Source organism: Colletes gigas, unplaced genomic scaffold, assembly GCF_013123115.1.
Source record: "Colletes gigas isolate AHSC1104 unplaced genomic scaffold, ASM1312311v1 Colletes_gigas_Sc00036, whole genome shotgun sequence".
NCBI lineage: Eukaryota > Metazoa > Arthropoda > Insecta > Hymenoptera > Colletidae > Colletes > Colletes gigas.
In genome coordinates, this window is record NW_025106665.1 from 521,865 (window position 1) to 634,398 (window position 112,534).

General features: G+C 39.5%; 9 protein-coding genes across 20 annotated transcripts; 4 read left to right on the plus strand and 5 right to left on the minus strand.

The window, feature by feature from the left end:
- Window positions 1-3,454: 3,454 nt before the first annotated feature.
- Window positions 3,455-24,637, minus strand: LOC122402444 (tyrosine-protein kinase CSK-like). 8 transcript variants are annotated; one of them, XR_006259513.1, is made up of 11 exons: window positions 24,479-24,637; window positions 23,783-23,889; window positions 23,515-23,688; window positions 21,488-21,530; window positions 10,352-10,735; window positions 8,097-8,750; window positions 7,752-7,947; window positions 7,210-7,296; window positions 7,035-7,127; window positions 4,199-6,960; window positions 3,455-4,153 (listed from the first exon to the last, which is right to left on the minus strand). XR_006259513.1 is itself a non-coding variant. In XM_043405222.1 (10 exons), the coding sequence occupies exons 3-10, from the start codon at window positions 23,651-23,653 to the stop codon at window positions 6,865-6,867; spliced, it is 1,692 nt and encodes a 563-aa protein (XP_043261157.1). In that variant the 5' UTR covers window positions 23,654-23,688; window positions 23,783-23,866; window positions 24,479-24,637; the 3' UTR covers window positions 3,455-6,864. The 8 variants fall into 8 exon arrangements, 7 of the variants coding, with proteins under 7 accessions (XP_043261157.1, XP_043261156.1, XP_043261160.1 ...); XM_043405222.1 differs by having other exon boundaries at window positions 3,455-6,960; window positions 23,783-23,866; XM_043405221.1 differs by having other exon boundaries at window positions 3,455-6,960.
- Window positions 24,638-24,917: 280 nt separating this feature from the next.
- LOC122402439 (ufm1-specific protease 2) lies at window positions 24,918-28,162 on the plus strand. 4 transcript variants are annotated; one of them, XR_006259512.1, is made up of 11 exons: window positions 24,918-25,121; window positions 25,220-25,435; window positions 25,508-25,735; window positions 25,813-25,983; window positions 26,065-26,158; window positions 26,257-26,517; window positions 26,877-27,023; window positions 27,100-27,235; window positions 27,316-27,436; window positions 27,498-27,569; window positions 27,646-27,786. XR_006259512.1 is itself a non-coding variant. In XM_043405215.1 (10 exons), the coding sequence occupies exons 1-10, from the start codon at window positions 25,083-25,085 to the stop codon at window positions 27,855-27,857; spliced, it is 1,758 nt and encodes a 585-aa protein (XP_043261150.1). In that variant the 5' UTR covers window positions 24,918-25,082; the 3' UTR covers window positions 27,858-28,162. The 4 variants fall into 4 exon arrangements, 3 of the variants coding, with proteins under 3 accessions (XP_043261150.1, XP_043261152.1, XP_043261151.1); XM_043405215.1 differs by having other exon boundaries at window positions 27,316-27,569; window positions 27,646-28,162; XM_043405217.1 differs by having other exon boundaries at window positions 26,916-27,023; window positions 27,316-27,569; window positions 27,646-28,162.
- A 523-nt stretch (window positions 28,163-28,685) lies between these two features.
- Window positions 28,686-29,366, minus strand: LOC122402454 (mitochondrial import inner membrane translocase subunit Tim8-like). The gene is made up of 2 exons (XM_043405245.1): window positions 29,136-29,366; window positions 28,686-28,885 (listed from the first exon to the last, which is right to left on the minus strand). The coding sequence occupies exons 1-2, from the start codon at window positions 29,253-29,255 to the stop codon at window positions 28,712-28,714; spliced, it is 294 nt and encodes a 97-aa protein (XP_043261180.1). The 5' UTR covers window positions 29,256-29,366; the 3' UTR covers window positions 28,686-28,711.
- A 1,740-nt stretch (window positions 29,367-31,106) lies between these two features.
- On the plus strand, window positions 31,107-53,041 carry LOC122402425 (lysophospholipid acyltransferase 2). The gene is made up of 11 exons (XM_043405196.1): window positions 31,107-31,453; window positions 46,624-46,769; window positions 48,510-48,587; window positions 49,464-49,555; window positions 49,991-50,102; window positions 50,291-50,426; window positions 51,462-51,609; window positions 51,683-51,888; window positions 52,028-52,225; window positions 52,317-52,468; window positions 52,535-53,041. Exons 1-11 carry the CDS (start codon window positions 31,370-31,372, stop codon window positions 52,683-52,685), a joined length of 1,503 nt encoding a protein of 500 aa, XP_043261131.1. The 5' UTR covers window positions 31,107-31,369; the 3' UTR covers window positions 52,686-53,041.
- Window positions 41,969-44,042, minus strand: LOC122402426. Its single transcript, XM_043405197.1, has 2 exons — window positions 43,853-44,042; window positions 41,969-43,529 (listed from the first exon to the last, which is right to left on the minus strand). The coding sequence occupies exons 1-2, from the start codon at window positions 43,943-43,945 to the stop codon at window positions 42,276-42,278; spliced, it is 1,347 nt and encodes a 448-aa protein (XP_043261132.1). The 5' UTR covers window positions 43,946-44,042; the 3' UTR covers window positions 41,969-42,275.
- Window positions 53,042-53,966: 925 nt separating the features above from the next.
- On the plus strand, window positions 53,967-63,620 carry LOC122402477 (chaoptin). The gene is made up of 16 exons (XM_043405298.1): window positions 53,967-54,078; window positions 55,481-55,769; window positions 56,218-56,388; window positions 56,629-57,104; window positions 57,229-57,448; window positions 57,562-57,872; window positions 58,547-58,771; window positions 58,927-59,148; window positions 59,229-59,397; window positions 59,900-60,432; window positions 60,552-60,746; window positions 60,818-61,102; window positions 61,502-61,627; window positions 61,736-61,849; window positions 61,971-62,206; window positions 62,398-63,620. Exons 1-16 carry the CDS (start codon window positions 54,076-54,078, stop codon window positions 62,687-62,689), a joined length of 3,867 nt encoding a protein of 1,288 aa, XP_043261233.1. The 5' UTR covers window positions 53,967-54,075; the 3' UTR covers window positions 62,690-63,620.
- On the minus strand, window positions 63,073-66,365 carry LOC122402429. The gene is made up of 4 exons (XM_043405202.1): window positions 66,213-66,365; window positions 65,217-65,499; window positions 64,882-65,138; window positions 63,073-64,184 (listed from the first exon to the last, which is right to left on the minus strand). The coding sequence occupies exons 1-4, from the start codon at window positions 66,363-66,365 to the stop codon at window positions 63,975-63,977; spliced, it is 903 nt and encodes a 300-aa protein (XP_043261137.1). The 3' UTR covers window positions 63,073-63,974.
- LOC122402479 (ubiquitin-protein ligase E3A) lies at window positions 65,381-73,323 on the minus strand. The gene is made up of 12 exons (XM_043405299.1): window positions 72,740-73,323; window positions 71,987-72,122; window positions 71,729-71,909; window positions 70,514-70,876; window positions 70,104-70,417; window positions 69,843-70,037; window positions 69,434-69,733; window positions 69,173-69,373; window positions 68,824-69,101; window positions 68,533-68,749; window positions 68,029-68,264; window positions 65,381-67,954 (listed from the first exon to the last, which is right to left on the minus strand). The coding sequence occupies exons 1-12, from the start codon at window positions 72,784-72,786 to the stop codon at window positions 67,834-67,836; spliced, it is 2,589 nt and encodes an 862-aa protein (XP_043261234.1). The 5' UTR covers window positions 72,787-73,323; the 3' UTR covers window positions 65,381-67,833.
- Window positions 73,324-88,960: 15,637 nt separating this feature from the next.
- On the plus strand, window positions 88,961-108,689 carry LOC122402475 (sodium- and chloride-dependent glycine transporter 1-like). Of its 2 annotated transcripts, XM_043405294.1 has the most exons (12): window positions 88,961-89,362; window positions 91,125-91,404; window positions 93,913-93,969; window positions 95,631-95,886; window positions 96,944-97,102; window positions 98,413-98,620; window positions 99,116-99,287; window positions 99,492-99,848; window positions 100,085-100,294; window positions 101,690-102,031; window positions 102,167-102,407; window positions 104,075-108,689. In XM_043405294.1, the coding sequence occupies exons 3-12, from the start codon at window positions 93,952-93,954 to the stop codon at window positions 104,239-104,241; spliced, it is 2,130 nt and encodes a 709-aa protein (XP_043261229.1). In that variant the 5' UTR covers window positions 88,961-89,362; window positions 91,125-91,404; window positions 93,913-93,951; the 3' UTR covers window positions 104,242-108,689. The 2 variants fall into 2 exon arrangements, with proteins under 2 accessions (XP_043261229.1, XP_043261228.1); XM_043405293.1 differs by lacking the exon at window positions 93,913-93,969.
- The last annotated feature ends 3,845 nt before the right edge of the window (window positions 108,690-112,534 follow it).

Genomic DNA, 112,534 nt, shown 5'->3' on the forward strand with positions numbered 1-112,534 from the left:
AAAAAATGTGGAATGGAATTATAGCCATCCTCGTACGATTATTCGAGGATCAAGAATTCCTAAGGCAAAGAACATACTCTATCAGTCTCTCCAAGTATTTCGATGTTTTCCCCAATTCTCCGTCAATTATTCTCGACAAACTTGGTCGCCCTTGTTATTCCTGCGATCTTCGATCCTTTCACGTATTTTTCTTCCATCTCAAAAACCATGTATACTCGCCCCCTCTAGCGTCGCGACGCGCCAAAATCATTCCAAAGTCTGTCTCTTCGTTCCTTCGATGCGTCCGCGTGCATAGTCGGGCCAGCAACGCAATTAAGATAACAACTTTTTATCGTCGTGCGCCACGTCGTAGCACGAACCAACAATTTCCACCGTCGAGGAAAGGGTTGACGTCTGTAATATTATCAAAACACGTTCTTCGTCGACATCAAACGGCGGAACGACGTTTACGGCGGGCCTCATTTGCATTTCGCCCGCATTCACTGGCACGATGCGTTCCAGGTAGAAACCAGCGAGCCGATAGATCCGGCGGTGCTTGCCCTGAAAACCAACGCTGAGCTCAGGCAGCTGTTGTCCGCCCTAAGGCAGAAGGAGTGCGACGAGAGGCTGAACGTGAACTTCTCGCCTTACCACTCCCAGCGTGTGATCGCGGAGGCGCGTCTCAACTCCGTGCAGGCGAAGATACGCCAGGTAACATCGGATCTCCCACTATTAATAGTGGAAGTAAACGTTCGAAGGACCCTCGAATCTCTCTGCACAAAATGACGCACAGAGTGTCCCCGTATAGATGGAAAACAAATAAAAAATAACGTATTGAATTGGTAATGGCAGGTGGAGGCCGAATTCGAGAACAGAAGATGCGTTCCGATGACGGTTCCGACGATCAGCTCGCGCGTCATCCAGCAGTTCGCGGAAGCTCGTTGCACCTTCGGTTACGCCCAAACCAAACTGTTCGAACCGTACACGCCAGAAAGCATTATTGAGTCTCCGGATCCTTTCGGGCCGAGCCCGCGTAACCCCAGGAGGTTGTACATACAGCCTCACGTACCAGAACCGCCAGCACCGCAGGGAAAAGACCAGAGCAACGGGACCAGCGGCTCTCAGGACGCTCCGTCCACGTCCCAGGACAAAGGAACCGGCGAAGGAAGCACGGATGACACCAGAGATCGATCGGTAGGTCGAAGATGCAGCACCACCGACAGCTGCAGCTGCGACAGAAGCTCGTCGGAGGAAAGCGTCGACGGGGATAAAAAAAAACTTCGACCGAGGATTGATCGGACGGGACACGCGAGGATAAGTAGCGCGGCCAGATTGAAAGACGCGTCCTTGATGAAATTGGCGGCGAACGTCGTAGCTGTGATCGACGTGGAACAGCTTGTTGAGGAGGATCCTGATCCTGCTACTCCGGACAACGAGGATGCTGCTGGTCGAGGATCGTTGATAAGTCTAGAGACTCCTAAGGAAAATTTTAAAGACGAAAAGACCCGCTTAAAGATCACAGGGGATTCTGGGAGAACAAAGGACGCGAAACAGGATTTGAAACGTTTTACGAACGACAACTCGAAAAAGGAAAAGAAATATGGCGAAGACAGAGAACCGATGGCGAAAGACAAAGTTAAAAGTGAAGGGACTAATAAAGGGAAGTTGATAATTGAAGACGGTAGTAAGAAGTCGAGTATCTGGAAGAGGTTGCGGTTCGAGTCTAAAAAAGTAAAGACAGAGCCCGGGAACGTTAAAGCATCCAATTACGTAGAGCTTCCAATTAAAAGAGAAGAACTTGAAGAAAATGGGAATAACAAGGCGTTAAAGGAGCAGAGCGAACCAAAAAGTATCGAAAGTGTAAAAAACATGGAAACTGATGTCGCAAATAATAGAGATTACACTTTGAATAGGGCGAACATGGTTGAAAATGGCGAGAAAATGAACGTGCAGATAGTTTCGATGGTGACCAATATTAAATACGATAGACACTTCGGTGATTTTGAAAGATGGATGATAATAAACGAGTTCGTCGATGAGAGGATGGAGGATCGATGCTGGCGAAATTCTTTGGACGAGTCTTTAAGAGACACCAAGGAGGAAAACAAGACCGACGGGAATTATACGTGTCTTATTTCAGAGAAGATCGATGCCTTGGTGCTCTCTGATGATCGAGGATGCGAACGAAAGGCGGAGGTGATCAGTTTGAACGAAGAAACGCATTGCAACGAAACGAACTTTCCGAAGGATCGTCGATTAAACGGTGAGTATATAATCGGGGTGAGTTTTAATATTGAAATCGAAGGCAAACATAGCCGCAATCAATCGACTAATTTCACTCAATTAATTACTCGATTAAGCGATGCGATTGAAAATTTAGTCGTCGCAAGTAATCTCGATTAATTTATTCGAATAATGAAACAAATCTCTCGCAACGAGGAAAGATCAAAACAATTGTTAGGTGTCAAAGACAATTGACGTATTGACAATGGTTGATCGTTCACGACGATTGCCAATTGAAGTAATAAAAAAAAAATACGAATAACCAAAATATGATCTGCAGATGAGAAAATGGCGGAAGAGTTCGAACACTTTCCCCCGTTGAAAAACGCAACACCGAATACAGGAACGCCGTCGAACGGTATTTCGGAAAATATATTCCATCGGAAAGAAATTGAATCAGGCTCCTCGAGGATCGTTTGCGATAGGAGCACCTCTTATGATCGCGGTACGAAAGAGAAGAGCATTATTTCCGCAATCTACTGTATGATAGAAAATCAGCTCGACACTTTCAGCTCGTTCCTGGGTAATAATATATCGAATTTACAAAACTTCCTATTGAACTTCTACTTTAAAAAATTATGCAACGACGATGTTCCTTCAAATCAAGGAAACGTCAATAATGTGCAACAAAATAAAACTTTAATTTCGCGAAAAGATGGTTGGATATTGCTTCCTATGGTCGATGAACGAAACATTGCCAATAAAAATTACGTTTTTGTTGGCGACGAGTGTTGGAAAGCACGCAAGATAAAACACTCGATAATCGAGGACAGTGAGAATAAAAATTACGTGTTCATAAACGGATCGATTAGTCGATTACGGAAACTATCGAAAAACGATCTAAAGCAACCGTACAAAGTTCGTAGAAGCTTAATAATAAGAAGTCGATTAAAAAATCCGGGAAATTCACATCACGAATATTCGTCTCCTGTTACTATTTTTAAACGATCCAAACGAAGCAAGATATTCACAACTCGGGCATCGACGAAATCGACGAAACAAAAGTTCAAATTTACCCAGAGATTTTGTTCTTTACCGGATACCTCGAAATACGTGAAAACATTAAGAACAATTTCTCTGTGCGACCAAACTGATTATAGCTTACGTAACAGACAACGGAATAGATAGCTTTATAGTACAGGGAAAGATAAACATATAGTCGAACGAATATCACGATTTTATTAGCGTTTGGCAGTAAAAGTATAACATTGAAGGTTAAATGGGAACATAATGACGTAAGGACAGATAAATTTATTACAATTGTCACATTTTTCGTGCAAAATGAAATTCTCTTCAACGAATCGTTCTGTTTCGAAATCATGTCTCCGAACATCGAAAGTATTTTTAATCGCTGGGTGGCTTTTTGGAAGACCCAGTAGTAATTACAGCGCAAAATTCGTATGTGTGCATTTGGACAGTGTGATTTGCAACATGTGGACGTAACGAAAATTAATTCAACACGCAGAGATAATAAAAATAGTTAGTGCAAACATTTATCCTACCTGGCTCTGTATACGACTTATAAATATTCATAGAGTCTCAACAATCTTGCAAAGTAATTTAAACCCTTGTGTATGACCCCATGAACCATGAATATTTATAAAATTTGTGCAAGTTAGGATAAAATAAATGACTGCTGATGACCACTGTTTTTAAGTAACTTAAATATCTCATAGTTAAGGAGCTGGCCTCGAACCAGGTATAAAGATAGATGAATAACTGTAATATAAAATCTCGAAGACAAGATCAGTTACGACAAACGTTTGTATAAACTTTCTTTATTATTACTGTTGCGCGTCGAATGTATGAAGTTATGCCCATATTTTGTAAAACAGCCTGTATGTCAGTAGACGTTTGAAGAACATTGCCGATACGTGAGTCACACATTTGTCTCGCAGTCGGAAATAATTACAACCGATGAGCAAATGCAGTGTACCTTCTTCTTCTTCTTCGTCTTCTTCTTTATTATCCATTAATTCACTTCGTTAACTGTTATTATATCTGGCCGTTCGAGCCAGTTTAGTTATCGCTAGTAGCCTGCCTACTGAGAATCTTTAGAATTATAGCGTAGTAACAACGCGACCGTAGTCGAACTATTTGAACACTCTCGGAATCGTACAGATCAGATTTTGGAGGCCAAACTGAAAATCCTTAACGCAACTCGTCTCGCGTGCATTTTTTCAATCGCATTCATTCAGTCATTCGACGCAATCTGTTGAACGTGTCAGATCAGATATACCCGTACATCGTAGGTATAGTTAAACTCGCTCGATCCATGGTTACCGTGTAATTTGTTATTCAATATATATATATATTAAATTTCTTACATCCTATAATAGATTTTACGTGAGTAAAAAATAAACAAATTCAACACACTGGTCACATTCAGAAGACTATAACGCCGTTGTGTAACAAAGACTCGCGTGTACATGCTGGATTACACAGGACAATATGAAGTAACCATTGTCAACACACCACACTCGTAACACGATGCTGCCTATAAGGATATAACGAAATAAGATTTCGATAGTTAGCGTAGAAAACGTAAGAAATATGAAGCATGGGCAGCGTTGACGTTAGATTATGGATTAATTCCTGAACGCAAGTGTTCAGAAGTGATGTATTTGCACACGAATCGCAAAAAACTTCGTAACGCAAAAATGGAGGCTATGAAAAATCGTCGAAAACGTTAGGTACTGATTAGAGCCATATACATTATGTTACATAATAATATACCATCGAAGTTATTAACGGACTATACGCTTATATATACGCTACATACTTATACAGCTGCCTGCTGCTACTTTCAAACTACAATCGGATCAAAATTAACTGACCGCCTGAAGTTACTCCGTTCTCCTCGCCATTTTGAAATATGATCGTTTGATAGTTTGAAACGGCCAGTGGAATTTGATTCGATCATAGAAACGTGTTCAAAATCAAACCTGTTTCTATCAAAGTACAAATCACCGTGTTTGTTAACGGGCGAACTATTAGTCTTCTCTTGTAGTCTTCTCATTCTAGTTTATATTTTACCTGTCCTCTTGTATTCTCGGTGTCAATAACCTGTCGCAGCTGATTCCCAATCCGTAACTATATTATGGCGACGCGCATTGCCATTTTCATATTCCAACAAATCTTCAAGTATATACGACTATGATAACAAAATTTAAAACATGCTCCATTCAAACGCGAATTTGAATAAATATTTTCGCTCGAAGGCGAGAAACTTTATACCGATCTATACCAATTTACAGTTTTTCCAATAACACGGGAAATTTCATCTTATAATACTTTTTTCACTTTTTCCATTTCATTGGGATCTCTCTAACCTCTATGAATAAATATTCTTAGTCCGTTATAACTGTTGGAAAAGTATTAAATAAGTCATGGGCTCCTATATTACAGAAGAAAGATGCAATAACACGAAAGTCTAAGATTTAATTACTTTAAATATATATATTTATATATTTAATATATCTGAGTTTTCTATCATTGCGTTACGTGGTGCAATTGTATATGGACATTTGATCGCTGTGTAAATTAGTCATCTTAAAAACTACGAACAAAATTATGGACAATTCTCGATATTAAGTCTCCTAACCAGTATCAACTTTACTCCAAATATTCCTTTCGCGATAGTCGGATATGTACAAAAGTATTTACAGATACATTTACACTACTAATATATATATTTATATATATATAGTCAAATATCTCGCGGGACAACTTAAATAAATCCGTATATAATGGTTGCAATAATTTAGTTAAAAATTAATACTTCACTATGACGAATCTTTGATTAAAGAACTTATATAACTAACAAGTACTTGCGATCTACAATTAGCTGCTCTCGAATAGGTATGAAGATCTCCCGAACCGCTGACGGTAAAAATATCTAATTTTTTTTTTCCATTTCTACTGTTACACGTAAGTGAAAAAATTCTAATATCCAACCTTACAAGTTTAAGTCGAAAAGATTATTGTATAGTAGATATCCATAGAGACTAATTATTTTGTTTTTTTTTTTTTTTTTCTTTAAATTCAGTTCACTGTAAGGCGCTTCTTACACCTGGAAACATTTCTCGAGTCTTAACGCGACGAAAATTATGTAAAAAAAAACCCCGTTGTTTACGCAGCTTTGCGAAAATTGTTGTACTCCCCTCCAACGAAACGTGACTACAAAAGGAATTAAGTAACGGACAAATATGTCACATAAAAGAAATTAAATTATGAATTTTTTCCCAAGTGTTACCTGAATTTCGGATGTACAAGTTGAATTTCTTTTTTCTTTATTCGTGAACTTCAACTTGGCCAAAGGCACGATTGACGTAGATTAATGTATGTGCAAAATATTCTCATATACACACAAAAGAAAAAAAGAAAAATTAAACAGACTCCGTCTTTAAGAAATTAAAGTAACAATAAATATAAGCGATGAGGACACTACTTTTGTACAATAAAAAACATTGCATTCTCTATAGAAAGTATTTGGAGCTAATCTCTCAGCTCCATGATCGCAAAAAATGTATCGTTTCGGAAACGCCGATTCCGCATTTTGTCTTTTCTACATCGAATCTAAGAATAATAAGTAGCATTCTTTTAATTCACACCTTTGGTGTATTCAGCTTTCAGTTGACCCAACACTAATTTTATATCGTAAAAAGTAGGTCGCTTTTCAGGTTGTAAGTCCCATGCCTAACAAAGATCATTCGATTACTTATAATTGACCAGCACAATTATGTTCTTTAAGTGGATACTATCATACGTACTTGTCTCATAATATCGTAAACTTCGTGCGGACAACCATCTGGTGGCTCCATTTTGTATCCTTTTTCCACGCACTTTACAACGTCGGCTAATGGCTGAAATCAGAAGAAAGAGGCCGCCGTTGTGAAGAACGAAAGAGAATACTCGGGAAAGAGCAAATCTAAATATGGTACTCACAATTCGTGGATATGGTACACGTCCGAAGGAATAGATTTCCCATAAGAGTATTCCAAAACTCCACATATCAGACTTATTTGAAAACTTCTGGAAACAGAAATTTTCAATTACGTTCACGAGTGCCGCGATATTTGGCAAAAAACTGACAATGAGAAGGAAGGGACTCAAACTTTAAATGTAAGTTACAGTGGACGGAAAGTGCAGAGTGGGGCATATGCAACCCATGCGAAATCGAGATAAGCTATCGATTCGGCGAACGAAAAAATCAATTCAACTAGGGGAAAGGGTTTCGGAAATAAGAAACAAGAGATTCTCTTAGTCTCGTCGTTACTTTTATTGTCGAGATTTTGATATTATTTTACATTCTACCGAAACGAAACTTGGTTCTACGTGCCCCGAAATGCAAACACCATTGAACAAAAGCCCGTTTCAACGAATGGTGTACTGTCTTTTCAAACTGTTCCGAAGATCTTCCCAAGTGAACGGTTTCGCTCGCCGGACTTTAGTTATCTCTACGTTCTACATGTACACCGAGTACTTACATACTGCTTTAAAGCCTCTGGTGCGGTCCATTTGATGGGCAGCTTGCCGCCCTCGAGGGAAAAGTTCTCGTCCCGTGCCAGCCCGAAGTCGGACACTTTGGCAGAGTTGTCCTCCGCGACGAGAACGTTCCTCGCGGCCAGATCTCTGTGCACTACGTGCCTGGACTCCAAATACGCCATGCCAGCGCACGTGTCGCTGAAACAGAATGGAAGGCACCTGTATTTACAATCGTACCGCGTCAGAGAGCGGGCAATACGTAATCTGATTATATTTTCTTTAATCAGATCGCATTTTGCCGAACTCGGTCCCTCGTGAACAGGAGAGTAGAAGCATCGGCTACGTACTACGCGAAATTGATCTGATCCTTCTTGGAAACGTGCAATCTCCCCCGTGATCTCAAGTAATCCACCAAGGACCCTTTGCTCATATACTCGGTAACCAGGTACATGTGTTGATTATTGAAAACAAGACCGAGCAGCTTGACCAAATTGTCGTGGATCAGCGACGTCATCAGGCTCGCTTCGGCCAGAAACCTTTGCGCAGCCTCGCTGTTGTCCTTCAGCATCTTGACGGCGACCCTCTCGCCTCTATAAACGCCCAACAGGACGTCGCCGAACTCCCCCTTGCCGATGCACTCCCTCAGCTCTAGCTCGTGGGTCTGTATCACCCAGCCTGCCTCCATGAACGCCTTCGGGTCCACGCAGAAGTCCTGCTTACCCTTTTTCGGCAACGACTTCGTCAACTGCGTGCACAATCCGTCGGCGTCCTGCTCGTAATGCTCGACCAGCAACGCCAGATTCTCGAAGAACTCCTCGTCGTCGAGGGTCAATTGATTGTTCTTGTATTTCACTCTGTAGTGTTGCACGCGGCCTTGGTAGCACACGCACAAGGTATAGTCGCCGGGGAAATTCGTCGACTCCCGGACTAGGAACAGACCGTCTTCTCTCGGTCGCAACAACGTCTCGGCAGTTTCCCGCGATATTTTCCCGTGGAACCATCTGCAATACGGTGACCAAGGTGATTGTAGGGCGTGTAACGTTTCATCTGGTCGACGTGAAACGATCGAGGTGAGAATCTTTGGATCTTGAAACGTACACTGCCGCTCAAAAGCCTTAGGATCGCCTGATCGCTTTAACGAAACTCCAGTCCCCGGCGTAGACAACCGATTTTTTAATGTAGGTTATTTGAAACGAGAACGATCGATGTACTTTCACTCGTTGAATGCGTATTCGAAATCTTCACTGAGGATCTTCGAAACTTAGCTAGGGACGATCTTTACTTGTTCGTAGGCCACAAAGCGAACGTGCATCGATCCGTCTTAAGAACTAATCCGCATTTAGATAGCAGCGTGAAACGTTTAAAAATAAATTTAAACTGTGTTATTGAACAGGTGCTTGGTATATTCTCGCGAGACAATATAATTGTCCTAAAAGTTTTGAGCGACATTGTATTCTGTAGTTATCGAGAGCATCAGTATTTTACCGAGTGAGGCATCTCACGTTATCACCTCAGAAATCTCCGGTTTCTTTTAACAATAAATTTCCTCAGAAATGGTAAATATTATGATCAGCAGATTACTCATTCCAAGGTTATACTCGATGAGATTTCAAAGAATACTTTTAACGTATAAAATGCCTCACTGCAGCGGTTCTCGAACATTTTATACCGATGCCCCCTTTTTTCTGAAAAGAAAAATTATTACCCCCTCCTAACATTTTTAGCAAATTATCTTTGTAAAATTGAAAAAGTTTCCTGGCAGTACGTGATTATACACTGGGTCAAAAAAATCTCCATACATTCTTTCAGAATTTCTTAACAAATTTATTAGTTTATTTATTACATTAATTTGGAGGAAAGATTCTTTCGTCAAAATAAATAAATTCGCGCGTAAATATTGCCCTGGCAAAAGGGAATCGTTACATTTCTTTTAACGCTTTCACTACATTTCTATTCATAGTTCTATTTTATCTATTCACTGATATCTTACATCCTTAAACGTTTTACCGCATATGATTCATAGCATTATGAAACAATTACGTACGTATCAGGAGTATTACGCTGGAAGAGAGCCCAAGTAAAATAGTTAAAAACGTTATTAGAACAAAGCTTTCAAATGTATAAACTATAGAATCCTTTTTAACTTCATCCCACTCCCTTGTAGAATGATTTCGATACATAAAGATATAATTCCTGTGCCATATGAGCTCGAACGGATAACTGGAAAACGTGATGCACGAGTCTCGAAGTTTAACGTGTTAAAGTACATAAAACAACGATTCCCATACTGTGTGTTCCGTGGAACAATAGTGTCCCGCGCAATGTAAAGAAGCGTTCCGCCAGAAATCCTAATTAATAATTGACCCTGGTACGATACAAACAGTGGTTTTATTTTTTAAAAGTTTTCCCAGTTAATACAACTACGCCTATCGATAAAAACAATCGGTACGAGTGGTTGACATGCACGTTGTACAGGAATTATTTGTGTATCGCTACCATTCCGATGGGTGATATAAACAAAATTCAGAAGAAAAAACAAAAAAATAGCGATCTATGGCTAAAGACCGATCTGTTATCAACGCGTCAAGGAACAAATACGTACGGCATAGCGTTCAGTTTGACCTCGTGCCTCGGATTCGCCGATAACGCAGCGGGATTGCTAGGATTTGTGACGTTCGAAGTGAGGATTACCGGAGGCGTACCGGCGTTCATGTGACTGGTTATGTTTGGAGCGATGACGTTCGGATGCGTAGTCATTGTCGGTGATACTGGATGGGACGGAATGTTACTTGCAGACAAGTTGGAAGGAACGTTGTGTTGCGGTGTGTTTTGTAGAAGGGGATGGGACGTTACGTTTGAGGGGATCGTATGGTGATTTTGATTGCCATCGAGCTTTGCTTGCCGCGCTGGCGCTGACACATTCGGATATCCGCCACCCGCATTGTGATACGTTGGCATCGCAACTCCCGCGGTGGCCTTTGCGAACCTGCAAACGACAACATCTGTTTAAGTACTGTTACGTCCTACGTTCAATTAGTCATTTTGTAACACGTTTCGCCGCCCCGTCGGTCACCGACACCGTTTGGCTTCATTAATAGTCCATTACCACTTACAAGGAACATCCGCGAACTGTAACCTACACTCCCCCCCACTCCAGTCCCGATGAATCTACGCAGGTTCGTAGAGCGGCCAAAAATATATTTTTTTTTTTTCAGCCAGGGTAACTCGAGCTTAGAGAACGAAACTAACTTCCAACGTCTCGTCTTTCAGTTTTATGGAAGAGGATTTTAAAAACAAAAATTAAAGTAAACAGATCACGTTTACCGTCGTTTTTTGACGAATAAGGTAAACTATTTTCATTTTCTCTCTTCAACGAGAGACGAATAACTCTTTTGTAGAATACATACTTTAGGAGGTATCAGAGATGGACGAGTTGCACGACTCGCCCTGTCTATTCGAACGCTTGAACCGTACTAAACAGTGGCAACATTTCAGCTATTTGCGCATTACTGTATTGCATTACATAATTCCTACCAGTGTAATTTATTATATGACACTACATATCATAAATAGGAAATTAGTATGTTATTATTTTTACTAACGAGCTGCAATCGCGACAAGTGGATGTTACAAGGATGAATAAACCAATTTAGACGGTTATCATAATTTGAAAAAATGTAAAAAAAAATCAGTATCCTTTTGGCCGTTCTACAATACTGCATAGTTTCATCAAACGGGAATGGCATTTCGTGAATGTTCTTTGATAAAAGTATGTGAATCTACAACTACGAATGATAAGCAATAAAGGACACAGGGTTTGTGGAAATTAATATCGCAATGGATTTGTACTGGATGCGTCATGCAATTGGTATCTATCTTACTTCCTGTTTCGTTGAATATGGAAATTAATGGCAGAGGAAACATTTGAATAGTATAACGAGTACTATTTTCCTATGACCTTGGTTTTTGCAGGTGTGCATCGATACATATGCAAAGCACAACTGCACTTGTTTTTGGATCGATTCTCCTCGATATTCTGCGCGCAAAAGCACCTCAAGTGTTCGAGAAACTTATACCGCGCTTAATCCCCTTTGCGACGGACACAAATTAACAAACTTAACACACAAAGTGACGAAACTGTGTGGTTCCGTTTAAAAAGAAAAATGCAATTGCGCTTTGCAGGTCCATGGACGCAGTTTCTTTTTAAACGAGGTCACACGAATATAGACCTTGTTATACCATTTAACTTCGGTCTCTATCATTCTTTTCTATCTTCGAACGAAACTGAAGGTCGGTGCAATTGCGTGACGCACACCGTGTGTAACGTGTATTCTGAGAAAGGAGACTGAGCCGCAACGAAGTTAGGACAATCAAATACATAACACAACTCTGCTCTAAGCGTATTAATTTACGAGGAAAATATTTATTCCTCCTCGTTTGATCCGTAACGTACGTGGGCTGCTAGTTATTCTTTCTCCATTTAGACAAAATATCAAACTTTAGGAATGGAGTAAAGAAGATTTATTTAAACGCAATATTTCATTTGAATAGAGTCTGTTTAGAGACCAATTAGTAGATTACCAACGAGTGGCAAAAGAATTGGAAACGTTTATATATAAACTAATACAGTGATGAGAGTGAAACCGGTTCAGTGGCGAGGGGAAAAAATCAGTTAACGAGTGAATACTGCAACGAACATTTAAATTTCCATTTTTCGATTCGAACAAACTTTGATCGCTTCGACATCGACAGTTTCACGCGTACTAAAAATCGAGTACTATCGACAAAGTGTTTTAAGGATATTGATATACTTCCACAGCAAGGCTAATCAAACGTAACCAGCTTAGGTTGAGACGCAGTATAGTCTGCGATCCACATTAACGCGAAACGAGATGTATCGTCAACTGATACGCGGACGAAGGAGTAAAAAAGAGCACGGCTATCGTGTGTCTCAAAGACAAAATCAACGCTGGAACCACATGCCCCCTCGGACCAAGTCCCCCACGATGGAGTGGATCTTTATGAGCGTTACTCGAGCAACCAGATATCTAAAGCACGCTCGCGGTAAATGCTGGCTCCAAAACATTCTTGATAAGTTTCAGTTACAAAAACTGCGTACGAGAGATGAAAGGAAGCGCGAGACGAGTCGGGCATATTCGCTGCTCGATCGATTCGACTCGACGAACGTTTTATTTCGTACTCTTAATTTAATGGGCAAGCAAAGAGGAAGCGATCCATTATACAGCGACGGTCGCTTAAACTGTAAGATATCGATTTTATTTTGGTTCTATATCGGTTACGGTTCTAGTATCCGTTCTATTTCAATTCTGTTGATTGAAATGTTTGAAGACGAAAGAATAAACCGAGCCACGGTTCGACTTATAAAAATAGCAAATTGATATTTTAAATTAATTGTTCGAGGATCGAAAGAAACGTGAAACTGAAACTGACGATGTACGATGCGATATTTCATGCCAAATTAAGTGCCCCCCTTGAGAGGTGAGAACATGTACGAAAATACAACGAGAAACGTGTCTTAATAAAAATTTATGAAGCAAAACGACCGCAGTGCATACAGTCCGCGCCATATTTAATCCTGCATCCGCGGACTAAGGTGAGCATTTAATAAGCCTGTTAGTTTAAGTGGCTATTGTTCCAACGCATACAACACCATCCGTTCATTCGGTCGGCATTATAATGCGCTAGACACCGATAGACGGACGTGCGTGAAAGATGAATCACGCCAGTATATTTTCGAAACGGCTGGGAAACGGATAAACCCCCCCCGCTTTTAATCCCAGCACCACATGAAACAACATGCCCTGCCCGTTCTCCTTTGCTCTGCCCATTCAGATTCACGACGTCCTTAATCCCCGTATTCTTTTTTTCACGGTTTATTAGTCGCTGCCAGAGGAAATTCCTGTAATTCCCGGTAATCGTCCCTCGTTCGACGGACATAACGTTAAACGAACCGATCACTGCGCGCAAGAATGCATCGCGATTCACGAAATTGAAAGTTTACGCTGGGGGTCTTGGAAACAGAACCGGGAAGTTCCGATCGAACGATTCAAAATATACCTCTTACAAGGGAACTTCTTGCGTTTAAACGCGTTAAAATAACCACGGATAGATTATGTTTCGTTGGACGGGGCGAGTAAGATGTGTTTTAAAAATTATAGGTGATCAATAGATTCAAAAGTAGATCAATGACCAGAAGAAATATGAAGCTACTGGTTCAGCTTTGGTCAGGAAATCGTTCATAATTTCACCTTATAGAAAACAATTTGTACTCCATATTAGACGAGACAAAATTAATATAATTGTACGCTTGGAACGATCGTTACTAATAACTCAGTCAGAGTACAAAAAGTAACCTGATTACATCCGGTACGATACGGTTACATGTAATCGCACGGTAATTAAACTGCAGTGACATGGTAACTACATAATAATTAAACAACTACTGCACGGTTTAGAGATTATAGTGTATTTACGATCTAATACACGTAATCGTATCGCAATAAATGTGATTACATTTCGATCAACTTTGAACTCAATATACTACGTTTTTCTCTGGCCAAACACCATAAACTTTTGAATTTTCCATTCTTTTATTTCAAAAACATGTTCAATAACAGCGTACTCTAACTTTAAGAAAATTGTTTGTTTACATTTCGGTTGGCGATGAATTTTCGTGAAAAACTGTGCCCCTGTTCTCTTGCCCCCCCCCCTCTAGAAATTCTAGAGGCCAAAATAAGACGAAAATCAAGAATATCAATTTTTTAATTGAGGCTTCGTTAAAAAGTTATAAAAACATTTCAAATCATTCTGAAAAAATTATTTTTGGTTACGGGGGTCAATTACAGTCATTTTTGATGAATAGACATACCCCCGAAATCCTACGTATTTTCGAGACAAAAATTCTTACATATAATCCTTAAAAATACAAGCGGAACTTTAAACGTTAATAACTTTTTAACAAAGCCTCGAACAACAAATTGGTATTCTTGATTTTCGTCTTATTTCGACCTCAACAATCTCCCATTAAATTTTTTCCCGGGGTTGCCCGAACACCCTGTATAATCGGACACACCAGTGAAACCAAATCCATTGCACGAGCAAATATTGAATAATTCAACTTGAGTTTATCCTTGATCGATGTCTATGACGAGTACGTTATATCACGTGGTAATATATAGCCGCAGCCGAACATACTAATACGAGAATGGGTGTTACGTAAGCATAAATGACCACATTTTTCCGACCGCTTTTCGAATTTCGAATATAAAATGCTCGTTCGCGGCGAGTCGAGCTCTCTCGCGAAATTACGTTGAATTTAAAATGTCCTTTATCCGAGTGCTTTTATGGCTGAATGCAACACGCCTCGTACCTTGGGGCATTTCAATTTATAATGAGAACTTGAGAAAAATCGTTCCATTTTCGACGAGAAATTTATTCGAATTTATTTACGGGTCGAAAAATAAAACAAGTCGAATAGTTAAATTACGGACAAAAAAGAACCCTGAATTGATCGATCTGCGCGTGTTCGCCATGATGAATACTTCTTTGTACACTCGAAGGTACAATTTCTTCTAAACATTAATCCAACGTGAATCGCTCGCTGCACGGAAATTATACGCGAGGGAAAGACCCTAAAGCCCTCGAGTATTTCTCGCGAGATCCAACCCCCGAATCCGTGTCTCGGACAGCTGTACCTTGTTAGTCATGGTAATTAGTAACGAGCAAACGGAAATTCGGAGACGATGATTGCATGCATCAGCGACTCAGGTGGCTTGACGTACGAAGGGACGAAGGACAGGTAACGCGACCTGCTTGAACGATGAATTATTCGATTATACGATGCGCCCGTGGAAACGCGCAATTTCCAGCATCAACGGAGCGTTCATTTTTAACGTTCCGCACGATGGTTTATTTACAAAGTCGCCCGGTCGATTCTGGATTCCGATGGGAAATATCAGAGGGCTGCGCACAATGATGCTCAGGAACCTATTATACGGCGCGTAAAACCGGATGCGTGGAAAGCACGGATCCTCGAACGGATGCCGCGAGAAGAATTTGCCTTAAGTTCGCGTCCCCGTCCCTGGGAAACTTGCGAAAATATAAAAAGGACCCAATCTCTGTCGATTCACGACGACGAGTTTGTAGAAAATTTCCCTATTATCGTCCAAGATCTACTTTGGCCTTTGTCGACGCTTTTTATCGTCCATTTTTTTGTTTCATCAGTTTCTGAAAAGACTAACACTTTGACGGCCGCTGTCACGCGTACGTGATTTCACCGGTTCGATCATCCACGAGGTTCAAATTTGATCACGATTATAAAGCATAAATGTAAAATTCTGCTGATAAGATGGAGAAGCGATTTCTTCGATTCGGTATACTTTCTGCGTTACATGCATTTAGAGAATAAAATGAGTCACCTTGTAGATAGCTCGTGGAGGCTGAGTGTAGGTGTTATCCGAGCATCGCTAGAGTAGGTTGAACAAGCTACGTGCGGGTCGAAATAGGCCTCATCTCGGCCTAAAAGTCGAAGAAACGGATATAAGTTTCACTTCGAGACTGACAACGAGAGCAGACTAGCGAACGAATTTAAAATATTTTATTCACCGTCTTGCGGACGAGCTCAATGCGCTTCGTGAACTAAGAATTTCAACTCGAGAGAACGAAGGATATGTTAAAAAGGAATAAAATATTTCGCAGCGAACGGATAAAAATTTCCTCGAACACATCTCGTACTATTGTCGAAGCTACAATCAGCAAAGAAGTAACTTATTCCCTTTTCCTGTTTCATTGTTTTATTCTTAACCTCGGTGTGGGATTTTGCAGATGTTAAGGACTTTCCTTATATGAATAATCGACGCGAATAAAACAGTTGCATTTGGATTTTATATTTCAACGAACATCGGAAAAATTTTGTCGTGAGAGGGGCATTATCTATTCTCCATCTTCTGCAAATTACTGTACAAAGCTAGGAAAATTGTCCTTAGCGACGATTCGCGTTACGAAATCCGCCTATTCGTTCGTAAAATGAATTTTCACGATGGAATTGGTTCCCGCGTAACTCGATAGTCGTCTCGCGAGGAAATTGATCAATTTCGGGGGGCCCATGGATCAATTATGAGAACGAGAAACAAACCGTCGCGAATATCGAGCGTGAAAATCGTACACGTACACGGTACGCGCGTCCCACGAGGTTCGAGACTCTCGTTTCCTACCCCTCCGAGGAAAACCACAAGGCGCCCCGCCCGTTCCTCGCGTCTAAAGATATCAACCAACGAGAAAGAAAAATATAAAGGAGAAAATCGTAATGGCAGCGCCTAAGCATCGAGACGAAGCGACAAACGAACGCTGCGAGACGCGAGGTCCGATCCGCGGCCGGATAAAGGATAAACTTGTAACGCCGCGCGAACTAATTGAATCCGTAATTGACGGTAATTAAAAGTTATCAACTCGTACGCGTTATCACGGTAGAGACTTGTCTCAATTATAGTAATCGGGAACAAGAATACCGTTACAACGCGACTAACGGCGCGGTTTATTCCATCGAGCGAATTCCACTCGAAATCATCGCAGAAAACACGAGTGTTTTCACGCTAGCTTTTTATGCGATTCGATGCGATTATTCGCCGAGAAGATTTACTCGCCGCTGTCGCTTTCGTAAGCGTGCGGAGTTTCTACGTAACGCGCGATACACTCGAAATTGTTCGAAACGAAACCCATTTGTACTTATTTATAGAGGCACGAAGTGTAGAAAATTAATTCTTTCGAGCGTTATCAAGATGCTTTTGATAGAATTTTTCCGTTTTCCTTTTGATATACCGTACTTGTTATATTTGTTTCGAGAAAATTTATAGAGCACCGGTTGAACTTCGTAGGTACTGTGCGTCCGTGAAAATGCGGGTCTGATTGGTACCTAGATCCCTACTCTAGTTTAATATCGCTAAAGTGAGGACAGTAGAAACAGTGAACGGTGGACAGACGGGGCACAGAAATTCAGCAAATTTTCAAATTAAATTATCTCGGAGACTTTCGTACAACAGGAAGGTCGGAACACAATGGGTGTTCCAAAATAGATACACGGGGATCTATTGTACCCCTGTTAGTCGTAAAAGCCCGAACAATGAGACCAAGAGCGCCGAATGCCTGCATCCTGCGTTCAGGTAGCGGTTCGAAACGACACGGTGAACCGAAAACGATTTCCCGGCGAGGAAAGTAGTCGTTCGGAAAATCGGATCGATGAAAGGTGCCGTGTATTTCCGGCGGGTCGTCGACGATTATGCGTCGTCGACGAGGCAGCGTGAATTTATGTTAAACGGGCGTAGGTAGATCGCGTACGCGATGGGCGACGAAAATTTTCGTCGAGCCACCGGGCCACCCGTTTTTGCGTAATTTATGCAAAGCTTATTCGCGCCGATGTCTCGTAACCGGGTACTATTAATATCCCCGGCACGCGAGGGAAGACGCAGCTGGTAGAGAAAAAGAAGAGAAGAAGCCCGGGAGCAAAGAGCACGCTCGACAGATTTGCTCTGGTGTGTTTCTCTTTAACAGTACACGTTACTGTACCGTGACCCGTCGTTTTCCATCTGGCGTTACCGCGTTACACACGGTCCGCACGCGTTTACGAAGCAAACGGACACACTTTTTTCCACGGTAAAAGTAACGACACGCCGCGAACAAAGCCACGGAACGAATAGAATAAGAGCAGCCCGCGTAGAACTCATTTTTGCCACGAGGAACAATTTGCACTTTCCGTACACTCCCTAAAATATTCTAACTGAAAATCTCCACAGCAGGTAGAAGACTTCTGGTCTAGGTTTTTGTACGTTCGAATCGAACAAAAACTTTTCCATTATTGATAAAAGCTGTACAATTGTGTATCGACGGTCACAAGTGGAAAGCACTCGATTTCTTCGAACCACGCGTGTAACGAAGGTATTCGAATACTCGGCTCGGCTGAAATATTCGCGTGGCTGGAATGAGTCACGTCTACCGTCCCAACATTACTTATAAATTTTGTCACGTTTGTAACAAAAACACTTTCAGGCACGTACAAGCATCTGTAAAAGAGTCGCGACTGCCTTTTCTATTATCATGATTGTTATATTATTGAACATTTTTAAGTTCTTGACGTGTTAACTCTCGCTTACTCTTAAATAATGGATGAGCGTTCGAGAGAACGGTAAAAGAATGATTTGTTCGTGAAAAATACGAACAGTGGCATCGAGACGGCATCGTGGCAGTGAACGTGTTAACTTCGTGCACGAGCCGTTGCTCCGAAACAAGCTTAACTTGCCAAACAGACTGGAAAAAATTACCATAATCGACCACGCTTTCATTACCAATTTTCAAGATGAAAATCAAACAAGGAGCAATTATACGCTGTTCCAACAATCGTTAACTGGAACTACCTTTCTAACTGTCTGTATAATGGCAACGTAACACGATTCGCACGAGACATGTTGGAATCGGTATTGATGGCGGCACGCAAACTTGGTCGCAAAGCGTAAAGAAAGTATTACGTGACCCAGAAAAATAACCGCCGCGGACTGACGCGCCAATGTTCGAAGATTGATCAAGCTTCCAGGGTGAAAGGGAACAAAACAGGAGACGAAGAAAGGTTTTATTGTGCCGCAAGCTATCAAAAAGCCCATTGATTCGCAAATACGTAATATCGGGACGCGTCGCAACACGGTCCACATAACTTATAAAGACGCTTCTTGTTCCAACGGAGTAATTATACTTCCAAGAGAGTAATCTCCGGAAACTCGTCGAGAATTTACCGCGAGACGACCGGGTAAGTCATTAAATTTTACTAATGAGGAGGGACTCCGATATTAAAACACCGGAAGCTTCGCTATAACGACGCTCTATGCTTCTCGGAGTCGCGAAGAAATTTCGTCGATCGACGAGGACAGTTCTCAAACGGTACATCGATAGAAAAAACGCAACATCAATTATTAATATTTGTAAAAGAATGGAAGATATTTATTTAAGAAAATTACCGGGCCTTTTATACGCAAGCCTCGCTTAAAAGTCGCTTTGCTAACGCGGCGCTTTTCGATTATATGTTTATTATTTACGGCGCGGTTGCTTGACAGCTTTAAAGATATAAACCACTATATTTACGCGGACAATCCCCGCATATTCAGCATTCGCTGAATCTCAAATATGTGCATCTGGCTTTACGCGATGAATCTTATCTTAATCCATGATGGATTGCACGCTGGCTCCTCGAGATGCCTTTTAGAGACAAACCGACGCTTAATTCTTACGGCCTAATCGCGATCCTTCAGAATTTACAATTTATAGGATAATTACTACGACGCAAGATAATAGAACAGTTCAGAAATTTTGTAAACGAAGCCTTTACCACAGAGTCCAATTAATAAGTTTTTTGAAATTATTCGTTTCCAGTGTTCTCAGAGATCTACATCGAAATCAATGCTCGTATTAATTAGAAATTCTTGACGTTTGCGACAGTTAGGATAAAGTACACGACGCAAAGATGCAATCATAATTAGAAACGCGCAGCGCGGAAGTTTTGCATTAAAACCTCAGAACGTAAGATCTATCGCTTCTCTATTGAAATAATCCGCGAAACGATAAAGTGTCCTTGACTTTTGGAATTAATTAACATCATTGAAAATTACTCATATGCAGCACAACATAACAATTTAATCCATAAGATCGTGATACCTTTCGTGATAAAATACGTCTTCTATTATCTCATTAAGGACACATTCTTGCCATTGTTTCGATAATTCCGTGCCTCGGGCAATCCCGAAGAGATTTATGAGTTTAATTGGTAAATCCGATAAACAGAATACGTCGAGAAGCAGATCGATAAATAGTTTTAAATTTCTTCTTTATCTCCACTAATTTTTTTTATTATAACGCAATACATGAATGTTTACATAAATAATATGTTAAATTATTTCCATATAACTGTTCCATTCGTCGATGTATATTGAACATATTTTATTTTTCCGTTGTACATGAAACGATGATAACACATTAATTTCCATTAGTCACAGCGTTAGGATTATTATTTGAAGAAATATTACACCTTCACCGTATCGGAAACAACATTATTATTTAGTTACTAGATTACACGACACAGCACAGCAGAACATCGATTCTCCAGACAAATGTAATAATAACGCGTGATAAATCGGTAATAGGATAATGTCCGCGCGACTATTTAAGTGAAGCTATTTTCACGTCTCTAATGCTGAGAGTATCTGATGCATATCCGGATAACCAAGAATTAGGTAGCCAACATTTGTAGAATCAAACTGTCCAGATAACAGGTGTTGTACTGCATGTTTTGTGTCTCTTTTATACAGGATCTGCCAGCAATCATAGTACAACCGGGAAGGGGATTATTTAATGTGAAAAAATAAGTCGAAAATGTAGAATATAATTATTTCGTACGATGCTTTGTTTTCGAGAAGATTTACTTGGAAAATTCATCGGATACGCGTGCAATAAAATACGGCTGGTCAGCGGCATATGTGGAAATAGCAAGTAATGGACAAACGCGCTTGAAAAATCGTATTCAATAGCACGCGTATCCGATCAATTTTCAAATTCAATTATCTCAAAAAGACCTCATAGAAAAACATTTTATTCTACGTTCTTGATTTATTTATTCAAGTAGAATCATCACTCTCCTGAATATAGAAGAATTTATTATCCTACGAAATACTTGAGATATTACCTATACTTCAAATTGATTGTCCATCCTCCGGGTATATGACCCTCTGAAACAGTAATAAAAGCGAACCTGTTATTATTATTATTAACAACCACATATTACAATGATGTATAAACCCGTTCAAGAAATCGTCAAAATCTTAATCCAATCTGGATCAATTTTATCTGAATAGTCGAGCGAGTATAATAATAACAAAAGACGAAATAAACATAGCAGTAATAATATTCATAAAAGAAGCCATCTACTGCCGTAACAACTGTTATTAAATCTAAATAAAAGTTCATCGGTTTAACGTCCAACTGCTCGAAGAGGAGCACTCGATCAAAGTTGTAGAATTCTTCCACGGAGAAATCATCAATCTCGTCACACGCGATAAATCTTGCAAACGATACTCGCCCTCCTTCGAGTCGTTCCGCAGCTCCGCGGAATTCCTTTTTAGAAATTTCAAAAAATTGCGGCCGCTGACTAACGCGTTTTTAAATAGTAACGAAGAGTGGGATGCGAGCGTGTCGTAACGAATTTAATGAGACTAACTATAGACGAGACCTAGCGTTTCACAGAGACGCTCAATTGCTAATTAAAATACCGAACAAAGCGAAAATAGTTGCAGCCTACGATGGAGGCAACAAACAACATTTCAGTATCATTTATCGGGCAAAGCAATATAGGAATTAACGTACGTTAAAAAAAATTTGAATATTTGCAACGGAACAGATAAAGCTGCCTTGGGTATTAACCGTGTAGATAAAGCAATAAACCAGTATAACGTGAAAGATAATATAGATGTTTACTTTACATTTTGCGCGTTGGTAACGTTTATATTCCTCTGATCGAATGCAGCGTCTTCTATAGTCAAACACGAAACGAAATTTGTATCGTAATAACATATTCAACTGACTTAAGTAAATTTATATATAATTTACTGTGTGTTATTTGTAAGCGATAAATGTATTTAGAAAAGTAAAGAAAAAACTTTCTTCAATATCTGGGACACCGGTGTAGGCTGAAATGTAATTAGTTCATCACTTTCGTGCTTGCTTGCTATTAGATGTTTACAAAACATTCGTACACTATCATAATTAAATACGAAAACTGGAACGATATCTGCGATGCAAATTAAGTAAATTTCGTTGATTATACCATTATCATATGATAAGAGCTATATGCAATATAACTTCAATTGAACAGTTAGTCTGATTACATTCTACGTTGACAATAACGTCAACGATCGCAGAGTGTTTTATTCGTAGTACAACTGACGAAGGGGTGATTAAATAAGGGTGGTAAGATAAGTTGAAGATATTTCTGTATTTTCCATCTCCTTCGAGTAAACAACGGATCGAACTTGAACGAAGAATAGGGGAACAGCTTTGCCTGGGTAAAAATGAATTCTCTGTACGAGGGTTAAAGGGTACTCGCCTCCAATATTATTCTTTGCGATAGGGAATAGTGAGAGCGACGATGACGTTTGATCATTGGGCGCGCAAGCGTCTTGTAACATTCAGCGCAAGGTTGCGGTCGTTCCCTCTCACTCTGCTTCAGAGCTCTGCTTAAGGCCGAATTAATTAGGTAAGAAAGACGCGTGAGAGAATCGTTGGTTCGGCCGCAAATCCGCAACGAGAAGACTCAAACCGTCGACTACGTTTTTCATCCAGTACGCGGTTCCGTTCGCGCGGCACACGTGGAAAAATATTCAGGGAGGAAGAGCGGCCCATTTACAGCGTGCAATTATGCATTGTGACTGAATTATTCGACGTGGATGCCTTGTACCGTTCGTTAACCGTATAATTAGCCAATTGCTAATTGCTCGAGTTCGCATGAGCTATTTCGCTTCGCCTCGGAAGCGTATTAATCATTCGCGCGAGGTCTCGTCTCTGTGTCCTCTGTTCTTTTCACGTGGGTAGAAAATATTCCACCGAGTACGCGGAGATAGGCCGAAAAAGGCGAACCGAAGGATAGAAAAACTGTGGCGGGAAAATTGAAATGCAAAGGGCACGTGTGTGTCTCGACGCGCCTCGATTATTGCTCACCGACGGCCTGCGTCGAACGTATCGATGAAATGGCTTTGAAAACGTTTAGATAATTCGACGAACGATTGATGTGACAGGAGTCATCTTTTTCCTTTGGGCCTCGAATACAATGCAACGATTTCGTACTCGGCTCGACCATACTAGTTTCCGTTTCGCTGCGTTTACTACTTTACCCTGAAATATTATTTATACTTATGAAATATACCTGAGAATTAAATGCCAACGTTATTACCGTATTAATATAGTGCATTACATAACTATAACTTACGTAGCGTGTTTGACGTTTATACATATACGCTAAGTTTGAAGTAACGAATCCTTTCGCTCAGTCTTGATGATTGGTAATAAAGGTCTACGTACATTGCATAATGTAATCTGCGAAAAGATATTTGGTCTAACGGCGGTACGAAAACAAATAACAAGATCTAAATGAAAAGAAAAACTTTTGTTATTTTCCTAAATCGCGATCGTCCGAATTGTTGAAAGTCATAATTGAGAGCCAGTTCCTAGACATCCTGTAGCCTCGACAATCCTCTTGTATCGGATAGGAGATAGGTTCTGTGCATACATGTGATACTTTTTGCGGAGCTCTACGTGCCAAAAAGTGAGGCGCGATAATGTCACCGACTGCCAATATGGAATAGTAGGAAACGCAATGAAACCGATTATTTCTCTGTCATTCGGTGCTCTTAGAATGCAACTGCCAGTGTCATTTAAATAACGCCCACTTTTAACTCAAAAGAGAGAGTAACAACTTTAAATCTAATCTCCTATCGAATTTAACCATTCGCACAATTCAAAAGACAATTGTGTTCATTCGGTGGAATGATCGTGTTTCTGTCATTTCATGGTGTATTTGAAGAAAGAATATCTTAGGAGAACAAGACTGGAACTGTTTTAACGTGTAACAGTACCGCAACAATTTTATCCTGCGCGCGAATACGTCGGAAAATGTGGTACTCACCTTGTCGTATACACGAATTTTCTTGGCGGGCCTGCGGATAAACACAGGAAGCACAATACCACTATGTCACATGAACAAATATTCATAGAAACCACACGTAACAACAATATAATCACCTCGCGAAACGTCACACTCACTTTGGTCGAGCGGCCATTTTGCTACACACGACCCGAGTGAAGAACATCTTGATCTACGAGAAACAAGAACTTGAAGTTAATCCACGACAGAGCACTAGTAACTTTTGTAATACCAACATTACAATATTACTATCGGGTTCTAGTAAAAAGATCTGACAGGTGGATGTGTTCTAAAATTGACTGATAAGGTTGAGAACGTCATTCTATGTTTTTTATTATTCTCGACTTAGAATGATCCTCATCGTCATTTTGTAAATGTGTCAAACAAAACTAAATTGTCATCTATATATACAACACTTGTGTATGCATACATGTGCACTCAAATACTTGGTGTGTTTCGCATAGTTTTCGCATAGATGACTTTGTTGTAATGTGCTTTTTGAATTAATCCTTACCATATGGCGATCGAGTACATTTGATCGTGAATAAATTTATGTAAAAACATTATTTATAAACAGATTGCTAAAATGGCACCGCAATTGCGAATTTTATCTAACGTTGTAGAGGTAATTATTATACATGTTTAAACTTACTATATTTTTTAAACAAATCGTTTGCGTAGTGCTGGAAATTACAATAACTTTAAACATGTATAATTTTTTAGCGATTGAAAAATGTAAAGGATAGTGTGGCAGGTCACCTGTATGGTGTCATGTACAATAATACCTTAACAGTATTAACATTCAGTATAAATATATTGGATGACATTGAAGCCACTGTAAATCATACAACATTGCAATTACACATGCCAGCAGAAGTATATCTCTGTGGTATTTTGCATGTTGGTGAATGTGAAGAAAAGCTTCCAGATACATTTCAAGTAAGATTATTACAAGTCTTCTTATACTGACAAGAAAAACAATATGAAGTTTATATATTTAAAATTATTTAGGATATCGACATCACAGATAATCCATTACTTCTGAAATATTCACACCAGAATTTAAAGATAGAAACATATTTTTATATTCATCAAAAACTTGAAGCTATTAATGATGTAAAAACCATTAATGAAAATGACATTCGTCAAGAATTTATGTACATTAGAATAAGAGGAAGCTTACCTTTAATTGCTCAAAATGGTAACATAATGGATGTATTAGAAGAAACTAGAAAAAATGTAAGTTATTTATATTCTATCATGAACATCGTGAACCTAACATTAAATTCATTATGTAGCAAGTAATTCTTTCTTAGCAGATAGCATCAGGAAAAATAGGATTTCAGTTTCCATCAAAAAATGCATTTCTTTTCAATAATGATACTAACTTAAAAGATACATCTTTGAGGGAACTCTTAGACATTTCTGTATATCATGAAGGAACTACAAATGTAAAAAAAGGCATTATTCGGCCAGCAGGAGTTGTGGTATATATTTTTATATTTTTTGTTGTATACAGTGTTTCTCTAATTTCTTGAAAATGATATTTATTTTATTAAATTCAACAGGATGCTGTAAATGCTAACATACTTTTAAAAATATCCAGAGATAGACTTTCTGAGGAACATAATAATTATGCTCCGGTATTCCAGTATGTAAAACGTATGTATTATAATATTTATTGTCAGGAAATTATAGTTACTGTGTTAATGTATTTAACTAACAAATTATAAAACTCAAAATTTAATATCCATAATTAGGACCATTCGACAGTTTGGAGTGCAATCTATCTATTGACACATTATCATTGGTCAATCTCAATACAAATTCGACAGATTTATATGGGATATTGGTAGAATCTATGTGTCGAAATATTAAGTTAATAGAAAAATGTTTTGAGGATCAGCTTAAAAAATCTGAACAGTCTATAAAATTGCCGCTACCCATACACTTCAGAGCTCAAGGTTTTGGACATTTACTTACAGTAGTCTATCCAAGTGATCACACTGACAAAGAAACAAGTAAGATTTTTCATGATATCTCATTATTCTATATAATTAATGCAAAAGTTCATATATTTAAAATGGGGATTTTTGTTCTTCTGAATGGTATGCGCAGTTCAATATAAAATTGAAAGGGGTTAGATGGCAGAAGGAATAGATGTCAAACATCAAATTAGGTTAGGCCTGGCTATTAGGCTAGAAACAGTCGAGCTATGTTTTAATTGCAAAACAAGGAAAAACATAGAATCGCTGCGATGTCGCAACAGTAAAAATCGCTCGTCTGTTTCCAGCCTTAATGCGAAGATCGGCCACGAGTGGCATTCAGAAGAATATCCAAAATTGGTTTTTACCTAAGGTTAATTTAAATTTAATTACAGTGCCATACCGTGAAGATTTACATAAAATTTTAAACTTAGATATGACTAGACCGTATTTCCGCTATGGAAACGCTGTAAAATTTTATAATGAGTCGCAAGCAGATAATATGCTTATAAATCCTCATGAAGCAATTTTACAAAACGATGGCATGTATTTAATATTGTGGATTACATTAATTTAGCAATTTGTATATTGTTTTATACATTACAAATTTTTGAACAGATGTAGTGAATAGTACTCGAAAAATTAGCATTGTACAAGGTTTATATGCATATCATCATTATATGCAAGATAATTTTGATGATAATGGGTGGGGATGCGCGTACAGGTCTCTACAAACGATTATCTCTTGGTACCGGTAATATCAATATTCAAATAGTTAATTAATTTATAGTACTTCGCATGAAATTGTGAGTAACAGTATTTTGGTTCTTATAGATTACAAGGTTATACCAAAATACCAATACCTTCTCATTATACAATACAAAAATGTTTGGTTGACATAGGAGATAAACCTTCAAATTTCATTAATAGTAAACAGTGGATTGGTTCAACAGAAGTAGGTTTTGTACTAGAAACTCTGTTAGGTATCACTGTTAAAGTACTCTGTGCATCTACAGGTGAAGAAGTATCAACATTAGCTACTAATCTGTTATATCATTTTCAAACACAGGGTACACCAGTAATGATTGGTACATAACTTTTCTCCTGTTTTTATGTAAAGTGTCTTTCTATATTTGTTAAATTTAATTTTTAAATATATTCTAGGTGGTGGTGTATTAGCTCACACAATTTTAGGGATCAACTATGATCAAGTTACTGGGGATGTTAAATTTTTTATTTTAGATCCACATTATACAGGTCCAGAACATTTACCAACAATAATAAACAAAGGTTGGTGTGGATGGAAAACAAAAGATTTTTGGAAAAAAGATGCATTTTACAACATGTGTCTTCCTCAAAGACCAGTGTGTATCTGATCATATAAAACCAGATTTTAAAAAAAATTGTATACAATCATGCTGATACTGTTTGGAAATACTCATTGCCAATTGATGTTCAACAGTAATGTAGTATACAGTTTAATGCTACATAGGCAAAACAATGTCAAATGGATATGCAACTTCAATTACTGTGTCTTGTTATATAATTACTACAGTATAAAAGTTGCTATCCAAAAACTTTTGAGACAAGACACATTTGTTATTATTTCAATGCATATGTTATGTAGTGTAAAGAAATTGTAAACCAGATGCACTTTTCTTAATTTCCTAGGAACAAATTAAAGAGAATATAGTATTTAATGTTAGATACACATTAAACATTCATTCCAATTCTGTCTTGGTATTTTATCATTAGTTATTTTCTTACATTTTTTACATATGAAAAATTTTTTGTGAATTTCTAGTTCATCTAAAATCAAATGCATTTATGTTTACAATAACTATTATATTGCTAAATTGTTATGCACATCTAAAATAATTATATTAAAATGCATAGACATTCACAGAATTAAGAATGTATTTACTGTGACATCAATGTTATAATGTACTATGTTTTTCATATAATTCTTAAAGGAATTAAACAAATTTTACAATTATACATATGTTCAGATGTACATTTTGTAAAGTGTAACATATAAATTGAATTTTTTGTATAAATAAATTTGAAGAATAATTTTGTTGAAAAAACAGATAATTGTTATTAGTCTAATATTAAATACATTTTCATTTGCAGTTTAAAAACTAAATGTTTTTGTGTTACATAAACACATAAAAATAATTTTATTTTCAATGTTCTACATTAACAATACAAATAATTTATGAATAACAATTTACATATTTTCTGCAGATTTTTGCAAGAGTTGTGCAAAACGATTTGTGATTAAAAGTGAAACATCTATAAACCTATCAACACAATTGGTCAAACATGTTTCTGTCCGACCGTCCAATTTGCTTCCTGGTTTATCCACACATTTTTCCCAACAAAAGTCATTGAATTCGTGAATCTAAAAATGTATGGACAAACTGTTACGGGTTTGAATTGATACTGATAATATAACTTCTATGTGTTTACTATTTCACAAATGTACATTTTGATTTGAAAAATTTTAACCTGAAAATAGTATTCAATGTACGTGTACTGAATACAAAATTGAACTTCTACATAATTTACAATAAGTTCTAAATTATTTTAGTAGATTTATTAGCTAATCAACATCTAATTATTTACAATTTAATTTTTAATTAAGAAATCACCTGAGCTTGAAATTGTGCTTTTTGCTTTTCAGCCATAAGAAATTCTTGTAATTCATTGTCCACTTCTTTATTAGACTTATCATCTTGAAAAGATGGGCTACTGCTAAATAGGTCGGACATGTCTTGTAATTTTGGAAAATTGTTTGTACAATAATATTTTTCTAGACTGATAATTTACTAACACTTTCAACCCACACGTGGTCGTCACCGATCGTTACTAGTGTTATAAGTTACAATTGATATGATAGAAGCCGTTTTTTCATGGGCATACACTAAAAAATTATACCATACAAGCAAACGTGTTTCGTAGACCGCTATTCATAGTTACCAACTACGAAGTCTTATTGATTACTAAATAACTATGTACAGACTTGATAATTTATTCGGTGATGCCATCAAATACTAAACTATGAAATATAAGTAAATACATTTGAATCGTAATGAATATTTCGTTAGCTATTGATAAATTTAATGGTATCCAGATGGTACTGTTCGTAAATCGTATGTACAACTTACATATGGCTGATATTTGATAGTGAAAGTATGTTCTACGGATGACGTAATACTATGCTTAAATATATTCTATTATAGTCTTTCACCTGATTGATTTATTTACGTTTAGTATGCAATGATTTTCGTACATTCGAAATAATGAGTAGATGGTACCGTAGATACGAAGATTTTGTATTTTTAGATACGTATTCCTGGTATAATCTATAAAATGATTTTCAGTAACATCAATTCATGCATTATTAAAATAAAGGTAATCATATAAAAATATAAATACAAAAGTATCTATTAATACAATATTAATACATACTAAAGTTCACTTAACGAAATAATTAATATATGCAAATTTCGATGTATCTGCTATATACATACATGGTAATCAAAATGACTCAATTTGTTATCATACAAACACGTTACTCTATTATCGCGTTGACGCTAAATCTTATTTCATATTGAGTACATCGCAATATACAAAGTAAATATATTTATGTATCAGTATTATAATAATTTATATATGCTAAAATATTTAACAAAAAATAAGGGTTGCCATTACGTTATTAACATTTTTCGAACATTGTTATAATCGTTATAAATCCAAGAACATCATTTATACACAGCACCTAACAAGCAGTAAGTGTTTGAAATAGCAGAAATCTATTATTTAAAAAGAAAATTTATTAAAGTAATCTTTCTTTTTGTTATAGAAGTCATGTTAAACTGATTCAACTACCTGTTGTGATTTCACGATATGTTGTAATATGTATAATAACTATATATATAAATGAAAAAGTACGTATCTATACATTACGGCACATTGCAAATAGTGTGAAAAATATTTTTGTACAAGATTGGGCATATTTCTAGGATGTTGCTGCAACATAAATACAGCCGCCCCCGTGCAGGTTATAATAACGTTTTTGCATGCCAAATAATATCGCGAAAGGATTATGGAAACTTTGTGGAAATATTCACATTATTGTGGTCTCGAAAACATAAAAAAGCAATAATACGTCATGCCATCGAGATATAGGTAAGAACAACTACGACTGTATATTTTACATAATATAATTTTATGCGTGTCACAGTGCTCTGTTCCTCATTAATAGGTTAATTTATATATATTAATATAAATAGAAGACACTATACAATATATGTTATTAATATATGTACACTAAAGTTGCTTTACAATATTGCTAGAAAGTTTTAATATCGCACAGGCACACTGCCGTAATATTGTACATGTAATTGCATCATTTGAATATGGCAGCAATAGTTCTGTAACGTTTCATGCTCTATGGATAACAACTGATTATTCTTCGTTTTGTTGCGTTCATTAATATTGCTACCGGCGATAAAATCACGCCACTTGTGACAAGACAGTTTCAAGCATAATGGTATAGCTAGACGCGCGCGTCGCAGCGTTGGAGATCAACAGTCTCCATCACGTGCAATTGATCATGCCACTTGTGGATACGGCCCTGAGTGCCGGCAGGTCTGTTAGCCGGCGCGGAACGTAGCGGCGCTGCATTTCAGGATCCGTCGTCGTTGTCGTACTTAGTTGCGTGAATTCATCGCGTTCTAACGATCGAGGGAGAGAAATCAAGCGAAGCGTAGCCGTAACCGTGTCCTCTCGACCGTGCGTTAGTGTCGTGCTCCTGAGGCACGACACATTACGGTGTTGTTTCGCGCACGCGTGTATTTATTCCGTTCTATAATCATTGACAATGACCGCCTTCGAGGAGGACTACTACGACGGTTCGCGGATTTTTTCCTGGCTCGCGGATTCCATCGACCTGCCGATCGACCAGGTGAGAAATTTATCTCATTTCCCTTTCATCTAGAGCAATCGTCCTTCTTATTTGCCCTCTGACCACAGAAAAGGAGGGCGCATCGATCGAATTTCGATCAGGTCGAATCTCGGACGCTCTAATTAAGTATCCTTGCGATTGATTTGCGATGATCGTCAAGGTTAAGGTTTGACATGCCCCGACTGGATTGACGTTTCATAGATTCTAACGCCGTGAATCAAGCCCGTTTTCAATCGCAGATAAACATGGTGGCGTTAGGGTGCATTAAGAAATCCGGAGTGGCCAGGAGCAATGTGATAATTCGATGATTCGGAGTAACCGCTTGTTAGAGCGTTCTCTGTGCGTAACTTATACGGTATACGTGCGTGGGATAGATACAAATGTCGCCGTTTAAATCGCTTTCACATAGTCTTGTATTGTACTTTTATGAGCTATATTAATTTACATGTACGACTCCGGAGATCTGGTCTTATAACCTGTATTGTATGCAATATGTGTGTCGTGCGTAATGATTAAATGTCAATAGTGCAATGAAAACTCGGTTCCCGATTCATCGATTCGTGCGATATTATTCTTAGACGGGGGATGAATTCAGCATCAAAAACAGTGTTACAAGAAAATTAAAAATAGCATTAGATATACAGTACGTTTAACTTATCGTAAGTGCATTCGTATTCTACGTGCTTCTCGTCCTTGATTAGACCTGTTCCCTGTTTCGCTGGGCGGCCTTATGGTGTACAGTTCTCGATAGTGAAGCCGTTGTATCGTGATAAGATAATCACCGTTAAAAACTTAAACGAATCGTGTGGATTGGCAAGCAATTTGTAAAACGATAAATGTTGACCGCAATGAAGTATACTTATATATATGCTGGAAATAGAACACTGGTGAGCGCATCGGGAGACGATTTACGTTATATAGGTTGCATCAAATGCAACAGTTGGGAAAATACGAGTGCAACATGGACTAGTTCCGCGCGAGTAGCCGGTGTTTACTACGGTCGTCGAGTAATGGTTATTTCGAAAGTAGATATCCTTTTAACAGAAAGGAAGACCAGCGCAATTTATAAATTAAATTTCAACGAAGTAGAATATTTTTTGAGTAGAAATTTTTTATAAATTATTTATTAGAATCGTTCGAAACAATCATATTTACACGATGTTTGAAAACTACAAAGGCGCGAAACCCTTTTTTGCTGTTCGCAAGGTAGTAATTGCGCCTTGAAAATTGGTCTGCGGTAACGAGCAACCGGTATGATTTTGTGGCCGTTGAGCGGTTCAAATGGAGCCATTTAAAACGCCTCTTGTCAGTATTATATTTAGCGAAACCTTTATTTTCTTTCCTTTCGCTCTCTGGGGGTTAGCAAAGAGCATCGTAATAAATTAAAGTTCAAACGATTAATTATGAATAATCGACGACGATGGCATTTTTACGTTTGTCATAATTCTTATCTACAGAGATAATCCTTATCTTTCTTGAAATTATATCTTCGCATTTAACTATTTTTAAGTAGTATTGCATAATATATCTAATTCACGTTCATTTTTTCTTCTATTTTGCGCTACGTAAGCGAGGGTAAAAATGAGATTTGAGTACGCATGTAAATTTTTTCGATAAAACACAGTGCGTACGCAAATTAAATTTTTCCTTTGCACAAATGTATACGATCAATCTGTACGATCAATCTCTTTTTCTGCGTAAGAGCGTCGTAGTAATTTAATTTTAGGACCACTTGCAATGCTTGAAACGTTATCGATCACAGACAATGTAATTCGATGCCGAAACGCGTGGGAGGGAATTTAATTGTATACTGTACTTGAAACTCACTTCGTTCAATCTCTCCGTCGTATCATCTGCTAATTCAATGATCGTCAACGTACGCGTAATTTATCATCTTACGATTATATAAAAAAGATGTGTGTAATATTTTGCAGTTATCTGTGTGTATTTACTGACCCACTAAAAAATAATAATGATAACACGTAGGCAGAAGTATCTTTTGTTTCGGCAAGAATACGCCCTTATATTACACATTTCTGCGTGTAACAATTTAGTAATCGTAAGATTGCCATAAAAAGAAAGGAATGACTTGCAATAATTCTTCGCGATCCTCCAATAGCGGCGTGATACAAAAAACTGCGTATAACTCATTAAATATCGTCCGAGCAATGTATCGACCTCGTTTCTCAATGTTTAATTCTAATTTGCTACCAATACTGACAAAAAACAGGAATAAATACTATACTATTTATTGTATATTCACAGAATTGGCTGAGTTATATAAATGGAAAATTAAAAGTTTTGGGAAAGTATGGAAACTATCAATCTAAATTTGATGTATGGAAAAACTATGCTCAAAGTGTCCATATACCTCGGTTGCCAAAATAAGGATTAAAGGTGTGGTTTTAAGATCCGAAATTTTTAGTAGATATAATTAATCGTAAAGTCTATGGTTCGTTCTATAAAACCAGAACCCAGCTTTAGTTCTTGCAGCTTGTACAGTTAGAAGTTACTACCTAGAACAGTTGCAACGGCGTTGCAACCCGCTCGAAAAGGAATGTATCGGTGGCTAAGGTTGTAATGGAACTTGAAGAATGCGTAACAAAACACGGCTGTCCTCTATTTTTGAGGAGCAGCGTGACCAGGATCCCGTTTCGTTCGCATGGACTTTTAGCCCTAGATGAAAAAGGACGCTCGAGAGCAGCGTCCCGTTACTCTCGAATTTTTTATTAGATAGGTTAAACGGAACAACTGGTTCGTCCAGTGAACCCTGGGCGAATGTCGGTTTTTTTCTGTTATTTCTTGCGATTAATATGATTAGATTGTTGTAAAATAGACAGCACGTTCTCCACATTAATTGCTATTCCTGTCTGTCGTGCCATTGCACGCGACGTCATAGCGGAGTTTGATGTAATTCACGATAATTCGCAGCACGAAATCAACCTCCGCTTTTCTTTTTACAACAATCTGCTGGGATCCTTTAGAACATTTCAAATAACTAAGTCGAAAACACGTGCCTCTTGCATCAATCTTCCGCTCGACTTATCAAGATTTTTTAGCATCGTATCAAACATTTCCGATAACACAACTGCTGTTACACTTTCGCCAGTATCTAGAAAGCTCGCGAAAAATATTTGCTTTAACGTTTTTGCGTTATTAAACGTTCTCTCGGAAAGCGAGCTCGACCAGGAATATTCTTTACTCCGGATGTCAGCACAATTTACACGAAATAATATACATTGTGCAGTAGATTATATTCACTTTAGAATCGAAGGCTGTTCGACGCTGACACGCCTTGCGGAGCTGTGATTATGAATCGATGACTCATTAATATTCTAGCAGACACCGGATGGAGCTCTGTGCATTTGCTACAATACTCCCCAGCATGTTTAATGCTTTCTAGGTGGTAGTCATTTTTAATAAAAATTCTTCGACGGCCGGAACAGCGCAGGTGATTACATCCAGATTAAATCGGTCGTTTAATCGACCCATTATAATTCAGACGGTTAATATATATTTAATCCACAATTTCGTTTTCATTCAAGTTGTTCGTGTGGTGAATGTACCGTGACGTAGAATGGAATGCTCAAATGGCGCCTAGGATGTCAGTGGCACTTCACTCGGATATATTTGGTCGCATTGCACTTTCTTGTAGTCAGTTACTATGGCAGGTCTTAATATAGTAGCACCACATATATCAAATTAAAATAATTTTCACAACTGACAAGCGTGGCACGCGCATACGGAATGTTTGTTTTATCTTGCACATTCTAATATCTTCATTATTTCTGTTTGTCCTAGTTTGTACAATCACCTTATGTAACTAAGCAAATTTGTCATGCTGATGAAACACTACGAATCACTTTGACCTTATCGTATCAGTTTAGGATAGAATTGTTCGATTACTCAATATTCAACTACTTCGAAATCCAAACTGGGACAAACTCGATTTCTAGGTCGAAATTATCGGTCATTCGAATACCGTTCAAACTTGACAAATATGTTTGAACTTTCTTTTCCCGTGATCAAAGCCACTTAAAATCTTTTCGAGCCGTTCGAAATGTTCTTGTTACTCCGGAACAAGGTTTTCTGGTACACGAGCAGCTATAGTTGGTGATAATTCATTAACGAAATATTTTCCAATAAACGTGTAAAATAAATATAAATATTAATTTAATATCATTAGATACTAGAATGTTTTCAACGGCAAGCGAGATTCGTTTTAATTATTTTCGTATCCACTGTTTCACGCCAGTTTATTTCCAAATTTAAATTGATAAAGAATTCTTTAAACTTAACCGCGAGCCACGGTCAAGGCTGACAAATCTGGTTTTACTTTCAGTTGAACAGTGTTCGTTTTACAAGAACCGAAAGTAGTTCAGGTTCCATCCGATTTATCCAGGGATCACAGAGTAAGAACCACTGTATCTGCGCCATTTATATTTATCACAGTATAATTTAAACAGATGTCGAAGTCATCTCCAGACATGAAAAACTGACGCCAGACAATGAGTTAATTATTGCAACATAGTTCAACGTACGTATCGAGTCATTATTATGCCGCGGCTATTATCCTCATTGAAATCGTATACGCGAGTCTAGTCAATAAGGAAAATCAGCTGTAAGAGGTACTACTCGAGATAAACGGGCGCACGGTCGGTTGAATTGCGATTTGTTGCATAAACCGGAGCCTGGTATCTAAAAAGGTACACGTAACGTGCAAGTAGTGCAGCGTAGCTGCGAGTAAATGTGCAGAGATCATTGGCCTTTGCGGACCAACCGTCGTGTCAAACGATCTGTTCGTCTCGATCCCTCGCGTCGAAATAAATCGACATTGATACGCGATTACTTAGGGAACAACGCGTATTAAGTACACACGGGTATTATTAATCGACGATCAACTAATTACCGTACAATGTAGGGCACACTCGAGCCTCGATCGTTTATTCAGTTTCATTTATTATTCGCAAGATAGCGCGTTCACGTTACCGTGAATAAAACATTAGACATATTTTGTCACGACAGATATACCGTATTAATGACAATAAGTATGCATGATTTTTTACGGTTCGTACGAATTTGTTCGTTTAATGAATGATTAATGCGCGTTTCACCTTTAAATTAACTATAGTCACGTGAACGATTTCATACGCGACGAAATATACGCGTGAAATTAATGAAACCTTGTAATTACGGTTTGAATATAAATTAATTTAAAAGATTGATCGCCCTTGTATTGCTGCTGACGGATTGATTTGTGTTTTACCGTTTCTTCGTCTTCGATCAATTGGACTTTTTCCTTGAGTTTATGTCTATGAGTAATGGGAATAAAAAACTTGAGAGAAGTGGTTGAATTTAACCAGAATTCATGTTTAGCTTCAAGTCGCAGCTAGACAAACATAAACCTCGCGTTATAAATTAATCTGAAGCGCTGCAAAGACAGTACATGACTGCACAAGAGATAGATAAACAGACTGTAAGCCTCAATTTCCTATATTTCCTAGTAGAATATAAGCAATGTTCAATAGCCTTTGCTTGCTCGCGAGCATTGCCGAGGTTGGCCCAATACGAGTTGCAGTTCCTTTCAAAACTGACCTTTCTTTTACCCTGAAATATATGTACACCGTGGTCAGGATGTCAGGGTTAGGAGGAGCAAGGCGAAGAGTGGACGACCTCAACTTTCTTCGATGAACGAGCAGAGTCTTATTTTACGCCACAAATTTCGCAAGCAGATCCCCAATTACGTATTTAAATGGTTGCATATCTTCACACAATATCAGAGACTACGTTTAATAATTTAAAAAAAGTAACTGTTTGATGTTTGCATTTATCTTCGTACAGGAATAAATACAGATACTGTAATAACTAGAGAATGTAGTTTACGAGATCAACAGCTCTATTAGTAACCGTGTACGGTTAAATACCGTTACGTTGTAATTTCTCTCTGATATCATCGCTATAACCAGTTTCGTTTCGAGATTGCAGTAACATCCTGTGCGATGCACAGATCGATTTTTATGTCTATGAAAAGTAGAAGTGATATCGGATCTTATACCTGCAAGTAAATTTGTCATTTGCCATGGACGACAGATCGAATGATCACAAATTGAATTCATATGTTCTATGCCCACGATGTATGCACGGTAGTTATTAATTAGTAATTAAAATCACGATGTCTGGAACACGTTTCATAGAAATTGAAATGCATCGAACGAATGTTATGAAATCAGTTTTTGCATGATTTGATGACGTGCGATTACCTGGAATTTTTCCGTTTATATAATTTTAGGAGTAGTTGGAAGATATGCAAATTAGCTAAGACGATCAAGAATAAGTGCCCTTAATAGGACTGTGTAATCCTATTTAAATCGGATTAGAGCACCAATTGGATTCAATACCATCGATACTTTCTGCGTAACCGCATTTAATTTGGATTTTCATTTTATTTACATTACAAAAATGCTTACTGTTCAAGTTAAGTCTCTTCGATTCTTTCTATTAACTCTTCGATCGTCTTAACTATTGGAATATTATTTTCTTATACTTTTCAAGAAATTTGGAAACGACCGATGCAAATAAAAAGTACATCGTTCATTCTGGCGTCGACTTCGTAGCATTTCTGTTGCACGTTGAAGGCATTTCCATTTCTTTAGCTATTAAATTCCTGCGGTATACCATTGTGTGTTAAATAGAACCACTAATGGCAAGTAACGTGTACTGGTGGCTGCTGAAATGCGATAACGCGATCGGCGGAAAGATTACTCACGTGATTGATCCTGCAATCGCGTGCACATTTTCCTTTGCCCTCGTTAGGCTGCTTTCACGATTAACCGATTATAGAAAGCGAACTATATCGATCATAGTGTGCGTGCACATTATCACGCTGTGAGGGCACCTTTTAATATGGTTATCAAAGTCTTCGTGCTCGTGTCATACGTAATCATAGACTACGCAAGCGGTCAAACGATTGTTTACTCGACAAAGACAAGTATTATTTGTAAAACTATTACCAGCCAGAAAATATTCTGGTCACTCATCCATCATTGGCAATGGGATCCATTGGATCGTTGGGTGCTGGGTTATTGTCGAAAATTTCGATTAAACGTGCTATTTTTAATTCAATATTTATTACGGTCGAGAATATCAAAGCTGATATATTTAATGTATTTACTTAAAACATTCAAATTTCTCTGCTTTTGTATCGTAATGAACCGTAACATTTTATACTCGTTACAATTATTAATGAATTTGATAACGCATCGATTAATGGATCAATTATCGTACGAAATATCTTTGACTTTCACACTTAGCCGAAAGTAAAAATGAATGGTCAAGCGAGCGTGGTCGCTAATGAGAACATTCACCTTACTACGTGAACTTCGACAGAAAGTATTTCGTGATCCTTTATTTTTACTGAAATTAAACGACGTTTTTATCATTACGGAAGAAACGAGGAAACTGTGTAAATATTTTTTCCCCGGCGTATTGCGAAATCTAGGACTCGTAGCAGAACTAAAAACACAAGAAGAGAATTGCAGACAACACCGTGCTATTATCTCTCGTAACAATAAAAGGGGCATGTACAAGAAAAGAAAAACATACTAATAGATAACCTCCGACGGTGCCATTAATTGATTGCAATTGTAGCTTTAAAGAAAACGTAATCGTTTTCTTCTAAATAAGTTTCTCTTCGCGTATACCTGAGAATCGTAACAAATACGAAAATTATTGTTCGATCGTTTAAAATTTTGAATGACTGTACATGATGGACGCGTTTGGTAACGAATTTACGTTTTTGCCATTTGTCTTTGATTTCGCCCGGAAGTGGCGTTTTATTTGCGTCAGGCGATCGGTCGCAAGGTAGAATTAACACTGATAACCGAGATAGATTCTCGCAAGTCTTGGTTAATTACTATACCAATTAACTAGATATAGTACATATCGTGCTTAGCTATTATCTCGCTTTTGCTTGAGTAAACTACTATCACAGCAGTATCGCGAAAGATGTTTACCGCCCGGGAAACGACAATGAACATTTTGCATAGCAATAAAATGAAAAATATAATAGTTTAATTTTGGAGTTAACGTATAATCCACTTTAGTTCGTACCTTATCAGTTTTAAGACTTATCAGCCTGATATATTCTCGGTTGTATTTTATCGTCTGCTCGTTAGCAATTTTTTCAAAGTAATAAACTTTTGTCTCGTTACTGTCCAAAAGACTGGCGTGACAGTAATTTATATCGGCGGTCGACGTTTGAATGGCATTGAAATATCACGCATAATACATTCTAATTTCGGTATGTACGAATCAATGTTTTGTCAGGCTTATCGCAGTCATGTTGTAAAATCCAGTCGTTTTTTACAACGAGCATAAAATAATATAAATTCAACGATAGACGCGAGAAGCTTCTCGACTCGCAGTTCGACGACCATCTTTTTCCAAACAAACTGTCGGAAGTTAATACGCGTTTAGTGTCTCTCGTGGCACACGGGTTAGCATGAATTAGAATCTTTGCACCAGCTAATGTTCGTAATTATTCGTTCCGGGTTGCATACGTCGAAGACGATTTTTACGACCTAATAAAGTGGTATTTCTATGAAATGTCTCGTTAGTAGTTCTTTGCGACATCAATTTCCTTCAATTTTGCCTTATTATTATTTTATTCCGCGTCGTTCGATACTTATTTGATAAAATGACACGCATCGGTGGACACTGCGATGCGTTCTTACTGAAAAGTTAGCGTGCTATTTATTCGCTAAGCAACCCTTTTAAAATTTATTACAAAATAATAGAACCTTATCGTAATGTTATTTTTATTTCGATTAATAAATTTAACGTTATTTATTCCTTGATAAATGGTTCATGTTTGCATCGTTTCATAGTTCGGTGATCACTGTCGTGCATTATTAATTCTTCGTGTAAACTCATAATTACATAAAGTAACGAGTCCATAGCTTTGACGTAATTCAGTCACGCTATCCACTTTAGGTCGTATCGAAACTCAAAATTGATTGCATGTATTATGTGTTACAGGGCTTAGTAATGATAAGCATTATCAGTATACTACAAGTATTTCGACCAACATTTTTAACATCGTAATCAAAATTGTTGATTTTAATAGTTTTCTGTTGGGATCTTCTTTACAACTGTGTCTACCTGCCCTTTGTTCGTTCCCAATTTTCTTGAATCATATAAATGAAAGTGCAATCTTTCTCCATCTATTATTTACGATGGAGCTATAACCTGAATCAATTTCTAGAATCATCTTGTATACTTCTTTGATTCTTAATTGTATTAGAACGATCAATCATACGCGATCATCAATTTCTAATTATCCATTCGTTTCTTATGCGTCGATAAAGATTCATGCTCGATGTATAACGAGCAAAAAAATGTTATTTGCATTTAATTGTCTTTAATTTTATGCTTTGCGTAATTATACGAAAGGTGTAACGTGATATTAATTTTAATGACAGTGCATGTTTCTTTCCTCTCTTGTGTTTGTTCTCTTCTGGATTCACGCGGGTTAAAAAAGTGCCACGCACGATAGAATCGAGGTTTCCTCGCGTTGGGAACTCCGTAAAGGTGAAAAGTTCGTCGCAAGGATTATGTTTAGATATTGAAAATAAAATAACTTTAGACACGCGCGTGTTTACTAAGGAAAGCCGTCTATGTCGATAAATATAAACGCGTTATAAGACGAAAATACCGGTATGTTGTCGCATAATTATACCAGAAGCATTAATTATTAATATCGAAGCGCTTCAGAATTTCTATTGTTACACGTTACCACTATACGCATGGCATTTTCGATGCACGAGAGTTTTTTTTATTCGAGAGGTTCTACGTCATGCGTGTAATTATTATTCCCGATTTAATCCAGTTTGTTCCCTGGGCACTTCCGGTATGAGAAAGTCGCGTGACGGACGCGTAGTGATTAGAGTAAGAGTTTGAAAGTTATAACGGGATGAAGTAGCGTAAAAGGCAAACTGCGTGAAAGGCAGATAGAAGAAAGTGGAAAAGAAAGGAATACGAAGACAGGTAGAAAGTAAAATATGAAAGGTAGGATGACTTTCAGTTTAGAAGGAGGCTTACGAAAGACGCAGACAGAGTGGCTAACAGTTATGGTCGGGATAAAATCAAGTGTTTGGTCAATACACGGCACATGTTTTTCAGCTTATGGCTCTGTTTCCGACGCAAGCATGTTTATGCGAAACGTCGAGAGATGGAGCAGTAAAGTAATCAGTATAGCGGGTATGAACCAGTATTTAAGTAGCCACTAGAGTTTGTTTCGATAGTAGTTTGCCGTTTGCATCGTAATTAGAAAGGTTAAATACGACAGTGACATTGCGATTTAAATTGCACTTTCTACGTATTCAGGTTCTCACCGAGCTAACAACAGCAGAACGAGCAGATAATATACAATATAAATACAACATTTGCGACACTGTTAATTGCAAATAACTTTTTATTATGAAATAACAATAAATAATGTTAACGTTTGATCGAAATCGTATTTAAATAATACATAGCCTCAACGGTTATTAAACTTTAAGTAAATGCAGTTAATTCGTAAGGGCGGCAACTTTTTGTCGAAGATGAATTTAAAGAAACTACCACCGGCCCTTTGGTTTACACGAGCGATTAAATAAATTAATGATACGGATGTATGGAGAATTTTAAACGTCTTGATACAACGTAATCAAAAAATTTTAAACGCGATCTGTTTGATTAAAAATTTGAATTCGTGTACGAAACGTAAAGGTACCGACAAAAGTTAGTTTCGACAAAAAGATGTTTCGCCCGCAGAGTGGTAATACTATTCCTCTTCTCCATCCATGGAGTCGACATCCCGTCTGAATCTGAATCCACCACTCATTCCAAAACTAGGGGAAGCTCCGCCACCAGGACCTCGTTGTACTTGGCCATGTCCTCTGATGAAACCATTGTTGAAATTGCGTTCGTATTGAAGACCAGCATGCGGCTGTGGTGATTGACCTGGACGAATGTTAAGACCACCGTAGGTGCTTAATGCTCCACTGTTTCTATCAAAAACTCGGTTGTGGTAGTCAACGTCTAGAGATGGTCGTCGGTCTGGACCATCCAAGGGCTTCGTTCCCTGAATGACCAGAGATCCCTGAGGATCAGCTTCTCGTCTGAATCTGAATCCACCAGTCATTCCAAAACTAGGGGAAGCTCCGCCACCAGGACCTCGTTGTACTTGGCCATGTCCTCTGATGAAACCATTGTTGAAATTGCGTTCGTATTGAAGACCAGCATGCGGCTGTGGTGATTGACCTGGACGAATGTTAAGACCACCATAGGTGCTTAATGCTCCACCGTTTCTATCAAAAACTCGGTTGTGGTAGTCAACGTCTAGAGATGGTCGTCGGTCTGGACCATCCAAGGGCTTCGTTCCCTGGATGACCAAAGATCCCTGAGGATCAGCTTCTCGTCTGAATCTGAATCCACCAGTCATTCCAAAACTAGGGGAAGCTCCGCCACCAGGACCTCGTTGTACTTGGCCATGTCCTCTGATGAAACCATTGTTGAAATTGCGTTCGTATTGAAGACCAGCATGCGGCTGTGGTGATTGACCTGGACGAATGTTAAGACCACCATAGGTGCTTAATGCTCCACCGTTTCTATCAAAAACTCGGTTGTGGTAGTCAACGTCTAGAGATGGTCGTCGGTCTGGACCATCCAAGGGCTTCGTTCCCTGGATGACCAAAGATCCCTGAGGATCAGCTTCTCGTCTGAATCTGAATCCACCAGTCATTCCAAAACTAGGGGAAGCTCCGCCACCAGGACCTCGTTGTACTTGGCCATGTCCTCTGATGAAACCATTGTTGAAATTGCGTTCGTATTGAAGACCAGCATGCGGCTGTGGTGATTGACCTGGACGAATGTTAAGACCACCATAGGTGCTTAATGCTCCACCGTTTCTATCAAAAACTCGGTTGTGGTAGTCAACGTCTAGAGATGGTCGTCGGTCTGGACCATCCAAGGGCTTCGTTCCCTGGATGACCAGAGATCCCTGGGGATCGGCCTCCCGACGAATACGTTCTGGGATCTGAAAGAAGAATGGATCTTATACCTGGTGTTCGCTTGAGAGTTTTATTTCTGAGTGAAATTGAAAGGGTTTCCTTTTGATAGAATGTTAATAATTCTATAGATGAATGCGTTGATAGAAAGATATAAATGAATACATAATAATAGGATAAAATTAATCCAAGAATAAGATGTCAGAAAGATGCCAATAAAGAATAACATATAAATAAAAGAAAATTTCTGATACGTGAGTATCAATTTACTCAGTTAGCTTCCAAATTCTAAGTGGCTTGGTATGAATTTAAAGAAGAATTTATGCAAAAGTAAATAAAAGTAAGTACTCACGTAGGACTCTTCTTCATCTCCAAGTTGTTCTTGTTGAGCTGCAGTGTATGCGATTGCACAGAGCAATGTTAATGCAAGACCGATGTATTTCATGTTGCTGGAGTTTGGTAGTCCTCGAAATGTTGAACAGAAGATTTCTGATGGCTCTTCGGTTGGAGCTAATTGAACTGTATGGTTACATCTGGCAGCAGCTTGGTCTTATATACAGACTTCATACTGCAAGCATTTTCCCTGTTTTCATTGTAATACGTGTCACCGGGGATTCACTGTCGATTCCGTATTTAGTTCTGTCTCTTTGCCTATATTCAGTTCTTCTTCGCGACTGCGGGGAACTCCTCGCCGCGGGTCAGGAAGGGTCATCTGTGCGAATCGAATTATCTATGCGATTATTATTCGAATTCGCGATGCATTCGAAATATGAAAATTAAATTTACATCGGTTTTTCTATTCATGCAATTATTATTTATTTATCCGTGACTGTTCCTTCGAGTATATACGATTATAAAGAATGCGGGAAAACTTTTCACGTCTCTTTAGTTTGTGTTAATTGTAAGCTTGCGTAGGTGTGAACGAAAAATTGCTTGATCAATCTGTAAATAGACTGAATTAATTGAAAAGTAGGGGACCTAGGTGTGATCCCTGTGGAACTCCAGAGGGGACGGAATCGTGTCTCAAACTTTGTTATTGAAGTGTAATATTATTAAATTCTTGATTTGAATATATATAGTTAGATAATGGTTTATTAAATGCAGTCCAAAGACGACGAAAGTTAACTTATTTAGTCACAAGCGCTAATATTCGATCGAGAAATATCAGTAATCTTATTGTAAGAGAAAGTAGGAGGTGACTCATCGTGAAAAGTGTAAACCTATTGAAAATAGCTTGCACATTCATGCATATTTCGAGAACGAAAAGATGTATTTAAGAAAAATCAACGTAGGAATGAAAGTGTGCAATTCGCTAGCCTCAGTACGATATGTTTACTTTCTAACACAGTTTCCCTTGTAACACGTTGCCAATCAATCGGGAAAATATGCTTCACTTTAAGACATTAAGTGAATGTAAAAACCCTGTCTGTTCTCTCTATAAAAAAAGTAAACAATTTATATATTTTTATTCGTAATTTGTAAAAACATCGTCTCGAATTGTTTTTACATTTTCCGGTTATGATACAGCAGGATAAATGAGTTGCCTTAATAATTGTACGAACGTGACAACGTCAATAGAACTCGGCACAAAGTATTTTTCGCTGCGAAACCTTTGTACACCTGTTTAAAAAAAGCATCGCTTCGTTCGATGAATGCGATACAGTGTGAACACCGAAGAACAATGGAGTCTATGCATTTGTTCCTTTTCGTATTCGGCCTTCGTAGTCGGCAGGACGTATTTTCTGTCGTTCCCCGTGAAAGGGGAAACCCCATGGACACTGGACTCGCTAGAATTTCCATGTTCCACGATGATCGTATTCAGACGTGTTATTTGCTCGCGAAACGCGAGACTCGGCAGACTGTTTTGACGATTGTGTCGCACATCGAGACGGAGATAACGATTAATCATCTCTGCTCGAGTGCGTCCCCGTAAAACATATGTCAATTGAAGACATTAATCGAGTTTTTCCCCGCTAAGCTGCTTTGATTTCCCACACTTTATCATTTTAACGCTGACGCTGCAAACCGACGTCACTCGTTGATTTTCATGAATGTAAACTAATATCTTCACTTTTCAAAGTAGAATTCCATACGAAAGCTCGCGGTCGAAAAGAAAATAGGCTCTTTATTCAGTCTCGCCGAGTAGAGGGAATTAAATTAAAAAAACAGTTGTATACCGTATCAATTGGTTAGATCAAAGCACATTTATGTGGAAGTGTTATTGTACCCAATTACTATTCACTACATTTGATGGCCACAATGCTTGATAAGGTCAATAGATTTTGCCATGTTACGTGTATGCGTAATAAAAGCCTATCTAAAAAATTCTACGCTCGAGATACTTCGTCACCATGCTGTTTCAACCGTTGTCGTCGTACTGCAAAATATCTTTAAAAATTCTTGAAGTTGTATCGTCGTTCTGCAACGTTTTGGGCAAAATTTCATACGTTTGAAATATTAATTTAAGTTCTTGTACAAAATTAAGCACGAATTTAAGGGACGACGTTGTTATGCGAGCGCGAGCACGAGATCCTGGGTCCTGGTTTTAGGACAAACCAGGGGCTCTATACCCTGGATGCCACGGGGTTAGATTTATAAAGAAAATGTATGGTTTCACGGACGAAGGAGTGGACGAACCAGGGTAGGTTTTTAGGATGTTTTAGGATTTTGCTCTGTCGTAATGGTACACCTCGAGCGTTAAAGGTGTACCGGGCTCGTGAGATACCCCTTGTCTTACTGTTAATAGGGTTCAGGGTGTATTAAGTGAATAATGCAAGTGAGGAATACTACTTGAATATATTCTGGTCGATGCTCAAGTACAGTGATCAATTAACAGAATTGTTACTATTGCTAGGTTGCCTTGACGGCAAAAGTTCTATGAGCTACTTCTCGATTAATCTAATGAACACTCGCGATTAAAACCACTAAGGTAGATAGTTGCTCGGTGGGGATTATAGCCCGATCTTGCCTCGAGTGTCAAAGTAACGACGTCTCGAGAGTTTTAAGAGTTTCAAGGGGTTGTACGCTAGATGATCGGGCGAACGCCCAAGTCACCAAACGTTTCGGTCCCATATACGAGTGATATGTAACAACGTAACGGATAGGTTTCTTTTCTGTGGACAGGTGAATTTCCTATTGGCACAGTTCACGGCACTGGCGATGGCTGGATTTTTAAGGACGTTCCTTAAACCATCCGTCGTGTCAGCAACCACCAGACACGTATTTGGCCTCGTCATGGGTGTCGCGCTTGGATATTTCTGCTTTGGCAAGTAAGTCAGTTCATGTCTTTGGGCATTAATTAATACGTCGAGAACAAGCTTTGACGAGCGCAAGTTTTTTTTAAAAGTAATTTCTCATTTACGTTATACAAGGGTACGACACTACAGATGAGATCCGCTTCGGCGAAACTTTTTTAGCGCTCGATCACGAGTCGTGGCCATTTTATCGTGTTCCAGTATACGTGAACTATGAACCACCACGATCTCTGTAACAGATTGCCTTTTAACAACTTCCTAACAAATACATACATACGTTCTATTGTTCGAATCGTTCAATCTTAGGTTCTTCGATTGGAAATGATCCTCCAAGGTTGCAGACAAACCCAAATATCACCTGAGAGTTACGAACGCAATAGACGAAACGTTTACACATCTCTATTCAGGTGCAAGTGGTCATATTAAGCACTTGATGTGAAGATAAGCGGATATACAGTCAGTCGCACAAGTTTTACACCCATCTAATGTAGTTCAAATAGCCGAAGTAAACTAAAAACGACCAATTGTAAGACTGTTTTCGAAATGGAGAACCAGCTAAATGTTAACATAATCATAGAATCAATTCTTGTAATCTATTGGTATAATGTGATTATCGTAGAAGTACAATATTGTGTATATAACAGAGAATTATTGCACAACGCTTACAGTCGAATTTTATCTTCATAGTTACGTATGTTATTTTTGGTATCATTGTATTTGACAGTATTCGGTAGATAGAACTTTATCGATGCTCTTATTTTCTACCAGCGGTTAACTGGGGATTATTCGCGTCGAAATCATCTCTGAGGACAGTTTTTTTTTTTAGTTTTCCTTAGTTCGGTCTTTGTATTGAAAATTTGTATACATTATGTAAATGTGTTTCCCCGATAGATAGCGTTGAATCCATTTCTGAAGCGGATCTCACCTTTAAAGACACTCCCTGTAGAAAGAGTGCCCTAGTTGCATCAACCTACTTAGTGTGAATTTCAATGATAGAAAATCAGATACCATCGACTGTTTCGTGGTTTCAAGGCATAAACGATTCCGTTGACATAAATCTCCCTCGAATGAAAATGCCAAGACGGTATCAAATTCGATCAAAAAATGTTTAGAAACGAAATTCGTACCTTTGTATCTCGTGTCCGAAGCTCTTCTAGCGATAACTTGAATGAAGTGACTCATAGTCGCTCAAGGTTGAACCATTACGATCGCGATAAGTGCTAAAATTATGTTCCTATTTCCGAACACAAAGTCGAAAGCAATTAAAACAATGAAAAAGAAGTCTGCAGATTCAGTTGATGTCATAGTCGAGATATTTTTGCGTCCTAATGTCACGCGCATTTTTAACTTAGCTTCGAACTATGTCACGTCTATTTTTAATCTACACTTTGTTTAAATTCGACATACTGTACGCTCGTTATATCATACGGATTCGATGATATTTTTTTTTAAATATGACGATCAAGTTTTTATTCAACGTATGAATGCGAGGTTGTTCAGAAAACATTTATTGGCGTCATTTTTAAAAATAGCGAAGAATGAAGACGAAGCATAGATTTCTATTTAAGTAAGAAATATCTTCATTGTGTCACATGCTCTTTCAAAACGTCTGGAATAGATGCGATCAAGTTTATTTGAATAATATAAGTGGTTGGTTTGGTTTGAAGGTTTCAAACTAAGCTCAACTCAGATTGTATTTTCAAGTTACTCCTCTAAAACCAACATGATATACTTTACGAAGTTATGTTTTTTCAGGCAGACGATACACCTTGCGCTCCTTCCTGGTTTATGTTACATAGTAATGCGCACACAGAATCCTCGCAATCTGCAGAGGCAAGTTACACGCAACGATACAGTTATTCTAATTACTAGTAACACTACGACAACATTAATCGCTGCATCGATTATTAAAAACCTCGCACGCTCACGGAATTTTATAAATGCTAAACGAAGGTAGCATAAATCGAAAAAGAGAAAAAATATTATATTTACATATACAATAAGCAAACACTCGTTACAAAGTGTCTCACTTTTCCGAGCTTAATATTTTCGAAATCCTTTTGATCCTTTTTTTATTCGTGCATTAGCTGCGTTTACGAGTACACGAATTTCCGCAACGGTGTCTGCATACTGCGATAAAACCTGAAAAATGTACACAGATAATGCTATAAATAGAGATTTTTAAATTCCTGCGTAGTAATGTGTAGCAGGAATTGTTGTATTTTCTCGACGCCCATTAATTGTTTCATCTTACTCGTTATCAGTATGCAAACATAAATATATGAATTTCTTTTTAAAACTGTAATTATCGCTCAAACGATACAATACAAAAGGTGCTTTAAACTTAAGCTCCAATATTGATAGTTTCAAGTTAGATAGTAAAATAATAGTTGTTGAAACGATCATTCGCTATGGCACTTTCTACCCATATCTTATCCGTTGCTGTGATCACGTATTTTTTAAATTGGCAAAAATGTCGCGTAGATAGATTTTTAAAACATTAAACTCACTTTTAAATCGCCGATAGAAATGGATGGAATGTAACAGATTGAAATGTTTGCTCGTGAATTCGTTATTACACGCGCAACAGCCTAATATACGCGTCTAGCCTGCGTTAGATATTAAAGTAGGAAGCCTTTTCGCGTTCGTTCTGCCACGGCCAATGATCGTTCCTTGAACTTGGTAACTCATCTTGATAACACGTTTCAGGGGTGTACTGACGACCGCGATGGTCTACTTATCGTGCGTGCATTATCATCGACAGATATACAGTTATGGCTCGTACACTCTTGATATCACCGGTAAGTATTGCGCGTGCCATCTCGGTACGATCGCCGACGAAGGGAATTCAGTTTCATTTGCCGCGCAAACTACGCGAATATCGCGTGTCAACGGCTGGACACTTGATACAGCGAACGATTTGCGTCTGTAATTAGAAGCGCGGATAACAGAGACGCGGAAACGACATTGGCAATGTCCGAGATATTTTCGCGATTTAGTATTTGTACTTTCTACCATCGCGAGTCTCTAATTTGAATCTACATACATATCTGGTGTATGTATTTGTTTCGTCAACATGAAAGAAGAAGCGACAGAGAATGTGCCAATTTTGTAGTTTGTATTCGAAAAAGGAACACCATCCTGGCCGGTGTCACGTATACGTGATTTTGCCAATTTCAGTCGTTCTCAAGACAATTTCTGGTAACGAAAAATGTACCGAATCGTTTGGGTTGCAGGGCCGCTGATGGTGATAACGCAAAAAGTGACGAGCCTCGCGTACAGCATACACGATGGGCTGACACGACGCGAAGAGGAACTCACACCATCGCAGCTCAAACAAGCCGTGAAGTGAGTTGACGTCTTCTACTAACGGGCCTTTATTCGTACAATACGAGAACGCACAGATGCTCCGCCGTATCTGACGCAACTTTCATTCATATTCAAGCATCGTGACACTCATCTCGCGATGACTCAGGTTTTACTATATTATTTGGTCGTAGGATGCGGTAAAATCCATTATGCATGATTTATTGTAGAAAGATGCCCAGCACTTTGGAGTACTTTAGCTACGTCTTCCATTTTCAAGCTCTGATGGCCGGGCCGGTGATACTGTATCGCGATTACATTGATTTCATTCAAGGGCATCATTTAAGTGGACGGAAACCTCTGACGGTAAACATAATTACGATCGTTTTCCTCTGCACAGACCTGAAGCAAACGGGTCAACAAACATGGTGAATAAATACCCGTGTAAAATACTCGTAAAATTGAAGGAAATATATCCCATCGACTAACAAGGGATGATCCCCGAAAATTAAAACAGTCTGAAATTTTTTGAGCAACATAGGGATAGAGTAGGACCTTATTTCTTTCGTGTTAAGTACAAAATGCGACTCCTGATTAATTTTCGTTAATTGTACCCCACGATTTGATCACAATATCCTCTGATCCTGGAATACTTGAATATTGTCAATTACGTGCGTGAATAATGTCGTAAATATGGCCTAGTGCCTCACAGATTGTAACATTTTGATCTGGGGAGCACGCTGGCCACTTTAATAAATTAACGTTAAACGTTTCAATCCATTCCATTGTTGTTCGATTCTTATGTGTTGGTACATTATCTTGTCGGTACGTCCAAGAAATTCTCTTCTGGAATTTCCATGTATTATTCATTCCGGAGTAAATGCAGTCCACGCCATTAGCGTTCCCCCACCGACATTGTGTTTGGGAAAGTATTTTGTAAGTTTCAAGATTCTTTGAAGTTCCGTTGCGGATCATTCCTTGTGAATACCACTGCTTATCTCTATTCGTCTATTAACTCGAGACGAAAAAAATTGTAGCTATAATCGAATAAAATCCAATTGAATGCTCAAGGTCATTTCCCCTCCTACGTATCATATTAATCGTGACACCCACTTTTACTTTACGCTAACTTGTCTCCCTAGTCGAGAAACGCACAACATGTATTTGCCATTTGTGTAAAAAGATAAGAGACAGAGTGGCAAAGTAGCCAAACAGTGTGGTGGGGATAGTCTTTCAACGACCTCTCGATAACTGAGATCTCCAATCCCATAAAATAAGTTTTGAGATAAGAGGAATGTCCTTTGTTTGGCAAATAAGTAATAGTAAATTTTTACGAGTATTGTATGGCTCTTCGTGGTCCAAAGGCTGAACGAATGAAGAGGGTATAAATTTTGTTTTCAGGGTTGTGACAAAAATTCTAGTCATTACGATGAAATAATCCTGGAACCATCCCCGATACCAGTCGTGGTAAAAAAGACTATAACCAGTTTATTTTTCGCCGCTTTGCTCGTGACTTTGATGCCAAGATACCCGATTCAAAGAGTGAAAGGTTCGTCCAGCTCGTCTAGTATTCATGCGTGCCGTTAAGTTCCTTCTTTGACGGGGCTTCGTTTTGTTCGCAGACGAAGACTTCTTAGCGAATACGACGATACTCCAGAAATTCGGGTACTTGATGATTGCCACTACGTTGGTCCGTTGCAAGTATTATCACGCCTGGATTTTTGTCGATGCTATATGCAATAATTCTGGCCTCGGTTTCAACGGATATAAGGAAAACGGTGAACCCAACTGGGACCTGTATTCTAATGTCGATGTTATCAGTTTCGAGGTATTTATCACGCACGGTTACTTCTGTTCAACGGCGTCTGTATAATTACCTAATTACGGGACAATTAGAATCGCATATCATTAAGGTACAGACTTTAAGTTAACGTTCGCGATATTATGAGATTGTTCGAATATTTTAGACGTCTCAGAATTTGAAAGAGAGCATCGAAAGTTGGAACAAAGGAACCAATCAGTGGCTCAGATCTATCATGTACGATAGAACCAAATCCAACAAGCTCATGTATACTTATGCTCTTTCCGCATTGTGGCACGGTTTTTATCCAGGTTACTATTTGACATTCGCCAACGGAGCCTTCTTCACTGTGGTGTCACGTATCGTAAGCGAAATTTTTATTCCAACTCGTTCCGATTTTTTTCCATTAAAAATAGAATTCGTCCACGATAAGGCTTTGTTTCTTATTGCAACAGAATCGTCGTAAGATTCGACCGTACTTCTTAGGGTCCAAAAGCAAAAAGTTCCTTTACGATGTGATTTCCTTCGTTGCAACGCGATTCTTGATGGCCTACATTTCCTTCAGCTTTGTACTCTTGGAATTTGTTCCAAGTATCCAGATGTACCTGTAAGTACCTAATTGTTATCTTTATGTAAACACTGTTCGACGGTATAACGTATTTTCATTTTCTAGGTATTTAAAAATGATCCCACACTTAGTGGGTCTAGCTATATTAGTCATCGGACCTTTTCTTCCGAAGATTCCGGCGCCCGGAAAAGTAGCCGAGAAAGAGATTAACGCTTCTCAGGAATTAATCAACGGGACTGCGCGCAAAACCATGTAAACTTTATTTCGACGCGGTCGTACGGTCGCGAGAGAAAAATATTTTTTATGAATGTTTTACTATATATAAATATATATGTATAAATATTATGTATATATTATATATACACTCGCGCATATATACGTACGATATGTATTGTTATGACGTGTTACCGGTTACAGATGTCGAGCGTGTTAAAAAAAAAGTATAGTTGTTTTATATAATATGAGTGAGTATATCGTATATATATATATGAGTGTTCGTGTATATGTTAAGAAAGAAGACCGTTTGCCGATTGACGTTTGACGGCGAACAGACGACACCGGACAACGTTGCAGATTTTATTGTTCGCGCGAATACATGGTGATTATCTTTAACGTTTTCACGTTCCTTTTCCCTCTCCACTTTTTCTCTTTACGGCGTTACGATAAAAAAAAAAAAAAAAAAAACAATTTAATAATTTGCTTGGAACGTGTTACACAGTTTTTAATTCTAAGAATTTGTGAGCGATTTTACAGTTTTATACTTTTTAGTGTCAGAAATAATACCATCATTAATTTTAAATAAATTTGAATATTTATTTACGAACTTTTGTTATCTCCGATCATTTTATCGATAGCGAATAATGCTTACACCCGGTGGCAGAAAAATATACGTCGTCCGGGAATGCTCAACCCCCCAAGACGCATTACGTAAGTACGAATATACATCGATGTCGTAAATTCATAAAATATACAATACATTTCTAGAATAATCTCGCGGAACCACGAACATTCATTTTACTTCGTAATTATAATACTAAAAGAACCTAACGTAGCTTACAATCTATGATTGTTTAATTGCCTACGAAATGGCGTTTGAGAGAATCAGGGAAAACTCGACGGACTGAGAAAATTTCACGATGAATAATCAGAATGTGGACAGAATCGAGTAATTTTTATTCGACAATTCTCTTTGCAGTATTTTCTGAAAGTCTTAAATTGATTTCCTTTCTTTTTCACAAAGTATTAAGTACTCGAGGAGAACCGAACAAAATAGCGGAGATTCTGCGAAGAAACGTTGTTGTAAAAAAACTCATGAAGAATACACGTGCTTCCCCGGTGAAATCCGTTCCATCGCGATGCCTTCATCCCCCACGTGCCTACGAACTCTCGAATAGCTATAGCCGCAGCACGGGCATTCACTGATGCTGTTCGCGATTATTTTCACTCGCTGCCTAATGGAATATCGTCCTTATAATCGGGTAAAGAGAAGCACCGAAACTGTTCGGCACTCCCGAAGCCCTATTATACGGGGTGGCCGTGGCCACTTGGCGAGGAGCAGAACCCTTAGTGTGATCATCGCGATCGAACTGCGACGTTCGCGTGATCGCGAGCACCGATAGACACGTTCTCCTCAGATCCACGGAAACATGGTAAACTGATCGTCGATCGTTCGAACCGTGGATGTGCAAAGGACAGTGAAATAGTCGCGGATTCGAGGTCCTTTTTCAAAGCAATTAATTGTGCGCGGCGTTTAAAAATCGGTTATGCTCGCAGAGACAAGGATGTATAAAACTATTTAAAGAATTCCGATTAAATCTATATCTAAATAACGGAAAAAATATAAATTTTTTTTTTTTATTCCGAATTCAATATTTATAATAATGTTTGACGCTTTTATTCGATCTGTATTTAAAGAGTCGGAAGTATCGGAGTGCTATTGTGCTTTCTTCGATGGCCTTTGCACACCCAGGAATACAGTGTGAATTATTGAGTTTGGGGGGAATTATTTTTTAAAAAGTCTGAGATTCTAATTACACAGAAAATTGTGAATAGAAGGGTGAAATTCATGGTATTAAGTACGTGTATTGACACACGTAGTATGAAATTATCGCGTATAGTACATTCGTTAATTCCATGTACGATAAAGTAATTAAATCGAACGCACATATTCTGGCTATGGGTTGGTTACGATTATTAATAAAGGTTCTGTCATTTTTCTTAACAATCATCTTCGGGGCTGAAATTTAATTTTTTTTGTTTAATGATATCCTCGGTAATAACAATAGAAGATACAATATTTCCGCGTGTGTCCCGACATTGTTGTGCCAGTGTATATTATTCCTGGTATGTAACGACCGTTCGTACGATGTTACCAAATAATTTTTTTTTGCGCGTATCGAAACTGATTTTAAAATCGTTCGATACGGTAAGTTGTAACAGTAGAATATCGGTTGTTGGCACACTCGGACGTATTAAATTCTTCTGCGAGAGACATGGAATGAAATTTGTTCGAATAATCGGTAAGGCTAATATTAACGATTTGTAAGGATCGAAACGTATAAGCACGAGTATTTTTGTTTAGAAACTATAACAATTAATTGCTCTTGTTATCAATAAATCGATTCGAATCATTTTATATGCTATTCATTTACAATATGTATAATTTAAAGAAGTAACTGTGAACACGGAAATTCGAAGAAACCAGTGTCCTTTGGTAAGATCATAGACGAAGTATTAAACATGAAACAACAGGAATAATCAATTTATATGGTTTCTATACCAGTGAAGAACTTTCCGGAACGTAGAAAGGATTCTTTGTGTACATTGGCACGTGTACCGGGAAGATTATAGTATAATATTTGATAATCGGCTTGTTTGCCAAATACAATTTAAAGCTTAATTAGGTGACGAAAAGGCAGAAACAAGAACACGCAGATAGAGTGGAATTATATTACTAAAGAGTCGGTGGAAATTGTTGTATGGCGGATGCATTTTGATTTTTCGATACCGTGCCAGCGCCCGGCAAATATTTCACCTTGATTTGATTTACAGAATTTGGCAACGATGGTTAAAGTGGGTTACGTTCTCGTGATTGTCACCCTGTTGCTGATGGTGTGGGCGTCCATGGTGAGGATGCACGAGCTGCCCGTGCAGTATCCGCCGTGCGTCGTCAATCCCCTTTGCACTTGCTCGAAAGCCATTCCCCATCTCGGCATAGTCACCTGTTATAACGTTCCGATGCCGCGGATACCTCAGTCAATTAACTCCTCGATGGTGTTCAAGCTTCAATTGGAGAACAATGGACTGATGTTTCTACAGCCACAGTTTCTCATGAACACAGGTACAAAACCCAAACACGTTCCGCTAGGGCTCCATCGACGTGGTTAGTTTCGGAAAATTTGCAAGAATTCTAAGGCCCAGAATGTCCGCGAATCGCAAGAGAATTTTTGACCAAAAAATTTCTACGTTCGTTCGGAATTTATTTAAGAGATTAGGAATATCTGTTTCAACCTTTGATTTTGGGTCTCATAAAAGAGTTAATATATTTTAATTAATTCGACAAATTCAAGTTTTTTTACATTTTCATAATTACTGGTATGATCGTACAAAACGGAAGATGAAATTATAACGCGTGTAATTATATATAATGATCGCACCAAGAGATACTCGAGTGTGAGAATAAGGAAATAGGGGTTAAAGGGCATCGGCCGTGCAACATCGATTACGTTATGTACAAACGATACGTGGCAGTTCAGTTTTCACGTACACGCTGCTCCCCTATCTCTCAGGTCTGTACAACCTACGGATCAAGCATAATCTCCTGGCCGACATCCCGGACGAAGCTTTCCTAGGGCTTGAGAGATCGTTATGGGAGCTCGAATTACCCTACAATCGCCTCGAGAGGGTGCCCAGCAGGTCGTTCAGGCATTTGCAGAAGTTGCAACTTCTCGATCTGACAGGTACTTCCTCCTTGAATACCTACAGTGTCGTCTTCCTTATCCCTATACGGTCGATTTTAATTTTTAAAACTTTTTCAATCTTTGGGGCCGTATATTGAGTTACAAAGAAAGTTTTCAAGATCCTTTACAAAAATTACCTTCGTTCGAATACAAACGCTAAATCGATACAACTGCCACACTGATAAATGTAACGAACTATGAGTCCCGAAAAGTTTTCTGTAAAACGATTTATGCAAACAGGGAACAAGATATCGAAGATATCACCGGACAATTGGCGCGGTCTAGAGAATTCCCTGCAGAAGCTACGACTGGGGCGTAACGCGATCGACCGACTTCCGGCGGACGCGTTCGCGGGCCTCACGTACCTGGACATGCTCGATCTGAGGGAGAACAACCTGAAGGAAATCGATCCGTCGGTGTTCAGGGACGGCATGGCGCATTTGGTGCACCTTTTTCTCAACGGGAATCAACTGACCAACATACCCTATTCGCAGTTGTCGTCCCTGAAACGAATGAAGGTCCTCGACCTGAGCTACAACCGGATATCCAGGATGCTGAACGCACAGCAAGAACCGGAAATCAGGGGGCTCCAAATGTCCCTGGATACTCTGCGGTTGGACTACAATCAGATCGAGATCCTCATGCCCAACGACTTCCAACACTTTTACAAAGTCAACAGGACTTACCTCGATGGCAATCCTTTGACCATGATCGAGGCACGGAAATATTTTATATTTCGATCAAAGAATTTCGCGAGCACAATCGCGTCTGTGATCAATTTCAACGCGTAGGTCGCCGCGAATTTCCAATTGATCTAAAAGTCTGAACGACGCGTTTTAGGAGGGCGCGTTCAAGGACTCGAGGATACGAGAACTCTATTTCACCGATTGCGATCTGATGGAAGTCGATTCCTCCGACTTTACTGGCCTGGAGTCGTCCCTGGAATTGCTGGATCTATCAGGAAACAACATCACCTCTCTTCCGAGCCCTATCTTCCAAGAATACGATTTTCTGCGAACCCTCAGCTTCCGCGAGAACAAGCTCCAGACATTCTCGCCAGGTAAGATGAAACATTGAAATATCAATTTCGTAGCTGTTGTTAGCTCGTTCAGCAAGTGTCTTGTTCCTTCATTCTTATATTCCATCTTCTCTGAATCGACGATGCATCATCAGTGGAAGTGTTCAACGGTTTCCAATATTCTCTGTACAATTTGGACCTGAGCGGGATGGAGAACAGCATGGTGTCCCTTCAGGATCTAAGACAGATGAGGAACATGCGATTTCTGTCGATTTCACGGATGCCACAGCCGACCCTGTCCGCGGAGGATTTTATGGAGTTCGGGATGGACATCAACGAGCTTCATATCGTCAAGAGCAATCTGAACACTATAAAAAATCACGCTTTCATGCACGTTCACGGGATCCAGTACCTGGATTTTTCGGAGAATTCGATCACCACGATAGAGGACGAAGCCTTCTTAGAGGTAATCTCGCCCGCTTTCCCTTCTGCTATCTTTTAAACAAAGGGGTTGAAAATTGTTTTACGGTTCCATAAAATCACAAGAATCATTCCCACGAAGCAATTGTTTTTATGATACAGTTTCGAGTAAATAGAGAGTGTTGGTATTAAATTATCGAATAATAAATAGTTGTGCTCGCGCGCAAAACGGAGACAAATGACTCGTTATCCTTTCGGGGTACGCTGACTACGTTTCTAACAGGCAACCTTACAAAATCGCGACGCACTGGATCGATCACAATCAGTAATTTACCTTAATATTTAATTAAACTAGATTCGAATCGCATACGTAAAGGCCTTGATAGCCGCGGATAATTCCAATAAAGCGGGCTTCTAGAAATAATCTTCCGTGCAACGAATAGTTGACCCAATCAGAAACACGAGAAATTGCTACCTGAACGACATCGACGAAGATTCTGAATATTGTACGCGTATATTTTAGATCCCGCTTCCATCGAGATCTAGGACGCGTTCACTCGGCGGAAACTCTTAGCTTAATTCGCTTAATAATTTATTCTCGCATCAACAACGATGGAACAGTACAAATTGAGACGATACTATTTTCTCAATTTCTTTTTGCTTACTGCATCGAGAATAGTTTTGGATTCAAACGATTCGATCGAGATTCTATTCTCTTAGGTGGCTCCTTCGCTTCTGACGCTGAGGATGTCTCACGGTCTGTCGTCCTCCTTCTCTGAGATTCCGAACACCCCTTTCAAGTTCTTGTCGAATCTACGACACCTAGATTTAAGCAACAACAAGCTTAAATCCATGCCGGACACGTCGTTCCACGTTATGAACAAGATCGTACGGATCGAGCTACAGGATAACGAGATCGATAGCATCAGAAAGGGGACGTTCCAGGTACTGTGCTGTCCTTCGTATTGTCACGTTACCCCCCACTTTATTTTCACATTTTTCACGCTATTGAAACTTGAACGTATTATATGAAATATTAGTTTGTCACTTCCACCTCCTATTATACGATTCCTGTATAGTAAGTGATATTTCGTTGCGAGGTTGACATACATTGGAGGCTCGAGGAAGTGAACTTAGCGTTCAATATGATCAAAACGATCCAGACCCACACGTTCGTCGACCTGCCGAGATTAAAGACGATAAATTTAGAGGACAACGCTATAGATAGAATCGAGAGACGCGGGTTCATGAATATGAAAATGCTGAAGTACATTAACCTGCGTGGCAACAAAATAAAGGAGATCACCGACGAAGCGTTTCAGGTGAAGCTCTAGCGGAATAAGTAAAATGATATTGCAACTGGAGCCGAAACGTTCGTTTTCTAATTACATTTCCGTTCAAGAATCTGCCGGACCTGGAGTTCCTCGATCTCGCGTACAACGATCTGAACGAGTTCGATTTCGCCTCGTTCGATCAGGTGGGAACATTGTCCTCGTTCAAGGTGAACGCTAGCCACAACAAGATCCCGAAACTGTGGATCAATAGCACCACGTTCACGCCGGCGACCACCAGTAAGTCCATTGTTAAATACTTTGGGCTACCCTGGTTTAATGCGTGTAAACAGATTTCCGTAAGCCTGCTAAACGAATGTCGATGAAACCCTTTTGCTGGTACAAATTGCCACGGACGCTACCTCCGGTTCTCTTACGCTGCTCTTAGGCAATGTATTGCGCAAATGTAAATCCCTCTTTGCGGGATCATTGACACGTGACATCGAAAGTTCAAGAACATTCGACGATACGAAGTCATCGAGTCTCGATCCCCCCTTTTTCTACCCATCGAGTAGTCACGCGGACGAAACGCTATAGAGGGTAGCGTTATCTAACTCTCGAATGGAATATTAAATTTAAATACGTCTTTTAATGTTCCGAACTTGCTAGAATCGAAACTGAATAAGTCTTAGAAGATTCTGATATTCCTTGCATCCTGTTAAATCGGTTTAATTAATATTTAAGAACATTTTTGTGCTCCGTTTCACCGTTAAACAAGATGGACGATCTCTGACCGTTGCAGTCGGTGGCTCGATACAGTCGAACATCAAGGTCCTCGACCTGAGCTACAACAACATCTCCGACGTGATGAAGTATTACTTCAAGCCGGTGGAGTACTCGTTAACGCACCTCTACATGTCCCACAACCAACTGAACAACGTCACGCAAGGTGTTTTCGGGAATATGCCTCACCTGCAGTGGCTCGATCTGAGCCACAACGAACTGATGGAGGTCGACTTCGACTGCTTCCGTAACACGAAGAACCTTCAGGTCCTGTTTCTCTCGTGGAACGACATCACGGACATACCAGCGGAGGCTCTTAGGCACCTGAAGAGACTCAGGATCGTCGATCTCTCCCACAACAAGCTAAGAGCACTGCCGGACAACATGTTCTCGGACATCAACTTGGAGAGCTTGGATCTGTCTCATAATCAGTTTACGAGGCTGCCAATTAAGGCTATGTCCATCTCTTCCGCTGCCAGTTTGTCTATATTGGACATGTCTTGGAACTCGCTGTCGGGGATCCACACCACGGACGCCATATTCAGATTACGAGTCAGTTTCATTCTCTTTTTAGCTGTTTTAATTATCGAGATACTTCTTTTCAACCGACCCTTACCATTTTAGCAGAGAAGATCTATTTATTATTTCCACTAACGCTATGTTTGTCTCAGAGTCTAACGTGGTTGGACTTGTCCTACAATCGATTAGTCAGGCTCGACGACGGAGTGTTCTCCGACATGCCGTATCTAACTCATCTCGACCTGAGTCACAATAAACAGCTGCTGTTGGAGTCTCGCGGAAGAACGTTCCACGGTTTGGAGGACTCGCTTCTCTATCTCGATTTGACCAACATCTCGCTCCTGAGTGTACGTATTGTAGACGAATGTCCAGAATCAGCGTGTAAGCCTAACTTCTTTGGGGGGAATGTTGCCCGTAGGTGCCAGACTTGCCACTTCGACGACTGCAAACGTTGTATTTGGCGCACAACGAGCTGGCATCGATACCGCCAGAAATAGCATCGAACTTAACGTCCCTACACTACCTGGATCTTAGTGCCAACGATCTAACGGTGGTGCCATTGATCACGCACACCCTACCGGAACTGAAAACCTTCAGTCTCGCGGATAATCCCATTTCGATAGTCAGCAACACTAGCTTCTTAGGTATCGCGGACAGTCTCGAGGAACTGGACATACGACGATTATCTTTGACCACGTTCGAAGTAAGTTCTCGTTCGAAAAGTACGATCTTTTCTTTGTAGAATGTCGAAGCCAGCAAGATTTGAACTTGGGAGGCAGGAAATAAATACTCACAATTTTTTATGACTGAAACCTTCTATTAAAAATTATTATGCGATAGTAGTCGATTAGTAGTCAAAAGGTCGTTGAAACGTTTCATTGATCATTGGCACGTGACTCGTAATTACCATCTGTTTAAGTTATCAATACTCGGGTCATAGATCATTGGTTATCGATCAGATTCTGAATTCGGTTCGTTTCTTTTTAGAAAACGAATGCAGTAAAAAGGAAAATAGTAAAAATTCCGAGTTCGGATTCGAGATTCGTGAATGTAAAAATCGGGTTTCGAACCACATCTAAAATAAACGTTTCTTCGTCTGCAGGCAGGAGCTCTCTGCAAAGCCACGAAACTTCGCAAGTTATATATAACCGCTTACAACGGCGTGAAGAATTTCAACTTCCCCAACATCCTGGAGTACAATCACGGCCTGCGGCATCTAGTCATCGACGTAGGTTTAAAATAAATTTCGCGTTTCGAGAATTTCGACCAAAGTGTCTCCGTGACATCGGTACTTGGCGTCGCGACGTTGCTAAAACGTCGAATATCTCGATTTTAGGTACAAAACGACACGGATTTGGAGAAGGAGATGAAAGGAAGGTTCCCCTACAAACTATTCAATATAACGTTGACTGGTCAAGCTCTCAAGAATATACACATAGATATACTACGAGTATGCATTTTTACTATCTTCCGCTTTGATAAATGTTTTCAAATTAAAGGTCAATTAATGCTCATGGAACATTTAGCACGGGATAATAGTTTTCGAAAATAAAGAGTGAGGTTCGTTGCAGGGAATAAGAAATCCGCACTTGCATTTCGAGATGTACAACACCAGCGTGGGCTCCGTGCCGAAGATGATGTTCGAGAACGCGGAATGGGTGAGGAACGTGACCGTTCATCTTCATCACAGCGATGTACGGACGCTTCATAATCCCTCTAATGGGTACAAACCGGGAGTTCCGGGGAAACGGTTTCTAATGAGTCTCACGGTAGCAGGAAGCTATTTTACTTGCGACTGCGACATTGGGTGAGTTTGCCCTTACTCTTAATCTACAGACTGATTCTAGAAACTGGAACAAGCTGAATAAGTTAAGCGTCTCAAGAACTAATCAAGACATCGACTTTATCTTTTTACTCCGATTAAATGCAACAAATTTCCGTTGGAAGACGATAGATCTAGGAATGAGGGGTTCCTAGGTTTGTTCTTTTTATTTCTAGATGGATGGAAACGTGGCAAAGAAAGCACAGACAGTACCAGGAAGACCGGTGCAACACCTACAGCGAATTTAAGAACTTCGAGCGCGACGAGGAGGACGACGAGTTCGATTGCTGGAACAACAACTGGGACGACGATTTGCGCGAAACGTTTTGCTTGAACAAGAATAACATTTCTGTGTTGGAAGCGCTGAAAACCGATCTCGAATGCGGATGGGGCGCGGCTGGTTACGTTCACGCGCCGCATTTGCTCGTTCTTCTTTTCTTGATCGTCCTCGCAGCAGCGATCTATTGAGCCTCTTCTCTGTCTACTCAAATTTCGCACTCTTCGGCTCGATCACTGTTCGTTTCGCGACGCGCCGGTGCCATAAAATGCAAACATACCACCAGTATGTTTATTTAATTCCGAAAACGCAGGCGACGTTTGTCATTCGTATAATTTTCAATTATTAATCTTCGTTCCCTACAAGGGAAATAGCTTTGTCCAGCTCTATGTACATCGCATCGTATTTTAATTCATTTAGCAGTAAGTATCATAATTTTTAAGTAACCGTAGTTTATTTATTTACGCGTTATCATAATAGCGTGTAAGCGTATCGTGTAGGTGATATTTATTATCGTTATCAATGATGATTTTATCTATCCATGTTTGTGATACGATCGTCGTTTAATTTCACGCGGAAGCATTGTTTCGTTCAACGATGGACATTCCACTATTTCTTCCACGAAACGGTTTCATCTCGCGTTTGCATTTTAATCCGAGGCGTCGTAGAGAAAATGATACTTTTGCACACCCCTTATTTTCTTCGCCTTGAGCAGCACGCTTCGAATCAATGAGACTGTCAAATTAATATTCAGATACTCGTACAAAGTGTAAATCGTCGGAATCAACAGGAATTGAGGTTTCATTCTCTTTGTAGCAACTAGTAAACTCTTCTTGCGTTCGTTGTATAAAACTAACAACGTAGTGTCGTATTCGTTTCCTCGCGTCATGGTTGAACTAAAGAACACGTGACCAGTTAGCGAATATGGAGCGTAAAGATCAAAGAGACTCGTGTAGTTTTAAAGTACATTCTCAAGTGATATCCTGTATAACTCGACAGTAAAAGGATTTTATACCTATCTGTTAAAAAGAGAAAGAATATTCGCTTGCAAATACATGCCGTCGACACGACATTTTTTAATAAAATTGCACCGAATATACAACAAGCGTTTTCGTTATTATTTCCATCTTTAATATCGCTGTATAAAAACAGTGGCTTTGTACACATAACATCGATAGAATCGTATAAAAAAAGACACATATATGAATAATCGTATAAAAGACAATCGTACAACGGAAAATACGAGCAACATAAACATAATAAAAGAGATATACTCGCCGGTGTATAATTCTGAAAATAAATTAAAACTTCGTTATTGATATACGCGCTCTATTAACAGAAATGAAAATTAATATTTGTCCGAAAAGATTTTTCAATTATACACGAGCAAACAGTTCTCAATATTTACACGTAATGCCTGCTATAACGGATTGCTAATCAACATCCTTCTATCGTACGAAACGACAGTCATCGGGATTAATTGTAGAGCATGATCTTTGCCGATATACCGATTACCATCTGCAAGATCGGTAAGACGATAAAACCGAATATAAATGTTAAGCATATGTACACACTGAATAATTCCATCGTGAATACGAAGCATCGTATCATTGCTTGCCGGAAGTCCCTGCTCTTCCTTATACTGTCCACTTTGTCCAAAATGAATCGCAATATGTATAGGAGCACCTTGAAAAAACGAAGTTGCAATATATTAAGGGCATGCGATGATATTATTATCGAATAGTAACTTGGAAGTAAAATAACTGAAAGTGTCATTTACTTGGAAAGAATAATTATACACCGATTGCATGCGACAATGAAAAAGAGAAAAGAAGCAAAATTATATTTTTAGTAAACTTGGCTGTCTGTTGATGTGTTTTCTTCTAAATAAAAAGAGGTACGAGTCGGACTGTATGCAACCGAATGTTCCAAAAGTCCTTTGGAAACGTGTTTCCAATATAGAGGAATATGCTCGTGAATATGTGCATAATTTCTGACCGTGTGATTTTGAACATTTTTGTGTCTTAAAAAATGTAAAGAAAAAACAATCAACGGCAGAATGATAAGCTAGATCCTACCTTCGAGGAGTGGGGGAAGACAGCGTGACTCGAGGGCCCACTAATACCTCGCACCGTGCAAAATGGTGGGAGAAGCAACGAGTGTTCTGCTTACTCGCGTGGTGCCAGGTAGCAGAGGGCCAGGCACGCTGCCTTTCTCCACTCCTCGAAAATAGGATTTCGTTTAGTTTTCTGGACACGCGGTTCACAGACAGTCGTAGTTTTCAAAGTAATTTTTTGGAACAATTTCTCTTCTTTTTTTCTCTGGTACAGGAGTGCTAATTTTAAGATATCGTGTTCATCGTACATCAAGGGATTGACAATACCTCTACGACAGGTATGATGTTCAGCATCACGTATAACAGAGCGAGAAGAGATCGACCAGTTGCTTGGCCCATTATCTTGATAAGAGCCGAGAAAGAATATTCTGTCCGTGGAACGCCGCATGATTCTTGATAGTTGACCAGATATTCTCGAAAATTGTGGAAGTAGTTCGATTTCGCGTCGCTTTTACCAGAATCCTCGTAGCGATTCTCTATTTTGTTACACGCGTCCCGCAACGGATTCGTGGAAAAGTCGTTCCCTTCGAAAAACAGACGGCTATATAATATTTAATACATTCATTTGCGTCCCGTACAATAAATTTACGTATTAAATTTACCCGAAACGAAATTATTGTGTTTCCATCGATTCGATCGATGTAGATCGGAAATGCTGTAAGGATTTCTCCATTTCCAATCGGAGCTCGTAGCCTCGTGGATGATACCCGGCAACGAGTGATCGATCGATTCCTCGTCGTATTTCCGGTCGCTTGATTTCTCATTCAAAGTATTTCCGTCCGGTTTGAATCCGTGTTTATCCCTCAAATGTGGATAAGCGTTGCACGTTATATGATCTCGCGCGCAGCAGCTGTGATCTACCTCGTATTTTTCCCCTTCTAGGAACTAGTAAAACATACAAAATAGAAGAAAACCTTGCTACAAATTATTTACAACGTTCGTCAAACGCGAAACTTTACTCGAGTGGACAAGTATATCTTTCGTTTCGATGTGGGAATTTTTGCACTATAGTCGCATCAGAATTAGCTGAAAGCTCAAAGATACGGAAACGTAAAAGCGGGAGTATCGTTTCGTATGACTCGTAACCGAAAAAGTAGCATCGAGCGGTCAATTAAATTTAATCTGACTATAACTATAATCGGATCAAAGAAAGAACGCATTCGAAACTTCCAACTCTTTATACAGATAGGAAGAATTCTATCCCTGCAGTTGTCGTGACGTGTTTCATCGATCTTTCAAATATTCCAGATATTTATCGGATTCGTTGGCAACCATTTTGTATACGTTGCAAAAATATATCACCACTGGCAATGAATGTTAAATATACATGTATCGATGCAGCCCCCAAAAATAAAAAAAATGCAGCGCGTATAAATCTGGGGGCCGACCAAGTCAGGCAATAGGTTCCAAGTTCTTTCTTTGATTCAACTGTAATTCCGTAAAGTTGAGTATCGCAGAGTAATACATATGTTTGTAAGGTTCTATAGGAAACCTTAATTTTCGCGTGCCGCTGACTATGTTAAAAATTAAAAAGAAAATGTACAAAATGTATGGAGCAGTATTTAGAATCGTTTGGGTCACACGTGTTCTTCGTTTACTTGTTGATTATGAAAAAGATATTTATTTTCCAGATGCCAGTTCTCGTTATAATCAGACTTTGGTACAAAATCGAAACTGTTCTGACTTTGTAAATCGTTCATGTTCAAAGAACAGGACACACGGATCGCAGTCGGGCCTCCTTCGGTACTCATAATCGCTAATTTTCTACTACACACGATTTTAACACCAATCACAATTTTACTGCCGTAACGACGACAAAAAAAAAAATCAGTTAATTTTCATGTCCATTCGTCCAAAAAGAAAACGTTCACATTCACAAAACCTGTGAAATTATCCGTCGGTACGTAACTTCACCTGACAACGAAGTATACATATATTTATATAGCGCGATTCGTTTAAATCGACTTTTGCTATAGAATTCCGTCGAGTTCTTATAGTCGGAACAAAATTAACTGGCCGCTCAAGGACCATTGAGGAACAATCCCTACCGCATGGTACAGTTTTGCTACCTCCACTATTCCGTCTTTCGTCGTTATACGAATCCAACGTAAGAGTAGGAGTCGTGCCTGGTGTGATTTATAATCAGGAAAGTCGCTTTGGCGGTCAATTAAATTTGATCCGATCACAGCTTGTTGCGAAAATAAATGGCGCACGGATTACTCAATAGAACTTTATTGTCACGTGACTAACAATAAGGCAGCCGACAACGTGGAGCAGTTTCTTCAGAAAGCCGCCGATTACAAATGTTTATACAAATTCAATCTCGTGTATACATATAGATTATCAGACACTACTTGTATTCACCGAGGTAAAATGTGGTGTAAGGGAAACCCGGAAACAGAAGTCACATAAAAAACGCAAAAAATGAAACATCAGCGATCATGATTCTGCGTTCTTCTACGCCATTATAAAATTGATCTTGTGTACAGCGCTCAACGTCAAACGGGGGGGGTATTCTCGGCTTGATTTGCAGCATTGTACCAACTATGATCCATTAAGTCTACAAATAATATATATTTCTACAAATTCCGACCGACCGTTCTCGATACACTTTCACACTCATCACAGTCGCGCATCTCACTATTTATTCTTAAGCTGTGTGTACCGCGTTATGTTGTTTCTTTTCTTGTAAGAATAACATCGAGAGACGAGTCACAGCAACTTTGAAGCCGATTTAGAGACGGAACCGACATTTCTTCACTGTCCGCAATCGAGAGCATTAAAAGCACAAAGTATCAGAGAAACATCACGGCAAGACTTGATGAAGTGCGTTAGTCTGCTTTGGCGCTTAAACAACAGTAGTGCGAGGAAATTTCGAAGCGTATACCGCGTAAAAATTTGTATTTCGTTTCATTCTCTTTTGTTTTGTTTTTTTTTTTTCTTTTTTTTTTCTTTTTGTACAGCAATTCCTGTTGCCGCTTGTGCGGGGAAAACACATTGGAGGACAACGATCGTTTGCGAGGTATTCTCGGTATCAATCGGGCAAATTTATTGTTTTTGAACCATTTTACGAAAGCGGGATTGGTTCGCAATGTTTGTATGAATTTCGAATAAATACGTCTATATAGCGGGACAAAAAGAGAGACTCTCGAATTCCGTGTCTGGAATTCGACGATACTCTGAAAGACTGGGGGGAGATACCGAAGCTTTTGTGCACGCTTACAACATACCGAAACCCTTTGAATAGTTGATCGCTTTCAACAACCGATCTTGTAATTTTTCTATTGTACTGTAGTCCGGCAACAGTAAGACGTTGAAGCATGTGTGAGCTATTGGTAGTCTGAAAAATCGGAACAAAATTTTACCGTTGAAACGATATTCCGAGAGGAAACCGTGATTTTTCATAATACGTACCTATCAGAGTCCGGGCCGTGTCTGGCAATGACCATTTTTAGCCTTGACAAGCCACCAACAGGTACCCTATCGCTTCCTGTAGTGAACTGGAGAAGTCTACGTTGACTTTCCGGTGGCAACGAATGAGCAACCCGCCAGAAATTACGTATCGCCTCGCTGTCCACTGTGTAACCACCCTCGTATTCTGTAGCTGCTTCTAGTTCTGCGAAATCAAAGATCTTGCTGCCGCAAACAAGCTGTAATCATACAATAATAGCCGGTTAAAAGTCATAACCTCAATTTACTCAAATTAGGTATGTTAAACTTTTACGAAACATGATCTATAAATATACATCGTACATACTTTCCGTGTGCATATTTAGACAATTAGTGTTTTTCAGTCAGTCGTGTACTTAACGGTCTTTCAAAATAACATCAATGTTTAATGCCGACCGCGACATGGTAGTTAAATTCAAATTCGTCTTCGGGTCGAAACGAGCGACGACGTAAATAGTACGAACATACCTGTTCGATTTCTTCAGGTCTAAAAAGTAACGCCAGCGGACTTTCGTCCGTCACCATTTGGAAGCCACGCCTGAACGCCTTAAATTGTCTTTCTACTGATTTATTAAGTAAGAAGTCCGCATAGAGATCTACGAATTCTTTTTTGTTTGCCTGCGTCACGAACAATTCATCGCCATTTTCTTTGAGATCGTGAAAAGATATCGAACCGAATACATCCCTATGGAACAATACAAGTCATTAGTCTATTGGATATTGAAATTATAATGTTTGTTAGTTGCGCTAGATACTTACTTGTAAGCCACTCTGAAAGTTTGCATGAATGTCTCTGGTATGTCATCCCCGGTATATTCCATCAATTCTTTCAATGTTCGATATAATGTAGGACTCCAATCTTCCAAATCGGCAAAACTTCCTTTTCTACCAAGCAATTTTCGGTAAACCACCATTGAAAAACGCACATCGAGAATTACGTTGTTATATATGGCTAGGCCAAGAACAACGCCTATAAGCGTGAAATGTGCGTCACTTTCAAACGATGTTGGATTAAACCACGTCATTTGCGTATCTTCCTATTATATAAAAAAAACACTGTTTGAAATTTTCTGTCCAATCAATTTCAAATGATCGAAATCTGAATTACCTGAGTCGTGAACATGCCATAATCAGGGTTGAAAATTTCTTCTACAATTAATTGAAAGAATTCTTTGGATACTCCACCCTCATCAACTCCCTGTTCATCCTCAAATTCAACGACTAATTGTTTCTTAAGATCGGATGGATTTTCCATGGCGATCATTTCTAATTCAACTAACGCGTCGTCTATCAAACGATCTCTTCTAACCTAGTTTAATAAAAATAACTATTAACGTAAATTACGATAAAATTAGAAGAATATACATACCTTTAGTCTTAAATACGGATTAGTAGGTTGACCAACAACAGTCTGTAAAAAGCTCATTCGACGTTCACTGTACATTCGAATACGGTTATCATAATACAAGCCCAACGTCTTTGTAGCAGGCGTGAGAATAAAAGCGTAATTCATAAAACTAAATTTTATAGGTTCTTCGCATTTATAATATGAAAAGTCTTTATCCATTTCTATGGCATCACTTAATGGTTCATTATAAAAGTCAGTAAAAGGTATAAATGGTTTCCGCGCGTCTAGTGCGGTAATTCCAAGTTCTTTTGCTAATGGATCCTTTAAATAATTATAATCGTTGCTCATATTAATAATAAATTAAAGGGAAAAAATTAATTCCAGTGAACGGTAGGCTAAGCATTTCGTAATTTTTTTTTCATGCTGTTACCTGTGGAATCTGTGATAATTTCCATGATTTATCGTTACTAGCAGATTCACCATCTTCGTCTAAATTTAATTCAGGCTCGTCTAACTCGCCGGCTAACATACTCGCGTAATACAAGATTTTCATAACTTTCGTAGGAGCGGTAATAATGTCCGAATCTTGAACGCAATAATCTCGCGTAAAAGATCCACCTATTACCTATAAAAATAACAATTTGTACCGTCTGCCGTTTGAACTAGAATTTTATAATGCGATCACAAATACCTTGACAGTTATCAATTCTTGTAAAGCCTGTAAAATACTTGGAAGTCGAGATTTACAATGTTTAGCCCATACGCGAGCCAGTTTAGCTTGTGCCATAATAGGAAAACAGCTGAGTGCTTTACAAAGCATGTGAAGAGCGAGTTCCAGATATTCGCTGTTTCCGAGCACAGGAATTTCAAACACAATGAGGAATACGTTTATCAAGCTGTCCATATTATCCCATGCCATCATAATGCGAAGCACTCTCAAATCTAATTCAATATTATCCGCCAAAGTGACTAGTGCATTGATTAAAGCAGACTCAAATGCTTCCCCTAAACATAAAAAGAAAGGTGCAATGAATTAAACATGCATAGAGAACACATTGCTATGTTTAATTCATTATCTTACATCGCGAAACAATGTATTACCTGGTAGAGACCAAAGAGCACTAAAGGCTCTTCGGACAGCTGGTAAATCAACGCTAGTGTCATCATTACTAGGAACTATAGGCGATGGTTCGCTGCTGTCTTCTTCTTTGTCTTCTCCTTGTATCGATCTAATTGCTTCCTTATCCATATCGCCGGGCCTTAACAAGCTATCCGAAGCTCTGTCAAGAAGCGCGGCCAGCGGAGAATCATTTTTCACAGTTTTTTGAAAACTGAGACTTAATGCTTTTCCACATGAAAATACTTCTCCCAATGTGCGAATTAACAGTGAATACGATCCTTCCGATTTACACTTTTCTATTATATCCAAAAGTTTTGCTTCTGTGAGATATGGATCCTGTTTTCCTGTTGGCAATAAATCAATCTCATTTTGTTGCAATTATCTTAGCATTATACATACTCGTGATAAAGTCTTTTAAATAATGTTTAGTGTCAGATTATTATGCCTCTAGATTAAATTACAAATAAATAACAAGAATTTCGAATTAAATACAAGATTTATTAACATGTATACAGCAGCCACACAAAGATTAGATAAATAACTTTAATTAAATTTTGCGTACAATAATTCCATAAAAATTAGAAAAATTGTTCAATTATTTGTAGCATGATTACTATACCTCTCCTTTTCTAAATACTTGAGGTACAAATTGAGTATTAATAATTTTGCGACAGAACGAGAACAATTTTTTACGCGAAACGTTTTGTTAGGGGATGCCTTCTTTTTCTTAGGGTGAAACTTTGGTTTTGCTTTGCACCTTCTTGCTGCTTGTTTTACACTTTTATTTTTATTATTTTGTTTTTTCACTGAATTGTTATCGTAACTTGGAATACGAATATTATATTTACTTAATATTTGTAAAAAAATCTCTTCGTCGGATATTATTGCTTTATTTAAAATTGAAGCACAACTATGATTCAGTTTAGAAAATTGGCACATGTTACTATGACTATCTATTTTTGTGTTGTTAGTGACAGGAAGGGAAAGGAGTGGTTTTTCATTTAATATTAGTTTCGTATAAGTTGCATTTTTACTGATTAATCTACTTTTAACAGAAGTTTGTATATCATTGTACATTGGAGCTTGAGGAATGGAATCCAATTCGTTTGTAGTTTTGGGAATGTCCATTTTTACAGAGTGCATTACTGAGACAGTATCTATAGGGGCAGGATTTGTGCTGGGATTTGATGCAATACCTTCTTCTGAACATGTTGGATTTACACTTTTAACTGGTAAACTCTTAGCCAACGACGCCGGACCAGGCTCTAACGTTGTTCGGGCTACTTTACTTGGTTGAGTGCCATCGCAAAGTCTTGCCTCTTGTGAAAACAACTGAATAGCTTGTGCCGCAGCTTGATTTGGTGTAAGATTTGTCACCTATTTAAGAAAGAAATTAAATCGGTAATAAAAACGATTTTTTTTAAAATAAATTTAAACAATATTTAAATGTATACTTTGCCACTTGATGCACAGTTTTGATTGTCACAGTTGGGATTGCCACATCCATCGGTAAGTTGATAAAAATATCGTTCAATCAACTTTTTAGCAACTGTACGCTTCATGTCGCTGCAAGGGCTCTCTGCTCCTACCCTGATAAAATAATACCAAAACAAGATAATTACTATGTATTCAATTATGTGCACAACCTAATATATCACAAAGATGTACATTTAACATTAACTTCGTAATAAAACACTAATTTTTGATTTTGTTATGATTTCAGGACAGTGAATTGAAAGATTTTTGTGTTGGCTTAATAGTTATCGCAATGTCAAAGCATCAAAAAGATAAAGTTGATATTTAGGCCCCCAAAAGTCTACCACTGATCAATCAAACATGAACATCAACATAAACAAAGGAAACAAAAATAATAGAAACATTTGAGGTATATCCTAATAATTGCAATTCATTCAATTAGGAACACATGGTGGTGACATATTAACAGTGATTCGCGACGTTGCCAGTTCAAGTGGAAATGACAGTTCAGAAAGAGATCAGCTTCTCGAGGTCGGTGAGTCGAGTCGTTGCACCAAAACAAAGTACGTTAAAAATAGCCTAAGCTCATGGATTTTAACGATATTACGTTTTGTGAAAAAGCCAAGTAAACAACGTCTTCACATAGAGAAAAGAACAACAAAAGAATAGAAAAACGTGGCACAGTCACGAGAAAGTTCTACGCATCGAACACTGTAAGACGTCGATGTCACCTGGAAGCGTGATCTTCCCCAGGGTCCCCTTGACCCTTGGCGCTCATAGACCGTGAATCCTCGAAATTTTGCCTCCTCCGTCGTCAATCGTAACACAAAATCTCGCCACGACCGCTTCCTTTGCTGAATCGAAGTTTCAACGAAGACTTACGCACTACCACTAAATTTGGTCAGCGGTCCTTTTTTCGGCGGCTTCGCCACGATGCTTTAACTACGTTTCCACTACGTATTACGCACTAACTAGTGTACACTTCGAAATAGAATAGTAGAAGAAAGACAGAGTGAATAGACAGAAAGTAAGGGAACGAGAGTGAGAGAGAGAGAATGTGAGAGAGAAAGAGAACCGTAGTTCGGCTTTGCTCGAGGTATATTTGTCCGTAACTCGAACCGAACGTTTCGTCGAGGTTAGGTGAACACTGTTTCGCGACTGCACAAATTATAATATCCGTGGATTGTATAACACACCGACCCCGTTGATACGCGAATTTTTCAAATCAATGTCAAAATACCGAGAAAAGAGGTAAAATGAATCGTTTTGCGATCCTTTCTTGGCTGCTGTCTACTGTTCTGTACGGACAAGACTAGTTGCGAGTATCGAGATTCTTAATCGATCGAACGTGGCCGATGTTTCTCGATTTCTCGATAACTCGATGTAACGTGACCTGGATCGTACGCGATCAAGACGATTTTCGCAGACGTAGAGATTTGAAAAAAGGTTACCTTTTTTTTTCATTTCCATTATGTAAATCGCCTCTTACTCAATCGCGTTCAATGTTATACATGTAATACACGCGGAAGCGGGAAACATAAATTTTTGTCTAATAAGAAAATTCTGTGATCTTGCGATTTACGATCAACTCACTATAATACAACTTTATTGTGAAAATGATACAGATATCACCAAAACCCATTTTTCCCTTGGTACTCTATTTATCTGAGCTATTTTCCAATTAGGCCAATTAATCGAGGTTTTTTTTTATGCTAACATTTTTCTCAGTCAGCAATGCAGATGAAATTATAATTATTTCAGTTGTTATTAACTGTTTCGAGTTTTTCGAATGGTTGAATGTTTCATCATGTACAGTTTTGATAATGATATCTTATCAGTTAAAACATACGAGAAACTGATAGTAGTAGACCGAATATACTTTATGTACGTATTTGTATGCTTTTTGTAAACAAATATGACTAAATTTTAGGAGTTAATTTGGCTCATCTCCGGAAACAATTCATTTTCTCGCTAAAAACACATTTTTTGTTGGCAGTAAACAATAACAAATATGTTAATTTCTGTAGAATAGGTACTCAAAAGTTTGGTACTTTACTTACGTGACACCCTATATACACGTTCTTCGTAAATGAGCGGCGACTTATCGAGGGCATATATGTATATACGTGATATACCCTTTGCAGCGAAAAGGTTAAGCGTTGAAATGGAATATAGAAATCGATTCGAAAATAGAACGGTTATTAAAAAACAAATAGGATTATTATGTACTATATGGTAATTAAAAAATTATTCCAATATTTGTATTTGTCTCCAAACACGTCTAACAAATACATTCTTCAATTTTACAATCTGGAATAAAACTTCCCCTAACATTTCTTTCTATTTTAAAGACATTTAATTATTGGAATTTCTACTCATTGTTTCCCCTTTGTATTAATGTTTAATAATCCAACAAAAAATATAAATTAATACGATCAATTGTTACAATGGGTGACATTATTACCAATATTTGAAATTCATCGTTTAAAATCGTGTTAAAGGTTCTTGATTATTCAAACACAGCAAAAGTAATTCTACACCGATCTTGCATACCACCGGCGAAGTTTTTCAAAGAGAATATCGATTTAGTGCTAAATCCAGCATACGTTATCGCGGGGTGTCTAGTATGTATAATTTCTTCCCTGATTTCACGACAATAAGTAAACGAGGGCCAAACAGAGGGGTCGGGGAGGAGAAGAGATTGTAGCGAAAGGAGTAGCAAGTCATTCGATAATTTCTATCGGTTCGGGGCGAATATAAAAGGGAAATTGAGCTTTCGGGGTGAAACGAAGGACTGACGCGAACAGGAAACCATTAGTTCACGGCAAAAAAGGGTGAAATTATCGGTGCCAAGTTGTGCCATTTGTCGACTAGACGCGCGAATGAAGCCGCTCCCTCGGTCACACCTTCGTACATACTCACACTGCGTTTTATTTAAATTCATTTCTAGTACTTTCTCGTTAATTGCAATGCCAAATACGCAGCCCGGTAGAAATTTTTCAGAATTATTCAGCTCGCTGTTCATATTTAAGAAAGTTATGATAATGACCCTCTTATCCTAGATACAAAAACAGGGTTTAATTTAAAAAAGAATTATTGTATTCAAAATTAATTGCGAATATTTTTTCTTTTATTAACAATTTTTCTTTTCAACTTAATTATAGATCTCGATTAACGGATTCTAATATTTCATACTGGCTATAAAATTGTACGATTTATTAAATTGTTATGAAAGTTTAATCATAATTAATTAAGCCTTTACGAAAGTTTAATCCAATTTGAACGAATGGTATAAAAAGGGTATTAAATTCTACAGTCGTTTGTACACAAAACGATTCGTATAAAATGTATAGATAAAATTCAAAGTAAACATCATTGTGGGCTCCTAAAATGTAGATAATTATGTTAACGAGGTCAAGTGGATCGACGATAAACCGTAAGCTTAACAGTTATCACGATGTTGCATACATAATTAATTTTGCATGTTAAGCAGCCTTTTTTCATGGAATTAAAAGGAAACTTTTTGGAAGTAATCTTCTGAAAGGCAAACTTTTATTAGCGTGTTTTGCTCCGGAAAGAGGATTTTCTTTTGTGGTTAAATTTCCTGTTTCGCGCGTCTGTTTCAATTTTCTAAAAAGAATGATATCGAAGAAAGAGACGTTGTTCTCAAATTTTCTCAAATATTCTGGTGTTCGTCGGGCGATGTATATTCACAAGCTAGTGGGAAAGAATTATCCACACAACGAAGGGCAGGCACAAGCCAACCGACCAGTTACCAGGTTCTTAAGTCGACAATGTAATTTAAAGTTTCAGAGATCGCTCTCGGGTGAAGATAGCTCGGGCCATTTAGTCGTATGATCGAGAGTCGCTGATTAGACAGAAATCGGTGCTTCAGCAAGTAAGGTGTCATCAGTAATTTGGTGCCAAGCCAACTACTCGAAATTTTTCGATGATACACAGCTATAACCGTGTTCGATCCGAAATGTGTCAGAGGCTCGCAACATAGTCTCCGCGATAAGCTTGCCTCGAAGAAAACGTACGAACATCGTTTCTTTTTTTTAACGTTTTCTGCCCCAATAATTCCCATATTGGGTTACGATCCTTTGCCATGTATTCTACTTCACAATATTTTACTTATGGTTATAATTCATATCGGAACGACGATCGCGGCCTCAATAATTCTTTTAAAAATAATTCTAAATTTTGTTCCATGAATACGTTTCGCGATCCTGTCGCGCCAATACTATTTTTAACAAATTAAAACAATTAATTCGGGTCAGCGGAAAACGTAAATTTCTCGCGTCCGCGGAAAAGTTCAAATCGCGACGAGTGCTCGTTTATCTCGCGATTTATATTTCCTGCCCAGCGTCGAATTTCTTCATCCGTCGTTCGAATGGTTAAACTTTAAATGTGCTCGCGGGCATCCGGCGTCGTTGACGGCGATCGTCCGTGATGTTGAATACGATAATGCGCAGCCGAACGAATGCGCTCGACCGAGCTCGCGAAGGGAAATCGTTAAAGCCCTCCGCGAGCTCCCATTCAATTCGCCAAAGATGCAATAAGATAGAAGAGAAAACGATCCGTCCGTCTCGGATTGAATCTAATCTGACGAGCATTCTGGCTACGACGGAAAGTGTTTCTGGACCTTTGAAACCTGGTAGCTACGCGAGACAATTGTTATCGTTATCGCTGGCAAAGCAACTCGGACAGACCGAAGTAAACAGACCGGTTTCCTTTCCTTTTTTTTTCGGGGTAGAAAAGTCGGAACTGGCGGCGGTGGGAGGGTTAGGACGATAGAGATCGGGAAGCAGAAAGGTACACAGATTTACAGGGACCAGGGGTCGCTTGATAGGGGATGAAGCTTCCGCTTGGATGCGGCCGAGTTTCGATCAAGGCCAACTTTGCCATTCGTTTGCCACCCTCCGTCCCTCTCTCCGCCCTATCTGCCCCTCTTTCTCCCACCCTCGTTCTTCTTTGACCCCTCCCCGCCCCTTCCGGCTCGCACGTTTCTTTTTCACTCTATTTTTATTCTCATCTTTTATTCGCCCCCTTTTTGTGATACTTCACGCTTCTCTCTCATCAACTCTGTCCACTATGTCTGCCTTTCTCCTGTTTCTCTTTTTTTGCTCTGCGAAATGTTTCGTATTTGTTTCATTTCTCTATTTTTAATTCTCCCTTAAGTTTCACCGGGGCGTTCTCGCGCGTACGAAAAATGAAAAGCAAATACACGAGCACGCCCGCAATTACCGTTGTTTGCTTCTCATCAACCGATTCACTTTCATTGGCTGATGAAACAGAACGAAAATATCCTTTGGTTTAAAAACAAAAGCCACGGTATTCTTAATTTTGTACCTCGAACCGGGAGCGCTTCATTTTCACTTGCGCGAGAACGTTCTGGGATGTTTCATGAAATTTTTGAAGACAGTTCTTGATTTTAATCGAGAATGATTGCGTCGAAGGAGTACGATTAGTACACGAAATTGGAGGGTGGAAAGAAAGAATCGCGATCGTCTAAAAATACTACAGGTGAGGGACAACAGGGGTAGTCGTCTAGTTCGAAAGTTCTGATATCTGGAAAAAGTTTATTCCCAATAGCTAGTTTGAATCGTTTCGATGTGTTTGTGCATTAGGAATGAAATTGTTATTTAAAAAAAATTGTAAATAATGTGCGAAGGGGTTAGTGTCTCAATTTTTTAAGCGTACTGTCGGTGCTTCATCATTTTCTCTCCTCCCTCGATAGCTTCCTATCCCCCCCCCATTTCTTGATTTTCCCTTCCTTCGCAGCACATATTGCGCGCTATTGTTTCCGAGAACCTCTAATTCCGACGGTAATGATCTCGTAGTCGATGCTCGACCAGTTGTATCGGTGTTCTGTGTTACGCGCCGCTGCTCGTATCGACTTTCCTTTATATTAAACTTCAACCTCTGGTGCAGGGAATCGCAATGACGAGGCGCAATAATTCACTGCGTTCTGACGCGACTCTTACGTTAACACGTTTTTGGACGAGTGGCGAGTTCTCGCAGAGACCTCAATCGTTGATTGTGTTCATCTAATTAGCAAGGCTTTCCAAATAATTTGCAACAGTATTTCATAGTAAAAATATTATGCTCGAGGGCTTGTAACTAATTTATACAACGTGTATTCTTTCGTCCCTTTGGAAACGATGGAAACAACACTGATACGTTTCCAGGTTGGCCAATTTCATTAATAAGGGCTCGATTGAAAATGTTTGGTGAATACAGAAGTCGTCCTAGGTAGTTCAAACTCTAGCTACACCATTCCAGATAATTATAAGAGCGACAAAACATAAAATAATCCTTTACGACGCGCTCGAGACTTGTATTGATCTATCTTTTTCCGCTTCTTCGCCCGATCTCTTAATCTGTCAGGTCTTGTTTTCTCCGTCTCTTCGCGTCACCTGATTTCTTCTTCCTTTTTGAGAATGGACTACTTCTTTTTCGTTTCTGTTCCAGTTTTACTCGAAACTGTCCAAGTTTGGACGAAATCCGTCGAGATCCGTTCCATGATCGACTTGTTTGTTTTTAACGGGCGTATCGAATCGATATTTTCGGAACCACGGATATTTTTGAACGCTCTCGTATAAATTTTACGTTAGCGATTATTTCTGTTACCCGTAACATTATGAAAAATAATCAGGAGCACGAGGATGCTCCTTTATTTAATTTAACGAAGTTAGGAAAATCGGAAAAGCAAGAGCACTCAAGATGCAAATTTATCGCGAACTTTCGTCAGTGATTTGCAAGAACGGGGATAGGACGGTCGACTACGACGACAGAATTTTAAAAATAAGAAATTTTTTGTATCCCGGCTTAAATTACGTTTGTATAATAATTTTAATCGGATTGCGTTCGAATCAAAATAACGAGTTTTAAGTCACATTTCGAATGTCAGCGGTTTAAAAAGTGGCGCTCCGTATCTGAATATTTACGGCTTGAGATACGAGCGAGATATTTATACTCGTACGATAACCGATGAGCTTCTTCCGAGAGATCCGATCAGTGGACAAAGAGATGCATTTTTGACGGAGTATTTTGACTTCGCTGAACTTTCGCGAGTAATGGAATTCTGAAACTGGCCGTTAAAAAATGTACGCCCAGGATGTGCCTGGAAAGTTGGCTAAAGACAACTTCCAAGTGGATCTATTGTTCCGTGTTTGATAGTTCACAATCTCAAGAGTAACCTCGGAAATTCGTTGGAACGTTCCAAAAACGAACGATAGAAATTTTATTTAAAATCATACTAAATTCTGATTGATATTTTATTTTATATTCTCGACTTTCCGGAACAACCGCCCTTCTGTACCCAGGATTTCGAAAACACCCTCTACACTCGTTTCTCGCGAAAGTTTGAACGAACTACTTTTTCTTGTTGTTTCTTTTGCAGCATAAATTCGACGCGAAAGGGGGAAACCTTCCGCGAGAACTCGGACCAAGAAACACGAACAAATAAAGTGCAAACAAATCGAGCTATTGCATTAATTCCTTCTGTTTGTACACCGCGAAGTCCAAGGAAGCGTGAAAGAAAATACGGAGAAGTAAGCGATCACCTTGGAAACGTATTCGTTCTTGCGGTTGGGGAACATTTTCCACACGGAGAAGTTTGCTCGCGGAATACCGTTCGCGTTCTCGAATACCAGAATTCATCGACTGATTAATTTTTTACACCAGAAAATTATTTTCAGCCATGTTTTCGGGAGGGTAGTTTTTTTTTCCACCCCTCGCTAGCTCTGGTACGACGGATCGCGTCGATCAGCACGTTGACGAATTTCGTCGACTGTCTGTCGCGGCTCGATCGATTGTTTCTGCGTCGAAGACGAAGCCTTGGCGTTCGAGACGTAAATATATTCTCCTTTCACGGCTGAATAGCCCGATTACCTCCCGTTTCCCTGGGAAAGCCGCCCTGGAATCACGAAGCCCCGTTTAATTAACGAACACAACGCGTTAATTATCCCCAGCGACCGGTCGAGGACGAGAGCGTAGCGGTGAAAACGATCAGTTTTTCGTATAGAGGGGTAGGGGAGTTTCATTAGGGCATGAACAATATCCATTGGTCGAAAGTTCCATAAAAACATCAGATTTTATTCATAAAAAAATACGATACAACTTAAGCCGTCGTGGCGGTCGTGTTTGCTTTTGGCTCGTTCGAGTCGCGAGGTTCGTATCGCTTTTTGCCAAGTCGCGCAGAGGCGAGCAGGCGTGAATTTTAGAACGTTAATTTCTACGCCTTCATTCGCGATTTTAAAGCACCGTGCGTCGGCGCGAGAGGGGACGATTCGACCTTCTCTCATCCGTTCCTCTTTCTACGGTCGCGAGTCCCAGCTGCGATCGATGGATTCGATGGACCGAGCTTCGTTATCGAATCTCCGTCGCAGGTGAGCTCCTCTGAGCAGACAACTTTAAGGGGAGCTCGTCGCGAAAACGAGCGAAGGTCGAGACGAGGGGATTAAGGGCAATGCAGGGGGTGAAAGCGCGTCTAGGTAGAAGCTCTTTTGCGGACTGTATTTTGTATCTTCTACCGCGAACATTCGTCGCGGAGTTTCTTTCGCGTATTTGAGGATCTTTGGCGGAGTCGATGGACGCGATTCCCTGAATGCACGCGACGGGGAAAAGATTGGCAACCTTATAAACAGTCGCTCTTAAAGCGTTCGACGCCATAATGGATCGAACTTCAGGTCGAAAAGATATCAAAATAATTGAAAGGTTCGTGAAAAATCTCTAGTCCGCATAACCGTTACGCAAGGCTTCTTCGAGATAAATGCAATTATGCACGGATCCGACCGTAAATCAGAAACAGAGGACACCGTGAAACTTGCTTAATCTCTACTAACCGTTCTTTGTCCCTTTTCTCGACTTAGTTTCGCCGCACTTTCCACAATTTTTCCTCGCGATTATCACCACGATTTCCACAGTTTTCGTCGTCCAATCCTGACCTGACCACGGCCAGTATGTTCCTATAACTCGGACACTTTCGGCCAATTAGGATCGACCCGAATTGATCGAGGAAGCCAGGGTCGGAAAGCAGGATTTGACAGTTCTTTATGGGCAGAAAAATAATGTACCAGCGAAAAAGTGTAAACCGTGCAATTAAATGTCCTCGTTGTCGCAGACACTTCGCGATGCCGTTAAAGTTAGTTGTAATCGTTACGTAATCTTTGTAATTAATCTACGTAAGCTTCGCCGGGTCATTTAATTGTGTTAATTAATATTCCGCGAGTTTCCTCTCGGCTAGAAATTGAATTTTTATCGAAGACTCTTTCTGCATTATGTAGGACATCGGCCTAGAAAGTCTGCATCTCGTCACATCGAGGACTCGAGCCGGGAGCCTCAGTTTATTTCGTTTCGAGGGGGTAGGTCCCAGGGGTGTGTGACAAAGTGCAAATCTCTTTTCGGGTTATGCACTCTCGAGGATCGCATTGAATTAGAATTATGAGATGATCAAAGAGTGACGTTCAAGAAGTTCCAATTTCGTGGATCCTCTTTCGAAATTGCTGCCATTTTCTTGTCACCTTTTGGAGCTTCTTAGAAAAAAAATTGGTCGACCTGAACGAAGAAATGTTCGAACGCGTGGGACGTTCGAGGAGAACGTTTCGGAGTATTTTATTGTTTCGCGTTCAAGTTCAGAATAGAATTTCGTCGTAAACGGGGTTGAAATCAAATGGGAGCGACGTACTGGTATATTACAGAGATTATGACGTCAGCGCTTCCGTCATAAAATCTCGGTAGGCGGGCAGTAAATTCTTGCCGTGCGAAGCACGATAACAGTAGTATCCTGGAAAATCCTGTCTGATGAATGGCCCCGGGACTTTCATTCTATTCCACGATGGACTATAGTTGATTTTGCCCGCGGAAAACCAACGAAACGAAGCCTTTCATATGTAAAGGCTTGGAAATATTGGCTCCCCGATCGTGATCTGAAAATTGACGACGACTATTGGTTTTCGATCACGGAATAATGAAGTTTCCAAACGAACTTACAGCCTTGACATATTGATTAAATATTTAACGCTCGATTCGACAGAGAAATCGAGCCCCGTAAAGCACGTTTTCCACGCAGCAGTTACACGTTAATATCGAATATCTACGGAGGTCCCGAAAGTTAATAAAAATTTCTAAACATTGCACGATAATCGAGACACCAGTTTGCTAAACATAGGCCGAAGTTTGGGAATTTTTTCATAGCCACTTATCGAATCTAAGTAACATTCGCCTTAAGTTTCCAATTTTTAAAGAGTCAAAATGTTTCGAAATGGCGGGGTATCGAACATCGACGAAAATTTCATACGGTTGAAAGAAATTATTGTTGGTCTGTCGTCTAGAGGTGAACTTTGATCAGAATCTCCTCGAATTTGGTGTTTCTTGTTTGTCAGAGATTAGAAAATCATAATCTTGTCTACAGAACCGAGGGATGAACGTGCACAAGGGCGTCTGTAACGGATTCTAGGATTAACGGGCTGGTTTCCTTTGATTAGGATCCTTCGTCACGATTCTGTTCTGCGTACTTGTTCGTTCGAGGACGTGGATCTTCGCAGAATATCATGACGCACGCGAGACCAAAAGATTTTAATCTACCACCCCTTAAAACAGCGACGAAGGGGCTGACGTACGACTTCAAGCTTGGATCTAGAACCTATATAAATATTGCAAATATCCGTTACTTCGTAAACAAATTTCCTCTCTCTTTTTCCAGAATTTTCTTGATATTCGAAGAGTATCGTATTAACGGCGCGCGACAAATTTCTTCCACGGTTTATTATATTCTCCAGCGATAAAATACAAATTATAGAAAATCGATGGGACACATTCTCTTATATCGTAATGTTATACCGCGAAACAATACGGAACAGAGACAATGCTATCTGGAAGCTATACAAAACACGTTACAATGGACGAAGTACATTCACGATCCTTTCCTTCGTGTGCAAATCTAATAATCGTAAAATCTTAACAGCACGGTATAAGTTTCAAACAGTTTTTAACAATTTATTTGAACCCAAAAATCGTCTCACTTTCGTCAGATTTTTCTCTAGCATCGCCTTTAAAAGGTATCGAGACTCCACGATCACTTTATTGGCTATCTAATGTTCTTTCAAGCGTTTAGTATCAGAGTAATGCTTTTAGTCCAACGAATTCAGTCGTCTTTATCAGATTACACGAATTCAGCATGGTACTTAACTGGCTCCAACAACTTCACGATCGTTAGACACGAATCTAAAAGAATCAGTATCTTTTGTTAATGGATCCTATGTCATCTTCATCGACGATCACAATGCTTTCGATGTCCTTGCTATCCGATCTGTATAATCTTACGTCACCAGTGTCATGTTTCATACGCGCTAGATCTCTGTTATCGAGTAGCACAAATTTTCGGTAGTATCGTGTTCCACTCATACTAGTCGCGTGATATCCGATCTCGCGAGTGTTTTTTGCTATAAACATAATATCAGAAGACCAAGGATATTACTCGTAGAACGTTCGCGTTACAAATTCGAATTTTTTACCGGTCTATTCATCGACATTTCTTTTCGTGATAATTATTTTAGACGTTTCAAGCGTGCCAGCGATTGGCAGCTTTCCACAGATGGGCAGACCAATTATTAGAGTTCATGGATCGAGTTCGCTTCCTTATTACGGGAAAAAATTGAAAAAAAAATAGGATTTCGACGTTACCCGAATTTCTTTGAACTTTGCGAGGGTTGGAATCTCTAGGAAATTTAAATACGTCGACCAAGGCCGACAGGTGCGATAAACCGACGTCTACTTTGCATGGCACTTGAAATTTAAAATCGATCGGTCCAGTAACTCTCGAGTATCGCATCTACGGTCGCGAGAAAAACAAGTTTCGAGGTTTTACGAGTTTAAAGTAATTTTCACATATTAGTACAGACTTTATATTTACGTAAAATACGATAAATGAAAACGAATCTTGTTACGTTTCTCGTGGGAGAACTCTGCTTTACGTTTTGTTGCATTTCTGTGCACCGAAGGCACACTTTCACTGTTTATGTATTTCGTGCACGCGTATTACCTACTACTGTTCGATCAGCTTTCCTATCTATTTTTTGATTCTTCTATTTCGAGCAGAACGCGTTGGCATGCAACGATAACGGTTTTCACAGCCGAGCGACCGTGTGTAACGAAATCGCTAAAGAACATGGCCGTTAAATTACAACGTGACGCGGTCAAAGAGGTATCCCGCAGAAAATCTCTCCGTTTGTTTTACTCGCAGCCACGTAAAATTTATGATTCATTATAAATATATCGATCTACGACTCGTACGACTTCATACATTTAAACTTGAGTCGCGATTGAGTTGCTCGTCAAAGTCGGAATAACTTTTAACCGTAATTGTTGGAATTACAGCTGTCCTGTAATTGCGTACGAAATGTACAACTTTGTCACGCGCATCGGGCACGTTTCCATGTTGCACACGCTATCTCTCATCGTTGAACGACGCGCGAAACAGAAGAACAGGGTCTTGACGTATAACGTCGGATGACATCGACTGGGAAACAATGCGATTCCTTGCACAATACTACCGCAAGAACGCGAATTCTTGCTCGTCTCACAATAACGCTCGCGTGACTGTTTCCATCCAAGTCGGGCGAGTAACGGGGCGAAGCGTTATCTAGGCCATGGAAATTACTTTTGGTAATTTTACAGCGGTTGAATAATTTTCCATATAAAGAGTAAATCGATCGTCTGATAGAATTTGAAACATGCAGTTTAGGATCGAAGACTCGAAGCCGTTGCATGCTGTACCGCATAATTCATCGCTCGAGTCTCTCCCTAAATTCCGTAAACTACGGTCTCCGCGACAGCGATGCTCCTACCGAAAACACGAAATATGAATTTCGTGATAAATATTACGGGATATCTCATTACGACACGAATCCTTTTACGATCTCTGTTAAAATTAGAAAATCGTAGTTTTAAAAATTTACTTAACGAATAAAACTCTAAGGTTATTGGAGTCGAATGTTGTTTTATTAAACCAACGTTTGGGTATAAATTGCAGGCTTCAGAACGCAGTAGGTTGATTATTGGAACGTCGATTACCGGAAGTGTCCGTTACAAGGCAGGGTATTATCGGAAAGAGTGATTAGCCTTTTGAACGAAAGCATCAATATTATTAATTATTCTACATTTTCGATTATCAAGAATTTTGAGTTTTGAGAAGTTCCTTTTGCAGACAATTTTTTAATGAATATTTTAACGTCTTTCTCCTGTTCCTGAGTAGACATTCCCCTATAATAGGAAATCCGTATCGATGTCGACGTCATTGCTTCGCCGCGAAACGTTCTCGTCTTCCGTTGCGTGGAATGAAAAATGTTGTCTCTGCGTCATCGTACCTCCATTATGTGTTGCGTCATAATAACGGAGGAAAAAAGAGCGCGAAAGACCGGAGGAGAGCGAGTGATCGATGAACGGATAAATCGGTCGGTGGACACGGACATAAAATATGAAGAAGATACGCAAGATACGGGGGCGTAAAAAGGTAAGTGTAGATAGCTGTTGCGTGTACACGCTGAGCGATGTCGTAAGTAACGAAGAAATAGGATGATAATTTTTTTGATCGACCGTGGGAGTTCAGAGACACCGAACGATCGATCAAACAACGAAGGAACACTGTAGATGTTAATTGTTGATAATCAAATTTAGATGAGAAGCTTATATAATCCAAAAAAGTTCACGTTTTATTGTCTTTACAACTCGATCACTACGATAATGGTGTTTTCTTTAATATCTTAGTTTTCCTTTACCTGGCAAGAATGTTGTTTTCTTAAAATAAAAAGAAATGAAATTTCATGTACATTCGCTCCACCCTGTTACACAGCCTGTGCTCGAAAATTGAGACAGGCTACGTAGTTCCTTTCTAGGCGGAAACAAAGAGAATTTGTCGGTGGAAAAAGTTGAATGATATAATGAGGTTCGCCTTTGTATAATATACCTGTTTTCTGAAGTGGAACGGTGCAACATGCACTTGTTTTCTTCGTTTCTCTTCGTCGTTCCAGGAATAAAATATATGTAAAATCAAGTTGTTTTTATTTTATTGTGTTTGATCAAGAGAATTAAATCGTTTAATAAATTAAATAAATAATTATTACGCAAGTACAGTGTTTCTCAAACTTTTTCCTTTCGTTTCGGTATTGTTATAGCATGGAAGAGGCAGGCCTCATTAAAGCCTTTAACTGTTTTCGCTTAAAAGGAAATTTCAGTTCGTCTCAGTTTCTAGAACCATCTTGTATTCGTGGAAAATTGTCGCGAAGGAGAGTAACAAAATAGGGAGATTGAATTAAACGAACTTGAAATGAGATGAAGGAGGGAGGGAGGGGTGTGGCAAAAAAGTACGGAAAAGTTAATAAGACAGGAGTGGAGTCATCGAATTAGTAAAAGATGCACATAATTACGGTGAGTTTATTTCCAAGAAAACAATATTCCCGGAGATAGGGACACGAACGACAGCTAATAAAAAGACGATTACCTCGCGTTGAACAAGTCGAATAAATAATACTAGATTTGCAACATCAGGAAGAGCTCTACAAAGTGTTTCTTATTTTCAAATGATTTCAAGTAACTCTACGTTTGATGTTTCTTGCTGATGCTGACTGGATTTCGACAATCGCTCGTTGCAAGCGCGTTTTAGGCGACGTCGAATAGAAATACACAAGTATTGTACAGAAAGCAAATCTATAGACACGTTCGAAACGTTGCAACAATCAGTGAACGATTGCTGTGACTTCGGTGCTCTTGTAAACAATGAAGACGATCATGACGATGAAGCTGTATCGGATATCGGATATACAACGTGCAATGATGTCGAACCACCAGAGCAAGATACAACACGTAAAATTCGTGTTCCATCCGTATTGAAAATAGCGCGCGATTTTGTTTCGCGTTTTGTACTCGCGTAAGTGAACATTTACGCAATTAATAGGACCGGAAACGAACGAATAGAAAACTGATCGATTAGTTGGAATACTATTTAATTAGCTCAACGTTCTGGTTCAAGCAGGCTCTTTTCGATAAATATAAAATTTAGATAATAACTAAAAATGTAAAAGATACACACGGAAATAAGTGTAAGACTAAAGATGGGGACCAATTTGGAACAGTTTGGGACGTATAATTAATACTACGTGGTTCAAATGAAATGTCACAAGCTTTTGAGGAAGCCATTAATTTTTTTTTAAATTAAAGGATTGCTGATAAAAATTAATTTTAAATTAAAATGAATCTTTAGCCTACAATACGTACGATACGCTGTCTCAAAAGACACTGACGCTATGTTGACGCAACACAAGAAGTTACTTGAGGGGTAGACAAAAGCTCCGTGCTTCGGATGCTATGCATTTACTAATTACGAAGCAATATTTGACGACTAGCATCTGTCAGACTACGCCGGAGTACTCTCGGGTTAATAATGTCGAGCAATAACTACGAACTTCGATGAAGAGTCGTCGTGTTTCGTAAGAAATATTCGAAACTTCTCGGTAGCAACGAAAGAGCAGATAACTACAAAGGAATTAGTGCAGAGCGTCATTAAAAATTCATTTCTTGAACTATGGTCTGGATTACTTTTCTGAAAATTGTGGAGCAGTCGATGACCATGAATGTTTTAAAAAGAGACACTCGGAGCAAATTTTATTCACGGAACAGCGAATAAAAATTTCAGGTTCGTTCGTGAAATAACTCCCCCTCGCGTTTTACCAGCAACATTGATTTACAAGCGAAGCAACCTACGAAAACTAGTTTACGAATCGAAAATTTCTATTTGTTGTTCGCGAATAAAATACGCTTGACTCTGGTACCAGGGAAACTCGAGCCCTGCAATTTTGTTGGGCTACTGTTAGAGTATTGCAAAAGCTCTTGGAACGAGTGAACAGCAAATAAAATTAAACAAACTTCAAAAAAATATTTTTGACTTCAAAAATAAAAAAATAAAAGATTCCTTTGGTCTATTGGAATTAAAAGAAGAGGTTCGTAATTTACATTTGATGCTCTATTAGTAGACTGCGGATGTGTATACATTTATGGGAAATTTTAATTCTAAAAAAACTGCAGAATGCACTTAATATGCAAAAATGTACGAGTTACTATATTTAGGGGTTGAGGCAACCATCTGCAAAGCTCCCACTTCATTAATTCTACAAATAAAAATATGAGTTTGGCTATTAATTTGATAATTTGATAATAACACACGTCGAAATATACTATATATGTCATATATGTTTATTGCATTTCTTTTCCTAAAATTAATGCTTATATGGGAATCCGAACGTCTATTTCACTCTACTAATTCAACGTTTGTATACGATAGTCATGGCAAAAATGACAACATAACTATTTGCACATCTCGTGTTTACTTATAGCGAATCATTAATGGTAACAGTTCGATGCTACGAATAGTATTAATCAGTAATTCTGAAGTATTCTTGGCAGATAGGAAACGAATTTTATGCAGTCGGATTGTTAAAGAACCCAAAACGATTAATGCACGCTACTTCAGTATTGAGCGTTCGTTGTCAGCTTATAAATCGACTTTAAGCGATAAATGTCATCAACTGATTCTCGACAATATTGAAAAAATACTCGAATATTATCATAATTTAAATTATAATTGATTATTATTATGTTTAAGTAATAAAATTATTTGAATATATTTTGGCATATTATTTGACATACTATAGAAAATTTGAGCAATTAGTGGTCAAGTTAGGGAGCTAGCGAGCTGGTGGTTAGGGAGCGTTAGAACCGGAAACACCCTGTATACGTGTACAGAGAAAGAGTAGCCCTACGGAGGTACAGGGTTTAGGGTAGGACGCAGCTCGCAGGAGCAGTAATATCGATCGATCCGTTGAGTTCGAGGCTCGACAGGGTCGACTGGGGGTGCTGCAAGTAGAAAAGCTCTCCCATAAGCAGGCAGGCTGGCTGGCTGGCTGGCTGCCCGGGCACGGACCGTTTCCACTGTCTGTCCGTCCGTCCGCCTCGTCCGACCGTCTCCTACACGATCGACGCTCCTCTTCGCGGGCTCTCGCGGTCAACGCAACGGAACGCGCGCGACGTCGACGACGTCGCCGGGAACACGGCCAGCAGGTGCCCCGTTTGTTCTTGGCCGACGTGCGCCCGCGGCGGACTTACGGCGCGGTCCAACCTCCGCGGCCTGTGACCCTGAAAACCCAGTGACAGTGCGTGTCTCCGACCTTGGCACGCCGTTCGCCAAACTTCTCCAATGGCAGCGCGTGCAACGGTACCGGCCACAGCTGATCAACCAAAGACCAACCAGAATCACCCGCGACGACCTGTCCACGGATTTCATCGCCAGGCGTAATCAGGTGCGTGCGATCAACCCGGTGAACGACACTATCGCGATTACGTAATGGGTGAACTGTGCCGGCGAACGGTGCCAGAAGTCTCACGAACACTCCATCTTCTTGGCGAGTACACCCCCACCCCCTCCCCCTCCCCCGTTTCGTCGCGTTCGACAGCTGTTTAATTTCGGTTTCCATCCCCTCGGGGACAGATGCTTCCTTCGGAGTATTTTTCGGTAAAAAATAAATCCAGCAAATGAAAATAATCAGGGGAACGATTGATCGTACCGAGAATTTAAGTCGGCCGATCGGAGCAACTGGTCTCATTTAAATCCCCGAATTCGCGCATGGTTCCTCGCGGCGACGTTTAAATTCTATCTTTCCGAAACGTCCAATCGGGGGATGTTAAACGCATCGAATTCGGGGTAGGTTACACTGACACAGATTTCCTAGGGACAGAATGCAGAATCGGGTCTACGTAAGACTCGTAATGCATTAGGTACGCGCGGAGCGACCAGTGAACTACCACCCATCGTCACCCGGCTGACATTTAAGCGTGATCGCAGTGACGTCGCGGCAGGGGTGAATCGAACACGCTGATCTTCCACTGCGCGATCAAATTCCTACGGTCCATTAAATTGGAAATATTAGGCGAAATTTTTTGAACGCGCGATTTAAAGAAAAGGTAATCGATTCGACCCCGTGATTTTCGGGGCGTTGAACAATCGTTTCCCGGCGGAGGCGATTAAAAATAATGAGATACGAGCACTTGGCTCGCGCGACCCTCCGCGACGGAAAGGTTAAAGACGAAAGGCTGCTACGAACAAGGTCAACAGCTGACGGTTAACGTTAACAGTTCCGTGGCTCGGCGGATCCACTCGTTTCTTTCCTCCATCGTGTTCGATTCAACTTTTTTCGAGTCGCAGCTCGAGCGTAGGAACATCTCTATCCGGGACTTCGATTAACCCCGACTGCGTCGTTGTTTTCCGCGCCGACGATCACGTTGCTCGACGTTAATCACGTAACAGCGTTTCGCACCCAAGTTTCACCTTATCGAGAAATACTCCGTCTCGCGTTCGACCACCGGAACATTCGTCGTTCTTTTCTGATCGCGATCGAACGCGAATTCCAATTAACGTCAGCCTGTTTCCTGTTTCACACTTCGAGAATTCCTTTTTTCTCGACGATCGCGATGTTTGACCCTTCCAACAAGAAATTTCGACGAGTTAAAATCACGGGAGGATCGAAAGATTACTGAAATCGATTATCGAAGATCTATGTTCCTCATAAAATTGTACAAATGTAGTAAATTTTACATTTCGAATTCGACGAAGTCCCCGATATTTGAAATTATACGCGATAACGTCCGAGCGGTGGGTGGATGTTGTAACGACTCGCTAACGACGCGTTTGGGTTTGGAGGCGTTCTAATTATATCGAAACATGGGATACTTCCGCGGTATCGGAATCATCGGCGTCGAGCGGGCTCCGAAATTAATGCGGAGAAAAGGGAACGGTCGAAATGGCGGGCGGGGGTAGAAATACGGCGTGACCCGGGCTGTCAGTTACAAAGCGGCGAGCATTGGAAGGAGTAACTACGTTGTTGCGTGGCTGTGTATCTGGTGCGAACTTGATAACAGCAATTAGGACGCGAATAGTCATTGTTTAGCATCCCGTACGCGTCGTACGTGGAATCTTACTTCGCCACGAATAGTTACACTCGATCTTACATTGCGTAACGAATCTGTAATCGAAAAGACGGTCGATTCCACGATTTCATTTTCCAGACAAACGGACGGATGGCGCGTTGAAGAATGAATATCGAAAGGAGAGATTCTCGCGAGGGAACCGAAGAAATGGAAGCCAGCGCGACTGGTTGTTCGACGGGAGCCTCGAATTAACGATGGACACCAGTGGATCGAGAATAAACGCGCCAGCAAGAGCTATCGGATGTACGTAGAGCATGAAGAGGAGAAGGCTCGCCTGACTTCGTAGACACGTTCGGTGCCAGTTTGGAGGATGGAGGAGTCCTCGCCAAGGATTCGTCCCTATCTGGATTGCTGGGACGTAAGTGAATTTCCTCGTAAACGACTCCAATATAATCTCTCGTGGCAAATTTAGATCGGATTTATCCCGACCGTCCCGCGTCGGGCGCGTCGTTTGATCCCTTCGGGTCTCGCGCGTCGTTTCTTCTCGAGCGTTTCGAAGAATTTAAGCGAATTCGAATTTAAGCGTCGGAGATTCGGGGGTGAAGAGAAGAGCCCGGGGCCCTCGACGAAAGTAACCGTCGGGATGCTTTCGATCTAACTCGAATTATGGTAATTGCGCGGGCGCGCGCACTTGGCAAGCACCCGAAGCTTTTCGCTCGAGCGATCGTCCTACGCGATACTTATACAACCGTGCGAATTTTGTTACGCTCGTTCTCCGATCCCCACCCTTCAGACCTTTCGTTACGATAGAAACGCTCGTGGATTCTCCGATGCTTAAATATTTCAACGTTCCGTCGCTCGTATCGTCGACAGAGTCGTTTCGTTGCTTAAACGGAAATTTTAAGTAGCGGATTAAGTTCATAGATCCACCGTTCATGAGTATAATCGCACTTATAGACGCTGGTCCGTAAAACGATGGGAAATTACGAAGCACGCCTGGATAAAAATAACAATTTCGATCGTAGAACGAAAAATTTGTCACCGTTCGATCGGAATCCCACGATTAAATTGCCGCACGTCTTATTTTCGATTCAACTTGTAATTGCGAGGACGTATATCGTACGTGGATGATCGTTAATTTAGCGTATGCATGTACTTCGCAATTGGGTGTTAACGCATCGGGACGCGGATGTATATCTTCTGTAAATCAGCTACAAATTATTAGGTCAACGTATATATACTGCCTCAGCGGCGAAAGGTTAAAGTCTAGCGGGTACTTGCAAGTTTACCGTTGAATCTTCCTTATGTTCGCCTCGGTCGAAGTACCTGCGTTCTACTTTCGTTTTAACGTTTTAAGAGTTTTCAAACCCTTGCTCGACGTTTATGGTTTCTGCTAAAAGTACGATCCTCGATGCTCGGAGAACAGGTAGTATGGTGCTGATTTTTGCGAAACGTGATCGATGGTTAATTCGATACTATCTTCTTTACTTTCTGGCTCGGAAGATTTCACTCCGAGGCAATTTTAAATTATCTTTACACATTACAAATTCAGTATATTCCTCTAAAAAATATCTCAAACTGAATAAATTTTTATTCGATATGTTCTGGTTTTGAGGGATCCAAAGTTACTTAATCGATCCTGTCGCTGATAAATTTTAAAAAATTTGAACAAGCTTTCAGACACGAGAGACGAATATTAAACTAATTCAATCGGATTCTCTTACAAATACAGTCCCCGTTTCTCCGTGGAACGATAAGAATCGAGGACGAAGGCGATCAGGATCAGAAAAGACGTAGCGTCCTCGAGATCGCGGGACTCGACATTTGCACGGGGATTATTTAGTTTGGGATTTTCGCGATAATCAATCGCCGATACAATCGTCGGTGTTGGAGAAAGCGAGCGGTTTGAAGGGAAATCGATGGGTAGCGCGGCCGAAGCCTGAATCCATCTCGAAAATGAAATTTGTCTGAATGGGCTTCTCGAGCTTTAATCGATTCGCGGGAACGAAATGTTCGCTAGTGCCAAGGCAAACGCTTAACAAATCGCCGGGAGAGCTGTTGAAACGTACGCGGCGAGCGTTACACGACCTTAATGCGAACGTCTATTACGACAGAGAGACAAAATAAACGTACGCTGAATGCACCGTTGAAATCCTTCTGGAAGTCCTTCGTCGCGAATTAATTCGTCGCGAGACGCGGGGCCGACTCTTTTTATAATCGCGAACGGAAACACTCCCGTATTGATCTTCCGCGACTAACAAGGTTAATACGAGAAGAGCAAAACGAATCTTATCGCGGCACTGTCACGTACGAGACGCAACGATGCGTCGGCCCGTAATTAAAACTGTCATTATCTGACTCTAAAAGTTCCTCGAAATCATTCTCCAACGCTGGAGAAAGCGTTTAAAAATTGCGTTTCATCACCGAAAGCTCCATTATTTGTCTCAACATCAAGATCGTTCCGTTCGTTCGGAACGTAGACTTTGCACGGCAGAGAGCAACAAACATGCTTTTATCAACAGGCTATAACGTCGGGTATTGTGTCTAAAACAAGGTTAAGTATTATAGTTGCCAGTAAAGATTCGTAATATCCAGACACTGTACTTTCTAGGACGTGAACTGTAAGATTTATTTTTTGCCCCATTTCCCCCGACTTCGTCCGATTCCTCGAGATACGGATCTCTTAGAGAGTCCTGAAAGTACGACCCTATTTTATTTTTAAAACGACAATTCAGGAAGAACGTCGTATCTCGCGGTTAATATTAAAGACTCAAGCTGTATTATTTTTTTGTTATTTTTTAAATATAGAATTATTTTTCGAAGAGACTCGTGGGAGGAAACGATTGGAGTTTATTTTGCGCAACGAACAATTATAAGAATTCTATGCAACCGACGATCGTACTAATTCATCGAATCGTGTGCACAGAGCCATAGGAAAGAGAGAATGTTCAAGAGATCCTGTTAAATGGAATTTAAAGGCAAGGTATGCAACTCCGAATAATTAAATGCATACTCACCGCTGACTGGCGCAGTAGTGACGTATAGAATTATTTGCTTTTGGTCGCTTTTAATGTTTCTTCGAATAAAGCAAACCTTGCTCGTCGACGAGCCAAGAAAATCATTCGTGGAAACAGAATCGGGGCGAAAAATTATTTCCCGGGAAATACGTGCCACGCGTATATCGCCTCGTTTCCGATATCGCGTGTCGTTTAATATTTGCATCGCGAATTTGTGATTTATTGTGACGCTGAACGTTTATTGCAATTTTTTCCCGGAACACGAGTGGTGATTTTTATCGAGTGCCTGCACGAGTATCGACAATGAAAATAATAGAAAATACAGTATCGGGGAACGGTTGTTTGTAAATTATCGTTACACGGAACTCTGATGCGTTACATTAAATTTTAATATTTTTTCAATTAGCAATAATTTACAAACATCGACGAAAAATTATTTTCCGTTAACGTGGAACAGCATGTAGCATTCTTGTTTGTCCGTCGAGTTGTTTAACGGCCAGAGTAACGGGATATCTATTGTTTTGATCGATGTATTTTAATTAAAAGGACGTTACGCTCTTGGAAAATTTACGCTTCCACGCACCTCACGCCATATTAAACGTATGTTGTCGACGTCACGTTGCACCCGCGCCTATTTCGCAAAATCTACGCGTTGGGGGATGCCGATCGATAAAAGTGAGGACGACAGGAAAATTAGATGGTGCACGATAGATTGGAGCATTGAACCAATTTGTTAGCTCTGATTTCCCAGTGGTCATTAGCATTAGTAATTCCTCAGGAAACTTCTGCAGAGGCTGCAGTTTACTTCGTTGGGGCGTTACACTGCCACAGATCGAATCATGACCATTGGGAAGAGGAATATCGAGGAAAATCGCGGAACTTTCGAGTCTTTCTTCGACCCGGAACAGTGGTTCTCGATCGACGGTCGCGATTTCAACGATTCGTTGTTTTTGTTAGAAACGATACTTAATTGCCAAAGTTGGTAAACGTGAAAAGAGTTACGTGGGCTTAAGATATTCCAGGCAGCATTTTTCAAGTTACGACCAGTCGGAGAAGAATACGTTCAATGCACGCCACCGCCATTGTCTGACCTAGTTCGGTACTTCCAATATTACGATTACCCCTCCACTATCAACCAAGTATTAAGCCTTCTTATTAAATTGCTATTAATTGTATCTGAAGCGATACAGTAGTGGAATGGACTGAGTATACTTGTAATTCAATTATGGACAGAGAAGACTTAGTCCTCGGATAAAATCGAGCAGAAAGATTTATAACGATTTATATTTGCATTTTGGAAATACAGTATTTGGGGTGCAGGAACTTGTTTCCTTTATATTAGAAAAGAACTGTTCCAAGCATCGACTATCTTATAAAAAATTGTTGATAGCAACGATACGTACGAAAGTATTATAACGTTTCATCGACTGTAAATACCGACAATTAAATACGAATTAATGGATTTTTAAGGAATCGAAAGCCACTGTTTGGGAATAAAAAATAGATAGTTGCTCAACACGTGGTATTAAGAACGCGAAGGATTCGCGAAAGTTTACGGAAGCGTGGTGTCTCTATACAATATTGATAAGAACGAAATGAAAAGGGTTTCGCGTTGTGGTCTCTTCAGCAGAACGAAGACAAGTACTCGGTGGCGAACAGCCAAGCGTCGTTGCAGGCAGGCGTGGATGAGCACCCGGAAAGAGGCACATGGACGGGGAAATTCGACTTTCTGCTGTCCCTTCTGGGGTACAGCGTCGGGCTTGGCAATGTCTGGCGTTTTCCGTACCTCTGTTACTCGAACGGAGGTGGTGCTTTTCTGATACCGTTCTCGGTGATGCTCATCATCGCCGGACTGCCTCTCATGTTCATGGAGCTTTCCTTAGGTAAGTAAAACTTGTTTCCATCTCGCAATCGAAATATCTACGCTTCGACGGCCATCGTAAGTAATCGGTGCACCTTTAGATTCCCGATCTTACACAACGCGATACTTCGCGAGAAAATTAAGAGCGGGAAATAAAATTGCAGCAGCCTTTCTCCTCGAGAAAAGAAGACTTCGAAAATTCATGAGATATTATGTCCAGCACGATCGACGGATACACCGCCCTCAGACTTTTATTTATGGGGGTCACTCGAATCAATAGTTTATACTGAAAATTATAGGAGGGTTGAAGACTTAAAGGCGATGATCGCTTACAGCTTTCTAAAAACTGAAGAGATAGAGTACGTTATACGATATTATTTCTAAAACAAATTTTTCAAGTCGATTGTTGGTACATTTTAAAATAAAAAATTAAAAGATACCAATAGAATTTGCCTCCCGTTACGCTGCAAATTTTTATCGCGCCTGCGAATGGAATCGTCGAGCTTATACGTTGAACTTACTACATGAAACCGCTTGGACAGAAAGGATTAAGTCGAAATCCCAGTGCATTTGACGCGCGTCTTAATCCGTTCGCCTCTCAGAATTCGTCGAATCGAGATTCCGGTGAAATCAGTTAGTCTTTGAAAGGGGTGGTTTCGTGCGCTACGCCACAGAATATCGATTCAACCGGGTAGAAGTCGAACGCGTCGAAACTTTCCGACCAAGCGATTCGTGCAACGTTGAATCGCGAGACTTATCAATCCTTGGATCGATCCTCCTCCGTACTGATTACGAAAATAACCTTTTACGATGTAAACGCGCTACGTATCGCACGGGAATATGGTAAGTTCTTCGTCACGACGATTCCCAAGGTCAAGTTTTTCGCCGTCGATTCGCCGAAATAGAACGATCGATCTCGCTACCGGGTTACGTAACGTTATTCTTAGGCGACCGTTCGCGATATCGACGCAAATTGTAAGGTGCATTACTACTATCCGGCACGATGGCTCATCGATCGTTTACTGTTTTTTATTCTACTCTTCCTTTAATATTCCGGCCCCCTCCCCCTCCTTCCCCAGGGCAGTACGCGAGCCTTGGCCCAGTGGCAGCCTACAAACGCTTCTGCCCCTTGCTACGCGGCCTGGGATACGGAATGGTCCTCATCAGCTCGGTCGTGATGCTCTATTACAACCTGATCATCGCCTGGACGCTTTACTACATCTTCGTCTCCCTCACCGGTGAGATTTATTACCGCATTGACACCGTTGCCACGGTAGTTTTCCTTCCCGCGATGAAAATATGACATCAAACGCCGAGGTATTGATCCCACGGAGCTTGAAGTCGGTCCATTTTGAGCGGGACCTTTCCGAGTTTCGCACCCGGCCGATATATCTCGCGAGATACCATTTTCAGGAACGCGTTGGTGGTCCTTAATCTTTCTACGCTCACGAATTTTAATTAGAATCAATTTTCCAAACACCTCCGACAAGCTAATTTCAATATGTGGAGACTTCATATTCAATAAACAATATTAACGAGAAATACCGTGAGAATAAGACAGGATAAGAGAACCATACAGTCGAAAATAATTTATATTATATCGAAATTCACTTTAAGGGGTAGAGATTAATCCCTCAAATATTACGTATTGCGGAATAAAATTTCTCAGGAAGATTTGTCAATATTTTAAGCAACGAATTTTTTTCAGTAATTGAAATCCCCCTTGTTGATAGCAAGCACGTTTAGCGAACTCCAAGTACACGAAATAATTTATTCGTAATGTACGGGTGAAAGTTTTGACGCGAGTTTCCGAGTTACAGAAAATTATGCAAATTAATTCGAACAGAGTAAACGATAGATCGTACGCTTTAACAGTTTTCGCAAATACCGTAGGTATTTAAGAGGGGTTAATGAGCGCGATGGTACCGGGGCTGGTTCCACGAAGTAATGCAATTGACGTTTCTAGGGACGCGGTGGGCGTACAGAGACAGAAAAAGAGGCCACATTGCGAATTCAACGGCCACTGTATTATTAAAGAATCAACAACGTTGTGTCTGTAACGTTCGCGTTAAGAGTCGTTTCTCTTTCGAATCGAATGCAGTTTCTTTCGCGATATCGACCGTCCCTGATGGGTGGGGATATTATAGTTCGTAAAAATGAACGTTAAATCAGGGAAAATGAAACGCTTTCTAGTTCTAATTTTTTAACGGAGACAATGATCATAAAGTTAATCGAGAAGGTCGTACATCAACCGTAGTTGCTCGCTCGAAATTGCTTCCAGAGAATGTATCGCGTCGGTATGCCTCGGAAAATATTACGCAATTACAGTCACTTTCCTTCCTGTTATTCTTCGACTGTCAAATTAATCTCTTTTACTCCTTAAAAAAAAATAATAATAAATAAGTAAGCGATCTAGCGGTAAAATTAATCGACGTTCAAATATTTCGAGTGCTTCATGGTTTTTCTTATCCATATGTCAAAGAAGAAGGTCTTGGAGCGACCTACTGGTATTTCCCTCGTGACCAAGGAAATGTCTTTATCGTCGTAGGCGCTGGTAAACTGCCGTGGAGCAAGTGCGAGCCACCCTGGAGCACAGAGGATTGTTTCATGCCAGAAGCTGCCGAAGCATGCGTGTCTCAAAACATGACGTACTTCAAAAGAAGATGCTTAAATTCTACCCAAATGGCCTCCATGGGTCTGACTATCGAAAATATCACTAGTGCCATTAGAAAACCACCGGCCGAGGAATATTTCAAGTAAGAATCACCGGTTCCCTGCAACGTATTACCAACGTGAAAATTAATAAAATTGTTTTATTCTTAAAAATTTCATGTATATGCATATCTTAAATTAAATTGGATAAGCGATTTAATAAAACGGAGGATAGCCATTTAAATTTCTGGATGCAATCCCCGAGTTTCGTAAAAATTTCCATTTTTATCGAAACATTTACATTTCATAAATTCTCAGACGGTACGCGGCTCATCCAGCCTCGAGTTTCAATTCTCGACGATTACCGTGAATTTTAGATCTCTTTAATTGTTTCCCGCGCTCGTTTTATTTTTTTCGGCTTATCGATCTCGATTTAATTGGATACGAAAGTCTCGTCGTTATCGAGCTGCTTTCTTTCTCCGCGCGAGGGTCGTTCTCTCTGGGAAAATTTTTAATTGGCGATCGTTCCTCTGTTCAAATACCGCGGGAACCATCGTGCACCAACATGCTAATTGCAATTGAAATTGCGTTTGATTCAGTAATCACGTCTTGGGGATGAGCAGCGGAATAGAAGAGACAGGATCCATTCGACCCTGGATGGCAATAAACCTTCTCTTGGCTTGGATCATCGTCTTCCTATGTCTGAGCAAGGGTGTTCAAAGCTCTGGGAAGGTTGTCTACTTCACTGCTCTCTTCCCTTACGTCGTTCTGGTAAGTGGGGTTAATTAAAAATCATCACCTAGCCTTTCGAATTCATTTTTTATTTTTACCTCGAAAAATATTCAGTATTTCAGCTTTGCAAACAGAACGAATTTCATCAGATAGACACTCTGGCCTCGAATAACCGCTCGATCGTTCATTTTTAAGCCATTTTTTCGAATCGCGAAGATCGAAATTACTCTGTTTTGTTCGCAGATCGCTCTCTTCATTCGGGGAATTCAGCTTCCTGGCGCCAGCGAGGGCATTATCTATTATCTGACGCCCGATTGGAAAAGACTAATGTCCGCGAAAGTGTGGAGCGACGCCGCGGTGCAGATCTTCTTCGCCCTGAGCCCAGCCTGGGGCGGTTTGATAACGCTCAGCTCCTACAACAAGTTCAACAACGATTGCTACAAGGACTCGGTGATCGTCGCCATCAGCAACATCGGCACGTCCTTTTTCGCCGGTTTCGTGATCTTCTCGGTGATTGGGTTCCTGGCCCACGAGCTCGACGTCCCGGTCGCCTCCGTCGTCGATCAAGGCGTTGGATTAGCGTTCATCGTCTATCCTGAAGTGAGTAAACCGACACCGTATCGATAGATCAACAATTGAAACCGATCTGTTGCTCGTAATTTGCCTCATTTCGATGGCCAATCGCTCGAGAAAGGTTGATTTTACAATCAGAAGATCGCATAATTTCTATTTCGAACGATTTCAAGTACGGTGGAATAAATTTCGCGAAGTCTGCCTCTCCTTTTTGCTCGCGTAAACGATATCGCGGGTTTGAAGAAAAATTTGTTAAAAAATAGGTAGTTGCACGTTTGTCGGTCGCGCCGATTTGGTCGTTGCTTTTCTTCGTGATGCTTCTCACCCTGGGCCTCGATTCGCAATTCGCTCTGATGGAGACCGTCACCACCGCTATACTCGACGCGTTTCCGGCCCTGAGGAACTTCAAAGTGTGGGTGGTCCTCGCGGCGGCTGTTTTCGGCTACGCTGGTGGAATTATCTTCACCACCAACGTAAGTTTACAAAGAGAAATATATTTGAAAATTCGCATGATATCATTAAACGTAAAATGAAACACAGCAAATGGATTCGAAATAAGTTTTCTGTCGCTTATTGTAACTTGAACACATTTTCAGTCGAGAGAATAATTCTCTATAACTTCCTTTTTGTTCAGTTTCTTGACAAATCGGGAATAGAAGCAACTTAAACGAACGTTAAGATACTTTAGAATCAGTACGCTTTCAGAGCATGGTAATACCCTTTTAAAGATTACGGTTTATACCAGAAAACGTCGAACGGTAGAAACAACCATAAAATCTGCTCTGCGCGTTTAGAGCGTGCATACGTTAAAATTATTTCCTCTTGATTCAACATAGTACTTTTACTTAGAGCTTAAAGAAGTACCTTTTTCTTTATTTATCAAATCGTACCGGCTTAGAACGGAACAGAAACGAGATTTTCATTTGTATTGTCTTATTATACGACACACTGTCCACTCAGTCTAACTATATACCTTAATCCGTACTAATCCCTCATACCATTCCACTAATACCCATCCCATTCGATCCCAAACTACATCTATCCATCCCAGCATACACCTTCCAAGTTTCGAGCCTCCGTTTATTATACAGCTGCGTCCTGCTACAATTCTCTTCCCTCTAATATTCAAAACTTCCTAACCTACTTCTCTTTCGAACAACCTGCCAGATCTTTCGTCCTTAATTACTATCTCTAAATACTCTCCATTATATCCGCACTTTTAGTTCCGCTGTTCATTTTATTATTTATTTTATACATATTATTATCGTTATATGTATATTTGCGTTTGCATCTCATCTTATGTATATTTTCAAAATTGGGTTTAAAAACTTCGTCCCTCTACACACTCAATTATCTTCTACCTTCTTGCAATAAATGAATATTTACTTTGCTAGTGCCACAAATTGAGTGCAATGTATCTTATAAAAATGCAAAATATCTTCTTTGATACCGTGGAACTTTTGTTTGAAACGCCTATTTATCAAGCAAACGTTTAACAGAGTAATTTCAAATACCGAGTAAGACGATACATGGAAAAGGAAGCCTTGTTTTCGAGAAGATCGACCTGAAAAATTCATTGGTCACGCGTGCGTTAGAATACGACTCTAAAATCGGAGCAAGTAGAAATAACGATTAATGGTCAGACGCGCCAGGCATATCGTATTCGATCGCGCGCGTATCCCATAAATCTCCGATTTCAATTATCTCGAAAACAAAATAATGTTATTCCTACCTTCCCAGCTCATTTTTGCACGTAAAATCGTACGCGTTTGCTAGTTTGGGCGATGGAAACTTTTATTTAAAAATTGAACAAACCCACCCGGTTTGAATTGTTAACGATTCGATGAAATTGTTGGATATATTTCCAGGCCGGGGTGTACTGGTTACAATTGATGGACAAATACGCGGCCAATTGGTCGGTATTATTGATCGCTATAGGCGAGTGTGTTCTCGTCGGTTGGATTTACGGCGCGGATCGATTCCTCGACGACGTCCAGCTGATGATCGGGCCGCAGAGTCGTCTTTGGATGTTCTTCTGGACATGGATGTGGAGAATCGTGACCCCGGCGACGTTGTTCTTCATTCTTTTCTTCAATTGGATCGAATACCAGCCTCTGACCTACGGCGGTTATGTTTATCCAAAATGGGCGAACTGCGTCGGATGGATCATCGGGCTGATACCCGTTCTGGTCATCGTTGGCATGACTCTCGTACGTAATTAACATTCGAACTCTGTCAACTGGTTTTCGAGGACTTGGTGGATCGATAGATATCGCCACGAGAACCGTAGTTGATTCACAACCGTAGGTTGACCTAGGTACAAGAGTCGATTCTAACTTTCTCAGAATCAATTGAGGGACCCCCGTCGACGAACTGCCTACGACGACGAGGATGGTGACGGCGAGGACGAGGAGGATCTGAACAGGTCGTCCTATCAGAGACACGGCAAGGGCAGGACGAAGAAGAGCAGGTGCATGAGCGTGTGGTGGCGCGCCAAAGTACTTTTGCAACCGACCACCGAGTGGCGACCGGCCGTCAGAAATCCTTCGACCCCGTCGAGAATCCTCACTCACACGCCGTCGCCAGGTAATCAGGAACTTAATTAAACTCCACTCGTGTGCAACTAAACGCCGTCATCCGGCGGAATGTGTATTTCAATAATAAATACGTCGCGGTTGATGTTTACTCGGATGCGAAATCACCGACCCATCGGCCCCCGTTGTAATCGGATTGCGTCGCTCGGCGACATAAATGGATAACTAAAGATAATTAATCTAGACATACACCGTCGCACAATAGAGCGTTTAACGCGCCTGCGAAACACAAGTGGCGATATGGAATTTGTTCGAGAAACGACGTTCGATTTTCGGGTCTTATATTAAATATATTCATCGTTCGTGCGCTTTCGTAAATAATTAATGTGAACTCGATGGTCTTTTATATACTTCGACCGTAGCTTACGAACGCGTCTAAAATTCGTATTCGTTATTTCACGCATATCATAGGTGTACTATCATCTTCTAAAAGTCGAATTCCCAAATTTTTATGCTAAATAAACAGAAATGGAAACAAAATTCTTTACGTGTCCCTGTAGCGAAATTTGGTCTTCGGCCAACCCTGGGAAAAATTTTAATGGGAGGTTCTAGATGAAGTGATAAAATTGAGGAATATAATCACAGATCTCTGGCCACACATTATATTTTAGGTAAGGAATTTTTTTCTCGAAAGTGGTTAGAAATTCGGGGGTATGTCTATTCACAAAAAATGATTGCAATTGACCCCTGGAACTAAATATAATTTTTTCAAAATGATTAGAAATTTTTCAATTTCGCCGAAAAATTTGTCCACCTTCTATTATAGTTATTCGGATAACCGTGTGTTAGACAGTCCGAACACTACTGTACCAGGTTTCTTGATTTCCCGATAAACAATTCCTGGGATATAAAACGTTACAGAGGTCAACATTCGTACGTTATCTAAAAATATCGAGCAATACGAAACACCGGGGGGTGGAAAGACGTTGCATCAATAGCTATTTTTGATTTTCGTCTTATTTTGGCCTTCAAATCTCCCAATAAAATTTTCCCCAGGTTTGGCCGAATGCTCTGTACATATAAGTTCAGAGAAGTTCTTACGAGAGGCCGTATTTTTCTTTTATTAACGGGATCGCCAGGTCCGTGCAGAGGTCCCCGTCTACGTGCGTGCCAGCATGATCGATAACGAGATGTGCCCGGGTCGAGTACTAACGCGAACGTCATCCGCAGTTCATCAGACTCGACGACGCCGGGACCCCGTGATTTCGGGGCAGATTCAATATTACTTTGGCTCGTCCATCGTTGTTCTAATAAGATTTAACCGTTTAATTACCGTCGAGACGATCAAGGATTTTCACGGAAATTGTTCCCCGATTAGAAATAATTGACACTGGAACGCGATTAATTATCGAGGACGCGGCGAATTTTATTTTCGCGACCGTACGATTTAGAGAACGTGAATTATTACTTAAACAGATAGTTTGGAATCTATTATCAATATAAATAAAATGGTGTCAAGTTGTTACGTTCGTTGAAATTCAAACTTTATATCGTGTGTTCATCGCGAGTTTATAATCCTTTAAATCGATCTACGATTCCCATAGATTCAGAAATAGTTTTCGTGAACGAAGTAATATATAAAGATACTGCCTTTGGATATTACTCGATGGATAATACTTTGTACATTTAATGTAGTTTAATGAAATAATTGCAACGCAGGGCCACCAGGAGGATACGATTCCGTGCGAAACACCATAGTCCTGGTGTACGGTCAGCCGATGATGATGCAGCCGTCGTGCTCGTCAGGCACGTCTCAGAAGCTGCCTGGACCGTCGATCCTCAAGAATTTAAGTAAAACCGACTTGATCACGTCCCAACAAGTTTGACACGATGTTCATTTCACATCCGAGGACGAGTCTGCCGAAGAGTCTGTCGCCAAATAATACAACACGTCAGCAAAAAGGTAGTTGCGTATCGCGATTAGGTTCGTAACGATCGATCGATCGATAGGAAGTTTCGGGAAGGATGATTACGAACGTACGGATAGAAGAGAAATTTACGAGACTATTTATTTTATATACGTATTCGACAGAATCCGGTAGTACCTTCTATTTTTGATTCGAGGTAGTCATGATTTCATCAAAGATCGGTTTTCATTTCGACGAAAGTATCTGAGCCTTCTTCGTTGGTTACACTTTAGAGCATTGTTATAGACATTTAGAGGTTTTAAAGTTTTCGATGTCGACTGGTTCGACACGAGCGTTGATTTAGGAAACGAATACGACTATTAGCGAAAGAGTTTATTTGATTACCGGTATTCCTAAGTGCGAATCGTAATTGAGTCGTTCCGCACCGTGATTCGTCTATTGTAAGCGTTCAGGACCGTAGCGTTGCACGATCGACAGGGAATTAATCGGTACGAGGTAATTGTGAAACGTTCCGTACACGTTGCGATGTAAACATTAGAATTACGCTACTCTACTGCTTTTCGATTGTACATAAAAACGTAAGGAATTAACAATTGTGTACGTATTCTAGAAAAGAAAGTTACGTATTTATCGCTGCACTCAAGCGACACACAAAATTAGGAGACGCGAACGTTCGTTCTGATCAAATTGGGCGCGACATTGGTTAATTGCACCCCGCGCGTGTTTCATCCACGGTAACGTTAATTGCGTAGCGATGGGTTTAGGCGTTTCGAACGATAGACATTCGATGTAGCCGGTTGAACGATCGAGAGGTCCCGTTTCGTCGGCAATTTATTGAATTTCCCCGGCAAAAGTATTTTATCGCGAACGGTTCGCCGTTACGAGATCGTAAGTTTTATAAATTTATAGTTTCGCTACCGGTTGAGTATTTCTCGATGTTGACTCGCGAAATGTGCGTTATCCTCGTTGATAGAGTTCCAGTGAAACAAACGGAGATTCTTCGATCAATATAAAGTATATATACGGTTTAAGATGAACGATACGACGGAAAACTATACTTCGGGACGCTACGATATTCACTCTAATTATCACAACGCTACAACGCTGACGATCCATTGAATAACGCTTGGACGACTCGTCGCTAGGAACTCTAGAGGACTCGAAACGACTGACGATTACCGTAGCATCGCATTTTAAAACAATTACACGCATTTCAGGAACCCTTCCAGCCACACCTTTAAATTAGAATTAAAGCTTTCTTCCTACATTGACTCATCGATGTCCTCCAACAGAGAAACGGCAACAATCGTTACTCGACGCGAATAGAATATTTTATTTTCAACCCGGTCGTCTCGATTGTTGCTTTATTTTTGGCCGATGTTTTAACTCTTTAAGCGTAGTTGAAGACAAAGTAGACACATGTATAACTATAGCCGAACATACTCGTGTATTTATTTCGCCAACTATTGGCTTCGGTACTTAAAAATAATTGAAAAGTCTGCGCAACGTTTAACGATCCTCACCTTTTATTTTTATTCCATACAATTGATTCTTACCTGCTGAGTACTATCTCTATTATTATCAAGAGCGATCAACGTAAACGCGGCATAGCGCTTAAAGGGTTAAATAGTTAAGTGTTACGCTAATATAACTTTCAGGCAGACCTGGCCACCTTTGGAATACTATTTTAAACGATACGTTTTCTCGCAGCACGGTCATTTTATTTTTAAAATACTGTCGCATTAAATAAAAAATGGCTCGGAAGCTCTTAACGGTTGTCAACCATTTCTTTTTATCGTTAGTTTTGTTCCTCCTTAACAGTTCGATACTTTCGGCGAAAGTGTAGCTCGGTTCGAAAGATAACTTATTTAAAATAGTTTCAAACAAATCGACGTATCGTTTTCAATTTTCGCTCGAACGTGTCCAGGTTTGCTTTCGGATAGAGAAGAGAAGCGCGATATTGGAGGAAGACGAAGAACGCTTGATTTCTCGGTACCGGTTCAAAGTAAAGAATATTTTCGCACGAATTAGGGTGATTGTCGAGCGTTCCTGCACACGCGCGCCTCCGATTCCTATTATTTTCGGGCTGTCGAGGTCTTTCAGGGAAATAGATTAAATAGACGTTGCGCGGAGACTGCATGCCACGTTAGAGGGACGATATTTTTGTGCCGATCACGGATGACGGAAGGGTGAGGGGGACGAGAAGGAGGGGTGTCGTTTCACGGGTCAGCGAGAAAGCGTTTTCGGATCGTTTCCGACCCAACATAGGAAATATAAATAAACATTAAGTCGGTGAAGTCGAGATGTTAGACAATTACGCGTACGTACAGTCAATAACGTGAGAGATCGTGATTCTTTATTTTTTATGTGACCCCATTTGTAAAGTGTTGCTAGCTGTATCGTATATAATATTACATTTATCGTACCAAGTATATATATATATATATATATATATATATATATATATATGTATATACAGGATGCTTCGAGAAACTGGGCCCAACCATAGTCTCTGAACCGTACGAGATAGTCAAGTCTAAAACATCTTTTGAAATATTCCATTTTTTTTTTTAGAGAAAATAAATGCGAGTGTACAGAATTTTAATTATCAAAGCAATCAACAAATACTCGATATCGTTTTCGTCCGATTTTCTATCTTTTACGGTTCGAGAGTTCTGGCTGGACCCAGTCGCGCGAAACACCCTCTATATATACATACACAGACGTTACAGATATACATATAGTATATATACATATGACATATATATGTAATATATAAATATATTTATAGACGCTTGTACATTGGTGTACGCGTCGCATAGTTTATTACGTGTACAAAAGAAGTATAAAAACGACACGATCGTCGTTTGACACAAGAGGCTAAGGGCGGAGAGACAAAACAAAGAGAATTGAAAGAATAAAGGAGAAAAAAGAGAAAACGAGAAAAAAAAAAAAAATACAATTAACATTAAACGAAACCCGCTGCGTTCAAAAATTAAAAACAGAAGAATAACTAAATATGTTAACTCATATCCGTGAGCGTGCGAAAGTAAACGATGCGTGAGATGTTGCGTTTCCGTGTGTGAACAAATGAAGAAAGTGTGTACGTTGAGAGCGTATACGTATATTTTCTAGTGTAAAAATGGGCCTAACTCCACTTTTCGTCCTCTCAACGATCCACGCGCACATGTTGGATGGTTGCGTACACTTTTACAAAATTCCTCTTTTCGTTAGAATTTTTTCACCCGCGTACGGAGATCGCTGCCAAATTTTTTGACGTTAATCGATCATTTATACGGATGTCACAATATTTATTAGAAGGTTCTTCGGTTACTATACGGGATATCATAAAGAAAACGAAGAATAAACTTCGTTTTGTACGAAGCTTTGTTTTCGGTATAATCGATCTTAGAAACGCGCGTAGAATTTAGTTAGTGATCGATTAGTTTGACGATAATAACCTCTCGAGTGTTCGAATAGCTCTTCCTTATAATTACCGAGTATTAACAGTACTTTTTTTCCAGGTAAATAATCAACCACAGATTTTCTGAATTTACGCGAAACCAAAGATTCGTACAAACGATCCGTGTACTTTAATTTCAATATGATTTCCGTTGGATCTAGTTTGCAAACTATCGAGGTGGATGTTAGAAGTAAGTAATCGCCCTTTGCCATCGATCCTTTGCTCAAAAGGACGAACTAGTGGAGGAGGATCCTCGCCATCCGCGTGCAGGATGGATCCTCGGTGACCTAATTAACGTCTTAGAATCTAGTCGTTGTTAATATTCAGAGCTTCGGAGAATAGGCAAAAAACCATTCGACAAGAACAGACACTCGAATCCCAAGAATCGGAATTCGTTTCCAATCGAGCCACGTCTCGCGTCGAAGACAGTGAAAGTTTACAGAATCGATTCCCAATTTCGAATTTCTCTCCGCCGACAACAATCTGTAATTGTAATGATAAAAACCGGTCGATGGAAAGTCTCCAACGCTCCCGACTAAAATATTATTTTCACCGTGCGGACAATTGTTTCGTGTTTAATTTTACGAAAAGAGGTATAGACTAATCGCCCAGCAACCATGTTGAAATTAGAGGGGGGGAGGGGAAAACAAAACGCGAGATACGTTTCGAACTAGCCATATCCGAGACATAATCAAGAACATAATTCCTTTGTTAAGGGCGTCCCCCACCCCGTTCCTTTGAAAAGAACCGTTAAATCGATATAAACAGACGACAGTCAGCGACGAATTGCGATCGTTGATTGATATACTTGGGATTCGCGATGGAAGGGCGACTGATAGATAAGCATTTCATAAACTTTAATGTCCTTAGGCTAAGTAGGCGAATCTAATGCAGGTTTAAAAAGGAATTTAAACAAAAGATTGAAATTAGCGCGTCATTAACACAATAATAATACATATTAATTATAAAAACGTTATGTTACAAGTAAAGAATAATAATAAATAGCGTTAGAAGCCGGGTTAAGCCGGCCAGGCCAAACATGGTCGACTGTCCTAGGTAGGGTTAAGATTCAGTGACGTAGAATTATCGGTAACAACACGGTAACATTGCCAGTAACAATAACAAGGAAAGAAACAAACATTACCGATACTTATTAACTATTTTAACGTAATTTTGTTCGAGCAGTTTAGCTGTACAACGATTTTAGATAACAGATACCGAACGATTATCAAACCCACGGCGGTTCGAACGTCTCTTTCTCGTTCGTTAGCTTTTTACGTCCGGTAACCACTAGTTGCCCATTTGCGTCGCGAGTGGGGGATTGTGCCTGGTGTTCAAGTGACCTTGAACAGTCAAATTATTGCGGCCCTACGAAGTTACAGTCAGATAATGAAACCTCAATATCGTAGACGAATGAAATCGTTGAAAACCTTTACCACGGAAATTCTCAAACAAATCGATCGTTCTATTTTAGAGATGAAAACGAAATAGATGAAAACAACACGTTCCGATTATATACACGTTTGAACATTCGATCGTAGGGGGGGGATTCGATGGTAACAGGATTCTAATTTCTTACATAGCTAGAAACGATTTGTCGAAGGTCCGGATCGATGTGAGCATTTCTCAATTAAAAACGTTCTCGATGTTCTTCAGCTTACAAGGTAATGAAATTAAGTATAGAATTAAAAATAAACGAAACCCAGGTGTGTGTATACAAGCGAGAAAAGAATACATTAGCGTACGAGTGCAAGTATTTACGGAGTATGAGATGTTACTAGTTGTATTGTAAAAGTAGCGGAGTTACGACGATATTCGAAGTCGGTTATAAGATACACTTTCCGTTTTAATAAATATTTTAATAAATATTCTTGTATCGACTGGATCTAATCGAGACCTTCTACAAATTGTTTTTTTTTTCCGATCGATGCCCGTTCAATGGTCGAAATAAATAAAAACCATGGCTTAGGTTGTCTCGCGTTATTGCTAAACGAAGCGCCGATTCGGTGATCTCGTTTTGCCGGACGGATCCACGGTTACCGGGTTATGTTACGAACTTTACGTCACTAAGAGCAACCAGTAGAGCGAACAGTACAAAGTAAACGTGTCCTAGAGCCAATCGAGGAAGAAGGAAAGCGTTCGAGAGCGATAAGAGGTGCGTTAAGTTTCGTGAAAGCGATTATATTAGTTATTCCTTCTCGTTAAGGGAAAGATTTTTGTACGTCGGCGAGCGTGATTCCGTAGAAAATCGTCGGACGGTCGAAAGAATGGAATCAAATAAACCACGCATAGTGAAATTCCTGATAAAATGTTCAAACGAATAAAAAAGAAAAATAAAGTAAATGAATGGTAACGGTTCGCTTCTGTCGCGAACGATGCTTTCACGCGCGCTAACGTGTCTCTCGATTTTCTTCGTTTAAATTTCGCGAGACTGTTTTTCGTTTATGGTTCGTGGATCCCGATTCCTACAGAAACATCGTCACGAGACTTAATATTAAAGTATACTTGTTAGATGTAATCCATTCTTTTGAAGAGTTTTATGTACGATAGATAGATAAAACTTAACGGATCCCGACGCGAGAACGGAGAAACTAATTGTTATTGTTATAGAGCGTAAATCATTTTTATCGTCTTACCCGACACGCACAGTGTTAAATCGCTGATAAATTTAATCCCGAACGCGATGGGAGACAAAGGTTCACGTTGTAAATTAATCAGTCTTTGCAGGGTGAAGATATTTCACGCTGTCGAACGATGTTTAAAAATAAACTAAAATTTTTCCTCGATGTTATTAACCGTTTTGTACATTTATTTAATTTTACGTACGAACGGATCGGTTGGTTCCCCTGCATCCTTGGCGTGAGACGCGTGAGGTTTATGTCTAAGTAACGATTAATGGTTAACTCATATCAGATCCTCGGTGTGTCCTATAAATAATTAATATCCGTTCGCGATACTCTGCCTTCGATCAAAACGAGAGACACTTTCAGAACGTGGTGAAAGATATACAATCAAAATATAAGAAAGAAGAATAAGGACGGGCGAGGGTGGATCGAACAGTAAACGTAACTTTATTTCCTGGTAAATCAAACATTATTTTAATTCTGAATTTATTTGCGTATATAGACGTGTCGTTTGGCATTCGTTCATAAAAGATACGTTCGAAGCAAAATTAAAGAATTTCGTCAGAATCTTGAAGTGTCTCACTAGCCGTATACAATCAAATTTAATTAAATCTGGCTAAAACCTCTCGTTAGAATCTGACTTACACCTGTAATTTTTATAAAATTCTATACAGTTTAATATGTTTTTAAAAATCATAATAGAATGTGATGAATTTAAATACAGAAATATTGGTCGAATATGGGGTATAATCGAGTGATCCATCATCGAGTACTATTACAAACAAATTATCGATGCTGTTCGATTTATCTTCGTGCGTAAGGTTAAGGTAGCCAACAGAAAGTAAAAGGGATAAATGAAAAACTGAAATTATATATTGTATCTATATTGATCAAACACGTATATATATATATATACATGCAGGCATAGATATATATATATATATATGCAGGCATAGATATGTATATATGTATGTATATAAAACTAAGAAGTATATACATATGTATACACGTTGTTGCACAATGTCAGCGACACTCACCCACGTATAGACACGGCGGGAAAGTTTTACGCGTGACGAGTTCAATTCGAAATGTTTATCGTGCGTTGACAATTTGTGAACCAGTGAGAAAGAGGATGATTAAGAAAACAAATAAAACGATATTCGAGAAACGATGAGTATGTGTGTATATATATATAATCATTTATATATATATATACACACGCATATATATATATCGAAAAATAAGAAATTGTATTATTATACATGTAAATTACATTGCGGGAAATATATACATTATGTAAATTCTATGTATATGTATATGATGCGTGTGTAATTAATAAAGTGTTGATATATATGGTTGACGATAATCCTCCGCCGGTTTTCTTTTTTTCTCCAGTTTTTCGATTTTTGGCCTTAACGTTAAAGTTAGCTCGAATTAAATTAATGTTACATCCTAGTCTATTCTTTTTTTTTTTTTGGTAAATATTCCTTATAAATACTAGTCGATTAAATCTATAAACGGTTCTCTCCCATCGGCGGCTTAAAAAGCGTTTTTGGTGCGTTTCGTTGCAACGTTCGAACGGATGTATTTGGATTATGTTAATCCATTAAGGACCAACGTTGATGTAAAATCATTTTAAAATTAGTTGCGGAGATTTTCTAAAGAATACAGATAATTATGTTGGTCCTGAATGGGCTAATAGTTCGATGAACACAACGGTTTAATAAAAAGACACGATATAGAGTAGAATCGTGCATAATTGTAATCGTCAACTGTTAAATTACGTTTCTTATTATTCGCAATATTTTTAGATTGTCTTAAATTGGCGAAACGGTGCATAGAGTTTCGAAAACTGTGTAACAGGGCGAAGTACTTGTGCTTGAAGAAATGTTCATCGATGATTGCTCCAAATTGTTATCTATTTAAATATCGGACGGAATGTTGAATTCGAATTAAATTAATAAATCGTTTCGTTCGCATGGAATTATATTCGTGTCGTGAAGCTTTCGGGAAAAGTAAGAAAAAACTATCGTTCGGCTAAAGACGATTACATATTTGGCAGAAAAAAGTATTGTCACGATATCTTCGATAAATTGTTATCTGACAGTACGTGACTCGATAAGTATAGATTACTTAGGCATACGTGTTCTATCGGTATTTTAAA

What these genes read in the sequence shown, in the direction of transcription:
- LOC122402444 (XM_043405222.1), bottom strand. Translation starts at nt 23,653, where the DNA reads ATGGTCGAGCCGAGTACGAAATCGTTGCATTGTATTCGAGGCCCAAAG. An exon ending in ACGTTCGACGCAGGCCGTCG is followed by an intron (nt 21,531 to 23,514) that starts GTGAGCAATAAT and finishes TTACTGTTTCAG; the next exon opens with AGGGTCATATACCCGGAGGA. An exon ending in GTGTACCATATCCACGAATT is followed by an intron (nt 7,128 to 7,209) that starts GTGAGTACCATA and finishes TTCTGATTTCAG; the next exon opens with CCATTAGCCGACGTTGTAAA.
- LOC122402439 (XM_043405215.1), top strand. Translation starts at nt 25,083, where the DNA reads ATGGCACCGCAATTGCGAATTTTATCTAACGTTGTAGAG. An exon ending in TTCGGCCAGCAGGAGTTGTG is followed by an intron (nt 25,984 to 26,064) that starts GTATATATTTTT and finishes TAAATTCAACAG; the next exon opens with GATGCTGTAAATGCTAACAT. An exon ending in ACGATTATCTCTTGGTACCG is followed by an intron (nt 27,236 to 27,315) that starts GTAATATCAATA and finishes TGGTTCTTATAG; the next exon opens with ATTACAAGGTTATACCAAAA.
- LOC122402454 (XM_043405245.1), bottom strand. Translation starts at nt 29,255, where the DNA reads ATGTCCGACCTATTTAGCAGTAGCCCATCTTTTCAAGATGATAAGTCT. An exon ending in AAGCACAATTTCAAGCTCAG is followed by an intron (nt 28,886 to 29,135) that starts GTGATTTCTTAA and finishes ATACATTTTTAG; the next exon opens with ATTCACGAATTCAATGACTT.
- LOC122402425 (XM_043405196.1), top strand. Translation starts at nt 31,370, where the DNA reads ATGACCGCCTTCGAGGAGGACTACTACGACGGTTCGCGGATTTTTTCC. An exon ending in TCGACCTGCCGATCGACCAG is followed by an intron (nt 31,454 to 46,623) that starts GTGAGAAATTTA and finishes TTCTGTGGACAG; the next exon opens with GTGAATTTCCTATTGGCACA. An exon ending in CCAAGTATCCAGATGTACCT is followed by an intron (nt 52,469 to 52,534) that starts GTAAGTACCTAA and finishes TTCATTTTCTAG; the next exon opens with GTATTTAAAAATGATCCCAC.
- LOC122402426 (XM_043405197.1), bottom strand. Translation starts at nt 43,945, where the DNA reads ATGAAATACATCGGTCTTGCATTAACATTGCTCTGTGCAATCGCATAC. An exon ending in GAGATGAAGAAGAGTCCTAC is followed by an intron (nt 43,530 to 43,852) that starts GTGAGTACTTAC and finishes TTCTTCTTTCAG; the next exon opens with ATCCCAGAACGTATTCGTCG.
- LOC122402477 (XM_043405298.1), top strand. An exon ending in GCAACTTCTCGATCTGACAG is followed by an intron (nt 56,389 to 56,628) that starts GTACTTCCTCCT and finishes TTATGCAAACAG; the next exon opens with GGAACAAGATATCGAAGATA. An exon ending in TATCTTTGACCACGTTCGAA is followed by an intron (nt 61,103 to 61,501) that starts GTAAGTTCTCGT and finishes CTTCGTCTGCAG; the next exon opens with GCAGGAGCTCTCTGCAAAGC.
- LOC122402429 (XM_043405202.1), bottom strand. Translation starts at nt 66,365, where the DNA reads ATGAGTACCGAAGGAGGCCCGACTGCGATCCGTGTGTCCTGTTCTTTG. An exon ending in ATCTTTTTCATAATCAACAA is followed by an intron (nt 65,500 to 66,212) that starts GTAAACGAAGAA and finishes ATGTTTTACTAG; the next exon opens with TTCCTAGAAGGGGAAAAATA. An exon ending in ACATCATACCTGTCGTAGAG is followed by an intron (nt 64,185 to 64,881) that starts GTATTGTCAATC and finishes CGTTTTTTCAAG; the next exon opens with GTGCTCCTATACATATTGCG.
- LOC122402479 (XM_043405299.1), bottom strand. Translation starts at nt 72,786, where the DNA reads ATGAGCGCCAAGGGTCAAGGGGACCCTGGGGAAGATCACGCTTCCAG. An exon ending in AAGAATTGATAACTGTCAAG is followed by an intron (nt 70,038 to 70,103) that starts GTATTTGTGATC and finishes TTATTTTTATAG; the next exon opens with GTAATAGGTGGATCTTTTAC. An exon ending in ATCCGTATTTAAGACTAAAG is followed by an intron (nt 69,374 to 69,433) that starts GTATGTATATTC and finishes TTATTAAACTAG; the next exon opens with GTTAGAAGAGATCGTTTGAT.
- LOC122402475 (XM_043405293.1), top strand. Translation starts at nt 91,357, where the DNA reads ATGGAGGAGTCCTCGCCAAGGATTCGTCCCTATCTGGATTGCTGGGAC. An exon ending in GAATTATCTTCACCACCAAC is followed by an intron (nt 100,295 to 101,689) that starts GTAAGTTTACAA and finishes ATATATTTCCAG; the next exon opens with GCCGGGGTGTACTGGTTACA. An exon ending in TCATCGTTGGCATGACTCTC is followed by an intron (nt 102,032 to 102,166) that starts GTACGTAATTAA and finishes TAACTTTCTCAG; the next exon opens with AATCAATTGAGGGACCCCCG.